The sequence below is a fragment of the Liolophura sinensis genome, chromosome 8 (assembly GCF_032854445.1).
Source record: "Liolophura sinensis isolate JHLJ2023 chromosome 8, CUHK_Ljap_v2, whole genome shotgun sequence".
NCBI lineage: Eukaryota > Metazoa > Mollusca > Polyplacophora > Chitonida > Chitonidae > Liolophura > Liolophura sinensis.
The window spans coordinates 48448587-48592765 of record NC_088302.1 but is presented as its reverse complement, the minus strand read 5'-3'; the positions used below and the strand labels follow the sequence as shown (position 1 = coordinate 48592765).

General features: G+C 39.7%; 4 protein-coding genes across 5 annotated transcripts; 1 reads left to right on the top strand and 3 right to left on the bottom strand.

Moving 5' to 3' along the window:
- Positions 1-47418: 47418 nt before the first annotated feature.
- Positions 47419-56478, top strand: LOC135473623 (sulfotransferase 1C2A-like). The gene is given in 8 exon segments (XM_064753484.1): positions 47419-47551; positions 49772-49930; positions 50309-50318; positions 50895-50993; positions 50996-51050; positions 51974-52077; positions 53388-53568; positions 54832-56478. Coding segments are annotated over 8 exon segments (738 nt in total). The 5' UTR covers positions 47419-47537; the 3' UTR covers positions 54948-56478.
- A 2267-nt stretch (positions 56479-58745) lies between these two features.
- LOC135474002 (carbonic anhydrase-related protein 10-like) lies at positions 58746-110514 on the bottom strand. 2 transcript variants are annotated; one of them, XM_064753979.1, is made up of 12 exons: positions 110381-110514; positions 77796-77840; positions 69841-69977; positions 68804-68989; positions 66050-66145; positions 65734-65800; positions 64049-64203; positions 62375-62503; positions 60778-60820; positions 59853-59879; positions 59655-59721; positions 58746-59178 (listed from the first exon to the last, which is right to left on the bottom strand). In XM_064753979.1, exons 1-10 carry the CDS (start codon positions 110472-110474, stop codon positions 59857-59859), a joined length of 975 nt encoding a protein of 324 aa, XP_064610049.1. In that variant the 5' UTR covers positions 110475-110514; the 3' UTR covers positions 58746-59178; positions 59655-59721; positions 59853-59856. The 2 variants fall into 2 exon arrangements, with proteins under 2 accessions (XP_064610049.1, XP_064610048.1); XM_064753978.1 differs by lacking the exons at positions 58746-59178; positions 59655-59721; positions 59853-59879 and having other exon boundaries at positions 60545-60820.
- An 18107-nt stretch (positions 110515-128621) lies between these two features.
- On the bottom strand, positions 128622-129797 carry LOC135473622 (uncharacterized). The gene has a single exon (XM_064753483.1). It carries the CDS (start codon positions 129795-129797, stop codon positions 128622-128624), a length of 1176 nt encoding a protein of 391 aa, XP_064609553.1.
- A 27-nt stretch (positions 129798-129824) lies between these two features.
- LOC135473621 (proline-rich P65 protein homolog) lies at positions 129825-130229 on the bottom strand. The gene has a single exon (XM_064753482.1). It carries the CDS (start codon positions 130227-130229, stop codon positions 129825-129827), a length of 405 nt encoding a protein of 134 aa, XP_064609552.1.
- Positions 130230-144179: the final 13950 nt, after the last annotated feature.

Below are 144179 nucleotides of genomic sequence, written 5' to 3'. Positions count from 1 at the left end.
AATCTGCCTGTTATCTCCTCGGCCTGCCGTAAGCCTTCATTTAATGGATACAAGTATCTCGCCAAATCATTGGACAGAGAGCGGCCATTTCCTTTGACTGCTTTAAATACCATTTTCCACTCACAGCCTAAAATACAAAAAGATTTCAACTTCATTTTTAAAATGGTCGTAAAACATATATCTCAGGAAATATATGGTTCTAAACAACATTCACACCTAATCACAGATACATACTTTTCAGGCAGTTATGCGCACACTGTGCATGTCTTTATTTATTGATATAAATGTGATTAACGCCATACTCAAGATTTTTTAACTTATACTATGGCGGTGCAAGAAACCAGAGTGCCAGACGTAAACCGCCGCCTTGTGGCAAGATACATACTAACTTTTCCACATGTGACATGTGACACACACACACACACACACACACACACACACACACACACACACACACATATGGTGCCAAATCCCACTGAAAACTAGTCGTGCTTCAATGAATTTCAGTCAGAACGAAATCACGGATCGTGAACACACAATCCGATTATAAAACAACGGTATCTATACGACAGTATAACAAGTGATAACAAGTTTGTCTGATTGGCAAACTTGCTGTGAACGAGTTTTTATGCTTCACCCAGCAATACGACAAACCAGGTCTTGTCATGTTGTGCTTTGATGTTTTTCCTGAATCAGTATTCTTTATGTACTGACCGATACTGCTTGCATCTATATAGGTAAGACGGTCTGCTTATCTAGTCATGGTGACAATAGGCTGTCGAAGGCGCTCGTTTGGTCGTTACGCAGTCAAATGTTCGTTAAAGACCACTTGTCTCCCAGTAAGTACTTCAGACGTGACACAAATGCGCCCGGTTGCCGGGTTTTCTCCATCACCGTCACTGTATGTGCCAAAAGGTATTGGGAGTGGCGTTCAACAAAATAAGCAAAGAAAGCAATACATTAGGTCATTCTTGTAAGCGTATATTCTGTGTAACACGTGAAATAAACGGTAGGTCTTACCCGAGTTTCCTGCTGGCCTCTCGTTACAATCACAGCTGCATGTCTCCGCGGTATAATCGCTTGCGATGTAGGTGCGAGGTGGATACCTATTACTTTCTGATGTACTGTCATCTTCAGCATCCTCCTCCGCGTCTGTCCTCGTGGATCTGGGCTCCACTCCCCAGACGGTACTACACACTAAAGTACTTAGCAATAAGGACACCACAGTTATCACCCTAAACAACATTATCCGCTCAGCCTGGTTGCATTCCAACTGAGGAGAGTCTTCAGGTATCGCTGATATATAGACTGAATCTAAACAAAAGTGATCTATACTCATAACACATCTCGTTCCTTCATTCCATAATTGCTCATCGCCTGTACATAGTATGCAACCGAAACAACCTCTGGAATGATATACATTCTAAGCAAATGTAAACAAAATGGAAGTACATGTATGAAGCCGGAGATTCACAACCAGCTGATGATGCATTCAAAATGCAACGATTGTCGGACTTGCTTCGAGGTAGTGAGAGGAGCGACATTTACTCTAGGACAATGTATGATATGCCAGTATGTTAAAATATACAAGAAGGATTATTTTTTTTACCATGTTTGGTACTGTATAACCAAACATGGTATGCATCATGTTTGCCATCATTCGTACTGGAATACTGGAATTTTCGAAAAATTGAGATGTATTTGAAACATGTTCAAACTCTTTCTTATTACATTCTCAAATTAAAGAGGTTATGTTTTTCTCAGCGTTTATCATGAAAACCGGTTTATTCCACTCACATTTTCTCACTTTCAACTGTCTAAAATAAGGTCGAAGAGTCAAAAACAAGAAAGTGGGGAGGTCGATAGTGTGGAACTGTGAAGGTTGAAAACACAAATGTCAGAGGCAAAAGTAGGAAAATGCGAGGAGAAAACTTCGGATTTCGGATTTTCGCTTCGTACTTCGAACATTTTCCCCAAGTTGAAAATGTTGAAAAGCTCTTTAGACGTCGAGTCTGAGTGTGTTAACTGTACTGTACTTAGGCAAAATGGAGTCGCCCACAGTGGATTTTGGCGCTGACTTCATTTATAATTTATCAACTTGAGGTACATATTAGAATTTTTTATGATATGCACCTGCGATGAAATAGATACTCTTTTCAATGGTATTTGTTTGATATTTATAATTTTTTCTGCTTTAAGCATGAATTTAAAAGTTTTTTGCTGCTGATAATAACAAATACGTACCGTTCACAGCATACAATACATGCTTGTAGGCTATGTTATAATTTATCTCATTTATTTCATTATTTTTCCCAATTTTTGTTCTGTTTGTGTTTCACTTAATATTTGTTCTGTTTTATTATTGAGTGTGTCTGCCAATTATGCATTTCCTGCAATGTTGTAGTTTACCCGCCGTCATTCAATCTGTACGTCCCTCGTCAATAATCATAAGGCATATTCCCAAAACGATGTCTACCCGCCTCCAAAATTATGTTAAAAGTAGGAAATGAGGACAGAATCATACAAAGGGAAGTATTCCGTTTTCAATGATGTTGGAAAAGCGCAACATGTGTTCTAGGCGAATGAATGAAATCAGTATTAAAATCGTGTACCATGCTATAATATATAATTTGTCGATAACAAAATATGTATCTTCTAGCTTTGATTGTTCATATTGAGCTTTGATTGTTCATATGGCCATCGAGTTCTACTCAATATATATACGGATCCTAGTCCGGGATTAAGCGGAACCAGACACAACCATAAGCAGAGTGCAAAGGATTCTGGCCACTTTGTCCATACTCACCCATAAGTTTTACCCACTCGTAAAACCACAATAGAAAAGTTTTTGCAGTTTTGTGACGTTGATTGAAATCGTCACACAGCACACGGAACCTAACAAATGCTACATGTGCACGACGAAAATCCTTCTGTATATTGCTGTTTAAGTAAATTTAAGTAAATTTAAGTAAATTTAAGAAAGTCAATGTGCAATAGTACATCCAATGAATAGTAACCCTTGTACAAGTACATGTACTGGAACTAAAGAAAGCTTTGTTGTGTTTTATATTAACGACCGGGTCCATTAAACACTAATAACCAATTGAGTCTTTGTGAGGAAAAGTAGTTTACAGAGTTGAGAAATCCAGCGTGGAGATGTCCTTGAATAACACGAGTATTAAACGTCTAATTCTTCAGTGAGACTTTTCGATTTTCACGAATCCGCACTCAGTTTAATGTTTGAATATTTTTCAATTACACAACAGTACCCTTCCAAAAGGACTGTTTCTTGCAGTGCCCGCGTAATTTGGTGGTTCGGCATCTTGTCCCACAGTAAAGGGAGTTTAAGGGGATTGAACACAGAGGATGTTTCGAACACAGTAATGTTGTGGTATGTCGGTTTGACGGAAAGGCGCAGACAATCTACTTTGTTTGAAAAGGACTGATGCTTTTAAATTGTTCCTCCGGTGTGAGGGTCGACATAGAATGCGTTAATGTTGCGGCAGTTGCTGTTGCAATAATAACACGTACAACGTAGCTCCATTACAAATATCGTTATATTTATAGTTGTTGCAGAGAAATACGACATCCCAATGAGCTTTTATCTGAAGGTCAGTCATATACATTTTGCACGGCAGGGTCCTTCGGAACTTGTTTGGAACTTAACTAAATCAATCTCACCGGTGCTTTATTCTATGCAGAGTATGTCCAGCCTGTGTTGAGAATACGATATATTCATGAGATCTATGTTATGTCACTGTGAAGTCAGGACAAGTCTTCTCTGTCTTCTCGGTATAAACAAACAAACCCTCTTGACACACCAATCATTAATGGCGGCTTTTCGGAATGCTGACAAACTGCTTCAGTGGCCTAATGTCATACCAAAGACTTTTAAAAACTTGTTGCTGCCTCGGTTAGAGGTTAGATGTTAGAGCAAGGAAACAGGACTGGTTGGCCCGGTGTCAACGTAATGTGACTGGGATGGGTATCATGCTTGGTGTCTTCGACATGTTATTTCAGTGGTGGCAGCACTTTGGTGGCCTGGACTCGCTCTGCCCCAAGAAAACACACTATATGTACACACACCCAATGGCCCTTCGTCCTCATATGACTGAAAAATTGCCAAGTAGGACGTTAAAACCTAAATGTACAAATGTCGATATTTTGAAAAACAACTGCACAAACTAATGATGTAAGCATTTTGTATACGGTATCATCTGTAGGCAGAACAGCAATTCCATCTTCTCTTCACCCGAGTCGCGCTGGATTGTAAAGCCATTGACCAGTCGTGTCTAATCCAGCTAACTCTGAATTCGGTTGCTATTTTAAGTAGGTAGGTTTATCATGTTCCAGGGGAAAGGCGATTGTTTACGCTGGACGCGAGAGCTTCCGTCACCCATAGACCCGATAGATGTTTTACACCCAACTGGAGAGTGTTTCACAAAGTCCTTAAAGGCATTATACGTTTCATTGGCAAAGTTTTGTCTGGGACATCGAGCAGCGGAATGAGTTCGAGTGGTGAAGTTTTTTGCCTTTCCATTGCTTGGGCACACGAGGTATGGGCTTCAGTTCAGTATTTTGTGTCTCGAATTATTACCGCATCATTTGAGACATGGAATTCTGGTTTCAAAAGCAAGCTGATAGAAATTAACATTCTGAATTAGAAATTATTTTCAAACTGTAGATTCTCGGCAACAATATGAATCTTAAGCCCATTACAGCATATATAGTGCTTGTTGTGTTATTTGTAAATGACGAATGGTATTTGTTGTAGTGAGAATGAGGGATTTTGCAGCATGAGACAAATGCTGCACATACAGGTAAATAATACCACCGTGAGTTTACCCAAAATACCATTCGAATCTAAATGTTTTAAACAAACATAGGTCCTCCTCAATACTACATACGAACATATCACCGGAGGGACGAAGTACAGAGGTAGGTCTTAATTGGATAAAGAATATGTTTTTGATTCCTACTCATATCAATTATAATATTGCTTTGAATCTATAAAATAGTAGCTCGTAGATGTCTTATTCTGTATTAACAATACATGTTCATCTATGAAGCTCTTGTCGATAAACCTATTCTGGTGGCTACTCTTTACGATTTCTGCAATCTATATAAGTGCGGTAGTTGTTGCAATTTTCACAAAGTGTCACGCTGAAAATGAAAATGAAAAAGCACTATTGTTCAGTAAAATTAAGTGAAGCATTCATGAGTACCGCGTGAAACAGAAAATTTCCACTGGTAAATAGTGGAGGAACTGATTTATTGTTTTATATGATTTTTGTTTGACCATACTCAATAACTTTTAAATTTTACGATCTGAATGAATGAATGAAAGCTTGGAGTTTACTGTCATACTGTTTTTTCAGTCTTGTGACCACAAGGAGTCATTTTGTACACACACTGTATCTTCTTGCAGCCGGGCGTCCATGCTGTCAAAGTGCTGACGCCACTGAAGCAGCATGGTAAAGACGACAGGCATCCCACCCCACCCACAGACACCGACACCGCGACAACCGGTTCTGTTTCCTTGCTCTAACTTGTCAGTGTTGAATGACAAGCGAGGCGGCAAGTACCATTTTTAACGTCCTTGATATGGCTCGACCGAGTTTGATCCCAGGTTCGAAGCGGCAGTGCTATATGAGCTAGAGGAAACCCAGATGCCCGGAAAAAATGTCAAGCTCGGGAAAGTTACGAGCACATGACGTACAAATATGTGTACTATATTAGGTTGTACAAGCAGCCACTGAGTGGTTTCATCTAACGAAATTAGATGCTACGTCAAAACGTCACCAGCAATAACTATTTTGTGTCTCATGTTAAAAAATGTGTACCAATCTTGCATTCAACAAACCACAGCCTCACTACATGGATACATTGTCTGAGGCACCACGACAAGTATTGTGACACTGACACAGCCCCACTACATTGATACATTGTCTGAGGAACCACAACAAGTATTGTGACACTGGCACAGCCCCAATACATTGTTTCCGACATCACAAGTATTGTGACACTGGCAATGCCTCACTACATGGATACATTGTCTGAGGCACCACAACAAGTATTGTGACACTGGCACAGCCCCAGTACATTGTTTCAGACATCACAAGTATTGTGACACTGGCACAGCCTCACTACATTGATACATTGTCTGAGGCACCACAACAAGTGTTGTGAAACTGGCACAGCCTCACTACATGGATACATTGTCTGAGGCATTACAAGTACTGTGACACTGACACAGCCCCAGTACATGGATACATTGTCTGAGGCATCTCAAGTATTGTGACACTGACACAGCCCCAGTACATGGATACATTGTCTGAGGCACCACTACAAGTATTGTGACACTGTCACACCCCCGGTATATGAATACATTGTCTGAAGCACCACAACAAATATTGTGACACTGACACAGCCCCAGGACATGGATACATTGTCTGGGACACCACAACAAGTATTGCGACACTGACACAGCCCCAGTACATGGATACATTATCTGAGGCACAACAACAAGTATTATGACACTGACACGGCCCCAGTACATGGATACATTGTCTGAGGCACCACAACAGGTATTGTGACACTGACACAGCCCCAGTACATGGATATATTGTCTGAGGCACCACAAAAAGTATTGCGACACTGGCACAACCACAGTAGATGGATACATTGTCTGAGGCATTACAAGTACTGTGACACTGACACAGCCCCAGTACATGGATACTTTGTCTGAGGCATCGCAAGTATTGTGACACTGACACAGCCCCAGTACATGGATACATCGTCTAAGGCACCACAACAAGTATTGTGACACAGGCACAGGCCCAGGACATGGATACATCGTCTGAGACACCACAACAAGTATTGTGACACTGACACAGCCCCAGTACATGGATACATTGTCTGAGGCACCACAACAGGTATTGTGACACTGACACAGCCCCAGTACATGGATATATTGTCTGAGGCACCACAAAAAGTATTGCGACACTGGCACAACCACAGTAGATGGATACATTGTCTGAGGCATTACAAGTACTATGACACTGACACAGCCCCAGTACATGGATACTTTGTCTGAGGCATCGCAAGTATTGTGACACTGACACAGCCCCAGTACATGGATACATCGTCTAAGGCACCACAACAAGTATTGTGACACAGGCACAGGCCCAGGACATGGATACATCGTCTGAGACACCACAACAAGTATTGTGACACTGACACAGCCCCAGTACATGGATACATTGTCTGAAGCACCGCAACAAGTATTGTGACACTGACACGGCCTCACTACATGTAGACATTTTCTGAGACACCACAACAAGTATTGTGACACTGGCACATCCCCATTACATTGATACATTGTTTGAGTCATCACAAGTATTGTGACACTGGCACAGCCTCACTACATGGATACATTGTCTCAAGCACCACAACATGTATTTTGACACTCGCACGGCCTCACTATATGGATACATTGTTTGAGGCACCACAACAAGTACTGTGACACTGGCACGGCCCCAGTACATGGATACATTGTCTGAGGCACCACAACAAGTGTTATGACACTGGCACAGCCTCACTACATGGATACTTTGTTTGAGGCACCACAACAAGTACTGTGACACTGACACAGCCTCACTACGTGGATATGTTATCAGGGTCACCACAAGAAGTATTGTGACACTGGCACAGCCTCTGTACGTGGATACATTGTTTGAGGCACCACAACAAGTACTGTGACACTGGCACAGCCTCACTACGTGGATATGTTGTTTGAGGCATCACAACAAGTATTGTGACACTGGCACAGCCTCACTACGTGGATACATTGTTTGACACTGGCACAGCCTCACTACGTGGGTACATTGTTTGAGGCACCACAACAGGCATTTTGACACTGACACAGCCCCACCACACGGATATATAGTCTGAGGCTCAACCACGGGTATCGTAATAGTAAAACAGTGGTGCTACACGGATATATAGTCTAAGGCGGAACCATGGGTATCGTAACAGTAAAACAGTGGTGCTACACGCATATGAGTGAGAGGCGGAACCACAGGTATCGTAACAGTAAAGCAGTGGTGTTACACGGATAAATAATCCAGACAAGACCAAAAATGTTGAAAGACATATGAATTTGTTGCATGATTCACAAATTTATTCTCTTAAAATATCAAAACATTTGGGAGGCATCATCTTCAAAATAATGTTAAAGAGACAAGATTAGATTGGTTGGTTTAATTGGTTTATCAAATTGTAGCTGGATGGGCAAACACAAGAACAGGTTGACAAATAAGCTTTAATAGAATGGTGCGTTCAATCCTCACTCATCGAGTTCGAAAATAGTTAATCCAGTTTATACATTAACAGCACTGTCTACAAGTAAACGCTTTACAATTCCAAATCGCAGATCTTCAATGAGACCACAAATCGATCTCCTTCATCCACGTTACTCCCTGGAATTGAAAACAAATAATAAATATATAACAAATTATAGTGAGAAAACCAATTTTAGGATTCTGATGATGCGTAGTTTTAATGACCAACCTGCATATCGAAAACCAGTTAGAACTTTATACCAAACTGTAGAACAAGATATTCACTTTCCGTGGTATCTTAATATTTTTGATCTAGGAAAGTTTTCTCGCTGGAAGTTTAAATGACATTATCCTATTTCACAAACAGACATGTAAACCCGTTTATTTAATCTAATCTTTGAAGGTTACTGGACATGATTATTTTAAAGCTGACTGTGCGTCTTATTATGCCAGCATAGTTTTGGTGAGATTGTTACAAACATTATCATGTCGCAAACTTGATAGCAGATAGTACTAAAGCAGAAGCTGAAAGCCATTCAGCCATTCAGAAAGTCGTAGTGACCGATGTAAGCCATCAACATCACGCAAAATAATATTATTCATTTATTTAGTTATGTATTTGTTTGGTGTTTTACGCCGTACTCAGAATATTTCACTTACACGACGGCGACCAACATTATGGTGGGAAGCTCACGACCATCCACTGGTTGCTGGAAGACCTTCCCATGCACGGCTGGAGAGGAAACCAGCATGAGATGCACTTGAACTCACAGCGATCGCATTGGTAAGCAAATGAGCCACGGACGCCCACCAAAATTACATGAGAAAATTATGCACAAGTGATATGTGTTGTATTTGAGTAAGGCAAACGGTCTCCAGTAAACATCATATAAGACTGCATGATAGAACAGTCGAGTGGATAATACTTAGTATTTTGTTTTAGTCAAGGATACAGCAAGACTGAAGATGAAACGCAAGATGAAATCCCGAGTTCTAACGTGGTTACGAGTATTCTTCAGAAATAACGCTGGCCCATGAGTCTATCTGATCACATGCAAACATTGCTCTAAACGAAGTGCTTGTCATTCAGTCAAAAACAGCTTTATGAAAGTTGCATATTGTGATAGGGGCAGTACTTACCAAGATCCCATCGGGCGCACGCGTATGGATTTAAGCTGTATAAAAAGTGAGGTGGCGTGCCCAAGTCTTCAAAATCACACAAAGAGCTATCAGGGTCCAGGACCATAAGGTACCCACACATGTTGGTACAGTCTCCTAGCGATGCAGCAATTTCAAATCGTGATCCACCCCCTTCCCTAAATAGTAACAGATGAACTCTGACAACGTGAAAAAATGCACGAAAAGTCGTACATTAAGCGTGCTTACTTGTAAGCACGTTTACATGTTATACATATTTTATCTGGATAAACTTTCACAAAAATATCCTACGAAAGTGATGTTTCATGGCCATGACTCTTAAACATGCCTTGCAAAGGTCTTTCGGCATCGCCTGTAGATTATAGTCTTTTGCCGTCGCTTTCAAAAGTCTTTTGAGAATTTATCTATTTGTATCATTGGTATTTTTCGAGGTACTCAAGAATATTTTACTTTTGCGACGGCAGCCAGCATCATGGTGGCTGGAAACCGGGCAGGCCCAGGGGAAACCCACGACCTTGTACCTCATCAAACAATAAGAACACTTTTTAAACTTCCATATATGTGCGTTCAGTGGTTTTTTTTTCGTGGTTAGAGTGTCGAGTCTTATTTTTATATTTCCTATATTTCAAAGGGATTAGGGTAAAATTGTATGTTTCTTGACTGGTGTGCGAGAGGAGGGAAACATCTTAATTTGCACGCTTCAAAATCAGACTTTTGTTGAATAAGTTTAGTTTGCTTGTTTGTAGTGAGAGAACATTTTTTGATTGCTGCAGCACAAACTATTACAGATGGGAAATGATCATTTGTCACGGGAGAAAACCCATCGTTCACAGGATGTAAATGTATGTAAAATGATATTGTTACAGTTATTGCCATAAGGTATGTAAGAGAAATTACCCTGTGACGGAACTGTAGTATAGACCGTCGTAGACTATGTGAAAGTATGGCGACGCCGAAAAGCGATAGGGATCCATCCAACTAACGGGTGATGAAGCCGTTGCATCAAAGTAAAACCAGGTTTGTCTCCCACCGCGCTTGAAAACTTCAATCTTGGCCTGAAACATTTAAAATGGGTGTGTAAAATGGCGCAAATGTCTGTATTTGCCTAACCTGAATGACTAGTTTTGCCGTATTCGAGAGTGTTTTACTTTGTTGTGCAAACAAGGATTATGAACAGAGAATACAGGGGTAAGCTAACCTAGCACTTACAAAAAAACTCTTAATATTACCAGATTTGAGTTCAAACCAAATTTCGACTTCGGAATTTGTAAACTCCCGATTCTCGCTGGTTACAGGTTAACCATACTCATTTTGCCGTCAGTGAAGTCTAATTCTTGTTGAACGCTTGTCTCCAGACATTTGCATTTCAGCATGCGCGCCACTACACTGGCCACAATGGATCAACGGCAACCAAATCTGCACCCCGTCGCAGATTGTGGCCTTTGAAGTTTGAGCTTGCAGCTGTAGCAGTCAGTAGAACGGTAATATTCCCAAAGTAACACTTTGATTTTTGCATTTTCACTTTCGTCATTGTTTTACTATAAGCTACTTATAGTAAGGAAACAACTTCCAACGCAAAATTTAATGAAGCACATTTTTAATGTAGTAAGCATGCCGCCGCCAGGTTAAAGCATAGGCTTTTAAGTGAAAATTAGCACTCAGCCCACGTGTAATCCGAGGTCTGGTGACATTTCTGTTAAAAAGCTCGTAACTTGCCAAAGGTCGATGATTTATGCTGGGTATTTTGATTTTTTCCGACCATCAAACCGACCGTCATTGTATAGGTCACAATTCTTGATTTTGGCGTCGAGTAACAACCAAATTAACGAATAAATCAATCAAGGAGTAGAGATTTTGACACTTAAGGCCTAGGCCCAGTTTTATGGCATTATTTCTCCTCAAGTATCAAAAAAATAAACTGTTGGAAATATGGAAAATAACGTAAATATAAAAAGCTTAAAAAAACGAAAGGTTCCCTTAAAATAGTACCACAGAGTAGTAGAATAGATATACATGTACATAAAGGAGATAATATTTCTTCTAATGCATTGATAGTAAGAATTTCTTACTCTTCTAATGTATAATTTGTTCCAGTTGTCAAGGACGCTCCCATCCCTGTAAGGCATTTCACTCAGGATATCCTGAGCGCTTGCTACACCCTCGTTGATCCCTCCCCTGTTTGTCCAGTCGTTGAATACACTTCGCCCGTTTCCTTGCACCGCTTTGAAGACCATTTTCCATTCGCAATAAACCCCTGAAAAAAAACATAGTTATTGAACACTACAAGTCTACAGTCTATATCTGAAATCTGAGTTTTTGGCCTCAGGTTAATTTGATTTGGCAACTGCTCTAAAAAAAACACAACTCAAGATGTATTAAGAGAATTAATATAATGGCTTGAAGTTTACCATCCTGGACAAAATCTTAAGCATGTAAAGTGTCTTGATTCTCAAAATCATCGTTTAAAAAAACAGCCTTGCGATTATTGGCCCGATGTCCATCCTTATATAAATATATGTTTGGTCGCACAGATTCGAAACATGTTTGTTTTTTTCTTAGGTGGAGTAGTACTACAGCCATTTTTAAATAACAGTTCAGGCCATGCATACAATCAGTGTCATAAGACCGTCAAAATACATAAATCAGAAAACCTGTCAGTGAGTGTTATGAAGGTGACAGATTATCGGAAGATTGTATAGAAGTATAATTTGAATGTTTCCAAGAAGTCGAGCAACTGTGTAATACAAGACTAAGCTAAACCGTACAAACAGAGTTATAATTTTAAAAAGGAACAAAGCTATGACTATAGCATATTATCTTATTTAATATACAACAAAATTTTTCCGCAGAACCAGCCCTAAAAAAATTCTGCACATAAAGAATATTCTGCCAAATAAAGTTAAATCGGTACCTTCGTTAATGTCAGGCTCCTTGTAGTTGTTGCAGTTACAGATACACTGGCCCTTTGGGGCAATGGACTGCTGTGGTGAATAAGCCCAGGCCACTGGGTACTGGTGTTTATCCGTGCGACTGGATCGGGGAATGTACGAGATGGGGATGGCATTCTCGTCGTCGGGGTCTTCTTGATTCTTCGATCGAAAATTTTGTTCTTGAGGAGCTGGAATCGACCGATGCTGAGCCGAATAAGACACCTGACCGCGTGGAGTATCCCTTGGTGAAACCGGAGGCTTCACATTGTCAGCGAATCGAGAAGACAACCCAGGCCATAAGAATCCCTCTGCGCAAGACAGAATCGCTAGGCATAGTCCAATCGGCCCAAGATCAGCTGTGTTCCTCATTTCTAAGCACACTATGTCAACGTACAGCTAGTAGGCCGAAATGCGCATTTATTAAATGTCGAGGGTTAAATAACGCCGAAATCTGTCTCAGACAGTTGTCATTTTCATGGCAGTAGTTATTATATATAGCAACAATTAAGGTAAATCATAACAATCTCGTTTGTATATTGCATTTATGTTTACATAAGCTTAAGCTGAATGACTCAGTGAGTGCAGTCACAACATACCTTTGTTTGTTTTATTATGAGTGTTCAAGCACGTCACATTTGGCTGCATTCCATACCAACCGTTTGGTCTCGGTTTGAAAAAGGTACAGACTTTCGTTATCGAGGCCAAATGGCTCTTCTAAAACGGAGGTAGAAAATGTCGTCTTCAGTTGCACCATGTAACTACCGGTGCTGTTTTTCAGGATGGTATGCTTATTTTCTTCAAATATATGGTGTAAGATTTGAAGTGTGCATGTGTCGCACAATGTCACCACGGATATGATGCTTATTGTTGTCTTATATACGGACGAGATCTTTACGTAAAATAGACGCAAGACGACAAAGGGACACAGCTCTTTGATCATCAACGAGACATAAACTGAAGAATTGTTAATAAATAATGATTCGATGTATTGTGTTTGAGAACATTTTTAAAATTGTTTAAATAACGTAACAAAACCCTTTATAACTTTACAGCGTAAGAAAGGGTTTCTTCGGCAAAAATTACACGTTCACAGTGATTTCGTTAGTATCGGTACATTCCCTGCCCAGAGATAATCCAGGAGGGTCCAGGTTTAAGCTGCTGACGATACCGTGTACGGCTAATTTGCTTACATTACATAAGTGTATTACTGGTTCACTTGAGCACCTGTGTTACGAACACACTTTTTAAAGACTGTGTTGTATTTTTTTTTATTTTAGCGGGTAAATGTTTGACTTACATTTTCCCCTTCGTGTACGTTTATAGCCTGCACTGTAATTCAGCCCAACGTTCTCTAGGCTTTGGTGTTTATGAGTTTAGTCTCATTGTACGTAGGGTATACATTCTGGAAATATGGATTTTGCTGAGTTTGGAGATATCGGCTACGGAGATATCGCCATTTGGCATTCATCTTTTGTTCTCCATTTGTTGTACAGAACTTGTGTTTCTCCGCTTGCTATTTTTTGAGATGTTATTTTGGTTATTGTATCGCTCATTGTCTGTGTGCGCGATCATGTACATTTCATTCCAGTTTAACGTGAAAGTGATCTCTGATCTGAGAGTTAAACAAGCCAATTGTTTCTCATCTTTACTCTCCGATACTGGTACTCTTACAATCTGAAGAAATCTTCCGGTATGGGTAATAAAAACTGAACTAAACGTCAGTATCATCTACGCCACACGTTGCACATTGTTACTGCATATCCAGCATATATTCGGTATTGTTCTATGTTTTTCCCAAGCATTTGTTACTCATTTTACCGAAACTCATGGGGTACTTATGGGATACAGTTGATAATGATGGATGGTGTAAAACTGGTTTTTCCATTGTTATTTTCATTTTTGAACTTTTTTAAACTGTGCAGTGTTACTTGTACTCAAGCTCACGCTCAACGTGCTGACAGGAATCCCTACTTCCGGTTTGCTTATTATCATATAGCAGTTTTGTTAAATAAACCGCTTATAAGTGTTTTCTAACATGTTATATTTCTTTTGTTTATTTGGTGTTGTTGTTTTTTTTTTTTTCCTTTCATAATTTATTTTCTTGGCTAGCCAATTTGTGGATAAATTCTAAACAGTTTATCTCTTAATTCTTGAGGTATGACAAGAACGAACTTTGGTGGAAAAGGGGAACACACTTTACACGGTAATGATTTTTTAAGCACATCTTTCTCTGGTTCGGCTGTAGACTGTAGTGTTAAATGTTTGCTTCGTGGTGTCGAGGTTTTTTTCTCAGTCCATTCGTCAATAAATTGTTCATAACTATTTTTACATTAAACTTTATTCATCACATTTTGAGGAGACTAGAGAAGTATGGAAACAATCAACCGATTTTGTGTAGATATTTTTCCGCTGTGAAATCAATACCCTTTTTGTGTAGTTTATGGTGTTATATCCATTTTCGTTGCTAGCCTGCCGTTTTGGTATACAGTTGCGTGGTTGGTATCAAAATGTCGCAGAAAGTGTGCAATCAAAGCTGACTGGCCACGGAATGCTTGAGACAGAGTGACAGCACTAAACAGCACTAAACTAAATTATAGCTTAATGAAAATTAATAGGTATCTCAGGCCGTATAGAAATGATAGAAAACCAGCTTGTTGAGAAAGTGGTATGCTTCACACTGTTATTGTTAAATGTAAATCTCATTTTAACCCTTAATATCTTATCCAGCGTATTGAAATATTGCAACTGTAGAATGAAAACTGTCGCAATCGTAATGAAGAAATGTGTACTAATGTGTACATAGATTGTGATTTACAATTTCATGAGCTGCCAACAAATTTGAGCTGCTATTATAATTATCTACAGATTTCTTAATGTTGCAAACTTTGACTTGTAAGAGAAAAGAGTAAGGTATCTGTTTAGGAAAATATGAGATTTTAACGCCACTCCCAGCAACCTGCAAATCTCGAGATAATGATCGTGGCACTGTGATTAACAGCTGCTGCAATCAGTTGCAATGTTAAAGATGCAAGTCTACAAAATTATTGTTTTTCAACCACTAACTTGATGTCTCTTCTGAAACATCTAAATGAAAGTAATGTGTGTGCGTTTAACTTCAAATAATAACAGTATAATGCATGGACGAATTGCTGTCCAATTTTATGATATATACCCCATCTTTTATAGCCCAGGTTTGACTGTAAACGACATTCAGCACTAGGTGTTGACCGGTTGAAAACACTTCACGTGAGTCAGTCATGCCAGAGTTCGAATGCAACTCACCCGAAATAGTTACTTGAAGAGGAAAAAACAACAAATAATCTTTTTCAGCAGTTTTTCAGGTCACAGCCATTTTTGTTATGGGCTTGATAGCTCAATAAATCAATTATAACTTGGAATTCGCACTAAACCATAGGGAAACGCCATGTCAAAACAACCAGAAACACGACGTCGTCTCACTAGTACATATGGCCAAGGCAAACGGAAAAGGAAATGGTTGCGTTTTCGGGTTATAAAGGATGGGAATTATAATTGGTAATTATTGAAAACATGGCCACGCTTTTGATTTTCTCAACATGAGTGATAACTCTTACTTCGAGCTTCAATAGTTCAGTTATGCATCATCACAATGACAAACAGTTTGTGTTTTTTAAACTTTATGTGCGATACTATATTGATAAATATAGCTATTGTCCATATGTATATAGATTATATCATGTTGCTGCAATGTAGGTCATTTCTGGCCGTAAGTGGGAAGGTCTTGCAGCAACCTGCGGATGGTCGTGGACTTTCCCCGCTCTCTGCCCGATTTCCTCCCACCATAATGATGGCCGCCCTCATATAAGTGAAATTTTCTTTAGTACGGCGTAAAACACCAATCAAATAAATAAATACTGGGAGCTGGCCATGGCCAAGTGGGTCTTTTGCCTTTCGAGATGCGAGTTCAAACCCTGCCTTGAACAGAGTATTTGTATATCCCTTCTCTCTCGCTGATATGCATGTTTAACGTTGTGTTAAACTTAGAATTTAACGTCGTACTTTAAACTTTGGTGTCGATGCCGTCAAAGTGATGCCGCTACCGAAGAATCATGTCGAAGACAGCAGACGTGCCACCCCACCCGGTCACATTATACTGACACCAGGCTCTAACATCTCAGTGCTGAGCACCAAGCGAGGCAGCAGCAAGTACCATTTTAAAGTCTTTGGTATGACCCGACCAGGGTTTGATGCTAGGTCTCACAAATATTTTTTTGAATATGTTGTTACACCCCAATCAAATATATAAATAAATACCAACGAAGAAGGGAATAATGATAATCTTATTAAGCCATCGAAAAGCATTCAGATTCTAAACTCTAGAAAACCAAAGATAAAAGAGAGATAAAATCAACGTGATAAAAAAGACACAGTTAGATGGTGATTTTATTATATTTTAATTAAGACGGATACAACAAGCGTGATTAGGAACATCGGAGAATCCTCTCAGGGCGGAAGTAATACTGACAGCATTTTACCATGATATGCGTGTGTGTCGAACTCGCAAATCTTAACTGAAATAACTAAGCGATCACCAACGTGTGAAAAACCTGAAATTGAAAGAAAATTGGTCAACATTTAAACCTACCTGAAAACGCATTAGCTAATGTTTACAATTAAACGCAGTCACACGTGATGATTACAATTTGCCTTTATGAAAAATATTGATGATGTATATCACCAATAACATCAAACAACCGTGTCAACGCTCTTATGTTCTGGTCTGAATAAAATCCCTGTAAACATTAGTCGTCTCATCCCGTGCACGAAAAAGTGAATTTGACATAAAATACCTGTTTTGGGGATAGAGGCAAGCCTGTGTGACATCACTGGAGTTATATGTTGTCAATATGTTCCATAAAACCAACACTTCTTTACAATACAAACATTTTACTGCTTTTAATTCGGTGAAAATAAACGAGTGGACGTACTTTTTTCCCTTCAGTGCTGCATCCGTGCTCAATTGTGCTGACCATACACTAACCCATTCCAGTTAGTATAATACAAATGACACATCGATGATTGAAGAATATTTTATTTGACTTAATTTTTCGTCTTGTTTATTTTGTTGTCATTAGACTGATAATGTACACATGGCTAGCTGAGACTTTCGTGCAGCCTGAGAACAGCGAGGCATGAGAATCACTTGTATATTGCATGTGTACCAACACAGCTATTCCATTGTATATTGTTTATTGTTCTTGCGTCCGTTTGTTCTTAAATTACATTGACATCTCAGTCCATATGTCACAGACTTTTTTCCTATCAGGAATATTTTTCAGTCAGAGTATACTGAAATCTGACTGATCATCTTTTCAGCTTCATTAACATAAACCGGAACGATAGCAAAAGTATCAAATTGCATCGCTATCATTTCAGTTTTCAAGGTCTTACGTATGTCTTGTTTCAATTCATAACACGCAATGCCCAAATATACATTCCATGAGACAACAAAATAGCTTTTCGGTCATTTCAAATTATACTCACAATCAGCATCCAAAGTCCACAGGAACCATTCATACTGTACAGAAAATAAGGCGTGTCTTCCACTTTTTCGTGACCACATTCCTTGGTTCCTGATGAATCCACTACTAACAAGTATCCACATGCCTCTGTGCACGAGCCGCTGGACTGTTGATATAAAATCGCCGCCCTGCTACCGATTCGCTGAGAAGATACATGTATAACACAAAAGTCTATTAAGTCCTGACGTGGCATGTAAGCTTTATTCAACGAAAATAATAAAAAATATTGATTAATTGAATGATTTGATTTATTCACTAGAATATTTTAACAAAATAAATAATACAATAAATAAAGCTTACATGCGAGATGAATAAATCTAAAAGAAAATAATAAAATATATGAAGTAATATCTACCGAGATAAAAACTTCATGGGGTTTGTTTTATCTCAATAGATAAATTAAGCTGTTGACTTCATAAAAGAAAGATTTCTGGACACCTGAAACATAACATTTGAGAGATCAATGAGTTAGTAACACATAGCTGGTGAATATAGGTTACATCTCATGGTCTGTTATAACTGTAGAGACTGAGCAGCTAAGGCCCTGTACCATTTCAGATCTACTTCTAGCCCTGAATAATGAAATGAATGTTATGGATTTTTGACGGTTTGACAAGTTGTTCCACAGTCAAGGTCGTTTACATTAACAGATTAAAGGAACGTTCAGAGAGCACTGAGGGTTGGATAGAGATGAACAGAGGATTGAACTGACTTATGTCCGAAAATAAGAGTCATGGGATCGTTGATTTCAGAGAGGGTCTGGATGTTTAATTATCTAGAAAACTTGTGAGACAGAATCATTTCTTGGCAGAGGCAGTAGACCTGGTGTGAGCTCTGAATCCCAGAGTAGAAGAAACGGAAGTGAAGAATTGACATCAAGAGACATGTTTATAAAGGTTCAAGACGCATAGATAAATTACGAGCTTCATTTGAGTATTATGGTTTTAGAACCATGGAGTTGCAGTTCACAAGTAGTAAATCTTCAAAAAAAAGTATCATTTGGATGAAAATAGCGACCATCTCTTCTAACGAATCTGTAAACAAAAGTCGGGTGTCAATCGATCATGATAACACTTTTAGATGCAGAGACGCCATATACCATTCTCAGCATACAAACATTTTGTAAATTTGATGGTTACTGTTTTTATCATTTTAACTATTTATCTCCAAAACAGCCTAACATGTATCAGAAACAGAAATGTGTAAAAGCAATCTATATTTATTTTTGAAGAAAATTGATCTTGGCAATATTTATTTGCTTATTTATTTTATTGATGTTTTACGCCGTACTCAGGAATATGTCATTTATACGACGGCGGCCAGCATTATGGTGGGATGTATCACGGTACGAAATGTTATAGGTTTCATCGCATTGCTTTGGGCATACCCTTGAATGGAAAAGATTTCGGGAGCTTTCGACCTGAGGTCTGTGTATGGGGGAGTGTATGAGACGTTCCCTGCTGAACCAACTTTCTCGGTGGATGCCGTGCCATCAAAGTACAGGTACGTCCCTCGCCTGCCATCGCTGAATACTTCAAGTTTTACCTGTGATTTAAAAGCGAACATGGGGTTTAATATATCAGCTTCTACCATTGTTAGTGAAGTTTAGGCAGTTGTTAACAGATCGTGTTCAGCTCACAATCACACAAAACTGACACAAAACTGTGCCATATTCAGCATAATATTCCGTTAGTATAATACAATCTTTATGCCGAATTAATAAAATTAATGTATTTATGCTTGCATTCTTCAGATAATAGTCTTTCTATACAATTTAATAGATTATTTTTGAGAGCAAATGGAGAGATTATTTGTAAACGATAATTTTTGTCCATCATGTATGAAAGTTATTCCGGATACACTGTGACACGTTCGTCCAGGACATAAAGTTGGGTATCGGTAGCAGAAATAACCAAAAATTTAACCCGTAACAGCTTTACCCGCTTGATGTAAAGTGAATTCCAGTGATCCAGTACGCTTTCGTCCCTGAAGGGAAGGTCGGTGAATATTTCCTGAGCATCCACTATCTCAGCGTTAATTCCTCCCGGGCTCACTAGATCATCGTATACAGAGCGCCCATTTCCTTTCACGGCTTTAAAAACTGTTTTCCACTCGCATTTTTGTTCTGAAAAAGAAACCAACAAAACATTGATTTTAAATCCACTTTTGGTTTATTTCTCAGCCATCTCAAAATATAGAACACTGAAAATCATTCATCAAACATGCCAAAATGTTATTTCAAAAGTTAATAGCTCAAATTTAAATATAGACAATTAAACTGTTAAAAGTAAGACAAAATTTTAATCACAAACAGTTTAAGTCAATAAGCCATTGTATAGTCACATATAATTACCAATCTTAATGAATCATTGTTTGCTCCTGGTCCCACGACAGGCACAATATCTGATACTCTATGTACATGTATTCAGATCGAAAAAAGCTTCCTATTTATTACCGATTTTAATCATTTATCCAAATTATGGAACATAAAAGTATTTAAAGAGTTTATATATAAAAAGCGTGCCAACTATGGACTTAATTCTTGTTAAACGGCGTTTTTATAATGAATGCGTACATGAATGATACGTTCGCGATTGGAATTGTTCATCACAAAGTCTGATGTGTCATTGCAGAGGAAAAGATTATTGCTTTAGAAGAATATTTGTATTCTAAAAATACAAAATGTTGAATGCTTTCAATTCTGTGTGCATGTTAGAGTAGCGTATACCTTGAATACAGTGGGGAGGAGTTCTGTTACACAGTCCTAATAGAGTCAAGTGCAATACTATTATTAACTAGATTGTTTCCATAAATAAAATTTTCCAAAAAAAGGTAATTGTACCCGCATAACGGTTTTACCAATAATAACCAGTTATCAATATTCTTTATATTAGATAAAGTTGTGCTGGTATATGACCAAATACGAAACATTTATTGCTAAGGACGTCGAGGTCATGCTTTGATATTTTTTTATGTCCCATTATTACAATGTATGATATTCTATCAGAAAAAATGTATTGGTTCGTGTGGCGCGCTTTCAAGCGGGATTTTGTCTCATAGATTACTTGGTTTTAACTGGAACCCTTAAGTATTTGTAATTAAATTTTACACCCAGATAATCTGACTTTAAAGTAACTTTGAAAGTCTTTAGGAAGTTGCTACATTTATGTTTTGTTTATTGGCTTAGACCACGTCAGATCACAGTTAAAAACTATACCGAGCAAATATTTATGGTATACATTTGCCTTAAAATGGGATCAAAGTTTACTTACCTTTGACAAAATATGGTGGAAACAAGCAGTTATTACAGGCAGTGATGACACTATTTCCCATGAAACCAGCGGGATAAGGATGTTGTCCAATGTAGCCAGCATGTCCAGGGTGGATGTATCTTGAAGGTTGTTCCATTGGTGGGTGACTTAACGTTCGTTTTAATGGCTTAAGACTGTCTGTAAGTCGGTTTGCTAATCGATGACTCGGGGTTTCCAATATGGTTTTAGGAATTGAAGAACGCTTTAAAAAATCACGAGCCTCATGTGCATTCTTGAAGTAATGATCCAGATCATCGGATATTATTACATCAGCGTAATTTTTATCTAACTCTTGAATAAACTCTGAATATTGAGATTGCAAATGTGGATATAAAAATGCCAGGGAGGCAGTGGAAGGGACATTTGGTGTTTGATGGCTTGATGAAAGAATTTCTCCACCTGGAGATGGTTTTTGAGGTTCAAGATGATCCACATAATGAGACGGCGTTATACTCACGATTTTGTCAAATGATCCTTGAATAAATACTGGATCCAAAGTAGCTGAAGAAGTACTGTGAAAAACTTCGGGTGGTTGTTGGTTAGAGACAGGTAGAGGGTGACCTGGAAATGGTGTTTGAGATTCAAGATCAACAATCGATGGAGAAGACGTTATAATGGGGGCAATATCGTCTGACCCTTGAATCATTACGGGATGTGAGGCAAGGTTTGAATCTGTCCAAACTGGATAAGCGGTGGAAGGAATATATGATGATTGTTGGCTTGGGACGGGCATAGAGCGATCAGAAGATGGCTTTTGACGTCCGAGCTGATTTAACAAAGGAGGGACACCGGCGATATTGTAAAGTGACTCTTGAGTAAACACGGGATTGGATTCGAAAGAATCTGGAGAAATATTAGAAAGAATATCTGTTGGTTGTTGAGTTGATGAAACCATTTTACGATGTGAAGATGGTGTCTGAAAACCAATAGGGTCCAAAGAAGGAGAAGGGCGTAACACTGTGGGTAAGATCGGCCGGCTCTTGAATAAGTACAGGGTGCGAAGAATGAACATTGGAATCGAAAGAAACTGGAAAAGTAGTAGAAGGAATATCTGGTGGATGCTGAGTTGATGAAACAATTGGACGACCTGAAAGTGGTGCTTGGGGACGTAAATGATTCACGGACCCAGATAACCTTGCATCAGCCATATTGTCAGCTGACTCTTGAACAAATACTGGGTATGGAGAGTAAAGATTTGGATGAAAGGAAACTGGAGTAGAAGAGGAAGAAAAATGTAGTGGTTGTTGGCTCGGTGATGGCACTGAGTGACCTGAAGATGGTCTTTGATGAAGATCTTGAATACGATTTTCCTCATCAACCCTTGAAGACGTTGTTTCTGGACTTTGAACATTGTCTGTCGACTTTGATTTGGGAAGAATGGAAGAATTTTGCGTTTTTAATATCGCTGAAATCTTCGAAGGCTGATTATATTCTTCATTCACTTTGAGTGAACTGTGTCTTGGATCGATCAACGCATAATGTAGTATCATGAGGTCATTTGGGCTTGGATGCGTTTTTGTGTAACCAGCGCGGTAACGACGTTTTCCCACATAGCCAGCATGATAAGGATGTTGTCCCAGATAACCACTTTGGTAAGGTTGTTGCCTCATGTGGGCAGCTTTGTAGGGATGTTGTTCCCTGTGGTCGTCGTAGAACGGATACTGTTCCATGCGGCCCGCGTGGTACCAATGTTGTCCCATGTCAGCGTGGTACGGATGTTGTTCGTCGTGGTCAGCGTTGTAAGGATTTTGTCTCATATGACCAGCTTGGTACGGATGTGGTTCCTTGCGGTCAGTTTGGTACGGATGCTGTTCCCCGTGGTCAGTGTGGTACGGATGTTGATCCCTGTGATCAGTTTGATAGGGATGTTGTTCCATGTGGTCAGCGTGGTAAGGATTTTGTCCCATGCGGCCAGCTGAGTACGGATGTTGTTCCATGCGGCCAGCGTGGTACTCATATGGTGTCTTGTAGTCAGGTGTGTATGAATGTTGTCCCAAGCTGGCGTGGTGCGGATGTCTCAGTCGGCCAGCGCGGAATCGTTCCTCCGATTGAAGAATTTGTGCAAGCTTTGGCATCCTGTGAACGGTAATAGAGTGTCGTTTTTGATTCACTGGAGCCGGGTTTAACGGCTGCCGATCAATCGAAGCTGCCTTAAGGAAGGAACGTTTACGCGGTTGATCAATGGAACCCGCTTTCTCATGCGGTACAATTGAAACACTCCATTCTATAAAGTCCTTTTCACCAGGGTCATCAGCACTCATCGGTGACTCCCGATGATCATCGGGGTTCGGTAATTCCTTGTTTCCTGTTGGACTATTGAAAACAAAGTCATGTTGCGGTTCAGACACTTTTGGTTGACTTATGGCGGGATGCTCTACTGGTTCTGGTCGAGTCAAAGCAGACCAAAAATACCCATTAGTTAGTCGTGCTAGAATAAGGCATAATCCTACATGCCTAAAGACATGGATTGTCAATATAGTTCTCATCGCAAGATGCGTTTCCAAGTGCATAAACCAGAGTAAACGTCAAAAGCTTAAAACACATCCATACATTTTGTTCACTCAGCCATCTGTGCCAGTCAAATTAATACAGTGGGATATGATTCACCGTGAGTTCATTTGGTCGGCGTGTTTGCATTGTTGAATCAAGTTTACATTGTTACTTGATCTGTCGACCTTGTAAGCACATATTTAACGTTGGCACAACACACATTCAATTGTATGATAACACAAATAAGCTGATTAAGCTATTAACTAGCATGTGTAGGTTTAACCAGTGCGCGTTGTGATACGTATTTACACCTACATAACAATATACATACATAAGTGTACAATAATGTGGCTAATTGCCAACTGTCAAAGAAAATAATAAGAAAGAAATGGTAAAACTCGATTTGGAATACAGCACACTGACAACTTCTAGCCTTCAATGTGACACTGCCATGTCACTAAATGTTACATTACATGATTTACTGTAGTCAGAGTGTTTGTAGACATATTAAAGTGCACATGAAGTAAAACTTAACGTGTGCATCCATCACTTTGGCGTTCTGTGATGCCGGAGTAATGGTGTAACAGGTTCGTAAGAGTTTATTTATTTGATTGATGTTTTACACCGTACTCAAGAATATTTCACTTGTACGATGGCGGCCAGCATTATGGTGGGAGGAAACCCACGACCATTCGCAGGCTGCTGACAAACCTTCCCACGTACGGCCGGAGAGGAAGCCAGAATGAGCTGGACTTGAACTCACAACGACAGCATCGGTGAGAGGCTCTTGGGCCATTAAGCTGGGGTAGCGAGCTAACCAAATGAGCCACGGAGGGCCCTTGCTCGTAGGGTACTTTCGATTTCGGTTTCGACCTTAACCACACCGATAGCTCCGCTTTGGGATGCGATAGATCCAGGGTCAATTCTGACTCGAATCACACCTAACACCTTAAAAGAGGAAGTTGTAGCTTCCTCGTTTGGCCTTCAGCATTAAGATAGCACGACTAGTTGACCCGTGTCAGTATAATGGCTCGGGTGGGTTGGCATACCTGTCGTCTCAGTGAAGCAGCACTAGATAAAAGAGCGGTGGAAATCCGTCCTGCAAAAAGGAGGCATGTTACATGTACTTTCAGGACTCCTTCGTCGTCATATGAATGAAAAATATTTAAGTAGGGCGTTAAACTCCGAGAACGAACTCCTTCGATCTTTAATCACCGGGGATTACGTTGCCCAGTAGTGCAGCACAGATTCTTGCCTCTGCAGTCGATGTGGGTTCAAGTCCAGTTCACGCTGGCTTCCTCTCCGTTCGAACTTAGCACAGTCTACCAACAACCTGCAGATAGCCGTTTTTTCTCATAGGCTCTGCTTGGTTTCCGCCCGCCTGGCTTCCTCTCCTGTCGTACATGGAAAGTCTGCCAACAACCTGTGGATGGTCGTGGGTGTCCCCCTGGCTCTTCCCGTTTTCCATCCACCATAATGTTGGCCACAGTCGTATAAGTGAAATATTCTTGAGAACGGCGTAAAAGACCAATTAGATAAATAAATAAGTAGATAAATAAATTAATCAGTTAAATGAAAAATGAAATGCATTACAAATCTGTGGCCCGAGTCATTTAATTCTGAGGCCATATTTTGAGCACCTGAAAGAATAGTCACAATATTCAATAGACAAAGAAGAGAAATTCTTACGAAGATCGTGATGTTAAGTTACACCGTTTAGATGTTGTCTGAATAGGTCATCGTATTTTTATAACCTATTTATATGATTTTATTGCCCATTAAAACTCCCAAACACATGAATGAAAGTAGTTCTGAAAAAACGAAAAGCAGGTGTTTGAATCTACTCGTGCCCACCTTTTGCCTCAAGGTGTATTATGCGCACAGCGATTTAATATTGGAACAAAAGTTCGAAAAGGCGAGATTTGGTAGAATCTGGCTCTTTCGTGGTCTTTTTATTTCGTATGTTTTTGTATAGAAGAAGGATCGAAAGTACTAAAGAGCGAAACAAAAGTACAAAATAGCGAGGTGCCAAAATTTCCTTTTGTGTCACCCTTTTTACTATCACTTTCGCCTTACTTTTCATTGTTTCTTGTCTAGATAATCACAATACCACACCACACCAATCACAGAGAATGATGGAACGATGACCACCAATTCGTGTCTCGGTGGTATAGTGTGCCTTCGTTTCGTACCACCGTGTCATAGCTTCTTGCAACCGTGCCGCCTCTTCTTACCATCGTGCCAGCGTTTCTTGCAACCATGTCAGAAGCGACGTGGCTGTTTCAATAGTGCACATAGTGTTCGATAGATCTTAAGGCACAATTTCGGCGACTTGAGATGTTTTCTGAGGGTAATAGCACGGCAGTGCGAGGAGAAGGCGCGATGGCGGTATATACGAAGGGCTGGCCATTGCACCATCGTTCCACTGCGACAAGGCTTAGTGTCATGGCGTTTGTCTTTTCGCTTTGCGCTCTCGTCTCATACCATCATCCCATCGCTTCACGTCGTCGTCCATCTCTTCACGTCATCGACGTACCACGGCCTTAACAGACTTCCACTGAGTGGTGGTGCAACGAAACCGCTATACATGTGTGCTATTTAAAAACTTAAATATACACTGAGCTGCACGTGGGCAATTACGGCGCTTTTGTAAGATTTGGTAGAACGATTGCCTTACACGGCTTGCACAGAAGAAAGAGCACAGTATAAAAGACTAAAGCATAGCGAAATCTGAGCAGTGACAACAGTTATAGTTGACAAAAGGTGAATCGGTGCAAACCCAGCCTCAAGGTGTGAAATTAGCTCAGCTAAAGTTTATTTCATAACTGTTCATGTACATGGTTAAATTTCAGTGCTTTTCTCCCCCATATAAATAATACTACCGAGTACATATTTAAAACGCCAGTAAATCAACCAATTACATCAACGGATCAAATACGGTTAGGGGCACTTGCGGCCATCCAGTGTTTGTAATTTCTTAGTTCTGACCCCGGGAGAGCTTTATAAAAGATACAATAATCATGAACCCAGGTTTCTTTGCCCATTGTCACATGAACTTTCATCAACATACATTGTAAGTTAGAAGAATGCAAGTGATCATCAGTCTTCACTAAAAATGCTAACGTGTAACATATGCCCGTGATTTCATAGATCATTTTTTTAATGAAGGCCACCAGCTGGTCACTGGATATTCGGAAATGAGTGTCATTACGAAATATTTGACATATGTTTTTTTTTATTTTGTTTATTGTTTTAGTACTCCCGCCTGCAGCCAGCATGTGACCTTCCTCAATATTGTGTTGATAATCACCTAAAACACGCGCCTGTGCAGTTGAGAAGGTCACAATATACAGGCGCTCCCGAGTCGTTTTGTATTTTAGAACTGTGACAAAGTCAATGCCTTTACCAGTAAGCTGACAAACAATCTATGCGATGACATTTCTGGAATGCTTAGCCATCAAACAAAAGTGCGAGTATGCAAGGAGTGTCTGTACAGGACCTACAGAGCTAAAACTCTTTGTTGTCATAAACTTCGTCCCGATTTATGACCTAATAACTGTGCTATGTCCATTTTTTGCACTGTTTGAACCTGTGAATATTCCCTATGTGTATTAGCACTGTTTGAGTGTATGAGCCTTCTTTGAGCGTATTGGCATTATCTTAGTGTATTATCCTTGTCTGAGCGTATAAGGACTATCTGAGAGTATTAACCTTGTCTTAGCGTATAAGAACTATCTGACTGCATAAGCATTATCTGAAGGTATTTGCACTGCCTGGGCGTATTAGCACTGACCGAGTGCATTGAGTGCATTGTGTTAGCGTATTGACACTAACTAAGTGTTGCACTGTTTTAGTGTATAGCAAAGTCTGCGTGTATTTGACACTTTCTGACGGTATAGCACACTTTGAGTGTATTGCCACAATCTGGGCGTAATAGGACTGTTTGGATGGTTGTGTTGCAGCGTATTGACTGCTTGGTTGAATTAGCAGTTTTTGTGTGTATTGGTGCTGTCTGAGTGTTTTAACACTGACGGAGTGTATTGACAAGGGCTGACTATCAAAACTGTCCAAGCGTAATAAAACTGTCTAAGCGTATTACCACAGGCTGAGTGTATTGGCACTGATTGAATGTATTGTCACTGAGTGTATCAACGCTGTCTAAACGTATTACCACAGACTGAAAGCATTGACTTTAACTGGATATATTGATACTGACTGAGTGTATTACTACTGTGACTTTGTTACCAGTGACTGTGACTCCGGATTATGAGAACGTATCAACACTGGATGAGTGTATTGACTCTGTCTTAGTGTATTTGTATTAACACTTTCTGAGGTTATAGCACAGTCTGACTGTATTTGCACAGTTTGAGCGCGAGAGCAGTCGCTGAAGGTATTGGACCTGATTGAGTGTATTGAAACTGACTGAGTGTATTGACAGTGTCTGAGCGCAATGCCAATGACTAAGTATTATGTTCAGACTTTTCAGATACATGGAAATGTGAAAATGCAAAATGAAATTTTAATTGTATCTGACTGCAGGCAACATGAATCTGACTGCTTAAAATCATGTACCATCGTTTGAGCTCAGAACTATTTACGATAGCAAAATAATAATAATAATAATAATAATATTATTATTATTATTATTATTATTATTATTATTATTAATACATAGAGAAAATACCATTGTTGCTTTGTGAATAAAATTGACTTCTTTCAGGATCTTAACAGTAAATCATCAACATGCGAGCTTCAATTCCGGTAATCGGGTAGAGGAATGCTGGCTGTGAATGTACTATGAACGATATATAAACGAAAAGGCCATATCAGTCAGGCAATCGTTAATCTTGTGTTCACCAATAGTATTGTTTTCAAAAAATTGCTGCAGTTACACATATTCATTTATATTTGACCAAAAGATAATTTTAGTCTGAATAATATTTTCGGAAAGGCTGAGGTAAATCAATGAAATCATTTTTTTCGAATAATAATATAAATTCCAAACCTGTTCCATTTTAGAAATTATGACTCTAATCAAGTTTTAGAATTATTATTTGACGAGCTTATGGCTGTTGGAAAATTTTTTGCTGACATTTTCAGTACATTTCTATACAGTTTTTTGTTGTGTGATATATTAAACCACTATGAAGTTCATAGCACTTGTCGTTTTCCTTGTCACTCATATATTTGTCCACAAAGCTGTTTTAGAAATGTATTTGGGAAAATGGAAATAAATAATATCAAAACCTCACTTCTCGCCAGCTAGACAGTAAACTTTAATGAATCTCTCAGTGATATTTAACAATAGTATTTAATGTCTTACTATAGTAGACAGAGCTTTTAGAAGCAAACGTTAAGCTTCGAAGCATTTTTGGGGAATCATTCACTGACTTATTTGATTATTGCTTAAATGCGTGTTTATGAAATAAAACGTACAAATCCTCAAATAATACCTACACAAAAAGATTTTCTTTAATTCGGCAAAGACTACATAAAATGTACAAACTATTTGTATATGTGTCCTCGTATAAGCAAAGACATTAAGGAAAAACGGTTCAGCCATGCGTAAATAACATTTGTAAAGTTATTGGCTTTGAGAACAGTGTGGGCTTCAAAAAATAATTAAATTTACTTTCTTAGCTAAGCGTGGACACACAGTCAAAGTTTATTTAATTACAGGAGAGTGTTCACCCGGCCACAATGTATTTCCTCACTCAAGCATGAAATGTTGTCACAATATATTTCATTCCTGGAGGGTGACTCATTGTAACAACGTATTTCCTTGCAGTAGGCATCGTCACATGTAATGTCACATGTAATGTATCGTAAAGTGGCCATTTTATTTGATAATGGCGAATGTATTCTCCGAAAGCTTGTAATATAAAATCATGTTGTTCAAAGTGTTTTGTGTCGCATTATTTCTCACTGGCAATGTATTTCATTGCTGTAGGCACAGCCACATGATGACAGTATCTTTCCTTGCTGTGTACACTGTCACATAGTCACAATACAACGTGTTTCCTTGCTGTGGGCACCGCCATATGGTCACAATGTGTTTCCTTGCTGAGGGCACCGTCACTTCGTCACAATGTATTTCCTTGCTGGGGACACATGGTCACAATACATGTACATTTCCTTGTTCTGGAGCACCGTCTCATGGTTACAGTATATTTCCTTCCTGGGGCACGGCCACATGGTTACAATGTATTTCCCTGCTGGGGCACCGTCACATAGTTACAATGTATTTCCTTGCTGCGAGCACCGTCACATGGTCAATGCTTGCTGGTCTTTGGTCCTTCATGGTCCTTGCTGCGTCCTTGTTGGGGGTACCGCCACACTGGCACAATGTATTTCCTTGCCAGAAGTACCGTCTCATAGTTGCAATGTATTTCCTTACTGCGGGCATGGTCACAATGTATTTCATTGCTGGGGGAACTCAGCCATATGGCCAAAATGTATTTCCTTCCTGGAGGCACCGCCACGAAGTTCAAATGTATTTCCTTGCTGTAGACACTCGCACATGGTCACAATGTATTTTCTACCTCAGGTCATAGCCACATGGTCACAAGACATTGTGTTCACTTTCATCGGGTATCGTCACATGATCACAATGTATTTCCTTGCTGGAGGCATCACCACATGGTCACAATGTATTTCCTTGCTGTAGGCATCGTCACATGGTCACAATGTATTTCCTTGCTGGAGACCCCGTCACATTGTCACAATGTGTTTCCTTGCTGCGGGCATACTCACATGGTCACAATGTGTTTCCTTGCTGCGGGCCCCGTCACACTGTCACAATGTGTTTCCTTGCTGCGGGCACCGTCACATGGTCACAATGTATTTCCTTGCTGGAGGCCCCGTCACATTGTCACAATGTGTTTCCTTGCTGGAGACCCCGTCACATTGTCACAGTGTGTTTCCTTGCTGCGGGCACCGTCACATGGTCACAATGTATTTCCTTGCTGCGGGCATACTCACATGGTCACAATGTATTTCCTTGCTGCGGGTATACTCACATGATCACAATGTATTTCCTTGTTGGAGGCACCTTCACACGGTGCTGGGGATCCGTCACATGGTCATAATGTGTTTCCTTGCTGAAGGCACATGGTCACAATACAATGTGTTTTCTTACTGGGAACATCGTCTTTGAGCCACAATGTGTTTCTGAGTTTCCTTGCTGCGGGATCCGCCACATAGTCACGATAAATTGCGTTTCCTTGCTACGGGCAACCCCAAATGGTCAAAATATGTTTCCTTCTAGGGGCACCGCCACATGGTAATTATGTGTTTCCTTGCTAAGGGCACCGCCACATGGTCGTAATGTGTTTCGTTCATAAGGGCATCGCCACATAGTCACAATGCTTTTTTTTGCTGGGAGCACCGCCACATAGTCACAATGTGCTTCCTTGCTAGGAGCACCGCCACATAGTCACAATGTGTTTTCTTGCTGGGAGCACCGCCACATACTCACAATTTGTTTCCTTGCTGGGAGCACCGCCACATAGTCACAATGTGTTTTCTTGCTAGGAGCACCGCCACATAGTCACAATGTGTTTCCTTGCTAGGAGCACCTCCACATAGTCACAATGTGTTTCCTTGCTAGGAGCACTGCCACATAGTCACAATGTGTTTTCTTGCTAGGAGCACCGCCACATAATCACAATGCTTCCTTGCTAGGGGCACCGCCACATAGTCACAATGAGTTTCCTTGCTAGGAGCACTGCCATATAGTCACAATGTGTTTTCTTGCTAGGAGCACCGCCACATAGTCACAATATGTTTCTTTGCTAGGAGCACCGCCACATGGTCACAATGTGTTTTCTTGCTAGGAGCACCGCCACATAGTCACACTGTGTTTCCTTGCTAGGAGCACAGCCACATAGTTACAGTGTGTTTCCTTGCTAGGAGCACCGCCACATAGTCACAATGTGTTTCCTTGTTAGGAGCACCGCCACATGGTCACAATGTGGTCTTATGTGTAGGATAACGGGATCCCAATGTGAAAGCCCCACCCAGTCACATAATGCTTCTCTCATCATATAAATTATTCGTCTCAATAAAGAAAGTACCAATATGCCCAATTTTAAAAGCTCTAGTGTTTCGAGCTGTAAACTTGAATACGACGAATAACACAGAACTATAAGTCAAGCAATCTCAATGTGGTTGAAAATTTCTTGCCTTCAATATAACAGAACCAGATTATTTGTTTGTGTCGAAATATCCACAAGAATCCTAAATAACTGAATACATTGTTGTCACAGAAGAAAAAAGTTGACGATGAAAATCTAGCCTATGTCCAGCACCATGTATCTCACTGGGGCATCGAGCTTGTGAGTTCCAGTATTGCAGGACTGGTTATAGTTCACGATCGCAAATCTTGACAGATATAACAAACCGATCCCCAATGACATCAGTATCTACAACATAACAAATTGTTAATGATTTTATTTTCTGCAATGTCCTATAAAAGCAATGGACAATTCTAAAGTTTATTTGTTTATTGATTTATTTTTCCTTTACTTATTCTAACAGCCGGAGCTTCGTTTATTACGATTGCGGTGAGTTTTATTGGAGGACGAAATGCTAGTGCCCGGCGTACAGAAGAACTTAGTGGAAGACAAATCTCCTCGATGTGTCAATAGTAATAGCCAGCTATAAGTTAATGATGTAACGTCAGTAAATGTTACTGTTACCATATACGCCATGTATCTGTTCAGCACTGATCAGTTAACATGTTACAGAAGGTAAGGGTCGCATTCTAAGGATAAATACACGTATTCAAAGAAAAGCTAACATAAAAGCCAAAAAGCTAACGGCCGCCATCATGATTTTTCATGATGTCATCATGAATTTTGCCAAAATCACCACGGCTTCGAGAACCGTTCTAAGGAATCCAAGGCTGTACAGCTCTCATTTTATATGAATGCTTCTCTGTCATATCTTTCAGCTGTTGCCACACTATTACTAAGATGATATCTCTCTTGATGTTCTCGCTGCTGTTCTCGGACTTTTGGCGTTCACGATGTTTAAAACATTCTATAATCCTTCATCCTTATTTACTTATTTTTTGGGGGCCTTTGTTTCTTCATTCAGCTACAGTTTTAAATTGAGATGTATATTGTATATTGAGAACTGTGTAGCCACGCATAAATCAGTTTGTGTGACAAATGTATTAATGTTTAATTTAAAGTGAAATAAATGTTTAGAAATTAGATAATATCAAAGACCTCTGGATTTTTATCAACTCACCACTTAACTGACAATGACTACTCTGACCATATTCCAACCGATGACTGGCACAGACTACTGTAATTCTCACGTCTATTTGTAGGTATTTTGCTAATGAGCACTATGAATTCCACATCTGTAAACTTTCCCGCCGATCATATTGGTAACAAACACTTGGGTTGGCTTTAGGCAACGTTATATAGGTAAATAAATACATGGATCGACTTTGTGTAACTGTACAAATTCCCACCTCTACATTCAATCAACACCCAACATCCACCTCTATGGTGTACCACAGTACACTTAATTCCCACTTCTGTATGTCAGCGTACACCTAATTCCCACCTCTGTATGCCAGTGTACACCTAATTCCCACCTCTGTATGTCAGTGTACACCTAATTCCCACCTCTGTATATCAACGTACATCTAATTAACACCGCTATATGTCATTTACACTTAATTCCCACGTTTGTATGTTAGTGTACACTTAATTCCCACGCCTAAATGCTATTGAACACCTTATTTCCGTCTAAATGTCAGTGTACATCTTATTCCGACGACTAAATTCCATTGTACACCCTGTTCCCACGTGTAATTATCATTGTAATGCCCACTTCTGGTTGCCAATGTTATATCTAAATTGCTTTTTGTAATTTTAATTACAACTGTAAATTGGCATAATTTCCATGGTAATTTTCGTCGTCTGATTCAGATATTTCTACATCAGTACATGTATGTTATTCATTATTTCCAACGTCTAATTTTTGTTCTGTAATGCCTATGCCTACTTGTTATTCTGTAATGCCTATACCTAATTGTCAATCTGCAATGCCTATACTTAACTGTCCAATTATCATTCTGTAATGCCTATACCTAATTGTCATTCTGCAATGCCTATATTTAACTGTCTAATTATCATTCTGTAATGCCTATACCTAATTGTCAATCTGCAATGCCTATACTTAACTGTCTAATTATCATTCTGTAATGCCTATACCTAATTGTCAATCTGCAATGCCTATACTTAACTGTCTAAATATCATTCTGTAATGCCCATACCTAATTGTCATTCTGCAATGCCTATACCTAATTGTCATTCTGCAATACCTATACTTAACTGCCATTCTGCAATGCCTATACCTAATTGTCATTCTGTTATGCCTATTCTTAACTGTTATTCTGCAATGCCTATAATTAGTTGTTATTCTGTAATGTCTATACTTAATTGTCATTCTGCAATGCCTATAATTAACTGTCATTCTTTAATGCCTATGCTTAATTGTCATTCTGTAATGTCTATGCCTAATTGTTATTCTGTAATGCCTATACCTAACTGTTATTCTGTAATGCCTATACCTAACTGTTATTCTGTAATGCCTATACCTAAGTGTCATTCTGTAATGTCTATACCTAATTGTTATTCTGTAATGCCTATATCTAAGTGTCATTCTGTAATGTCTATACCTAACTGTTATTCTGTAATACCTATATCTAAGTGTCATTCTGTAATGCCTATACTTAATTGTCATTCTATAATGCCAATACCTATTTGTCATTCTGTAATTGCCATTTGCAATTATGAATGTAATTTCCAGGTCTATTTGTTGAACGCTTGTAGTATACAGTGATGTGGCTTTCTAAACGCGAATTAAAACTGGTTTGATAAAGTACTACATATGTCCTAGCATTTCACTGAGATGTAGTTATATGTGCTATAACTGTACTAACCTTTAACACTCCATCGTTTACAAGACTCTCCAGCCGACCACATAAAGTACGGATAGTCATCATAATATTCCCAGTCGCATTCCTTATAATTAGACGGGTCGATCACTATTAGATAACCACAAGCGTCACTGCAATAGGGATTACCCGTATCAATGAGAAATCGTCGCCCGCGAGATGCGTCACTGAAAAAATATAATGGAAATACTATAATAATAATAACAGAAATAAAAACAAGAATGAAATTTATTTATGTATCTATTTATCTGGTTGGTGTTTTAAACCATATTTAATAATATTTTATGACGGCTGTCAGCATTATGGTTGGAAGAAATTTGGCCGGGAACGAGGGAAACCCACGACCATCCGTACGTTCTCATGTACGACCGGAGGCGAAGTCAGCATGAGTTGGAATCAGCGACAACGTTGGTGAGAGGCTCCTGATTCATTGTGTTGCCTTTGTACATCAACCTCTTGAACCACCAAGGCCCCAGTAAGAGCGATAGCACCAAAATAAAAATAATAACATAACTATTGTATCAATACTTTGATCATGATGACTATAGCATGGCAAAATGTTAAATGTACATTGAACTCTAATTGTGGTTATGCCATATGACAGCATGTTGAATGACCGGGTATACATTAACCGTAATGGTCATCATATGACAACATGATGAAAGTACAGGTATCCATTACACCGTAATTGTGATAATGTCATATGACAGCAGGCTGAATGTACAGGTATTTCTGTTTACGATTTTAAGGCTATAAGGCTATTTCTCAGGCTAAAATATTCTGAAATTACAAGATTAAACGAAAACAGCCATATCTTAGTTGATTTCTACCTGTGACTGAACAAATGTTGACTAACGACACATTGGTAACGTGGATACCTGTTCTGTGTCAATACAATAATTGTTTCCAAAATTTTTCATTGAGTATAATTTTAATTCTGCGGTTTGCGTGGCTTGTCATATGCCTTTAATTGATAAGTGGTTACGTGTGACCATTTGCCAGTTATTACTCTGCTCCGGTTTTTTTTCCATATTTAATGGAATTTGTAATTTGTAACACGACTAAAGAGTCGAAACAGAAAATAACTAGAGATGTCTTTTAATTTTAATCGAATGCCGACTCAACCTCACCAGTAATTTACGTCTATATAGTCACTAGAAATGATTATACTAGTCCTCAGTCACATCTAGCAGTGTATCTGATTGCGCCTTGAAGTTGCATAATACTAATCTAAAATGAGTGAGTGAGTGAGTGCTTGGGGTTTAACGTCGTGCTCAGCAATTTTTCAGTCATATGACGACGAAGGAATCCTTAGGATGTATGTAATGTACCGCCTTGTTGCAGGACGTATTTCCACCGCTCTTTTATCTCGTGCTGCTTCACTGAGACGACTTACCGAAGGCAAGTAAGCCACCCCACCCGAGCCATTATATTGATACGGGTCAACCAGTCGTTGCACTATCCCCTTTCATGCTGAACTCCAAGCGAGGAAGTTACAATTTCCTTTTTTAAAGTCTGATGTGTGACTCGACCCAGTAATCTAAAATGAGGTTGAGAACCTTTACCTTCAGGAAGTATGCGTACACTGCATGTAGTGCCAATATACACATACACAATACTTTGCTGTATTTTTTGACCGAGATAACTACTGGAAAAACTTTGCAAAAACAAATGGATGAGACCAACAAAACATTTTGTACACATAAATACACGTAACTACACGTTTACAGTATAGATTTACCATCGAATTATGCTCGCTCTGTCATTTTAGCTGCAACCTTACATCATACTGGTGCATGTTTGAGTGCATTTAGCAGTGCGTCACAGCGCCTTTTCACCTAAATCTGGTTAAGCCGTAGTTTATTTATTTATTTATTTGGCTGGTGTTTTACGCCGTACTCAGGAATATTTCACTTATACGACGGCGGCCAGCATTATCGTGGGAGGAAACCGGACAGCTTAAGTCGTGGTTTCAGGGGCGTGTACCTTGCTACTTTTTAAGTAAACGTCGAGACTTAAACTGCGGTAAAATAGCAAATGGCCCAATTTCACTGGTCAGGGCCTTGTGGCCAAACCTGACATGAATTTGTTTAAGAGCATGCTGTTTGTTTTTAAATGTATGATCTCTCTAAACGTATGATCTCTCTAGTTAAAGGGAACAGCTGATATCACAATATTACCCTTCAATGAAAAAGTGATTCAAGTCTCTTGATTTCAGCTCCTGAACAGGGGCGGAAATTAACCGTTCAGGACTGAACCAACTCTCCAGATCCGAAGCAGTTGCGTCAAAATAAAATCGTGCTCCTAGAACTCCTTGGGAAAAGATTTCAATCTTGACCTAATTTAAACATAAAGAAAAGTGTGTTTAATTTTTTAAAAAATATACGTCAAATTTCTACCGATTTTCATGCGCAACTTAACAATCTCGTCCAGCATCGTTTGTTAGAATATTCTCTTGGCAATTTGAAAAAACACAAAAGAGAAATATTATATGGTTAATTCTGGGCTTGATTGATTTAGAGCAAAGTCCATTTTACTGACGTGTCGTGTCGTGATGACGGGCAGAATTCCGTAATGTCTAAATCATTACAATAGTGTACGTTTTAAAGAATTTCACGTCACTAATCCTTAATCTGACGTGTGCATAGATGTTTTCTTACGTATCTGCTCTAAGTGAATGATCAGCAGGCCGACATAACCATTAGCTGGACATGAGTGTTTTCAGTTTGCCAATTCATAAGGTGGGGGGGTTCCTAACAAGAGAGTTTAGAGTTCGGTTCCTTAGATCGCTCAAGGTAAAAACAGTTTTAATGAAAACCGTGTGATGACCTGTCAGAAATGCTTTTATACCATGACATGAATGTCTGTTACTTTGAGTAGACGAAAGATGGAAATATTTCAGGGCTGATACAGTGGGACCTTTGACGACAAGCGAGTTCGCATATAGATGTCGAATGCATAAACTACTTAATGACTGTGTTAGTATATATTGTAGGGCCTATACTGGCCACGGGTCAAACATTGACCTCAGCTATATGATGTGAGAGAATTCGTGTCGTCAGCGTCATAACAGAGCCCTGCTTTGTGATCCATGTCCCTTCTTTTTTTCCGTGACAGTCAGTAAATAAGGGCAGCTGTCTCATTTCTGTTTTATTTCAGAATTCAAAATTAAAGCATTCTATCCAGTCATTAATTAATAAAATTTGATTGTATTTGCAGCATACGTTCGGATTCGCATATGTTTTTCTTTTTTTTCGTATGTTTTTTTTTTTCGTATGTTTTTTTTTCGTATGTGTATATCTAACTACAATACACATCTTTTCTCTGTATATAAGGATACTATATCCCAACTTCACAAATCAAATTTCTGGTATTTATCTGATTACGTCATTCCTAAATCTTTTCACAGATGGAAAGGATAACAGGAAAACTTTTCAACGTAGAGTGAACTTGAAATATTCTCTGTGTAATATGTATGGAAATAACCAATAAAACAGAACATAAACACTCTATGTTAGCTCACCCTTTTTATGTACAGAAAATTCCAGTCGTCCAAAATATCTCCGTCCCTGTAAGGAAGATCACTGAGCACCTCCTTAGCTACCTCTGTGTCATCATTGATCCCTCCCACATCAAACCAGTCATCGTGAACAGAGCGCTGACTGCCCTGCACCGCTTTAAACACCATTCTCCACTCACAGCTTGGTTCTGAATACGAACAAAAATACAAGAGGAGCAAGCGCAATACTAAAATATTGCCAGAGATATTCATGTAATCAAAACACGACTGTGGAATGTCAAGAAAAACATTCTGTTTTATTTTCAGGCAGTAAAAGTAAGGAACTTTTATTAAAGTCAAAGAAAACGCTAACGTTAAATATATGTCAGCCCATAAAAATAGTTCCATTTATTTTTTTAGAATTTTTTCAACATATGCATTTGTTGGATTTTGGGTTCTACGGGAGCCTTTTTTCTAACGATACTAGGACCAATGACGTCGCATCAAATTTTCTCCACTCAACACACGCAGACTGACAGATTTAATCTTTCAAAGTGCATAAACATAGAGATCTATAAATGCATTCCTCAAATGCAACTTTCAAGCAACAAATATGAATGTGATAGCACTAAAAAAATTTAATCGGTTGGAAAAATTCTAAAACAGTGTTTAATCGTCTTGCATATGAGTTTTTGTACTTTATTTTAGTGAAAAAAGTGCATAAGGTATTCTACTATATGCTTATCTGCAAGATTCTGCTTGCGTCTCCGAACCCATACTCTTTGTTTAGCCGCAATTTTGTTGAATGTGGCGTGAGTACCAATGAAAAATGTAAAAAGGTCTAGACTGTCTGTGGACTCGTCCATGATTCCTCTCCTTTCAGTAATCAGTAATGATGAGAGAGTAAGTTTCTGTCAGCATCGTTACAGTAACTACGCTGGTGGTTCAAACAAATATATGGTACCACCGAATAGCAGGGCTACGGAAAATGCATTTTCCAACAGAGTGGCAGTTATACCAGTAAAATAATAAGCATAAAAAAGCATCCAAATATATCTGCCTTGTAACTATATTTATTTAACCAGTCGTCTATATGAAACAGTGTGTAAAATCAGTCGTTCTCGCTACCAAGACTGCTTTAGTCAGTGACAGGTATCACACGTTCGAATGTGGCACTGAACCAAGGCAATTTTGATAGCGAGTATGACTTATTTTCCAGACAGCTTAATACAGAGACCTACGTGTAATGACTAAAGGCAACTTTGGTAACGAGTAGGACTTGTTATGCAGACGGCTTGATAGTGATATGTACGTGTCGCTGAGTAAAGGCAATTTTGATAACAAGTATGACTTATTTCACAGACAGCTTGATACTGACACCTACGTGTCACCGACTAAAGGCAATTTTTGGCGAATATGACTTGTCTTGCAGACAGCTGGATAGTGACATGTATAATTTTGGTTGATGACATGGTGGCTAAATATGTGCGACTGTTTAAAAGAAGTAGACTATAGTAAAAAGAGCTAACATTCACCCGAAAAACACACACTCTAGTTGTACAAAGGTGAGTGACCTATACTTGAACAACTATGTTTCTTGATACAGTACGTTGCTTAATGACTCAGTGTCGTACTGTATGTGCCTTACCTCTTGCCTCCTGTTGTACGGTTCCGTAGTTATCGCAGTTGCAAGAACACGTTTCTTGGATTACGTGACTCTTTTGGCTGTAGAAGGTTGGGTGTATATAATTAGTGTGTGGATCATGGTCCGCATCGGCTTGGTACGAGTATTCGTCTGGGTGGAACGCGAACTCAAGGAAATCCTCATTCAAACTATTCTGCTGAGAGCGGACGTTAAGGTAAGGATTCTGTTGTGGTTGGTTCCCTGGAGGGTTTCCCAATGGCCTACTATACGACGGGTCTAATGATTGTCTACTGTATGATGGGTCTACTGATTGTTTACTGTATGATGGGTCTCCCGATTGTCTACTGTATGACGGGTCTCCCACTTGTCTACTGTACGACGGGTTTCCTGACTGTCTATTGTACAACTGCTCTTCAGATTGCCTAGTGTGTGGCAGGCCTCCTGATTGCCTAGTTAGTGACGGGTCTCCCGAATGTCTAGTGTGTGACGGGTCTTTTGATTGCCTACTGTGTGGTGGGTTTTCAGATTGCCTAATGTGTGATGGGTCTCCGGATTGCCGACTGGGCGCTGGGTCCCCGGATTGCTCTTTGAGTGAAGAGTTTTCGGAATCTCGGCGTGATGAAGGGTTTCTCGATCGATGAGCCCGAGCAGTATTTGTGGGTTGATAATTTCGGTGCCTCGATGCTGGGTTTTCTATTTGCTGCTCTCCTTGCGCGTCAGCTTGAGAATGATCAGTGCGACTTTGTCTTGGGGCATAATTACTTAAGATTTTCGAGCCATGCATTGTTAACTGTTCACTTGCTGAAGCGTCCCTGTGTTTGTCAGGCGAATGTGAGGCTTGAAAACGGTCAACGCGACTCTCTCTTGGGACATAATCAGTTCTCGACTCCTGTATTTCTGACTGGTCACTTACTGAAGCGTCCCTGTGTTTGTCAGGCGAATGTGAGGCTTGAAAACGGTCAAAGCGACTCTCTCTTGGGACAAGAAAAGTTTCCGACGCCTGTATTGCTGCCCTGTCGCTTGCTGAAGTGTCTCTGTGCGAGTCAGCCGAATGATAAAGACCCTGGGCAAACGTTGCTAGTACAAAGCACAGGGTCGCTAACCTAACAACGGCAAAAGTCATTCTGCTTTTCTTCACGGTACAATTCCAATATGAACACGGGAATTGCAGTAAAAAAATAATAACGACACAGCTATACACAGGCTGTTGAACACTTTTCACGTCGTTTCCTTTACTTGGGTAATTTATACCAACATCCTCGGGCATGCGTCATCGTATTGTTATCATTGTTTGTGGGTGTTTTGTGGTGTGTTTTGTAATCACATAGCCTAAGTATGTATTTGTATATAGCTGGGTAGAGCTGATGACGCCCTGTTGTTATGTGTTGTATTTATTTATCAGTTTGTCAGACCCTTCTTATGACCTCAATATTTACAGCACTGGATATGTTGCCTTCAGGCTTAATTTTGTTATCAGAGAAGAGTCATACCTAAAGCTTGTACTGGACGTCTGACCCAGTATACATTTGCATACTAAATATCAAATGTTTATTCAAATGACTGTTCTTCCTCCGTACTCACGCATATTGCATTTACGTTGTACATTGACCACATTTATTGATGGTGAATTCCCAGGAAGTAATGGTAGATTGGAACCTCATGGTTAAATTTTACGTGGAAAATAAAATCATTGCAAGTTTGCTGTTGAAAAGGAACAGCAAAGCCTTTGGTTATGTAAATGAGAACAATATTTGTGTTAACTACCAACAGGCAATTTACTGGGCAACGTACAATAGAATTAAAAACGTACGGCAGAGACAAAGCAATACAGCGAAGACAGAGAACGGTGAAATACGGCCGTGTGTCAATTTCACTTCAAAGCGGTGTTTACTCTAACAATTTATGTAAATTCATAAATAGTTGAAAATTACACTCCCCCTAGCAACACGGCGTAATCAGAATTAGGTTACAAAAATGCAGTTATGTTAATTGCAATTTATTACACGTCACTGGTCTATAATTACTAAACATGCTATATTGTCATCACATTTAACATATATTAACATTAAAACAATGCAAAGAACACTCGGAAGCCTCCATGATCTAGCGGTTAGCGTGGTAGCGCGGAGCAATAAAATAGGAGCCTTTCGCCAGTGCGGTCGCTATAGGTTGAAGTTCAGTTCATGCTGGCTTCCTTCCCGCCTTTGCACCCGTAAATAACATCCAGTTGGTAGTGTGTTTCCGCCGGTCTCTGCACGATTTCCTCCCATCAAAATGTTGGCCATCGTCTTATAAGTAGAATATTTGGAGTACGGCGTAAAACGCAACTGAAATAAATAAATAAATAGACAGAAGACATTTCTAAGAGTGCAAACCTAGTCCACAGATAAATGTTCAAATCTCCCCACTACAGTCAAAGAGACAATACTCTGCATTTAGAACACATCCATTTACTTAATTTATTGCTAAAATGCGGTGCTACTTAACCATTAGTCTGTGAAATAAAATTAGATTTGTTAGGTACGAAGACTCTGTATTACAGACTCGGTTCAAAACACACAAATACTTTAGACTGAAGGCTACCAATCCCGAACGGGTCAATACAGGCCTGAATAAATAGGCTTTCGTGTCTCAGTAAAAAAGCGTGTATTTTTTCTTTTAATATAACGGTCAATACCTGGCATAAAGTTCTCGGTTAACACAATAACATTGATCTTTACGACACCAACAATATAAACGGTGAAATGCCCAGACTCACTGCATATAGTATACAAGTTCACAAAAATTCTCATCGCAGTACCTCTTCCATGAGGTGCTCTCGACAGGGTTCACGCTAAAGCTTTATAAATGAATCTCTTTCCCCGAGATAGTCAGCATGACTATACCTCACCCCCCCCCCCCACCAATGGTTTGATTTTATTTATTTATTTATTTGGTTGGTGTTTTATGCCGAACTCACGAATATTTCACTGATGAACGTTGAACTATCAAGGGGCACTACTGGAGAAGCTGCATGTACTAATAACTGTTTCCAGTCAGACAAGTACAAATAAAACTGTTTGCAAACAAAACCTCCTTTGGCGGAAGTTTAAACGAGTATGGAGGCTTCCGTGGCTGAGTTGGTTAGCGCGATAGCAAAGCGTAATGATCTAGGAGCCTGTCACCAATGCGGTCGCTGTGAATTCAAGCCCAGCTCATATTGGCTTCCTCTCCGGCCGTAAGTGGGAAGGTCTGACAACAACTTGCGTATGGTCGTGGGTTTCCCTTGCGCTTTGCCCGGTTTCCTCCCACCATAATGCTGGTCGCCGTGAAATATAAGTGAAATATTCTTGAGTACGGCGTAAAACATCAATCAAATACATAAATAAGTAAAATAAACAGATATGGATTTGGGAAACATCCGCACACTGTTGCGTACCTGACAATTTTCCTGACGTAATTTTTTTTGTTGACGGACTATTTGTTTCGAACACAACACTATACATCACTTGGTCATTGAGAGTCAATAGGTTATAGATTTTGTAACAGATGTTTTGTACATTTCATGCCTGGTAGCAACCAATCGTGTCTTGGAACCCAGATCTTTCTGATTCCACTATAGCTCTAACTCAGGAGGTTTGTTAGGTTCATGCTAAAGGGACGTGGTTTAATCTGGTTTCCTCCATCTATATTTATTTATTTATTTATTTTATTTTATGTATTTGATTGGTGTTTCACTTATACGATGGTGGCCAGCATTATGGTGGGAGGAAACCCACAACCATCCGCAGGCTGCTGAGAGACCTTCCCACATACGGCCGGAGAGGAAGCCAGCATGAGCTGGACTTGAACTAGTAGCGACCGCATTGGTGAAAGGCTCCTGGGTCATTACGCTACGCTATAAGCTTGACCACTATCATTTATAGCAGCAAATTTCACCACTGGAATAAATAAAGTAGATCTGTGTATTGGTTTATCTAATTTGTAAGAAAGTTAAAGTAAGCTTCTTAGGTCCAAGGCACGAATCCCCAGAGACCGAACTGGATAATGTCCGATATCAACTTATACTATCACCGTAATTCAGTTCTATTTGAACGTCGGCATTATCTCCCTTTAGCCATCTGATTTTCCATTTATTCTGGCATATGCACACTCAGCGCTATAGTTCATTGCTAAATTCATGGAATTTGAGCACTCGCAATATAGATGTCCAAGGCACCCATTTTCTAACACCGTAAGAATAAATATAGACTAAGCAAATGTATTATTTTGCAATTACCTCGATGCCACAGTGTGCTTTGGTCAGGCAATTGCGTAATTGGTGATGCCAGTTACAGTATTACCGCACTGCAATTCCATTTTTGTGTGATATCCACATTATAAATGATTATGTTTTATTACTGTAAAAGATGTATGAGCTGTAATATTTCTATAATAATGGCTTGAGGGTTTAAAAATTGGACCAGTAGCTACCAATTTCAAATTTGCTATATTGTGAATCATGTTTGTTATTACTTTATAATAAGTATTATACTTTTTATAATTTTTATAATTTGCTATTACGTATATGCGACTTTCATAATCGGTAAAAGACATTAATGATTAAACAAAATAACATTCACTACTGATGATTTATTACAGAAATATTTCAATACATTGCTACTCTGGTCGCATGTATCGAGTAGTTACGCGGATTATTGGAGAGTTTTAACGATTCTCTGAATATTTTATATATCATAATTAATGGCTTTCTATTTAGTAATGGGCACTTAAAGCAAACGTATGCCGAAGTCCGCCCCTTGTAAATGACATACTGAGAGAGTCAGTGAGAGCTGGATTCCAAGACTCCACCTCATTAAAAGACGCGACAGCACCTAGCTACAACATATTTTCATCGGAAGCAAAATAGTCAAGCTTTCTAAAAAGTATCATACTATATTATTTTTCACGGAATAGTAGAACAAAACAACAATACAGCACAAATTCCTGGTGTGAACTGAGGCAGCCATCTAGAGAATTTTATCCAATCAAACACGTTGTTATCAGATTGCTCGGCCTAAGCGGTGACGTGGCGGGCGGAAACCGGGCAGAGCCCGGGGGGAAACCCGCGACCATCCGCAAGTTACTGAAGACCTTCCCACTTACACAGAGATATTAAGTAGAATCCAGAAGGCGATTACAAAAAAAATTAGCATTTTAACAAAAATGTAAAAAAAGGTAATGTTTTACGTTGTGTGTCTATGAGGAGTCATTAGGCGTGTGTACACGTAATGTGTCTTCTTGTGGCAGGGGGAGTTCATGTCGACAAAGTACTACCTCCGGAAGACACCAGGCCTTACACCCCGCCCATCAAAGGTACGTGTATTTCCTATTTATTATGTCATGTGATTACTGTTATTTCGAGAAGATTAGCCAGGTTCGTTGCAAGGTGAGGTGGACAAACCGTACATCCTCAACTCAACAGGTCGAAGAGCTGTAGAAAACGAATTCCTCAGAAACGAAGATAGAAATTGAAAAGTTGAGACAAAAAGTAGATATCTCATCAACTGGAGAACACGACAACTGGACAAGTCGAGTGGCCACAATCGTATTCCATATTCTTATATTTAAATAACGTTAACGTGCTTTTTACACTGTTTGTCCCACTTTACGAACCACAAAGCCTGGATATGAAATGTAGAGCACATGTGTTTTTTTCATCCGACCATACTCAAATAAGTCATCCAGCCGCTTTTGTTATGAGTGATATTAGCACTGTTATAGCTTTTCACCATCGCGGAGTTTTAGATATTTATTTACTTTTCTATTTCTTTATTTTTCCGTACATTTATTTTTCTCATTTATTTATTTACTGTTGTTCGTTTTTTTTACTTAGTTTCATTTATTCATTTTATTTTATCGAATTATATGACAGATTTGAGCAGCCTTCATGATCGTTTCTTTTTATCTATGCATCTGTAATTTAAAAATATTAGTAAGTAATGATATTAGCGTTAGTTATAACCATAGTTTGCATTACTGGCAGAAGGGGAAACTATACTGTATATTTCATTCAGAAAACTTAACATTGTGTCTAAAGACAGAAGGTGTAAGATGAGCGCCAAGCAATCGGGTTCACTGTTTGTGATGTGCCCTCCAATCAGTTGCTAAGTATTACACACATTATTTGGCCCAGCAAATGAATAATTCCCATGTTTCAATCACCTTATTATTTCGATATAATCAACAAAACAGAGATAACATTTATTTATTTGATTGGTATTTTACGCCATACCGAAGAATATTTCACTTATACGATGGCAGCCAGCATCACGGTGGGAGGAAACCAGACTGAGCCCGGGGGAAACCCACGGCCATCTTCAGGTTGTTGAAAGGCCTTCTCCCTTACACAGAGATAATAAGTGGATAGGCAATCCAGAAGAAAGATTACAAAAAATTAGCAGTTCAGCAAAAATGTAAAAAAGGTAATGTATATTTGTATGCTTGGGGTTTTACGTTTTATGTCTATGAGGAGTTTCGCTGTGAGTTCAAGTCCAGCTCATGCTGGCTTCCTCTCCGGCCGTACGTGGGAAGGTCTGGCAGCAACCTGCGGATGGTCGTGGGTTTCCCCCGGGCTCTGCCCGGTTTACACCCACCATAATGCTGGCCGCCGTCGTATAAGTGAAATATTCTTGAGTACGGCGTAAAAAAAAAAAATCTATGAGGAGTTATTAGGTGTGTGTACACGTAATGTGTCTTTTTGTGGCAGGTTGGAATTCATATCGTCAAAGTACCACCGCGACTGAAGTATCATGCCGATGACCCTATTCTGTCACATGATATTGAAACCGTATCAATCAATCCTGTTTCCTTGGTCTAACACGACGCGAATAAGCCTGTGGGTTTATAAGCCTAGTACTTATCTCTTATCTCTTATCTCTCACATGTTGGTGCAGCTAATTCAAATTACTCCCCATCCCTATTGTAAAGTATGCCCTTTGTTCTTGAATAATTATGAGGTCACCCGGTGCACTGAGATTTGGTGTCCAAACCAAGCTTACGGAGTTAGCTAACATTATGAATTTAAGAAAAGTATCCTAACCGCATTTTCTATGCAATAATATAGACGTAAAGCATGTCAATGTGCCGAGCTTGCGGTGTTACGTGTCACTGGCAAACATTTGGTAGCGAGTATGACTGATTTTACAAACAACTGAAGATAGGCGATGTGTCGAAATAAATAGATCGGCGGGGCGTAGTGCGTAGTGTTCTTGGCATGGCGTTCCAGTTAGCTGGCTTTATAAATGTGTGGGAAAGGAGACACCGTTATATGCCACCATAATTAAAATTGGTGTTCAACGAGCGTTAGATTTCGCAACCGGCCACACCAGCCCTGATCTCTTACTGGAATTAAGGCCCCACTAGCAGCAATCTAATAAAAAGTTTGATAAAACATAGGCGTAAATACATGCACAACGCCGATAAACAAGGCGTAAAATCGCATGGTCCTTATGGCCCACCGTACAAACGGTTGTTGTGTACGGCCTGTCGAGTGGCGCACAGTACAAGAAGATCGTATTAAGTAGAGTATGGCTTTGCACAGGGATTAACCTGCTTCCAGAACACACGGCATCATTCCTAAGTCCACATCGATTCCAGAACATGGCGAACCCCTGGTAAATATTCCATGGTAGTACCGCGCTGCACGGCGCCGTTTACCTATATTATCGTGGTTACACTTGTTGATTGCATGGGTCACTGTATGGCGTATGTATTTCCCGACGACGGCATAGCTACAGAGTCTCCTATACATAGGCCTTATGCTTGCAGGCATTTTGTACCTCGTCTGATCTTGATCGTGAGTTTCCTCCCATTCAGTATCTGAATGAACTGTCACCTAAGACAATGTACGATTATACGCGCTGATATTTACACTGAAGTCTATTTATGTGCATGCTTACTGCAGGCCGGCTTTCTTCTGACTCTGACCCTCCAAGTCTACATTTACTGTTAGCTATGGCCACAGTGTGAAGCGAAAAGGCTTCCCTCAGCAATGCGATACCCCAAAAGCACGGCGCTAAGATGTTGAAGCTTCTGATCTTTCAACGTCACTAAGTGTAAGGAACGGGTTACTAAAACCAGCCAGTCCCCATTTGTTTACATCACTAATAGAGTGGGTAGATACCCAGCTCATGCTGCCTTCCTTACAACTTATCACAGCTGTTTCAAGAAAATCCTAGGGAAAATTACTGTATGTAAACCATAGGCAAATGTGGCCTGCGATAAAAGGGCATTAACAGACCACTGTACAATCACAATCAGTGTTTTTAGCCACGAAGGCAGAGGTGAAAACCTGGGTTGGTGGGTGTGTATATGTCAACAGCCAGCTTTATATGGTAACCTACAAAATCGGGTTAAAGCTGGTCACATAATGATATGTTCATAGGACAAGCCAGACCTCTAGCTCAGAAAGGACGCCAAAGTGACAATGACCCACTCTCGGCTAGCAAACTCTAGTCTCTTGCGTGTTCTTCACACACACACACACACACACACACACACATATATATATATATATATATATATATATATATATATATATATATATATATATATACACATGGGGGACATGTGAAACACTAGTCATATATATATATATATATGTGTGTGTATATATACATATAGATATATACATATATATATATATATGTGAAACACTAGTCATATATATATATATATATATATATATATATATATATTATATATATATATATATATTAAATAATGACTACTTTTTCTGCATATTTATATTTGACTGTTTATGCGTATGTATGTCTGACTACTTGTAAGATCCTCCATGCATGTGCCTTACCGTTTGTCAGGTTCTCCACATATGTGCCGTACCGTTTGTCAGGTTCTCCTCGTGTGTGCCTTACCATTTGTCAGGCTCTCCACGTGTGTGCCTTACCGTTTGTCAGGTTCTCCACGTGTGTGCCTTATCGTTTGTCAGGTTTTCCAAATTAATGTCTGTTTGTAACGGTCTTCACGTTCATGTCTGACTGTTTGTAAGGTCTTCCACGTTTATATATGACTCTTTGTAAAGTTCTCTACCTCATTGTGTGACAGTTGGTAAGGTTTTACACGTTCATGTCTGATTGTGTATAAGGGTCTCCGCGTTTATATCTGAGTGTGTGCAAGGTTCTCCACGTTCATGTCGGACTGTTGGTAAGGTTCTCCACGTTTATGTCTGATTGTTTGTAAGGTTCTCCGCGTTTATGTCTGATTGTGTGTAATGTTCTCCGCGTTTATATCTGAGTGTGTTACAAGGTTCTCCACGTTTATGTCTGACTGTTGTAAGGTTCTCCACGTTTATGTCTGATTGTTTGTAAGTTCTCCGCGTTTATGTCTGATTGTGTGTAAGGTTCTCCGCGTTTATATCTGAGTGTGTACAAGGTTCTCCACGTTTATGTCTGACTGTTGGTAAGGTTCTCCACGTTTATGTCTGATTGTTTGTAAGGTTCTCCGCGTTTATATCTGAGTGTGTGCAAGGTTCTCACACGTTATGTCTGACTGTTGGTTAGGTTCTCCACGTTTATGTCTGATTGTGTGTAAGGTTCTCCGCGTTATATCTGATTGTGTGCAAGGTTCTCCACGTTTATGTCTGACTGTTGTTAAGGTTCTCCGCGTTTATGTCCGATTGTGTGTAGGTTCTCCGCGTTTATATCTGAGTGTGTGCAAGGTTCTCCACGTTTATGTCTGATTGTTTGTAAGTTCTCCGCGTTTATGTCTGATTGTGTGTAATGTTCTCGCGTTTTTATTTGAGTGTGTACAAGGTTCTCCACGTTTATGTATGACTGCTTTTAAGGTTCCATACGTAGAATCTGATTCTTTCTCAGGTTCTCTGCATTTAAACCCGAGGAGCTTACTGAGATAGCGGACCGGACAGGTAAAAAACTGATATATTTTGAATATGACGGGATCCTGTTTCCTCCCTTCCCGGGTATCGACAAGAGATTGTCCGCTCTACCAAGCTTCCTGGAAGAGATGACGATATAGTGATAGCAGCATTTCCAAAATCAGGTAAATTAAGTTAATGGTTTAAGACGCACTGTTTTAAAGATATTAAAATTCAGAAAGGAATCAATATAAAGAAGAAGCAGATAATATAATAATGATCAAATGTGACGTGAGTTGCTAACAGACGTGTAAATATGTTAATATATCGCAATTAATTCTTTTTTTTCAAGAATTAAATGAGCATGCCGTGATTATTTACCCATTAAAGCAGGTGTGCCCAGTTTCCTCCACTATAATACTGGCCCCGAAATATGACATATTCCTGTGTGCGGAGTGAGACACCAATCAAATAAATCAATAAATAAAGACTGTGTAACTGTAATGTAGAATTGAAATGCTCTCCGTGTCTGTGGCAGTGCGCACCAAGTTGTGCCCATCTCCTGAAGTCGAGTGCATTGAGTATCAAAAAACGAAGGTTTGAAATTAATGTTAGAAGCGTGATTAGCGTGTGGTGATTTTATGAACTCATAAACTACAACTTTTTCCACAAGGCTAGAATTTTTTCCACAAGGATACAACTTTATCCAAACGTTACCAAATTATTCACAATGCTACAACTTTAACCGCAACTCTACAACTTTATCCACAACGTTACAACTTTATCAACAACGTTGCAGTTTTATCCACAACGTTACAACTTTATCCACAATTCGTGAAAAAATCCTTAATATTCCTTTCTATGTTGATCCAAAGTTTAGCGGACATTTGATTTTAAATATTAAAGTTTTGTTTAAATATTCGCCTTAATGTGTACAATTGTCTGTGGTCAGGAACTCACTGGATGTGGGAAGTGCTCCAGATGATACTTAACAATTTCCCCGGACTATTCTGGTCGTGAGAAGCTCGAACAGTTTCTGGAAATGATTGACGCCGAGGCTCTGGGCAAGCTGAAATCTCCCAGAGTACTTAACACGCATGTTCGTCCCTCACTTTAACCGGAAGGACTTTGTCAAGCGGAAGTGCAAAGATTGTGTATTAATACGAAACCCAAAGGACGCCTACGTCTCGTTTTTCAACCACACCAGGAGTATCAAACCATACCATATTCCTATGACGGCGAGTGGTCGGATTATTTTGAACTTGCAATTCAAGGCAAGAGTAAGTATTCGGCTGTCTGTATTTGGTCGAATATGTGTAATTAACCCGGTTGTTCCCTATCCAATAGGCTGATTTAATTCTGTATTTTTGTAATATAGCCATCATTCTGTAGTGGTATCCGTTCCACTCATCATTGCTTGTTTCCTAAAACAAAAACAGATTCGATTGCGAATCCAAGACAGGATGTTTGCAGGTATTTTGTCAGGTGATATGGTGTCCCCTGTTTCTAATCTATTTCCATCTCCCATAAAAATATTAGGCTATATAGAAAAATGTTAATGCGTAATACATCAATCATGTAAATTAATGGTTTTGGGTGGTTATATTCGAGTGCCATTTTGGCGTTTTGAGAATCAGTGGGCATCGGCTGTCAAGGCTATATGCCGTGCTTTATGTAGAATTTACTAATTGCTACCGTATATGTATATTTAACGTTAATACTGTAGAGACCCCAGGCTTTGTTACACAGTTGTGTTAACCCGAAATACTGCTTGGGTGCGAATGTAACAGTGGTGCTGTTACAAGATTAGATTTGATTTCATCCAGTCTCCGCCTTTTTTCTGTTTGCATTCAAGTGTGATAACATTTATTTATTTGCGACTCTCAAAATAATAATAATCTAAATTTAACAGAAAGTCTGTTGTCTGAGTGATGATAAAATGTCTAATGTTATTGCAGCAAACTACGTGTATTCGGTTGATTGCAGCACAGATATTCTATTAGTTTAACCTGAAGATTGTTTTATATTAACAAGATATTAAGTTGAATATGACGTAACACATACACATTCTAGCATGTCTCAGTCAACAGAATTTTCCGTTAAAATTAACAAATTATTTTTTTCAGTGTAGAACGATGCTATATCTGAGACATTTGAAATTTCTGGCTGCCATGTCGTGTCCTATTTTTGTACCTTCTCACAGCGGAGACGAATTTGTGGTTTGACTATGTTGACGCATGGGACAAGTTTTTCAAGGATCACCCAGAGTTGCCCGTCTTAACTCTTTACTACGAGGAGTCAAAGCAGGTGTGTTACTAATGCCTGCTATCTGAACTGTTCAAGTTTATTTTCTTCATTTTATTTGATTGCTGTTTTACGTCGTACTCAATAATATTCGAGTTAAACTTATACTACGGCGACCAGCATTGCGGTGGTAGGAACCTGGACGGATTCCTGGGAAAACCCACGAACATCCGCGGGCAGTCCTTCTAACACACATTCGGAAAGAAAACCAGTATGAGTACAGCGTAAGACCCTATGTATACACGCATGTACTCCCCCTGTGAATACTGCCTCTGTTTTATGTGGTTTTCACTTCTCTCTACTTCTTTTTTTCTATAAAATTTCCACTCAACTTTAATATGGTGATACCACATTATATGATTATCATATGCGTAAATGTAATTCGATGTGTAGATGCCAGTACTGTATATATTTGTTTATTTATTTATTTGATAGATGTTTTACACCATATTCAAGGATGTTTCACTTATACGAGTCCGACCAGCATCATTGTGGGAGAAAACCGAGCAAAGCCCGGAGAAAACCTACGGGCATCCGTAGTCCGCTCATCTGGCATACCTCCCCACGGATGACCGGACATTAAACCAGCATGAGTTGGACTTGAATTCACAATGACCGCTTTGGTGAGAAGGCTCGTGTGTCATCGTGCTGCACTAGCACACTACCCACCGGTGCAGTATGATTCTTCCTTCTGCAGACTTAATGTAGACTGAACCTAGAGGTGTTGGTAGCACTGTACATGGTTTTAATTGTAGATTTTATTTGCATGTGTAGCCAGCCTGACGCTGTTGGCGCTTTATGTGGTTGTCACTTTTATCAGTTTAATGTGTACCAGTCCTAAAAATACCGCTAGCACCATATATGATTATTACTTTTCCTGATTTTATGTGTATACGTGGTAAGCTATTGCACTAACGAAAAACAACAAGAGGCTGCAAGATGACCTTCAGTCATTTAAAAGGGTTTTTTAAATCCTTATCCGAGAGTTTTCCGGGAGACGTGTGATACGCTGGGGAGGTAAATAGATACACATTTCATGTTTCTGGTGATGATAATTCTGCCCTCACCCCGCCTCCCCAATCCCACGAGTCATGCGATAGCCCTATTCGCCAACATGTTTGGAATTGCCGATCTTGAATTTATTAACCTATTTTTCTTATCAGTAACTTGTGTGATTTGTGCAATTCTGGAATATATTACAGCAATAATGTAATGTGACTTGGCTCATTTGAAACATGCCAGATAACTGCCTCTCTTTGCGTGTTTCAAATTCAGACATTGCTTGTATAAATTTGATCTTCTTTCACACACAGGATCTGCTAACTACCGTAAAAAAGTTGTCATCATTCATTGGCGTGAACCTGACAGAAGATGTGTCTAAAGAGATCGCTCTTGCCTGCAGTTTTAGCCAGATGAAAACAGCTAAAGTAAAGGCTTACCCAAAAGAGCATCTGTTTATTTGGGACAAGGGGGAATATACCATGTACCGAAAAGGTATTTTATTGCGTTTCTTATCATTTTTAGCAATTTCCTGCCTTCTTAGCGTGAGCAATCTTTTGGCGTAGGTCAGAACTAAATGCCTTTGAAAAATTTGTCTCACGTCACCAGTGTGTAGTTTGAGACCAGTTGCTGTTTTGAATCCAGTTTGGCCAACCGTTTTCTTTTGGGTAATATCTTCTTTTACGAATACCTTAGTATTACATTGACCGAAAATGCATAGAGTGCACGTATCTCGAGAAGACATGATTTCAGCCCTCTTTGGAATATTGCAAAATGAGTAAGGAATGTGGATAGGTCATGCTGAATTTGTATAGGTCATGATGAATTTGTATAGGTCATCTTTTGTCCACCAAAAACAGTAAGTTTTAGTTCAAATATGGCTCGGAGTTTTGTTTTCATACTATATGAAGATCATCATTAACCAGGGAAATATGTTTCCTGAAACTTCCACCAAAGTATTTCTGTGTGTTGTCAAAGTTACGTTTTGGTTAGCATTTGTCTTCATATCTAAAAAGCAAGTGTTAAGGTCTGTCAGCAACATGCGGATAATCATCGTTTCACGCTTTCCTCCCGCTTTAATGCTGGCCGCTGCTGTACAAATGAAATGTTCCAGATGACTATGTAAAATCAAATAAATAAATAAATGAATAAATAAATAAATAAATCATATGTGAATTATAAACATTTTTATATGACGAGTTTTGCCATTATTATAAAGTGGGGAGGGGGGGGGGGGGCAATTTTTATTAAATTAAAATCTGTCGAAGTTGGCAAGAAGCCGTTCACAGTACAATGAGTTAAGAAATTCACTGTGGAGAGAAGCTAGCTCTTTATGGGATAGAGAGTTCAGTTTTTTGTGATTCTTATTTTATCAGAATACTTTTGCGAGAGTAAAGATATTTGTATTTAATTGTTACCATTCAAGTGTTTTAGATATGAAGACAAGTGTTACCATGAATTAGAATCGATAATTATTAAGGTATGCTAATTCACAACAAGCGGCAACCGCGGGGTAAAACGGGATTGAAAAAGGAGTATCCTTACGGGTGTGTCAGCAGCTGTCAATCACAGCTATAGTTGGGTTCGCTTGTTGAGTTGAATGGTTCCCTACACAGGGGCAGTCCCTCGCCCTACTACATCAGGTCCTCTACAGATCCCCCAGTTCTTGTATAAGCGGTTCTTTAAAGATTACCTGCTTACTATCACCAAATGAAGGCACTAATGATTTCAATCTGTTTTTGTTTTCACACGGTGTAGGTGTGGCGGGTGATTGGAAAAATTACTTCACTGTGGCCCAAAATGAGCGCTTCAATGCCCTGTACAAAGAACGGATGAAGAACTCCAAACACTATAACAGATATCTGGATCAGTGAAGTTGTGCTACTTGCGTGCAAACAGCCTGTTTTCTATACATCTGTTTATTAATTGTGATTAATCATTTTATCATCTTGTCTTGAATTAATTTACATAAGTAACTTTACAACATCTGAAACGTGACTTGAAATTAAGCCTGAAAACAAGCTGCTGAACCATATATACCATATACCATGACCCTGGTGGTTGTAAATGGCAACTGCCTTATTTGGGTTTGAAGAAATACATATCTAGTCTTTCTACTTTGGCATTTGCATAATTCCTTAATCTGTATTCAGGAATATTGTTTAGTGACTTAAGCCTAGCTCACATGGACGATATTTGTTGTCGAAAATTGGATTTTTTCTGATCCCGTGTCAAATCATTCGGAATATCGGTTACAACAACACAAGCAACTTTTTTCTAAGGGCCTCTACATGACTGGTTCAAAGTTATATTATGACACAAAATGGCACTACATCGGCATTTAGCCTATACCCACACCAAATCTCTAGCGGCGCTGTTTAATCACACGATCCCGATCGCCCGGCGAATCCTGTGCCCGGTTCATTTGTTTCTGGATTTTGTGTTTTCCAGAGTTTTTTAGAGTCGGAATTTCTTGCTTAGGTTAACCGCTATCTGAGTAAATTTAGAAAACAAAGGTCTTTGATGTGCTTTCGAACAAGTATACGTTTGTTCAGTTGTAAGGCCACAAAACATCATGCTACCTATTTAGTTATAGTTAAACAGGTATCGACGCGCGGCCTCTTATTATTATATACTGGGTTTGTATGTATACAACGTAGCCTTGTTAGAGAATGGTTGTAGTCGTGTCAAATTGGAGTGAAACAATAATGATTATCATTCATTTATTCTTCATGGAGCCTTCCCTCTTTGCGTGGCTGACCTTTGGTTCATTATGTACGGGGTAAAGATAGACCCTAAGCAAATGTGTCATTATACATTATGAGTCAGTGTTTACTTAGTGTAGCTGTATTTACTTAGTGTAGCTGTATTTACTTAGTGTAGCTGTATTTAGCCGGTAGCGTTTATCGTAGTTATGTGCTTCATTTTCTGAGCACCTGGACGACTTGTGCTTTATTATTATTTGTCTGCAAAACAGTCGGAGGCAAGCAATTGTAAGCCGGCCTCGACAAACTGATCCCGCAATATGTTGATGGTTGAGTATACAGTTGGTTTTGTTCTTGAGGAGTTCCTGCAGTGTCGTGTGAAAACCTCAACCGTTTATCGGGTGTCTGACGAGCCTGGAACAGGTCACTGCAAAACCAAGCGTGAGCTGGATTCGAACAACAATCCTCAGTCGTCTGAATCGTTTGCTGTCCGAAGGCTGGAGTCTTCTTTTTCGCGCACAGCACGTTGTCAATAATAACATCAAAATAATAGTATTAACTGTTATTCTTGTAATTATTATTATTATTCTTTTATTTCCTTCTACAGTTTCTTTATGTCGTTTCAAACATTTATTAATTGTCGTGACGATACACTGTGTATATTATCAAAACAACGAATAATAAATTCATGATTTTACAATTTTCATTTGTATGGATTACAGGGTAACTCATTGGTAAAAAGATTGATTTCTAATGTGAAGTCCAGAATATGAGGACGTTTATGACTAATTCATATTTGGTCTGCCAGCAACCTGCAGATGGTCGTGGGTTTCCCCCAGGCTCTGCCTGGTTTCCTCCCACCATAATGATGGTCGCCGTCATATAAGTGAAATATTCTTGAGTACGGCCTAAAACACCAATCAAATAATAAAAAAAATAAATTAAAGCAAGACGAAAAAACCATAAGAGTCAATTACAGCGAATGATGAATAGAACGTTGAATATATACAAATACCTGGAGTCAACAAGATACAGAGCAAACATAATGACAGCGTAAATGTCAAGTTATTTTCAAGCTATGTTGCTGAACGGCGTTATAATGCCACACTCATAGCACAGTCATGAACAGTCAGAATATGAACCATGGCAGAGGTCAAATGTCAAACGATCGTGATCGGGCATGGATGAACGGATATCAACCATTACACTGTCACCATTGTCCTGGTGTACTTCACATTATCAGTAGAGTTATCGTCGTGGTTACCTTGTCCAGGGGAAATCAGTTTGAAACGCCATCGGTACGAGGTTTGGCAAAGAGTTCATATGTGATTTTCAAAGGTTGATCGTTCATGTATAATAACAGAAATATAGGATTTTTTTACCATATGTATGTACCTGGTGTTATTATTTTATTATCTCGTCTCAACAACAACATGTGTATCATTTAACACCTTTTGCTAACAGTAACAGTCTATTTGATTTAGGCGAGGAACCTGTGTGGCTCAGTTGGTTAGCGCAGCGTAATAAATAAGTAAACAAATTTAGCCGGTCGAGCGATTAACCTTACCGTCACGGTGTGAAATAGTGGGGCGATTTCAGGTCTACGGTTCGTCGGCAAGTTCAGGACGGGACAGCTGTCACTTGTGGGGCGGTATCCTGATATCTTTCCTACATTCATTTTGTGGAACGGTTTCGTTGAGAAGTAAAATGTGATGGGGTATAACGTAAAGCATCATCCAGTAGACGTTTAGACGTTACGACATCATGGTGACGTCCATGACGCAATGATATGGAGCATATAAGCGCGTTTTTTAACACAAGCACGTACATACAATAATGGAAAGTATCCTTTAACCAGCTGTCTTAACAGATGAATCCTCTAAAATAACTATAAATATCGGCACGTTACGTTGTACTGATTTGCCCACAGTTCTGTAAACACCCACCCCACCCCTTATTATCTTATAGAGGAGTTTCAAGTTGGAAATCTTTTGCAGTCAAAGGTACAAACAGTCCTACTGTGTCATGTGAATGGTGGAAAAGGTTAGGCGACCTTTGTTGAAACTTATTTCTGTCTCACCCTTTTTCAGAGGTACAAATAACACCTGTTTCCTTTAGGAACTTCTCAAGTTTACAAACGTTAAGAATCTCAATTTTCTCTATCATTCGTCCACTCTAAATTACCATTTTATGACACTTTTTTCAGACGCTCGTGTTGTGGTAAATGTGATCAAAAATATTTGCCTAACATTTCTGACAGGCCACATGATATATAGTTGGGCTTTTTCTACCTTGATCGATGAACGAGTTCGAACTCGAAACTCCCCTATTAAGAGATGTCACATCGAATCTCGAAACTCTCATATCAAAAAAGACACTAATTCTATACTAACTGTATATACGTGTCTTTAGCCTCACAAAGGCGAATTGGGTCCAAGCTGAATAAATCATTGTTCACTTTCAATGCAAGAGTAATACGTCACCAGTTTGACCTGAAAACGTCATCGCAAAGACAAGAGTAAACAAACTACTGACTATCGAACACATGTAATATTCTGGAGAAATTCTACGTTCTCTAATGAGGTTCCCAGCCAAAGACTTGGGAATGCGTTTGCGATGGCTCGTTCGATTGCTCGACACATTCGCTAAAGGCTTGACAAGTGTATTCATTTTGAAACATTACCTCTACCCTCCAACCAAACAGTACTTATCTAGTAAAATTAAGACAATATTCTCGTGTTTCATCACACCATAGCTGCTGGCAACACAACTGTTTATCTCGTCATGTGATGCACAGTTTTATCGCTTGATCTGTAGATACAGCTTTTCGTGTGTAAGATTAAATTTATGTCCCTGATTTAGATCTAAAATTTTTTTCGAAAAATCTTCTTTTTCTTACTCATAACCGTCACAACAAAGTAAATCAAAACAAAATACACTTTTTTCTCTTAACATTTATTCCATTCTTCTTGAAACTTTTATTCGCCTTTACTTTCAGTTTAGACTTGTACATTTTTGTCGCCATATCGTTGTTCTGTAGATGTATGCCTACCATGTAATATAAGGACACGACGTCATGAGATACAATATATGCATTCTTATAAAAATAGCGTCTTTTGTTGATAAGTAGCGCAACACTAAAATAACATGGTGAAGCAGATAAGGATAATAGATAATGTCTGATAGGATAAGCGAAAGTCTATAATTCGGTTCTTCCTGTCTTCGTCCCTGACGTTGAAGGCTTGGGCAATCTAGAACGGGCCAATGCTACTGTTGTTTGCTGACAGTACGCAGACAACATTTCACAGGAAGTCAGAATCCAACTGTAATTGTAGTAATCTGTAATCTACACGTCTTGTATTTTACTGACGGTATCCTAATGGAAAGATGTACACGTAAGCTGAAATACAGAAGGAACACAGAAAACAGCTTGACATTAACAGCGGTAATATGTGTCGCATTGCTAGAACCAAATACGCGGATCTCAATGATCTCAGTGACAAAGTTTGCATCATGTTGCAACATTAAACAATGTGGTTTAGACTGGAAAAATAAAGAAATAAACATCTGATGATGGTTTACGATGTGAATTTGTCATAAGACGAAAATTAATAGGAAAATGTACACATATAAATGCTGTAAGAAAATAAAATTGATGACTCTTTAAAAATTTCGCAAAATGTTTCAAGTTTCAAGACTTTATTATGACAGTTCATGGCAAGAATATTTATTAATTTGTTTTCGTGACTGTAGCAACCCTTACTAACAGTCTAGCATTGTTCACAAAATACTGCTGGATAGAAATTCTGATATTAAATTTATATTTTAAATCGGCACAGATATGTAATTAAAACATAAATCTTCATTTTACAATACCTTCATTTCCCTGTGTGGTCTTTCTTTGATTCCCACTTCAACTTCACTTTTTTATTCTTTTAAAATTCTGAAACAAAGCAATCATTGTTAAACTGTTAGTTTTATTTCCGCAAAACGCTTCCTGTACTATTCAATTATTAAAGAACTATATAAACTGTATGGACAATATTTGGCTTGTGAAAAGCTTCCTGGACCTACCGGGTCAATGTGTAAATCGCTCGTTAACTGAAATAAAAAGGAAAACAAATTAATTAATTTACAGATAAACTCAGATATTCAGTCATTTCGTTTATCCATTAAGTATCTTAAAAAAGAATTTCTACTTCACCAGACCACAACGCATTTAATTATTTATTTATTTGATAGGTGTTTTACGCCGTGCTCAAGAATATTTCAATTATACGACGGCGGCCAGCAATATGGTGAGAGAAAACTTTAAAACCCACGACCATCGACTGGTTGCTAAAAGACCTTCCCACTTACGGCTGGAGAGGAAGACAGCATGAATAGCGACCGCATTGGTGAGAGGATCCTGGATCATTTTGCCGCGCTGGCGTGTTAACCACCTCGACAACGAAGGCCCTCTCCAACAACATATTACAAAGCCATCTAAAAGATTTGTAATTCCCAGCAGACACCAATCAATCTTAAGTAAAGAAAAAGCTGTACCTGAAGTTTTTAGTTTTCAGGTTTTAGTTTCGCATAGGAAAAGCCTTCACGCCGTACCAAAATGATTATGATTTGAACTATAGATGGTATTTATTTATTTGATTGGTGCTTTACGCCGTACTCAAGAATATTTCACTTATACGACGGCGGCCAGCATTATGGTGGGAGGAAACCGGTCAGAGCTCGGGGTAAACCCACGACCTTCCGCAGGTTGCTGCAGACCTTCACACGTATGGCTGGAGAGGAAGCCAGCATGAGCTACTATTGATGGTAGGTTTGTAGGTAAAGGGATCATGACGTATTTGAGGTTGTGGTTTTGCATATTATTGAAACCAGTCTTTACGCCTTGTTAAATAATATCACTTGAATACTAACCAGGAAAAGCATGAATGAAACAAACTACCTGACAGTAATGAATAGACATCCCTGATGATGAAGCACATTACACACATACCTGCATAATTTGTCTGTTTCACTTTGGCGCAGCCGTCATCTTTCTGTGAACAGAAAAGAATAATGAAAAAATGACTAGGCTAACATGGAGACAAATCTTCTCAACTTAAACGGCTCTAGATGTGACGCAATTACACTATATGCGTCTAACCATGTCAGTTGTTTAAAAAAAAGTCAAAACTGCATTTCAAATTTGAAGATACATACATTGTTTAATATAACCCGTCAGGTCAAATGGATTTTAAATGGTACAAAAACACCTCTGACAGTCCCTCATTTACTGTGACAAGCTGAGAATATTTGTTCAATTTGACTCATAGGACGTAACAATAATAATTTACAAGAACAGCATTGTACGCCACAATGGTCAGCATAACGAATACACAACAATCGTCAGCATTGTACTTAACAGTCGACAGCATTGTACACATGAAACATCAGCATTGTACTGAACAGTCGTCAGCATTGTACTTAATAGTCGTCATCACTGTACACAACAATCATCAACACTGTACTTAATAGTCGTCATCAATGTACATAACAATTGTCAGCACTTTACACAACAACAGTCAACATTGTACACCACAGTCGTTAGCATTGTACACAACAATTGTCAGCATTGTAGTAAACTGTCGTCAGCATTGTAGACAGCAGTCGTCAGCATTGTACTTCACAGCCGTCAGCATTGTACACAACAACCGTCAGCATTGATCTTAACACTTGTCAGTGTTGTACTTAACAGTCGTCAGTACTGTACTTAACAGTCGTCAGCATTGTACACAACAATCGTCAGCATTGTACACAACAATCGTCAGCAATGTACAGAACAGTCGTCAGCATTGTACATAACATCCGTCAGCATAGTGCACAACAGTCGTCAGCACTGTACACATCAATCTTCAGAACTGTATGCAACAGTGGTCAGCACTGTACACAACAGTCGTCACCACTGTATACAGTCGTCAGCACTGTACATAACGGTCGTCAGCACTGTATACAACAATGGTCTGCATTGTACATAACAGTCGTCAGCACTGTACACAACAGTCGTCAGCACTGTACACAACAGTTGTCAGCACTGTACACAACAGTCGTCAGCATTATACACAGCTCTACTGTTAACTATGAATACAATGATTGAATGGTTCTTAACGCCATGCACAAAATTTTATATTGATATCACCGCGGACGGGACACTGGTATCACTGAGGGCAGGTTACTGATATCACCGCGGGCATGACACTGATATCACCGCCTGCAGGGAAACCGGTGTGCACTGAGTGGACAACCAACCTTCCCCAGGTGCCTGACAAACCCTTTAACTTGAGACCACAGCCAAAAAGAGCCAGAGTTGGATTCGAACACGTACCTCATTGGTCAAGTATCTGGTGACCTCAGCGAACAAGCGCTTTAGTCGCCTGAGTCAATGTAAATGCGTCTGATCAGGAAAGTACTGTTTCATTTAATTTTCTGTACCCCATAACATTTTCTGTACCCCAAAACATTTTCTGTACTCCAAAACATTTCTGTTCTGAAGTTTTATTGACAATCTAACTTGTAGATGTACATATCAGCTTACTCTTAAGCATAATACTTACTTTATTTTTATACTGTATATTGGTTCTAATTGTTCTGTTACTTAAAGGCACTGTTTTTCTAAAGTTGTTCTCCATGCGTACTTGAAGTGCATCTCTATCTCCTTGATTAAGAGCCCGCAGAATAGTAAGCTGCAAATAAGCAAGAGTAGTTTAATAATTTTTTCATCTGAATTTACGTTTTACTGAATAATATTTCATTACAAGACATCGCTTCATGGCTGTTTCTAAAGAAAACGGGAGATGGCATATAGCAGAATTTCAGCATGCAAGTGTCTGCCACTGATATTGCTGATCATTTTTTCATCTGCTGTATGTCCAAAGGCTGCAAACAAAATAAATGTTTACCTATACAGTGTTACATCTTTGTTTTATTCATCATTACACTGGTGTTTGAGTGCGAAAAGTTAGGTGTGAATGTGGTCTTCAATATTTTATTTCAGTTTCTTTGTTAAGAGAAAAAGACACTTGAAAACTTTTTGTACGATGGGTATTTGGGCCCGTCTATTGATAAAAATTGTCTTTGTATAATAATGTTATTTATTTATTTGATTGGTGTTTTACGCCGTACTCAAGAATATTTCACTTATACGACCAGCATTATGATGGGAGAAAAAATGTCATAAATGAGGATGTAACACATGCTTAATAGAAATATTTCCTCTAGAATTAGGTCTTTTCAGCTAACAGAAATGTTCAACCTGGAGTTTGGTCATATTTACATTTCATATATTCATAAATATTACAGGTATCACAATTCAGATTAAATCAAATCAAACAGTGTCACAACAGTATTATGCACAGGCCCCAAATATCCACCATACAAAAGTTTTTACAAATACTATTTTCTCCTGAAACCCCCCAAAAAATTGAAAAGAAATATTAAAGGCCATATTTGCAAATTAGTTTTCACGCTCTTTCATCTGATATTGGCATCTTTTTGTTTGTTTGTTTTTTTCTGGTTGAAGGTCATTACTTGTACGGTATGGATTCCCTACAGCCAGTCAGGTTTTATCACTCTCACTGGATACCGTCAAAAGTCGCAGGGTGTAAGTAAGTACCTAACCTCAATAACTCGCTGGCTCGTTCATTAAAGCAAACAAGCGTGCATTCGTTTTTTATAGACTGACACGTTTCCTACGTTATACGAATGTGTTCCTCTATTGAAACTTCTACTCAAATGTACTAAGATAAAACTTCTATGTCTTACAGTTCTTTCATATCTGATCTAATCTTTCATACTCCTCGCCTCCCACTTTAGACAAAAGGATTTACTGGCCTAATTTAATTGAAAGCACTTTAAGGGACAGTATCTCAAGATATAGCATCAGCCTGAAAATTCAGTCTTTTAACCTCAGGTAACTGAACCAAATTGAAGAAAAACGTGAATAAATGAATACAGATTTTTTTGGACAGAGTGTTCAATCCTCTTTCCACTGATGCTTACTTAGTTTTCATTCCCTTTAACTCTAACTAAATTAAATCGTCTTTTGTATCACCATTACCGACAAAATTTCATGTTATTTACCATCATCTGTAGGTCTTTATTCATCATCACTATCATCACCTTCATCCTATTCATCAGCCAAGGTTATATACGTATTTCCATCACCAATATGATGAACCAGGGCTAACAATATATTCATTTCCATCGTCAACCTTGTTTAGAGTTTTTACCTGTTTTTTGGTTATTGTGATTGGTCGATTCATAATGATCCACGTGACGACCTCGTGACATGGTGGGAATGTGATGGAGCCCTCGTACGTCATGTACAATTTTGTTGAGGGCAGTAACCGATGAAGAGGAAGTGTTTTCAGCAGCTGTTCGTCTCCTACGTGAAGAAAGAGATCAACATAACTACACGGTAAATCTCAACTGTTTTGTTTAACTCGGCGCAAAACGTAAAAGTAGGTCTTCTGACAAAAATCTACAATATCATCGCCTTAATAAACTAATATTGAAATGTTGTTGCACAAGTAAAATCTATACTGATAATAAACTGTTACACCAAAGTTATTAAAGGACGATGGAGATTGCCACATGGAAAAATTGCCAGGTACTTGATAAACCCCCCTGACGTAAAGCCGCAGTCGATTGACCGAAGCTGGAATTGCGAGTCAGTCCTCTGAGAAGTTCTACCACACTTGCATGTAATATGAACACTTATGTTTGTACGAGTTGTTCCCCTTGTATTGTAAATATGAGAAAGATGCTTGCGGTATGTTTGTAACGTGCCCTACTTTATTTATATTTACTGTATGTGACATATGCTTTTGTGTTGAGCGAAAATGTTGATCTTACACAACATTAGGAGTGAAGCAGAAACAAAATTTTGTAGCAATGTGTATGCGGGCATGGAAGACGGATGAGGACGCGTCCCGTGCCTAGCGCGAGAGCGGTACTGTCCTCGTGTCGAGACCCACGACACGACAAAAGTACCATTCCCGTGCGATTTGCTCCGTCCTCGTGATGTTCTCATTCGGCCTCCACATGGGACAGTGTATTCCAAAGAGGTAATATTTCCGTGACGCTATAGTACAGAATATTTTACATGCAAATATAGCATGCCTGACATGTTTGTTGTGTTCTGCACCAAAATTCTGTGGGTGAGTTTTTTTTTTTTTTAATTTCTGACCTTCATGACCTCATAATAGGATTCGTACAAAAGCTTTTATTAAAAAACCATCAGGAGTATTTATATGAAACTGTCTTCTGCCGTAGTAAATAATTCTACTAATTCAGCTGACGCGATGTTAGAAATTTTGACTGTTTAATGTCTTAGGAAGGGTACCAGAGGGAAATAACTATCAAAACAGATTAAACTGTGTATTCCAAAAAAAAAAAACAGTTCATAACTGATTGAAATACGATAATAAAATTTGACCACCTCCCGACGAAATCATCCTTACTTCTTTTTGCAAACATTTCTATCATAAAATTATTTCAGATTTCCGCTGCTCGCCGTAACGTTTGCTCAGCTTAGGTCATTAACCACATAAAGCTGCAATGTAGAGTAAGGCCATCATGAAACCGCAATGTAGAGTAAGGCCATTATCCAGCCGCAAGGTTTTGTTTATGGATTTGCCATCCAAATTCATAAGGTTTTATATAACAGTGGAGACAGGTACCAGGGAAGCGATAAGGAAATGACTCCAGATCTGCTCAGTAAAACTGGATTTACTTTTATCATCAGTGGACAACCACAGTTACCAGTAATGTATTTTATTCATTCATTTGCATAAACTGTGTCTCTGGCTCCTGTAAAGCAGTCGACAATGTGTTGTTGCATATCGTAGTTAAACGCTCACAAAGAGCAAAAGCTCGAGTAAATGGGAAAACTGGGTAGGTTGCTATCAGTTACCTTTAAAACGCACTTTTTTCGCAACTTTGGCAATGGCACTAAATTCTCCTTTGGCAGTGTCGTTGCTCTGAAAAGTAAACAAACTGATGGATGCAGCGAAACAAATTTCCGATAAATCATCAAGGGCTTCTGTAAGAGAGACGGGAATAGATTTGATTATTGATAACACGATATGAAATTATTGAAATAAATGAGGCATTACTTTTATGGATTATTCATCCTGCACAATGAAGTCCTGTTTTTTTCATTGGCGTTAGTTATTACTTCTATTATCCGAGGTTTGTTTGGTTTGGGATTATCAGAGACGGCCCCTTACCTGCGCAAACACTGCCAGGGCAGCTAGGCCATGTGGAGACCTCACCGCTGCTGATATGTTCGAGTATAAATCTTCATTGAAGGCTAGAAATTGAATCTAAAAAAACAGAAAAGCCGGTCTTCTTTTGTAACAAAGGTCATTTGGGGGTGGGTGGGGTGGAGCGGGGTTTAATACAGGGCGTTGCGTAACACACTGGTGGCCTGGGTCATTTCGTAATAAAACCATGCACTTGGGATGTTAATCTTGCAATTTATCAGTGGAGTAACGTCCTGGTTAAACAAAGACGGCGCTTGTAAAACGCCACGCGATTCATAAACACCGTCAGAGGGACTGAAGGATAAAGTTTAATATTCAAGACAGTCGCATCTCTTTCTTGTGGACGCTTTGCTCCGAAATACATAATATCTAAAGCTCCATGACTTATGGTATTTCACTTAACCACCCAACAGAACAAATTATCTGTCTTGAGTTTTCCAGAATTACACGGTTAAATGTACTGAGGGCAACAGACATTTCATAAATAGTTTTTGGATGCTAAAGGTGTCATCAGATTTGTGTAGGTCTAAAAACCCTATGTGTTATGATACAAGAAAAAATGCTTGAAAAAAAATTTGAGCTTTTACACAATTCACCTTCAAAACCAATTGCCAGAAATAAATAGTTAACGACAAATATTAGCTAAAAGTGCGTGAATGTAATGAAAACTTATCAATCCGTCTAAATCATTCTTAAGCGATTTCTGTTGTTAACAGATAACAGAGTGCAACAAAACACTTTAAGTATTTGAAAGTTTAGAACACAACTATAGATGATTTGCGCGTCTAAAAGCATAAGGCCATTACTTAGATTGTCGAAAAGAATTGGAAAGGAAGTAAACAACAGACTCATTTAACCCTGATTTATCAGATGCCATTCGGTGTACAACTGTAACTGTTTGAAAGGATTCAGCAACCTGATTGCAAATCTTTGTATCGGAGTGGATTATTGTTTCCTCGCTTTTTTTTTTTTTTTTTTGCAGCATATATGGTTTCCTTTTGTACGGGCCGTGTGTAACACCAGAAAATACGGTAAATGAGAACAGCCAAGACAAATAAACGTTTAAGTTACGACTACCTTATTAAAACAGGTTTTATATTGAGATGACAGCTTCTTCATCTTCAAAAGCTACCGGGAAGATAAAATGTTTTTAGTATTATTATTATTATTGTTGTTGTTGTTGTTGTTGTTGTTATTATTATTATTATTAATAATAATAATAATAATAATAATTTATTTGTTTTTCTGTTGTAATTATGTTGATTTTGTGATTACAAACGTATATTTTGACATGTGAAAACTTACAGATGTGAAACATGTAGCTTTCTAAAGATCATTTCCCTTTCCCCAGATTTTCTATAATTCATATGCCCTGACGTGGCGTGTTCGAAGTCTTTCCACGCCGGTTCCGCTAGAATGTCACGTCAGACACCATGTCAGTCACGTTTCCTTTCACCCACAGACCTCAGGGCCATCAAATACAAGATATATTCTAAAGCATAACATAAAACGCTAATCAAATCTATATATGAATATCATTTCTTCCCAATTCATTTCCATCTTTCCGGTCTAATCTATGCCATGTGTGGATTCATTAGTGGAATGGTTGCCAATAAACGCTGACAGGAAAACCAAATCACCCCTTAATAGTTCTGTATACCCGCTGTGAGAGATATTTACCTGTCCAAGGGCGACTCCCTTTCAGTCGCATGATGTTCGCGGTTTTCTCTAATGAAGCGACAATTGCGGCGTTTTATCGACCCTCTAGCCCAACAGAACAATACATAACTTTTTTTTTGAAGAATATATGACTGCCTATATCGTTTGAACTGGCACTCCACCGATTATAATTGTTTTAATCATCACACATTTACGCAAGGTGACCTGCAATACCTCAAGCTATATTTTTGTCGGAAGTAGAGTGTGAATACAGACGATTTTTATGCAAGCTTACATAAATAATTTAACATAAAAATAACAAAAAGGAAACAGTTTCTAATTACGTCTTATTTCACTTACAATTTCTGGAACGGTTTGAAATGTAGCTTTGCTTTACCTCTTTTAAAGGGGAAAGTAGCTTTATAGCCGTAAAAAGTTATATGACAGTAGTTTTTTTTACTTGTGGCCTATATTCACCTCTGTAAATTCACTCGTCCTCACTACTTAAGCTGTGGCTGACTCTAAACCTTGTTTCTGACACTGCAATATTTGAAATTGTTTCCATGCCTTATTATAACATAACCTTCGTAAACGAAATTTATTTTATCTTTTCCATCTGTGTGACGTCACAGATGTGTGGCTTAAGATTTCCATGTTAGAAAATTCTTTTGGGAATAAACAATGTAATCTGTTCGCAGAGACAGTAGCAAAGGCTTTGTTATTGCGTGGAGTTTGATGTAACTGCATGGGGTCTAGCTAGACGAAACAAATTACTCTCAAGGAACATTGTGCAGCATGCCACTTGTTTATGAACAATTATGACGTCACCGGATTCATCACCTGAGTTTAAAAACAAGATGAAGGGGTTTAAAAACAATATTCTATCTTCATTTTCTTAGCAATATTATGAATGCCTGACGTATCCATGTTTAGAACTAGTGGTGCCACGTATCACTGTCGAAAGGCAATATTGAATGACATTACAGATGGCTGAATATAGGGGACAAGTTAAAAGAAACAGACTAATGCAAATGGTCACACGTCTCAAATGTTCCTTACCTCGACAGGAAAGGCTTTGCTTCCCACCGTGTGCTCGGAGCCCTTTGAGGCTTCACTTCCGAAGTGAATCTTTACTTCGTATATCCTATATTTATAGGCCAGTGGTCCGCCGTGGAGGAACACTGGGTCGTCCTCCATCAGTCGTACTGAGAGATCATGACCTGTATTGATTACTGTGACACTGACCTGGACGAAGACAATGAAAATAATCCCTGCAGAACTAATGTAATGTTGACCTGGACAAAACTTACAGTCACAACAAAACTGTTTCTGTACGTTAGCTTGGACAACACTTACAGTACCAGCCACGACAAAACTGTTTCTGTACGCTAACCTTGACAAACCTTACAGCGCCAGTCACGACAGAACTGTTTCTGTACGCTAACCTGGATGAAACCTATAGTACCACCCACAACAAAACTGTTTCTGTACTCTAACCTGGACAAAAATTAGAGCACCAGTAGACAAAAAGAGTTAAAGAAACTCTTAAAAGTGAATATTTATAGCATGGCTCCTTTCAATACATGAGGAAACGGTGTCCCAATGTCTTGAGGTGGGAATTCTGTAAAAAAAAAATTTTCATGTTTTGACATGTCTACTCGCCCATTCACTACCATATAGAATTGTCATCTCCCTTGATACCACAGACATGCCAGAAATTTAACTAGAATAAACTACTTAAATGTTACGGCGTACCCTTCAGAAAATGAACACAAACTCTTTCAAGCGTTTGAAAGGGTATCTTTCTAACAAGGCTGAACACTGTTAATTGCCATTTGGCGCATTACAAGGTTAATTTCCCCTTACCTCTGATTCCCATGTTGCTGGGAAATTTGGTAATGAAAGACGCTTCCATGTGAACGCCTATTCAAATCTTGGGAGGAAATTTGCATTTGCATTATTTATGTGAGGAAGTTAATTCGCTGCACTTACACAGAAGTTATTTGCCATATAACGAGAGCTGAAGTCATTCAGGACGTCATGCGTCAATTGACGACCAAACAGCTTGACGTTCTCAGAATGATTCCGTGACTCACCTTTTTTCTATCCACCTGAACAGGGGCTAGAGAAGGATCGAAGACCAACACTTTGGGATTAATGTTGACGGGTGATTGGTACTTCCCTTTGCTGCATAATCTCCATTCTGAATTGAGCAAACCCCAATAATCCGGACCTGTTAAAAGCAAGGAATTAACGATAAAACTAAAACCTGAAAATTATCACCTGGCGGATTTTCCTTTTCAATTTTCATTGCTTGTTTCACACAATACAGAAAATTATTGATCCATCAGGGATTTCTGTGTTGATTGGATTATCGTTTTACTGTTTGACCAACTATCTCGTTTGCCACTCCATTGACCCATTGCTTTTGACTTCGTGTGATTAAATCGCAGCTTGACAAATTCATTTATTGTATTTCTTCCACATTTAATGGATTTTGAACTCTTGTCTTAATTGCCTGACGAATGAATTGATTAATTGATTACAAGGCAGAAGAATAATGACTGATTAAGCTTCGGCATTATGTTCAATATTGTAACCGGAACTCATTAACGAATCTGTGAGCCTTTTCCACCTCGACTGATGATGGCAAACGTTCTCCTTTCGCAATCAATAAACAAAAATTTCTACTACTATTTTATCTATGGCGTGTCCAATCGCCCATACCAGACTACCATTTCTTAGATGAATCCATCACAGTGATTACAAGGTTGCTAAACAGAAACATATCTTAAGTCTTGGATCGTGTAATAATGAAAACAATAATCTATCTACAAAGTCAATTTTGAACGCCTACCGATTACTGACTTCTTTCCCAGGCTAATTAGAAGAGCCTTTCATTGGCGGCGGTCTGGCAAGAGGCTTAGACTCAATCACGTATACCGAGTCTCGGGAAATTGCTTATACACTTCATACAGAGGTGAAGCCTCTGTTTCCAGACTGTCACAACAGTGAACAGCTTCGTCCAGTACTAAACCAGACATATTTTGTGTGTCAGAGTTATATACGGTAACATGTCACACCTTACTTTGAAGAACCACTGTTCTACCATATGTATATTACTTAGAGTAGTTTGGGTTTGATCAAACGTCCCCGTTTGCCCTAGCAGTCCGTTAACGTCGGCGTTCATGTACTTGATCGGATAATCGACTATGTGCATCATAACGTGCCATATAACGACTGATGTGCTTTTTATTAATAAATGCAACTGAACATTTCGGCAATTTATCCACGGAAGAAGAATTATTGAGATGGATTCGTGATTGGATTTCAAACCTCGTTTCCGGGGTATGAGGTTTGATGATGCCGCGAAACTCGTTCAAGATCCTTCTTATGTGCTGTTCTGTACAGATCTCTACCCGACATTTTTAGCTGAGTTCAGTTGTCTCCCCCTATCGCTGACATTTATAGTTAATATGTTTTTATTCCATCTTTAATGTCGTTTAGTGCTGCTGGTGTTTGGGAGTTGAGGATGGATTGGTATATATATATATATATATATATATATATATATATATATATATATATATATTGTTATATATTGTTCCGGTTACAATATTGAACACCAGCAGCACTAAACGACATTAAAGATGGAATAAAAACATATTAACTATAAATGTCAGCGATATATATATATATATATATATATGAAAACCAATGCTCAAAGAAGCAAACAATAGATTAGACTAATCGAAAAACTAATATTACACATTATTTACCCCACAAACAACACACACGGTCAGGTAAGTTAAACATGTTAACTTTATAAACTGCTATAACCGCCATCTGACTTTTTTCTTTAAAGTTCAAACATCAATAATGCACGTTGGGTAAGACGCTCGAGAGTGACCAGGACAAGAAAGTCCGTTTTTCGTTTTTGAAAAACGACTGGTTAATTGATTGATTAGGACAGGATTAACATCCGACATCATCAGTCATTCAGCCAGATCAGACTCACCAGTCAGTCGGCTGAGAGAAACCCCTGAGATGCTTTTCGTCTAACCGCAGTTTTTTCACAAGGGCGCATACACCTCAATGCTTTTCTCCGCACATTTGGTCGTGTTTTTTCCCCCTCCCCTTGTAATCTGCATCGCTTGGCCGTGTTTTTACACAGTCTGCCCTTCCGAGCGGTCTGTATTTGCCTGCTGACCTTACACTGATAGATGATTATATCTTCAAGACTAGCCCAACTCGAGACAAGCAGACGTATAAGATATGATCACGGTCCGAGACGATCGTATACATTAGTGAGGAGTAACACGTGACTATTGATTTGACCGGTCGGCGTTTTTAAGACAGTTTGCGTGCGACAGTCCCTCACAGGGGCCCAGGACCTTCGCCGATCCTGTAGACTTTTAAATGTAGAGAAGAGAGTTAAAGTACAGCCCACTGCCCCTCTCTCCGAAACCTTTAATTCTCCACCACTGATTGAAAGATGGAGCCGGCTTAGTGTGCCTTTTGAAAACCAAGCACACATTAGCAGACATGTCACGCCCTTATTGAAATCGAATCTTCACAGAAAAAGTATCGATCCCACGCTACCCACTTTTGTTAAACAACGATTTCAACACCATTCACACAACTGTGGACATTTACTGCTTTTTCCGTTGCTTAAAACCTTATCATTCCGAGTCAGGTCAGTATCGACCGGGTTTGCCCTCTGGGAAGAATGACAGAAGATCGTTCCCTGGACATAAGCCTACCTCCCCCTGTCATTCAAGGGGAGGGGAAGAGGAGTTAGTGGTAAGTCCCCACGTCGGTTATAATCTCTTTTCCAACATTTTGTTTCAATCCAGAAGACAAAAAGTGGCTAAAAGGCAGCTTAGGAATCAAACCACAAGTATTCAATCAACTAAAAGGTGTGTTGATAGATTGCAGCGTGATCACAAGTTCGTCTCCAGTAGTGGCAATGGCAAATTTGTCTGAGTACCGAATCACCAATAGTTCCAGATTATATCATTAAAAGAATGCATAAGCACACAACCAAGCGCCAAATTATTGAAGTATGTCTTCTCATCCACTGTTACAACTAGAAATTACCGCTGACATTAGCCCCAGGTGGTTGTTTCAAATCCCCTTTTTATACTGGGTTGGTGGAGTATTACAGCCGCTGAGGCAACCTATGATAAACCTTACACGAATTCACGCCATGTCAGACAAGTCCTTTCTAAATGACGGGAAAAATCCACAGATGGCGCCTGTTTTGAACTGCAGACATCGTTTAGAAAGGACTTATCGGACATGGCGTGAATCGGGGTATGGGTTATCAAGGATGCCACTGTGTCTGTATTACTCCGCCAGCCCAGTGTAATAAAAGGAGTTGAAACAGCTAACCGGGGCTACACTGGCATTTGAAAGAAAATACTTTAACGCTGCAGTTGATACTCTCTTATCTTAATATACAGTTTGCACATACCTGTATTAAGATAGTTGTCTTACCACACAGCTCAACGTTTTAGTGATAAAATTATATCAAACTATGTGGAACAAACATGACATGAGCCTAATCCATAACTTACACGCGACAAGTTCTTCTTTCTAATATTAAATATAGAAACAACTTACACGCATTAGCACTTAGTCTTTTTTGTTTTTATTTTTTTACTTTAACCAGCATTCCTTTCTTCTGCTTGGCTAATTCACTGCGCAACATTGCTTCACGTTGTAACTCTAGGAATCACGTCTTTTTATACGGAATTACATTCGGGCAGGAATTCATCCAAAAATGACTTCATGATAAATACGTTACATATAAACGTCGCAACGAGTGATAGACATGATCAGCCAAAGGTCATCATAATGAGATACGGGAACATATATCAGATAAACGCCAAAGGTGTTGTCTGTATTAGGTCTATGTACTTCATAAAACGTTACGGTTCTCCTGTCTACTGGCACACAGGCCAAGTCTTAATTATGTGGTCCGTTCGAATGCGGTCAGCTTTGATGAGGTTGAGTGATGTAGTCTCTGTCCAAACATACTGAACAAGGCTGTATCAGACAGAGCATTACCCATCCATCCGGCTGTCGTAGAGTTTAAGCCAATATTCCCAAGTTAAGGAAAGCCTGAAATCAAACAACTAAGCATATTTCCCTCCCGAGGTAGATACGTCTCCCGTGTTTCTTGGTGAGCCAACGTTGTGGCCAAAGCGAAATGTTTACAGGCAGCTGGCGGGGTTCAAGCCCTCAGTGTCTATGGGGTGCAGAAAATCGTTTATATTTCTGCTAACTGGACCTCTCCTGAGTCCAGCTATACAAACCAGCCTCTTATGTGACTTGCTGTGATGTCTCTGTGGATCAATTATCTCAGACACTCCAGGGAGCTCAACGCCGTGCTTTGGATACAGCGGGTAAACCCTCCATGCCCCTCTGCTAGTCTATGTTGTCAACAAGAAGCAGAGCTGTATAACCCTGACTCATGTATATTCAACGCCACTCCAAGCTGAAGTATTTAAACGTCGTGGTAATATATTCCGAATATTCAAACGCAAATTAAAAAGACTTGGCACGTAGGGCCAACTGAGCTGGCTACTTTAATTATACAGTACCTATACGTAAATGGAAGAAGGAAACCGATTTACATAAGTTCATTTGCTAAAACTACATCTCAAAACCCAATCATGGACCAGACCTGTCTTACAAGATTTACCGCGTCTGATTCTGTTATCCCAGTCTATTTCTTTGCTTCTATATCAAACAGGAAATATGCGGTATGGTAGTGGCCTGGTAGAATAAAAGTTGATCTTGTTGCGACATAACTTGATACTGTAAAACTAGGTGAGCAGTTCAAGCCCTTCAAGGGAGTCGAGGTTTAGAGGATTTTCTTTTTGATACAATGAGATCTCCCGGATGTTTCTGACGTGCTTGGTTCTCAGGAAATCTCAGGATGTTTTGAGTTTGTCACGGTGCCTGTGTACTGCTGGAATACTATGACATTTACAAGATTTTCGCACGACGTCTTCACTTTATATCTGGACATGCCAGTGCCCGTAAGCTGTCTAATTGACGGGGTTATTATTAGGGGATATCACATTAATGTCGGAAAGGAAGTTTTATAATGTCAGCAGACGCGATATCTGGCGTTTTACGTCAGAGCAAACTCAACGCACAATGGACTGTCTCAGCGGATGATAAGTAGTGGTGAAATGTACTCTATTACCGGCGACTGGGTATGTAAGATTCACCCTGTAGTCACGAACTGCTACAATCGTGTCAACGTAATTAATGTTATGACTGATACCGAGAGTTTACTTTATCATCAATTCCTTTAAATATATAGCTATAATCTGTTACAAAGGACCCACTGTAATGTGACATCTAGTCGTGTGGATAATAGTAGGTTAAACAAAGATGAGAAAGATTTGTCAGACAACATGAGATATTTTCCCATGAAACATTTCATTTTTCCACGAGCTTCTTCTGCCTAACTGCTTATGAAGGAAGGTGTTTAAGGTGGACCATTTAGACTTCCATGGCCTCTATCGCCCTCTGACTCAGGAGCCTCTCACCAATGCGGTCGAGTCCAACTAATGCTGGTTTCCTCCCCAGTGGTAAGCGAGAAGGTCTGCCAGCACCAGTGGTGGTGGGTTTCCCAAGGCATCTATTCGATTTCCTCCTAACATAATGCTGGTCAGCTTAGTGTAAGTAAAATATCCTTGGGTATGGCGTAAAACACCTATCAATTAAACAAATCATTTAATCTTCTAGGATCATCGCACGTAACCTAATTAGGAACATTTATTAACTTATTATTTTATTGATTTCAGATTTACGCTGCAGTAGAGAACATATACAACGGCGGTTAGCATTATACTGGGACGAAACTCACGACCATCCACAGGGTGCTGACAAACCTTTCCAAGTGCTGTTCAGGAATACACTCAAGGCTTGGGTATATGCTACCTTATCATTCCCATCTGATGTCAATCTGACATAGTCCCTCTAATCCAGAGTTAAACCTTTTTAACCTGCTTTCTGTCAGCTTTCCCTAACACCTCTCTCGACAGATGTATTCTACAGACTATGTAGCGGGTACCAGAGTGTTAAGACGGCGTTGCTTTATCGTGTGCTTCTTAGTCCATTAAAACAGTTTACTTTGCTCGTCGTGTTATGTTCCGGAATCATCAGACCACTGTCCTTGGACACTCCTCTATATATGGTAATGTTATCGTAAAGGAAGAGTGGGTTCGTGATGAACTTATCTCTGATGAAGCCTGGCTGAACACCCTGTCCCAGACGTTTTACGAGCTTTTAAGTTAAAAGCACCTTTGATTCAGTTTCCATGGGGTTTTTTTAAGGTTGAGTCTTGAAGATATGTCAATGGTTTGATCAAGCTTCCGCTCAATATGTTTGCTCAGGGCATATCTTCTATTCTGGTGACAACTAGGGTGATGCATTATTTACACTTCTCTTGAGGATTTCCCCTCAACCAAAATGATAACCCTCAGTCTGTAACGCCCAACAAAGTTGACGATGGATCGAAGCCCAGTGCAACGGAACCAGCTACTGCCTTTTCAATGCTAGACCTTCTATCAAAGCGGGCGAAAATTTGCGTAGCATCGATCAGTCTTGCAGCAAAGATTTCACCTTGGATGGCATTAGTCCAAGTGCGTCCACAAGAACTGCATTTATTTAGCATTCGAAACTACGGTGTCGGCTGCTGTTTACATCTTACAGTGGACCTCCATAGAATCTTCCATACAGCTTGGTAAAAATCACTGGGTGTCCCTTATGAATTATATTCGACTTCCGTGTTTATGCATACACAAATAAAGGACAAAAGAACTATTTTTCTTCTTATTATTTTTACAACAATATCTCAGCAGTTTTACAACTATTATAAAAAAAATACTTGTAAACGTGAACGTTAAGAATACAATGCCCAAATGGCATATTTTTAGAAGCGAACAAATTTTGGACGTAAAAATGAATCACAGATATAAAGGATAAACACCTAACTACTCACCAGTATGTAGTCCACAACACACATACTCATCGTAGTTTCGCTGAAAGTGGGCCTATCGTAAAGTCCATTATCTCTTAATTACAAATCCGATGTTAGTGAGTGAGTGATTGAGTGCTTGGGGTTTAACGCCGTACTTAACAATTTTCAGTCATATGACGACCAAGGAACCCTTAGAGTGCATGTAACGTGCCTCCTTGTTGCAGGACGGATTTTGACCACCCTTTTACCTAGTCCTGCTTCACTCATTTGACTTACCGAATGCAAGTAATTCTTGTGAGTTCATGGAGGATTGTACCAATACATATTTGTCATGAGCTAGATCAAGACATCTTATAAAATTATGTGGAGTAAGTGTTAAGGGAAAAGCCCCTTATATATCGCATCCAACGATAAGTATATTAATAGATGAAAACATTCGCAAACACATTATCAAGTATCAAGGTAATGTAATAACACAAGCTTGAGACAGCTTGAGTATAATCATAGTCAGGAAATGTATGCTTCTTCCACATGAATATATTCGAAAAAGAGGCAACATTTTCAGAAATATTGTAGATCGATATCGTGGTTTTGCTTTATTAGTATCATCATATTTATATTTATTTAATTACATATGTACATATTCCAATGGGGAACCCGACCCGGGTTCCATTTCAGGTTTCATCCCGGGGTCTCCCCACTTCGAGGCGGACGCTCTAACCATTTGGCCACGGAAGTGGCCTGTTAGAAAATATATATTTCCCAGTAAGAGTTTTAACATCGCTCAAGTAGTATATTAGATCGATGCAATGATGACAACCCAGTGCAGTAATGCCAGTGATGCTGCATCACTAAAATATCACGCGGATGTCATTAAATACGCTACTTACCGAGTCATTCAGTATCGCCAATAGTGGCGGTGTGCTTTCGATACTCATTGCCTTTAGATATATCTAAGTGAAACACAAGTTCCATTTGAGAATGTCCAGTTTACAGATAACTGATCTATTAACAGGTGGATCATTATCATTTTAAAAAGTGACTTACCGGAAATACCATCATATGACCACCAATCAGCCCAGAACGATTCACCTGCGGACAGAAAATAAAAAGTCCAATAGTTATGGGGAGTTTTGTGCATATTGATAGCATGCTGATGACTACATACAAAGCTTAACCCTTGCTTTTTGACTTTTCCGCACGGGGCCAAGATTTACAGCTTTAATTTGTGGTTTTATGTTTCATTTTTTATGCTTGCACAACATGGCTTACTCTCCACCACCGACGTTCAGATTTAACATGCATAACTCCCTTCTTCTCGAGCATGGGAAGGTTCTAAAATAAGCATAAAATCAAATGTGAACCTTTATTCGGTTACCAAATGTAATTAAAGCTGAAAGTTGAAAATTCAAAAGAAATTGCTGCTTTTGAATGCAAACAAAAAAATTCATAATTTCAGTGACATGGTGATTGTATCTTTTTTTGTCATTTTGGCGCCGAAAATGGATTAGGGAAGGTATTCTCTAGGCTCAAAACTACAGGAACGTCAATTTCTCGGTGATATATGTGTAGTATCAAAGGAAAGGTTTGCAGTGGACACAGGATTACCGCGGTTCAGACCGGACACTGATTAATTGTGATTCTTACACTATTTACAGCCCCTGAGTTTACAGTTAGGCCTAGGTAGAGAGACTGGTGTAGAACCCTGGGGCACCCAGGATGACTATTGGGTAAACCAGGGAGACAAAAGTATCCTCATTAGCTTCTAAATGAGAATCTGGGGAAGGAAATGCAAAACTAATCAGATATCGACAGTTCGTATGGATCTACTCCCCAGTCTAATTATGAGCAATGTGACAGGCATCTGAATAGAGAAATCCTCAATTGATCCAATAGGAAATCATAGCTTAATTTAAGTGACTTCAGTAGACTAGTTTCTACCTCAGCAGACCCCCCAGTTGGTACATTCACTGGACGAATTATTGAAATCGTGACAGTATCTTGGCAATTCCGCTCCAAAACTGGTGACCGCTCTCGTCACTGCTTTCACCAGGGTTACGGGAGACGTGTCTCAGATTGGGTGCCTGCCAGTTCGCCGTCAATTACCTTTCTCAGATCAAGAGATTGGAAGAAGATATCAATTACATCTTGCCAGAATGAATCCCCCGGATAGATATATCTTAGATATATACCACACGCCATAGCAGTGCAGTTACTCTATATTGGATTGTTTTAAAAACTAAACGGAAATTTTAATAGCCAGATGAAAGAAAATTAAACTTTAAACCCTTTTACTTAACTGGGCATTCTTTTTTAAATCCTTTTATCTGTGTTCGTGGTCGAGTTCATTACCACGGTACGTTGCAGTCTTGGATGATAGTCAATCGCAGCAACAAATGCAAATTCACAATAGCTGGGACACCCGGCAGCCTATGTCGACTTGCACGAAGGCCCCGTGTTAAGCAAACGGTCCATGCTAAAGATAGGATTACATAAATTTTACCGACCGACCAACAGACAGACAATGACTTAAGAGCTGCTTCTCACAGTTAAAACCGCTCTATTCAATCTGACAGAATTCCTACCTTTGTCTACCACTTTAAACCATGAAGAACCAAATTTATTCATATTAGTGGTATACTGCCAATAACTCGTACTAAGGATTTTTACTCTCGTAAAACATGGAAATTAATCAGCGTATACATCCAAAATCATTTCTGCTTTGTTAAACGTGTTGCTTTGATTGCTTTGATTTGTACTGGAGGATCTACATCCCTGAAGCTTTAGCTATGTGTTCAGTGTGAAGGCAACACTCATAAAGAAAGATGTTTAGGAAGAAAAAGCCAATTACCGTAATTTTTTAATTCGGATGAAGTTTTAACCTCTGTATATTGTGCATTTATGCTGTGAGATACCCCTGTTTTAAAATGATCTTACCATTCTTACTTACATATATCTGCGATTCGAAGGACCTTTTTAAAATTATAATTAATGTACTGCGAGTTTTACTGAAAAGTTTATAATGATACTTCCACAGCAGCGTTAGGTATATGATAAATATAGAAATAACGTCTAAGATATGACATTAAACTTGTGATAACACATGTATTTACCCTACGCTAAATTTTTTTATATCCTTAATGATAAGGTCATTATTATACAATCTTCCTACATTATGCACATGTGTACAGCTATTCTGAAGCTAAAAATTAATTCGACCTTCAATCATAAAATGTTGTCCGTATTTCCCAGATTAAGACTGAGTTTGAACTCGACCGTAAAAGAAAAAAATGTTGCCCGTGGTTACACAGAAAATGCCAACAACTTAGATACCGTATGGTCATTCTTTGGCGATACGTGAATCAGTTATCCTTAAAGTAACTTGCCGGAAGACCTTATGATTTGGAATATTGAAATGCCGACTACTTCGCTGAACATCGTTTTATTTAGTTACATTTTGGTGTAATATTGTATAGTTAGGCACATTGTTACCCCCGAAGGACTTTACAATACAGCGCTCGTGGGTAAGACAGAGAGATTAGACAAACCCCTCAAGCGTTCTCATTGAGCATAACAAAGGACTGGACTACATCATTGTGGACACATATAAATTTTGTGTGATTGAAATCGGTAAGATGGAGAAAAAATGACCCTGTAAGCCACTGACAGGTTAGCGGTGGCAATTTATTCTAAAGATAGGACAAAGCCATTGTCTGCTGAATTTTTTTACGCCCTGCATACAAAACCGTGGCTGATGGTTGCGATGTAATGAAGTGAAGAGTTTTTACAGGTGAAGAAGACATACAAATTGTGGCTATTGATGGTGGAACCCGGTTTACGAACTGACGGAAGTGGCAAATGACAGCACCGGAAGGTATACGCCATTACTCCAGCTCTGTAATACATCTCATCATCAGTCCCAGCGGACCGGTGTATCCAGCTTAACATGCCCTCCTCGCTGTCCACGACAACTGAATAGCAACTCCATAGCCGCCATGTTGGATATTTCTCAATGTCCTTAAGTAGAATAATCTCGTCATTGTCTTGCCAGAGGTCCATGCTCTTTTCTAGGCTCTCAATCTTCCTTTATCCCGCGGAGGTGGTCATCACTCTACGGCTGGATGAACTATTTTAGTTCACGATGGCAAGAAACGAATTTTATCACATTAACACACCGGTATCGACATATACTAGAAAAAAACCTTGTTCAAATTGAAAGATCAGTTCATTTATCACCAACGCGCTTGTGGTTTTCCTCGCTGGTACTGACGGTAAGGCCTGTCCACAGCAGAACATAAATTCTATAAGAAATGCCAAATTCTCTTACATGGGTCTCCATGGGTTTATTCCTGTGGAACGATAGTTTAAATCGCCACCGTAATACATGTATTTTTAATAATTGTCCTGTTTTTGTTTTGTTTTGTTTTTCAAGTTTATCCCCACGGCATTTACAAATTACAGTCTTTTATTTCAATACCTGATCCTCTCATAGAACAATAAACGGTGTGTTATTTTTTTTAACTTATGAATATATTTTTTTTGTCTTAGAGAGCGAGTCGCCATTGAGTTGCTATCATGCTTGTCGTCTGTCCTAAGCCAGATGTGGTGCTGGCTAAATTCCTGCCTTGGTCAGCGAAAGTCCCCTTTATTGTGCATAAGGCATAGGTGAAATTAAGTGGCCAGCAGCGTCACTGAGGCCGTTTGGGCAGTTAAAGTTTATTGAAGGCTACTTGTCGATCGATAATACTTTTTACCTATTCTGGCTTAAGATGTATGCGAGGTGCAAAGAGACGTGGTCAATGCTTCAGTTTATCGCCAATGACGCTTGAAATTCCCTTTGAATTTTCATGAAAAACATTCATGCCTTTAATTACATTTGCTTTAGTTTTTATTCAATGACTGAAGGTATTTTCATTCATATCTCGAGGTTAGATTAAATAGTTGCGACCACGGCCCTGTGGCTTGAAAGACTCGTCTGGCGTTGTTGATGGGTTGGGAAAGCTTTGGCGTCTGACTTTGTTCTAGCAGAATGCACATACGCTGGAGCAACATCGCCGACGCCAGAGATAAATAAAGGCGCAGGGGAAGGTTTATAGGCCTGGTCCAGTAGTGAAGAGGAGATAAACTGATTTTAAAATCACACAAGGGAAAGAATTCTCATTTCTACACCAGCTGATCTGAAAGAGATTGTCAGGAATGTGGCATGTGTAGTACATCATATACACGGTGTGAACAGTAGATTCCATATAATGCTGGCTCTATGACAGTTTTCCGCACTCTTCCCCAGAATTGATTTCAACACACGACCTCTGATAATAAACCTATTTGTAATCCATTAAATAAATCCATTATCTCTGAATGACTGGTTATTCATTCGTGCCAATATATCACACGTGAAGCGGAAGTATAGGATAAGCAAATGAGTTTTGAATAGTAGATTTCTTTTTCTTATTCGCGGCCTTTGTTTCGTATGAATGATTTAAATACGGGACAACGCCGCCTACGATGTATTTCCATGACAAACGTTTACGATTTGTTTAATTATAGCCCTCCAGATCCTATCAGACTCATTGTTACATTGGTAACTTTTTACATTAAAAATGGCGGTAAATTGTCTCCACCTAAAGTTATTAATAAATAACGTTAAAATAGAAAGTCCATTCCGAGCTTTCTTTGAGGTTATTTCGCACTCAAATTGAACCCGGCTAGGATTCAAGAGCAAAACCTTTCAGTGCACAGATCATGTTAACATTATTCCACCCTAGGTACCTATAAAGACACAATAACCCTCCTATTTTGTCTGCGAAGTCAAATAGTCTGTTTGTGCGTAATATGGCTGTTAAGGTTTCCGCCCTCGAGACCCATTACTAAATCGTCTGTGATGTGGCCGGAACGATGAGACAGATTTCCACCTCTAGCTTTGATATCTGGCTAGATACCTACATCGCAGCTGTCTCAATCCCTGCTAACACCTCAAACCGCTAATAAAAGCACACATCATACAGCATTCTTCACTCATTCAACATTAGACACAAGGGAATAAACATGGAACAGCTCCGTCTCCGTTAAAAGTTATTTAAGTTTACTGGTATCCTGGGAGTACGATGTGCATGATCATGTGTATAGTTATACCTACGATGCCCGCTGCTCAGAGAATCATGAGTTGTACAAGTATTCAGGCGCCAACGACCAATTGTAAGCTACAGGGATTTCCTGTTCTTCTCTTATAATTTAAAAATGTTTTAAGGTGTAACTACATGTATGTTACACATGACGAGAAGATAATGTGACAATAAAGAAAATTGTATGCGTGTATGTAAATACGCATTCTTTGGGTTTTACGTCGGACGAAGCAACTTAAGGAAAGGATGTTACACCCTTATACTGCTTCAGACTGATAGTCGTACGTGACTTCAATGACAAGAAGTCGAGACATCAACACGTACGGCTCTTATACATTTGTCTTTTACATTTACATGTCGATGCCTCGATTTGTTCATTCAGATCTTAGAATCACCCAATAAATATTCCCTCTTTGATGAATAATGTCATTTTTCATCGTTATCATGCTTGCAATTCTTTAAAACCGCTCATTTGTTTAACGGATGTAACTTTGAGCATTTGCCAGCAAAGCCTGTTTATACCATATGGCTTATACGTCGTTTACCTTTGCATCTACTAGAACAATTACATCTATACAAGGTCAAGTGGGACTCTCAAACTGGAGTCAATATCCCAATATAACTTTTTTTGACCAAATGAAATGCAGTCAAATCATTGAAATACAAAAGATCTTTGAGACATTGTGCCATTGATCTTAAACTTTTTCTGACCCAAGCTCCAAACAATAATGTGTGATGTCAGAAAAACTCGTTTTGTCCATAAATAGATATTAAACTAGCAATCTTTACACAAAGTTCTCCAAGGGTGAAATCAAAGATAGAAAAACTCGCTTTACATATTTCAGTATCCAAGGCCAACAACTATATGATAAAAGTTAAAATTAGTTTTCTGATATACTTTTCGGCCCTGTCCTGAAGTTCATTTTTTTTTCTTAATTATTTACTTTTAATTCAAAGATTGGGCTCAAACAAGCTGCAGGATACACAAATCACCATGTACCATGAAGGTGTTGAACTATTGGCAAAGGCTTCAGAGAGTAGTCTTTGACTATTTGATTTGTATCGAAAAACAACGCTCTCTTGTCGCGTCAGATTGTTCAATGCTTTGACCAGAGTTTCGATTTTATGCTCGATTCCATAAACTTTCTTGTTAGAGAGCTGCCATGTTATTGTATGGAGCTGCCCTCTATGGACAACTGAATGAAAATCGACATGAGCTCTTTGCTCGATCGGTCGCCGGATCTGACAGGCAGTGAGTCGAAACGTGTAAGAGACTGTACTACAAAAACATAGCTGCCAGCCAGTAATTGCCATGTCCTGTTCACGGTTATTTAAAAACCTGAAGTTATCGACTGCCTTATATGTCGTGTCCCAGTTCGGATAAATTGGCTTATATGTTCAGCATTGCATTTTAATCACATTGTTGCCATGAAGTCCCACAGTTTCCCTCAAAAGTCTGCTTTTGTGGTCTATAACTGTAATATATCGGACATTGAAAAAGCCGATTTTTAGTCGATGTTAACAAAATGGTATCGTTTATTGCGTAGGAATAAGTTAGACCTGCATGTATATATACATGGACTGTGGATATCAGCTGAACATTAGTGGTGAAATTAAAATGATCGAACAGCGTGATGATTTTTGTGCAGACTTAGATCCGGCCACAAAGCGTTTAATCAACAAAATTGTCACTGGTTTGTTATTAGAACAACGAAGGTTATGAAATGGGTTTACTGGAAGTGCCTTGCGGGAATCTTAAAATCTCCACATGGTGACCTAATTATACCAGCCATGTGCGGCCCACAGTTCGGGGCAAATCCCGGATGTATCGGTGTAATTACAAACCGGAACAATATGTCACGTGACCGCCACTACTCTTCATAATCACATAAATAACACAATTGGAAATACAAATGTCAAATATCAGCGAGCCGCAGGGCTTTAGGGCGACAAAACAGACATTGAGAAAAAACAGATTCCGTGCACAGATCGTCCAAAATTTTACTCATTATTTCGCATTGCATACCGGGACTCTTTCTTTGACGAGCGATTACGAAGTGACCAGCCATGATAACCGGAAGCTGTCGATGGATGTTCTTTAGCTGCGCAGTGTGAAGGTGATGGCAGAGAGTGATGGTTTGCCTTCTCCACATAATCAAGTGCCTCTCTTCGAGTTAAAGATTACATATTCTGTCCAGAAGGACATCTGTTTGGCATAGATCACAGTAAATTCGCACAACTTAAATCCCCAACGGGTGATATGTCTTCATTATTTATAGGTATTAGACATGCAGATAGTCCTCTGCTCTTAGAAAAGACTGCCGTATCGACCCCGTAAAGCAGCTTGAGCAGCCTCGTTACTGCGCCACTGCACCTGCTCAGAATAGCTCTCTGTTGATAATGCGCACGCAGAAGCTTTGTACGTACTGATGATGATCTAACCGACGTCTGTCGGATAACAGTCCATGTGCCTACAGCCATATCTAGATGGCGCTAGACTACATGTTATGTCTGGGCAAGGTTCATTGTCTGCTTTAGTTGGAAACCTGGTTGTCTGTTAGCTATAGACGTATATGTCCGCAAATATACATTCATATCTCTAAGTGGGACATGAATACGTTGTTTTCATCAAAAAACCTTTCTACTTGAAGATTTAAGCCTAACTTTTGTCATACTTGTTGAGACTAACTTTTGACATACCGGCCTAACCTATCCTTTGACATATTGATTGAGCCTAGCCTTTGACAGACTTGTTGAGCCTAACTGTTGACATACTGGTTGAGTCTAACCTTTGACATACTGACTGAGTCTAACTTTCGACATACCGGCCTAATATAGCCTTTGACATACTGACTGAGCCTATCCTTTGATATACTGGTTGAGTTTAACATTTGACATACTGGTTGAGTCTAACCTTTGACATATTGACTGAGCCTAGCCTTTGACGCATCGGTCTAACCTGTCCTTTGACATACTGACTGAGCCTAGTCTTTGACATTCTTGTTGAGTCTAACCTTTGACATCCTGGCTGAGCCTAACTGTTGACATACCGGCCTAACCCACCCTTTTGACATAGTGATTGAGTCTAACCTTTGACATACTGTTTGAGCCTAACTGTTGACATACCGGCCTAACCTACCCTTTGACATACTGATTGAGTCTAACCTTTGACATCCTGGCTGAGTCTAACTGTTGACATACCGGCCTAACCTACCCTTTGACATACTGATTGAGTCTAACCTTTGACATACTGTTTGAGCCTAACTGTTGACATACCGGCCTAACCTACCCTTTGACATACTGATTGAGTCTAACCTTTGACATCCTGGTTGAGCCTAACTGTTGACATACCGGTCTAACCTACCCTTTGACATACTGATTGAGCCTAACCTTGACTTACTGATTGAGCCTAACTTTTGATATACTGGTTGAGCAATATACCGGCCTAACCTAACCTTTGACAACTTACTTTGAGTCTAACATGTGACATACCAGTTGTGCCTAGCCTTTACCATACTGGATAAATATATCCTTTGACATACTGGTTGAACCTAACCTTTGGCGTGTTGGTTGAGACCAGATATGCAATCTAACCTTTGACAGACTAGTTGACGTGGTCGGCCCAAAGCTACACTGTAAAATTACTTACACGTACATGCCTATATTTTGGTGGGTATTTTACGAGATGATTGGAGTAACTCACTAACGCTGAATTATTCCTAATTCGACTTTCTTTAACGAACAAGCAACATTAGAAGCTAAGGAAATGTGGCGGAAAGAAGCTGTCAAGCCGCCTATTAGATAATGAGCGGGTGATTGCTATTTAAATGATAACATATACTCATCTGTCAGCATTTAGGATCCGGCATGATGGACAGACTAAGTGCGTGTGGGGAATTAGCCAGGGCTGTACGCGACATTGTTAGCCTGGTTCATCAAGCGATATGCTCGGCCTTTGGTCAATCTGGCTGGCTTTATTAGGGTGGTTGGAAGCAGCAGAACGACTGACCTGGGTCAACATGCTAAGGTTAATTAAGTCAGTTACAATTCCACTGATAGGGTGAATAGGTTTGGGATTTCTTAAGTGAGCCCAAAACAAGGGAATTAAAGCGAGTGTAGCAGAGTCAAACCAGCAGGACTGAAGCTGTAGCATGTATATGAATTAAAGAATGACTAAATGATTGTGGCTTAACGCCACATTGGCTGTATTGCACCATATCGTGGCGAGGACATGTTTAAGGCAGGAAGCATTCAAAAGTTTTCGATGTGATATTAAACATGGCAAACCAAACAAAAAGGCAGACATTTTTAAAAACGGCTAAAATAGCGCAAACGGCAGGTAGAAGTCGAAAATTAATTCATATATTTTAAAATATATAATCCAGAAAAGTGTAAATAGATGTATATTTTTGGAGAGTGAATATAGAAAAATATACAATTATATTTTGTGATACAGAACAATTCTTCCATGTCAACCAGGATTTGCTTAATGCCGTATTGGGCATCTTATGCAACATACCCAGGCACAATACTCCCATCGAGAATGAAATTCTGTCTTAAACGAGAATGCCCAATATGTATTTGATGACCATGTTTTTTGTGTATGTGTCAAATTATGACAGGAACAAGATAAAAATATGGCACTTAATGTGAAACGAGGTTTTCACTTGGCGAAATTATAAAGCCATGCTCATGTAGATTCACTTTTCGGCACAACTCTTTGTGTGACGGCATATGCGCATTATGTTCATGTACTATATTTGATGTGAGGAAACCGCTTCAGCTTTCACCTTTGGTTATCGATCTGCTTGTGACGTTAATAAGCAAGATGCATGTGAAATCAAGGAACTTACGTTTTCCCTTGATGTAACTATTTCAAAATCCACACGAATGGAGCTTTGGCCTAAATGTGATGCCAGAGGAAACCAAGAAGAACACATTTTAGTCCATTTTATTGCATCGTCACTCTGAGTTGAAACTCGGTGCAAGGCACGAAGGCAAATTACAAATCAAGCTTCATGTATTTTCGACAAAATTATGGCCGACCTCGTTCTGTTTTGGACATTAGCTACTATTCTAACGATTAAAACAGAGGTGTAAGGAGGCATTTTTTTGCGAACGCAATACTTCCAGAATACTTTGTGCATCGTGATTTCGTTGTACCAACGATACTGTTAATTCTCTTATCTTCCTGTCTCTCCACATTGAGGACAGAATTGTCGAACAAGGAAGTTATGATGATCAAATCTTTCACACCTTATACCCATGGCTCTCAACAGACTGTTCAGTGTAACAGACACATGTCAATATTCACTATTCATTTCGTACTTGTGGCGACCAGACCTTGTTAATGCCATCTGCCGTACCAATGAGTCCATTATGAAATGTATTTCCTTGACTAGCGGCATCAGCTAACGCTATGTCAACGCCACACTTGGCCAATACCATTGATTATATGCCGTCTGTAACGTGACCGGTTTGCTCACTGAAGCTCTGCAGTCTGACACCCGCCAGTGTGAGAGGAAATCGACGAGTGTACTCATTCGTGTACACGACATCTATGTAGACAGGTGAACAAAAAAACCCAAGGAATGAGAAAAAGAAAAAACAGAGAGCATGTACATGTATAAAGAATGAGATGGGAACGTTTAAATAAAGATAAGCAGCATGTTTTATGTTTTGACAAGTATATTTATAGTATATTAAATAGAAGAGCATTTAGCGAGAGAGTATAAGCCCCACACAATAGTGTGCATAATGAAAGAGCATGGCAGCAATTTTACACTGTTAAAAATTTCCCATAAAAGTTCACTGAAAAAGGTGCAGCTGGGCTGCATCCGATTCAGATAAGTTTCACTTTACACAAGAGTATACGTTTACTTTTGTAATGTAAAGTTCAACATTTATTTTGGTAAACTTTTAGACGCCATGAGTAAACCTATACTAAAATGTTTAATCAAAAATTTGCAGCCTAGATTTGTAGTCCTCGTTCATGCGTGGTACAGTAGGCCTACAGGCCTATGTTCTTTAGGACAGTAGTGATTTAATACATGATAATACAAAGGTAAACGTTGAGCTATGTTGGTGGAGAGTGGAATACACCCATACGTGAACGCACTATCTCAATGTAAAAGATTACTTATTCTAGTAAAAATGCCCCAGTTCATCTTATAAATGTGGAATGTTTACTGTAAAAAGGTAAACATTTACACAGTATGTGTAAAACATATTCAGTAATCACTGGACGTTTACTTGGAATTCTAATAATGCAGCAAGTTCATGGATTTATAGCACTCCTAAAAAAAAACAGATCTGAGTCATATGACCAGATCACCTGAGTCATGATACTCATCTGGTTATATTTTTGATTCACTTGGTTTCTCAAAGGCAACCAATCAAGTGTGAGCGGACTCCTTGCCACGAGAAAAAAAACGTTTTGAAAAATGCCTGTTTGACCAATTCGTGTCACATTAAGTCTTAAACCCAGCGCACATGAACAATATTTGTTATCGAAAGTAGGGCTTAAATATAAGCGTCAAGCCCGACATTCATATACCATTCGTAGTCCGTAAAAGGCGTTCCAAGTCGATAATCGCAAGATCCATTTCCAAAACAACGTTAAACACTAACTCCCAAAGACAAAGGTACGTAAGAAATTATACAAATAAGAAATAAATCCGATAACACACAAGAGAGAAGAGGTCATCAGTTTTCAATGCGGTATTCAGTGGGGTATTATAAAGACCCAAGAGAGAAGCGGTCATCAGTTTTCAATGTTGTTTTTAGTGGGGTATTATAGAGACCCCACTCACGCGATTTCAGCGGTGAAACACGGTCACGTGATATGTCGACAGTCATGTCATCATATGACATTTCCATCGAATCTTGCCAATCTCATTCGTTGTGATTTCTTGATGCCGAGAATTAAATAAGTGAAACGTTGGAATTCACCTTCCCATATAGTCTCGAGCTGCTCTCTTGGTTATCCGCACGCAAGTCATTTTTTTGACAAAAAAATGAAGTCTGCGTGCGCTGGACATAAAGGCTCAGAACTCAACCAATGCTTATAATTTTTTTAAGAAACTAATGTCTGTAAAGAGATGATGCCTTGAGAGAAACTGATACGTCCTTGTTTCCAGGCTGTTTATTTCTCCATTCGTTGTTTTCCGGATGTCCTGAAACAGCAGTCGCTGGCCTCCTTTCACATCAACATCTGTGTTCACGGAATATGTTTTGTTTACTTGTGAAGATCAAGTACGCTTATTTTTTTAGCCCAGTTTTTTAGGTAAACATCGAACTTTATTCGTACTATTTTATACCATTACATTTTGTAATATTACTTGGAAAAACGCGCAAAACTGACACACCGATCAGAGATAATACCGAGTCGACAGCCGTAGGCCGGGGGATGTGGAAGCCAACTTTGGTGTCATTAAACAGCGAACGAATGACAATTTGACGTGATCCACTGTGATGTCAAAAACTGCCTTTGGTTTGCTTTGATCGAAGAGCATTTGCCTGACCATATTTCTTCCGTTTCTAGCACCTCTTACCACGCTTGCTTGTTATCTTTGTCTGAATACATCTTGTTTTGCTGATGATTTCTTCACAAGATGGAACTTCACAAGACAGGCTTCATCCATTGACATCCCAAAGGCCATGCGTTTAGCGACCGCGCTATTTTACAGTAAATTGCTTCTGCCAATGGCGAGGTAACCTGATTTGATGTAAAAATACGTGGTGTTTCACCTGCTTCTATCTAAGTTAACACTGCAAAATACTCCTTGAGGATATAATCGCCCTCAACAAAGTGAGACAAGATTAAATGTAACCAAATTTGATAAAGGTCAATGTAAAACGATCAACTAGGAACTAGAGACATCGGCCCCATTAGACTCACAGTCAGTCCAGTGTCTCCCGCGTGACCCAGCCGACTAAGATCAATGTGGACTCTGGATCGGGAATTCCCAGTGTACTGTCTACAATCCTACATAAAACTACCACATACAGTTGGCCTACATTCTACGTAATCACGGGGCTTATGTTGACGACGATCTGTAGAACAGGAACTACCTTAAAATAGCTAATCATATGTCCGCTTACGCATTGAGAGTGACCTTTTAATAATGTCTGCCCTTGCCTTTTTGCTCGAATCCAAGATCATAGACTGTCTGGGATTGATTTATTTATTTATTTGATTGGTGTTTTACGCCGTGCTCAAGAATATATCACTTATACTACGGCGGCCAGCATTATGGTGGGTGGAAACCGGTAAGAGCCCGGGGGAAACCCACGACCATCCGCAGGTTGCTGCAAGACCTTCCCACGTACGGCCGGAGAGGAAGCCGGCATGAGATGGACTTGAATTCACAGCGACCGCATTGGTGAGAGACTCCTGGGTCATTACGCTGCGCTTGCGCGCTAACCAACTGAGCCACGGAGGCCCCTTAAACCGTCTGGGAGGTTTATAATGTATACCTACCTAGTTAAAAACAATTCGGCATATAGTTACGAATTTAGGAACGAACGGCGACCTAAAATTTCAAAACCTGATGCAGGATTCATTTGTCAGGAATGTTTTTCAAACTAATGTCTGTAAAATTTACAAGTTTGTCGACATAGAACGAGAGTAGTGATTTAAAATACATTGGTTTAATGTGACTTGCATCTCATAAAATTGCGGGCCACTTCCTCATTCGGTCTGTATGACGTTGACCTGATTTCATTATATACATTTACAATTATGAAAATACAGGTAAGAAAATATGAGAGGGGAGGGGGTATTACATGTCTATTCAACATTATACAATTGTGTCTTGGCAAAATCAGGTTGGTTTTGTAAGACCAGCTGTGCGATCGGTAGACGTGTCCGAACAAAACATCGACTTTGGATTGAGTAGACTGTCTATCAGTTAGCACGTATCTGTAACGATCCAGGCGACCCCTATGGTTCCGGCCGATCGGACACCCTCGCTCTAATTGAGATTTAAGGAACGGGCCGCGGTGGATACCGCCGTACCATTACAGGAAACTTTGTGGCACGCGATTTGAAGAAGTACATCGGAGTGAAAAAAAGACATCCAGCGGTGGCAAATAATCTCTTTATTTCACTTGCGTCATGTGCATGCAGAGTGATGGAACATCCATGGTACCAGATCTCCTTGTCTTTTTTTGTTTTTCCTGGGGATCGTATTTATACCCATCGTTTGATGTATAGATGTAAAACAATCATAAGGTGAATCTCCATTTTTCATGTGATTTGCGTCGTGGTTAACTATTTTTCAGGAGTGAGGTGAAAATAGGTGGGGAGATGTGTCAAAAGAAAGGCAGATTATGGCGTAAATGTATATATATTTAAGGCAAAACATCAGTTTTTTATATTATAAAAGATCAGAATAAAATTTACTGGACATATGCTCCTCATAGTTCTATTGTCGTTGGTTGCATGAAAGAATAGTCAAGAATTGGCCAGCATGTATTCTTTGTAAAAATTAACCTCACGACATATATCGTGTGTATCAACCGTCTGCTCTTTGTTTAGTAAAATCGTCAAAGAAAAGAGATTTGTAAACACCTCCGAGGAACCTTTCGAACAGACTAAATCATCGGTGATGTCAACGTTCTAGAAACCAAGACTGATTATAGGAAAAACTGGATGTTTGATATATCCATTTGTGAGGTAAAATTGCAAAATCCATCAGCAACAAGTAGTGTCGTGTTTTAAACATATCATCTCATTCTGAAACAAGTAGAAACCAGTGAGGTAACTATGTGATACGATTGGGTGCTGAAAGAATAATAGCCCCTCGACAAGTACTCACTACCAAACCGTGAAATATCCGCAATTGTTCCACTTTTTCAACAGCAAGCTGCAGTGCAATGCAATCAACAACTTCAGAAAGTATGAGAGGCTTCAATCACCAAGGTCTTAAACAATCAGTGCCTGGTAAGAATCTATTATGATGTTAAAACAAGCAAGACTTGTGCAGCCCTTTTATTAATCCAGTCTTCAATCAAGCCACTAATTGTCCCAGTACGTTACAAACCGCTTATTATGGTGTGGGATTGTCGGGGTGTCAGACAGCTTTACCATATCTTTATAACTTCCACCTCACCTACGGGTGGGAAACGGGCAATTTGGCTACCTAATTAGTCCCATCTGTTGCCATGAATGGATCGAACATTCCTAGATCCACTGTAATGGGGTCAACAGAGACACTGGAGTAGGCTTCCCCAAAGGGCCGTCTACATCAGGTTAACGTTAGCCGAATCAATATGGAACGCTACAATATGGTTTTCATTATGCCACGACAATTCATTAACTACTTGTACTTGCTTTCAGCTCTTATCTTTATGTCTGTTTCTTTTAGTTGCGTTTTTGTTGTTATGAAATATAGGTAATTAGTCGGGGCGATGCCAATAATACCCAGTTGGTTCATATCATACCTAATTTAGCAGGAATCGTTACGCGTTCGGTGTGTAATGATCACTGGACAACTATATACAAATATATTAAAGCAGCCAGACATTCAGTTGTATAATTTAGCCGCAACGGTAATTTTTTATAACAATATCTATATCTAATTTAATGTAGAATATGAAAATATTTGTGTTATACAACAAACTTAGCTGGATTCTTGAGAATTTAATATGCTACTGGCTTTTAAAGAGTGGACATATACACATAGTTAATCCAAGAATATGTGGGTTAGAGTTGAACGTAACATAACACGTTTTAGGCGAGTATTTAAAAAGACTCAAGACTATTTCACTCATACGGCAGCAGCCTGTATCATGGTGGGAAGAAACCGGACAGAACTCGGGGAAAACCCACGACCATCTGCAAATTGCTGCCAGACCTTGACACTTACCACCTGAGAGGAAGCCAGGATGAGCTTGATTTAAATTCACAGCGAGCGCATTGGTGAGAGGCTACTGGTGCGTTAACCAAGGGGGCAACCAACACACTTACAAACATCTAATGGTAATATACTTTGAATTGCTCACTCACTGGCTGTGGAAGATACGGGCTAAACATCTTGCTACAAATCACGTCTCCCATTTGCTACCACCGGATATTTCTGGCAAGGGCACTAGAAAGTATATTTTGTGGCTTGTGGAAAATTCTCCGTACCCTACAACAGAGTTTCTAACTTATGCTAATCCCCTAGCTTCATTTAGTTTTCTTGCTATCGTTTACAATACTGGCGTTTGGCCATAAATTCACTCATTCGTTTATGACAAAACATTTTCGTCATGATGAAGAATTAATCAGGTGCTTTTTACCTATGAGAGTGTGAGTCCACTGATCGATTTATCGGTTGACTAATTCACTGATTGGTTGACAGATTCTTTGACTGATTGAGTTTGAAGGTTGTTTTCAATATTAGTTCGGGGATAATACCGCGGTGTCTCGTTGTAGAAGGCCGGTTTCAATGTTGACGCATTTACTGTCACACGTAATAAGCACAGTTACACCGGAGACATGAGTTCACGCAAAATCACCCCATATGGACACCATCCCTACACGTTCGTGGAATTTTTATTGCCTACACTGGACGCTAAGAAAGTCAAAATAACTCAATTTAGGATTGAACCCAGGTTCCCGATCATTGGTCAAAAGCTCTTACCTATCCACTGCAGTAGTCCAGACTAATTTAAACTTAAGTATCATTGCAAGTCTTTCTTCGAGGAGGCGTCTATTGCATCGCTGGCTTGCGTGAGTGTCAAGACATTCTCTGTCATTCTTCTTTCTTCTTTCATGGATGTGTGCAAAACCTGTCGTTAGTGGAGACTAAAAAGCCGATAGACGAAGCAAAGTACGTAATTCCCTCGGCCATTCGCTTTTAAGGGAAGAAGCGTCTTGGGATTTACGTAATCTGTAAACAATTTGGGGAAAATAACAAGGTACACCACAACAAATTATCGTGCTTTTTTATTATTTTATGGCTAATGCTGGCCTGTAAAGCAAGAGAAAAACTGAATGTGGTGCCAAAATCGTAGACAAAAACCATTATTTGTTGATAGTGCGTCGTAAGTGAAGATGACACCTTCGTGTTTCTGGAGAAAACTGGTTACCCAAGTATCTGCTACTTTTTAGACACCTTACCCAAAACCCATTAAATGTCTTAACACTAAAACAACTGATGATAAATTGGCTTTGAAATTTACTTCTAGGTTCCTTAAACCGTGGGGTGTTGATCATGGACGATTGGTTGACGGGAGGGTTTATGAAGGATTCTTGGTCCTGATTAAACTCAAGAGAAGAGTAACTTGTTTTATTCCATCAATTAAAACAATGTTTTTTCTCCTCTGATTGTCACATCGTAGTCTCGTATTACTAAACAGGCAAACTTTCACAGGTTGTTACCAAACTGAACCTTTCCCTGTAGTCCTAACCGGCTGCGGCTTTGTACTGCTCAGTTACAGCTTAGGACATGTTAGTTGATAACCAATCACTTTTTTGCACTAATAAATTATCAAGATCTAGCAATTGGCCACTAAAGAGTTCTTGGTTTAATGATACCAACATTTTACAGTTGGTAACTGATTTTTTCCCAAATGGTACCAGTAACAGCTTTGTTTCGAGCTTGATGGTAAAACATGGCTGTGACCGCCCAGTTACTAATGTGTGACAGTCTGAGAAACTAACTGGTACTGTGCGGTTACCATTCCTTCCAATACCACGTAGTTCGGGTAACCAACATGTAGCTCATGTAACCAACATGTAGTTCATGTAACCAACATGTAGTTCATGTAACCAACATGTTATTAATAGTATGGGTTTGTCAGAGTTTGCCAGTGTATGACTTAGTTAGGTATACTTTTTTGCGTGAACTTTATGTAGAGCCCCATGACGTCACTCAGAGTGGAAACTTCTTCCGTAAACTTTTAAGAGAGTGTTTTAGACATGGGAAACAGCATGACGGCAAAATCGTCATGGCAGGACAAATCTGTCAGAATGATTCATACTATAGACTGTGATTGTAGTATTCAGACATACCTCATTACGGAAATGTCATTCAACAATATAGCTGCGACAAAAAATTCGAGTCACAATGACGTTAATCACTATCGGAAACCAGCCGGGAGTTCAATATAATAGAGATTAATTTGAAAATAAAATTGTATGGTAAGCCGGGGCTTAAATCTTCGTTGAGCTTTCCGTCCGTTTTTATTCGTGTTCGTGATGCGGTTATGTCAATATCATAAGCCATTAAAAGCGATCACGGACGGTCAGTGACATGTTATTTCTATGTCTTCGCAAAGTTTTTCCCAAACTTATCCATCACGTAGGAGACTGTAATCACGTGGCTTACAACCTGCCAAGGGCAAACATATGCGTTTAATGACAGTTGTTGCGAGGTAGTAGGTAATCCAGTCGTTAGGTATAGTAATCAGTAGAGTCGAGTGTCGCGGTGGTCTGAAATAGCAAACAACCCGTATTAACAATGGATATGATCAATCGGTATCACTCAGTAGGAGAAAACCTATCCAAGGAAAGGAAGCAAGTTCAAGAAATCATCCCATCTCCTGGCCAAGGATATAATTTTTCACCTATATCCAATGTTTCAGCAAAAACATGATGAACTTTTTGCGTGAAACGGAAAATTCTATGAACATATATTGACTTTAACCTCATTTAGTGCAACCCTTCGCTTGCTAGGTGAATATTTAAAAACGACAAGCGTTTGTTGGAGACATGCGCATGGGCGAAAGTCCAGAGATGATTTTATGTAGGAGAGGCTTTTCACTGACACGTCAACGCAAATGCCAGCTCCCTGGCTGATTATTGCTGTGTTTTTTATTAAAACTGGGACAAAAGTCTGTGCGGAAGCAAAACTAGGAAACTCAGTGTTAACACAAAATACAAGTCTGCATGTGCCCCAAAAGGAGCGGTGAGCAACTTTCCACGCGCCCCTGGCGTTGCAAATCACCGATCATTACCCGGATCTGACCACACCACGTGGGCGAACTGTGGCCGTATGTTTCCCACCGAAGAAAAATGAGGGAAGAAAAGCAGAGGAGAAAATCAGGAAGCGGAAATGAAAATATTAATACCCTTATTAACGAGTGTACCAGCCTTGTTGTTTTCTGTCGCTTAAGGCTTAATTTGCAGGGAATGTAGGCGGTAGAACGGAATAATACCGGCTGTATTACTTAGTGTCTACACCCTTTCGCAGATTGCTTACTGGTGCGCAAAGAAAATTGCCGTTAGCACATTCTCTACTCGGAACAAAATTCTTAGTCACTTAGCAACAAAACACATTGCGATAACATGTAGATGGAGAATGCTATTGAATCAAAACCCCTAATTGCATGCCGGGTCTGTTAATGCCACAAACCATATATGTGCTTTTAAAGTTCTTGTCTAATGATTTTTGAGAGCGACTATAGTTACATCCTAATAAAAGCACCCACCAATCAAATGCTCTAGTGACTGTTGTCTGTTGATCATAATTTGAGCGTAGCTATCAAGCGATGAGATGAAACGATATAGATGTAAACCGGACATTTTCTTTCTCTTTCTTTCAAGTCGTAAGCACCATTCAAACCCAGATGGTTCCGGAATCCTTTAACATAATTAAGATCAATGCCTTTCAGTGACCCTGAGTATCTTCTCCCGCTGTCCAGTTTCCGTGTTAAAGTATAAGATGTGGTCACTCGTAAATAAGCAAGTTCATATAAAACATCAACTTTATGACATTTTGACATTAAGTATATATAAATCTGATAATTTTGCCCATTTGACCCAAGCTTTCATGTTATACAGAGCATGCCCGGATATCACGTAGGTGTTAATTATCAGCGAGTACAGAGTATGAGTTGAACATCACTTGTAGAGAAAACAATTTACACGCATGCTCAGTTGATTAAATTGCTGAATGTTTTTGTCGATAATGAAGCAAGGTATAATCCGGCTGTTTACAAACAAAATCCTCAGAGACCACACGGAGGGACATAACTGTAGTAGAATACACATCCGTGATGATTGTATATTACCGTGAGATCTTTCAAACTGGCAATTATGTCATGAATGTTGGGTATTATTTTGTGAATGTGACGTTGATTTGCGTTATCATTGTACATCACGTTTTGTGGAATATGATGTGACCATATAATCACAAGTAAAAACCAAGAATCAGTCAATCTTTAAAAAGTCGAAATTGTTTTAAAACGTATAATGTGGCATATATCTACATCAGTAACACGTAACGTACCTCAGCTTAATGAGTGACTGAGTGCTTGGGGCTTAACGTCGTACTTAACAATTTTAAGTCATATGACGACGAAGGAATCCTTAGAGTGCATGTAACGTGCCTCCTTGTTGCAGGACGGATTTCCACCGCTCTTTTGCCTAGTGCTGCTTCACTCAGACGACTTACCAAAGGCAAGTAAGCTGAACCTCCCGACCCATTTTACTGACACGGGCCAATCAGTCGTTGCATTATCCCCTTCATGATTAACGCCAAGCTAGTAAGTTACAAGTTCCTCTTTTAAGGTCTTAGTTGTGACCCGACCCAGGATAGACCCTGGGCCCTCAGCTTAATGAAGTACCTAAATGACTGTGTTTGATTTATTTATTTATTTGATTGGTGTTTTACGCCGTGCTCAAGAATATTTCACTTATACTACGGCGGCCAGCATTATGGTGGCAGAAAACCGGGCAGAGTCAGAAACCCACGACCATCCGCAGGTTGCTGCAAGACCTTCTCACGTACGGCCGGAGAGGAAGCCAACATGAGCTGGACTTGAATTCCCAGCGACCGCATTGGTGAGAGGCTCCTGGGTCATTACACTGCGCTAGCGCGCTAACCAACTGAGCCACGGAGGCCCCCAAAATGACTGTAACGTCACAAAGACAAAAAAAGACGTTTTCTTCAGTCTTCCAAGGCCTAGTTGTTCAAAAGTGTATTAGCTAATATCGATATTATATATATCATATTTTATATTCAAAATTTTAGCCGAACTCAGCAGCCAATGTAGTTCTCCAAAGTCAAGTTATGACAGCAGCAGATTTAGTTCATATTTACTATACTGTTACATAATTATTTTTGGACAAAATGCAAAATCGAAGGTTTAGTTTAAAGTTAAATTTGATATGAGGTCTAAAACAGTTTTGAACAACCGGGCCCACCTTTTAGTTTTATATAGGCTATTGTTCCAGATGTTGACCGATGGAGACATAGGCTTTCGATTGCGTGATACAGTAGGGAGCGCATTCAGGTTGGCAGCTGTGAATATCTCTTTGGCCGCAGGCTAGTAAAGCTGGCACCTTCTCATTTATCTCAAAAGGTTGTGATCATATACCACCTTTAACAGATAGTTACGACTGCACTAAACACCCGATGAGGTCTCGGTCGATAGACGTAAGTCTCATCACCACGTTTCAGTATAAGCCACAGTCCTGTGGGTCACCGGGCTTTTATCAGGTTCGGGCAATCGACGAGGGTACTATTTCCCCATGCCTTCTCAACACTGGTAACAAATGAAGATGGATACAGTGGGTTGTGCAAATTAAAAACATGTTTTACGGCTGACAGGTAACCAAGAAAACTTATCGATTTAGAGACTCCGCATCACAACTGTGCTATCAAGGTTCTGTCAAACGGTTTATGTTATCTTAATGCATGTTTACTAGCAATGTACACACTTTCACCTCGGTATATAGTGCATTTCTCTCGTTTTTAGCAAACAATATTACGTCATAGCAAACCGGCATCTCGGATTTGCACTGAACAATCTGAGTTGTTAACCCAAGATATTGTGCTATGAATGTCGATCTCCTCTCTGACCCAGCCGTGGTATTATTCGCATAAACGAAGTAATTTAATATGTTTACTGCATGAGAATATTGCCACTGTATAACACTCGAGCAATAATGTGTAAATGCACACAACTCAGAATTTGGATGAATAATAACGACGACTTATTTATCTATATTTTTATAACTTTCACCTCATTCATTTAATTTGGTGAAGCATTAAGCCTAAAAGAGTATTTCACACATATAGGAAGAGCTTCTGGATGGAAAATACCTAGTAGAGTGATATTTGACAGATACCTAACAATTGTCCTCATGTACAACCCTAACCAAAACGTAGCACTTGATTACTATAGGCAAGTATGTATTCCCTATAATTTGCGCCTCTAATAGGCGCTACGCCAAGCCAAAGAATACCTTGTTAAGTGAGGTACAAAACAAGATAAAGCTGTTCCAAGACGAAGGTGTTGAACCTGCAAACCTCCAACTGCACTAAGCCCCCGTCCCCCCTCCCTCCCCCATCTCACCCACAACCTCCCAAAATGATGAAAAAGAGGAAAAAACGGCACAGATGTATTTCGTGCCCCGTTACGAAATCCCGATATTTCACCAGTATATGAATCATGAAAACAAATCTAAGACGCAAATAAGTTAAAATCCTTTCTTTGCACAAATAAACAGGAAGACGGTTTTTCAGGGAGGTCAACGTGCGTAACACAACACATGTTGTTTGAAGGGTCATCTCTGTTTAACACTGGCACGTTTGTCTGTACAAGGCTCCCAACAGACAGCGGGGTTGAATTCGTAAAATCTGCATGAAGTGTTGAAATCGAATCCCTGAAATGGCTATTTATTTTTGCATGTCACTCACACGACACCCACACCTGTGCACATGGACCTCTTGAATGCAGAACACTGCCTTGAAAAAATTACTCCTCTATCAATTTAGAATTTTTACATAGACATTGCTATTTGAAGTGAAAGTGTTTTATTTAATTTCAAATGGCTGATAGTTGGCATATGGCTGAACTATTTACATGCTTATGGCGCGATGTCAATCTTTAGTCATTACCAAACAGACGTTTTTCAACAAATCTTTAGCACCAATCTTTTGCAGCGTTGATCGTTATTCGTGCAGACCTTGAATCCAATTTCTAGTTTCCTTTATACGGCAAGGAAATCGGTTAAGAAATGAAATTGTCTTTCTGTTTGTGCTGGAAATGTTTACCCCAGGGTCAAACCTTGTGATAAAAGTTTGATAGATTTTAAAACTCTCCGTATACCAAAATCATCCGATTTCCCTAAACACATTTGGTAAATTGATACTTTTTGTATCTCTGGGTGGGGAGGGGCTGGTTAGACCATGAAATACTCAAGCTTCAAGGCAAAAGTCAAACGATCTCTCACGAAATCCACGAAGCTTGTCTTGGTTCGGAATAATTCACAGGAAAGTCGTTCTCCCTAAGGCACGGAAAGCGCTGTCTTCACCCCGGAAAAATAGACAGAACATTAGAACACGGTTCACGTAGTGCCATTAGAGGCCCGAAGCCAATGGTTCGATGTCAGTCGATACTGTAAGACGTGAAAACCTGCATCTGACTTGCGATGCGGAAAACGTACCATGTTTCCTGTTTCCTGCCAACAATCCAGAGGCTAAAGAGCCATGGCGTTTTAATTGAAAAAAATAGCATTTTGACTGCAAGCGGAAGTCCTGAGAGAGTTGAATGACTTGGAGTTACGGGCAAAATGATATTCTTTTTCCTGAAGGAGCCTGCCTTTGATATTGATGATTATGTATGGCCACATATCCGTTGTGGCGTACACTTTACTTCAACATCCGAGTATAGACAAACAGATACGGACAGTTCCCAATTCTTAATTGCCACTTATTTTCATTCTTAATGCGTCTTCAAAGCCATAAATTTCCCGGAGGCAAAACTTACTATGCTAGAACTTGTGATCTTCTTCCGCTTTGTTAACCATTTGTATTTAGTGACAGACAACAAGCCCGGTTTTACGCCCTATTTTGTCATTTGGGGGTGAAATGTTACACCGTTTGTCTGGTGAATCATTGGTTTGATGTTGATAGCTTCAAAGGTGGAAGTACCTTAATATGTCTATTACAAACCAAATTACATCTGTTGTCCCATATTACAACCATCAGTGATCTGTTTGGCGTCACTGATTAAGGCATATCAAATCTCTAAGAGTCGTTAGTGTAACCTTAATGGACACGAGGATTACAACGTTATGTATTATGTGTACAGTTTTGTGTGGGAGCAGAGAGGATTCATGTCCAAAAGGCACATATAACTTAATTCAATTATCTAGAAAGTGAATAAAGCTGTATTAAAACAAAAAAGATATAACTATAAATTTGCACACTGTGTGGCACCATGGGTTCTATACAGTAATTATTTGACCTTTCTAATGTGTGGACAAATGAAAAAATCTTCTGTTTTAGAGGCAAAGTACAGGGATTGCAAAGCTTCTGAAATAGTTTAAATCAACAGTTTAGTCCTAAGCTACCTGGCCCCCAAGCTTGGTGATTCAGCAGCTTTTGGGAACATTTTTTTCGTGTTCAGCCTCTTATTTATTTTCTCGTTTCTAAAGCAGACGAATGATCTAGGGTTTTGGCAATGTAATTACTATTGACGTTAGAATTATTCCGGCAAATGAAAACGGGAGTTTACGCCAGCGAATTCTAAACGACATGGCCAAATATCAATAGATGCCATAAGAAATATCCACTCGCTTATTCAAACATTCAATAGCCGTACGTTATTCTCAGACTAATTTTGTTATAAACCCATCTGTATTATCTCCCCTTACGCTTTTTCCCCCGCTGGATGGCAGTTAGAGGGTTTGTAGGATCTGGTTCAAATACAAAACCACACTTCATTTCATCCATCCATCCATCCATCCGTCCGTCCGTCCGTAGCAGATGCAATATGATTTTGTTGTAAACGGGCAATTGATCGGGACATGGAATACGATTAGGGGGCTAATATAATGTAAGGGAAATTATAGAATACGTTAGAAGACGTTAACACGTTTATGTCATAACAATTGCGTGTTTTCATTGAGCAATGTAGCCAATATGGTTTAATATACTATGAGAAATATGCACCGCTATACAATAACGGATAGGGTTCACACCGAGTCACTTGGACATAGCCATTGCTCTTTTACAGCCAGCATAGAGTGAATTCATCCGGTTCTTCCCCCTTCCTTTCTATTTCGTGTATTTTCACGTATACATTAATTCAGAAGCACATGATGATCGGCTTAAGGCTTTCTCGAAAGATCACAGTATCCCGTGGATCGTTGTATGCGAGCTGTACCTCATACAATATCTGTCTCTAAATCGCCTTCACACAATACCGTATTGTTGAGTGTCAGTTATACATGGGATTTACAATCAAGCACCAATTTAATCAATAACAGTTCTAGTTTAGTTGCTACCTTTGCCTGGTTACTGTTTACAGGTGCACAGTTATTAAGCATCAATGTGTTAATGCATAATCTCTCATCCCTTCCCCACCCCCTAACCCCTCCACTCAGCTACCTAACCGTCGCGAGGATTGTGTGCAGTCTGTGTCTAAAATCCACGGTATTGATCTTAGAGTCTCCAGTTGTTGCCCCCTGTAAAACTGACACCCAGTCACCTGCAGTCCAGCCTGGATCGTTTGGGCAGTCTTTATTGCGCCGTTTTTCGTGGAGACGATCAAACGAGCGTGGATCCGTGTCGTTAAATCCCAATTCCAAATATCTGGACAATATCACCAGAATAGAGAATGTCATTCATTGCCTCGTCTGCAAGATGACATCAAAAAGTTTCTATCTGAGGTGGAAATCAGACTGATGTGATGGAGAGCATTGTTAATGGGCTGCACAAATAGTGGATGGAATAATTTGGGGGCTTGTGACCATTTCGGCGTTTTGTCTCTCTGAAATTCTAAGAATGAATTCACCGCCTGCCATCTTGTCTCGTTCAAAATCCATGAAAGCTATCCGGATACTAACAGAGTGCAACTCATCTCTCTTGACCTCATGGCCCTGTGATCTTGTCTGTAGAAATCAATTCGATACAGCGAATGAGAAACTCGTAGAACGTTTGATTGGTGTTCAAGACGCCAGTGTTATTAAGAGATACTATGTATTTTAGGAATGAGACATCCAACAAATGGGAAGGTAACAATGTGGTTTCGTTTTGGCCAAAATGTGAAAGATCATCAAATGACATACATCATTACCAAGGAAGAAAAGGTAAAGAGTTTTAAAAAGGACGGACCAATACAAAAATATTATGATATGCGAACTTATTTATTTAATTCTGCTTCATCCAATGTATATACAGTATTATGTATGTATGTATGTTAGGGGTTTTACGTACATAAGAGCAGTTAAAATAAAACCATCACAGGGGTAAATTGACGAGAGGCCGGATGTGACCATTCGCCACCTATCATGCTGGAGTCGCTGCTTTGAGTTTACTCTCCATGCTGTACTCTTGCTTATATATTGAGCATCTACTGATGAAATGCTTGAAATCTCCACTGTATAGGCCTATGCCCTGAGGTTTTGAGAGTCTAACCTCATTGAATTGATAGGCAGCGTTAACTGTCACTCGCTGAATATCGCATTTACACTTTATGACCAGCTTGTGTCGGAAGCTCTGAAAGCATGGGCGTCTCAGGAAACCCCGCATCTTCCACTTACGTTTAACGTGCGGTCTTTTCCGGGGAAGGCCAAAGAACATTCAAAGATATCCACAACGCCTACAGCTTTCTGTCGAGCAAATGCCTTTCGACGGTGAAAGAACATTGCGAAAAAAGATACTTGCCGAAAAATTATCCAAACTCCTTCCGCATACATGATTTTTTAATAATTTACATTAGCGCTTTCAGCCTTATTTTAACTGCTACCCTTTTTACCAGAAACCTGTTTATTGTTTTCTAACTGTTTAGGCATTCGGCGTTTAATGGATAAATACCTAGGGAATTCTTCGTGTTTTACCGAAGATGGCTAATCAATCATTGACAAGCATATTCTAAACACTGGAGAAATGTCAGGCAAATTGTTCAAACGCAAATAATATAACAGTTCAGTACAAGAATGAAATTCATCATCTGAAAATATTAATCAAATGCAATGTAATGTTGTTCTGCATGACTTTCGTACAACAAAAATACATTGATCAACTGATTGCAAAGATTTTTCTTCCATCAAATCATGTATTGATAGAGATGTTAAATCATGTATTGATAGAGATGTTAACACAAATTTGCACAGTTTAAGTAATAAACAGCAAACTTAAATACCGCTAACACGGTAGCCAATTGGCGCATTTGAACTGAATACATACATCTATGCCGTAGTGAAGCAATATAGTTTAGATTCTATAAATTTATGCTTCTTTGTCTCGTTTTTGTGTTATTTTGTGGGTAAATAGTTGAATGCTGGAGATCTGTACTGAAGAATAAATCTCGGATTTCTTGTTTATGCTACCTATTTCTTGGCTTTAATTTTGACAAGCTAAACTGCTGCCAGACAAGTCCAAAATCCCTATGATTTTTATTTTTAGTCAAATCTAAAATCTCTTACTTGAGAGGATTCAGTGAGCCTATATGATACACTTGTCATTGTAAAGGGGCCTTTGGAACAAATTTTATCACATGAGAAGCTGTCGGAAAAATGACAAAACGAATTCGACTGACAAAATAAAGTTCACAACGATATACGTTACCGGAGTGCCGGAGTTTAATGACGATCGTTTAAATGTTGAACAGGCGATATTTCAGTTATCATTATATAGTTCATATCAAATTTCCCGGCTTCATTTCAGAATCTGGAATCTAGTGTCAGCTTCAGGGTTATACAGAAATATGCAGAGAACCACAGTGTCCATATTTCATCAGTAACCATTAAACAAAATGACAGAAACTGGTAAATGTTAATGGGTGAGGACACCTGGCATATGACTTCACCTTAAGGGAGAAGTCCACGCTACGCCTCCTTTATTTGATTCTGTGCACCTGGAACTAATTTACCCTGCCGGAAAGAACATGCAGATAAAATGTATTTCACTGCGAGTGTCAGGAAAGGGAGAATAACGCCAGCTACAGGTTTAGTGGCCGCCTAAATTAAACGTGTTTAAAGGACAATTAAAGATATATTTTATTTGTATGTATAAACCTGGGTAGAAGATTTGTATCCCAATTTGTATTCCGTAGTTATTTGCATTGTACTTCACAGAATGTTACACACAGAAACTGGAGAAGTCGGTTTATATCGTGTAATAATTACTTCCTTATCTCAGCTGTTCTGAATAACAGTCAGAGTGTGCTGTAAACCGCACGTATCAAACCTCCTGGCTGTTTCCTCTCCGCTGGAGGGTATACCAGCAACCTGCGGATTGCTGCGGGTTTCCCCCGCTCTTTGCCACTACAAAACCTCCTGGCTTTAACTTGCAGTTGAACCGTGGGCTGCCAAAGGCTCTCCTTAACTACTTAAATGTTCCGCAAAGCAACTGATAGGAAGTTGATAGTTTGGATGCGAGTCTCAACTACACAGCAAGTCTAAATCTCGTTAAGTACAGCTAGGTCAGAAAGCAGTTCAACGACGACTAGTTTGGTCGTTTTTCTGGCTTCATCTGAGGCGCTGGGGACGTAAATGGGCTTTAAAAGAAGACCCAGAAAACTCCTTGAAACAGGTATAGACGACGTTGTCTACCAAGATAAATCGTGTAACACACATTTCAGTTAACTTTCACCGGAGGGCGGAGGCCAATGTTATGGTCGTGTTTGGTATTATCTTATACCATTGCCACTGTCTCGATGGACTGTTGCCACCAATAAAGAGCGATTGACGACAGAAATGCGTGCCGGGTCGAACGCACTCATTAACTGTTCTTTCGATGTGGCTTTTGATAGCATGATTCCGCCTTAATGTAAATGACTGTTCAGACAATGTTTTCTCGCTGAGGATCAGGTAGTCCTGATGTAAATGACCTGCCCACTACGAATGGTCAACAGCTTCATCTGTACCGATCACACTTAACGGTCTCGTTTGAATTCGTTTAGCCTGTCAAAGACATAAGTACCTAAAGGCTTAGACATCACGAAACCCCACCGAAGACAGAATGGATTTGCTCTGTTTAGAACAGGAAACAACTCAATTGTGGCAAAGACACAATGTAATCAAAATCACATCCACATTTGAGGATCGCTTTCATAATCAAAATGCTACACATAGAGTCATGTCTAAAAGGTCGTCAAAGGAAGCTCTGAGAGAAGAAAGCATTGGTAGGTGACCATACTCGAGTGGTTGTAAAGAGTACAACATCTTGTTCCTTATTTCCTCCTCAAGTGTTCACCTAGTTGGTTGTTAACATCAAGAATATTCAGCACAATCATGACTTAGAAGGATTAATTTTTTAAGTCGTTGGACTCAATGCATATAACATCCTTGAATTAAGAGATCGTGAGGTCAAGTCCAGCTCCCAGCTGATAAATAACCTTACGTGTTACCACACATTTAACTTTTCATGTGGCCTCCTGTACATAATATGTAAAACATTTTTATAGGTAAAAAGTTACTAAATGAGGCATAACCTGAACACGTGCAAAGTAAGTTAGTAAATGAGGCATAACATAAACGCATGCAAATTAAGTAAATCAGGCACAACTTGAACACATGCGGAAAAAAATTAAAAAGCCATACTTCTCCTGTTCCGTGTGATCAAGAAAATCATCTCTCACTATATGTGCATATATTTCCCTTGAGGGGCCTCTATTTCTATTTTACTTTGAAACACCAGCTGAAATATTCGCAAAGGAACTTACTTGAAGCCAGAAGCAGAATGTTGAGAGGTACCGGTAACTTGAATGTCGATTTACATGTCTTTACATTTTAAAAACGAACATATGTTAAAAAAAGCATTTATTTTTTTTTGCTTTAAAGAGGCATGGTAACCAATGAAGATACCCTGAATTATCTCTGCATGCGACCTTGATATCCCTTACGGACTTGTGCATTTTTGCATACTAGTTGGTCCGTTACCTACAATCTAGCCCCGCCGGAACAAATCCTCCGGAAAATTTGACCACAGACAGGGATAATTGCCACTAATGACGGCCTTCTATTCTGCATAGGCAGGGAGTTCACGGCTCGTTGCATTCATCCCCAGTAGCGAATATGATACCACGCTGATTACATTATCCTCTCAATAGCCTTCAGGTGACTTACCTTGCGATCGAGACAGACCAGTCAAAACACCTCACTCCGCCACATTTTTTATGTGAGCGATATTAGCAGCCGTTTCTAAATGTTATCAGTAGTAATATTTGGCAAAGAATGAATGAATGAACGCTTGGGGTTTAAGGTCGCACTTAACAATTTCTCAGTCATGTGACTATGAAGAGTCATTATAGTGTGTGCACATATACTGTGTCTTCTTGAGGCCATGTCAACAAAGTGCTGCGGCCACTATCTACGTATGCTTGGTAGAATTAAGATGTTAGCTTCAGCAGAAGACTTTAATGGCAGTAGACATTTTGTAAATTGTCTGTGTGATGACATATTGCTGCTCAGACTTCCTTGCCCTTCTGAACAACACATGAGAATTTTTAACTTAATGTCTCATTATATGGATATGGGTTCGAGACCGGTCAATAGCACTTTTTGAATATTCACCAGGATCAATTTAAGGTTTCTGTTGCTCGATGTATTCTCTCAATTTAACATCCTACAGACAAGTGTTGTCCGATGAATTATTAAAGCCACGATGTCTCGATAGCTTGTGTGTCTGCAAAGTGCCCACGTGTCCCACTTTGTGGGTTGGAAAGGTAAAATTCGAGATATTTCATACAAAGGGAAGAGCGATCAGCCCTCGACGTTTAAATCCCGGGCACTGACTTCAAGTAGACTTCCAAAACACTGGTAAATTACTAAAGTCATTTGCTACTGTTTAAGCTTTTACACGAACAGTTAGAATAAAACCATAACTGAGGTAAATTGACAGGAGGCCTTATTTGTTCGGTTATGTGTGATCATTTGTCAGCTATCACACTGTCGTCGTTGCTCTGGTTTTTGCTTAAAAGCTGTATGTCTTAATTATATTCTTAAAAAATGTAATGCTTATTGGCACTCTTGACCTTTGTGTTTGAGCGTTCATGCTAGATCTTTCGCTAAAAGCCTATAGATTATGCATTATTCTCTGCCTTAATACTGGCTGCCGTCGTATAAGTGAAACATTCTTGAGTACGCCGTAAAAAAAACATCAATTAAATAAATAAATTAATTAACCATGCATAAGTCAAACCCTGCGAACTCTAGGGAGAAAATTTAGAGAACTCCACGATGTAACGATAGTCATTCAGAAGTGGAGTCGGCTTGTTTATTCTAAACAGTTACATTCCTAGTAATAAGGACACAGGTGTCAACAGTAAAATAGTATGTTGAAAAACTATTACACCTTACATTCCCTTCATAAAAATAATTACACAGGGCAGATGAAATTAGCAAGTTTCACAGAACGATCAGTGTCAGATGTCATTTTGCTCTTTAGAACTGTTAAGTCATTTTCTTTAAGTCTACCTTTTTGTCTGGTGCGTTTCTGCATTTGAAAACTCGTATTCGAACTCTCTTCTCTAGCCATAGAATTAATACACTTCTGGCAAAGGACAACTGTCGGTGTACATGCGAACGACGAAAAACGTGAAATGTCCCTTGGGAGACGTTCCACGGAGCATTTGACTCTACCTGTGCATGGTTTTTAAACCTGTCCTCTTCTAATTATGCCACCCACCTCCACACCCTCTCGACATCTTCATGCACACCCATAAACCGGAATTTAAAGCCGCAAGCCGTAAAAGCTCTTAACGACCATTACACCATTGCTCCCAGAACTCGATTGTGTCTCATTGTGACTTAAGCAACGTCATAGAGTTATGAAGTGCAATACGAGTGCAACACTCAAGCCTTGTAAGCCGGTGAATTCACTATTTACAATAGGCAGTGATTTTGCACTTGTTTGCCTGGCGAACCGATTTCAACCCGCTCTTATGGAACATCTTTCAGACATGAGACGCCTATCTTGTCAGTATCATTTCACTTCTAACCTTGGGAATTCAAGATGCTGAGTTTTTTTCGTGGAACAACGTTACACTCGTATGTTAGATAATCGTATCATAGGATAAAACGCCAGGGGTGCTAAATTTCGTTCCGCAGTTCTGTAGGTTGTAGGATTTGGGGGAAGGGGTGTAATGGCGTTTTCCACTCCAGTGGGGCGATGCACGTCAACCAGTGCTTATACCTGTTTACCCTCAATTCATGATATACTTGAAAAATATATATGGTAAGGGACCTGTGGGTTTCCATCAACACCTGCTCTCCTCAAATATCTGAAGGATTTTGTAATGGAAAACTTGGTCAGATTACAGATCCTCTAGCCGCACTCACATTGCCCTGATGCTCGGTCTGGCGAGTTTCCCTCGTAGGCTTCAATATACTCGTCTAGCGAATATTTACGTGCGGAAAACACTATTTAGGCTGTAGTTCGTGAAAACGACTTAAATTACACAAGGATAGACCAGATCACATTGGAGAAGGGAAAAGAAAAGCTACTTTAGATCATTTTACCCTGTTTCACTCTTACTACTCCAGTGGATGCAATGTGACATTAAGTCTGAATTCTTCATTCTAGGTTACTTCATAAGCTATTAAAAACGCATGATACTTACTTGGTGCGATAGTCTGTATCACAAAAGTTGACAGGAAGTACAAAGCCGTGACGATACCTCGATATGTTTTCCGCTGCACAGAAGAGTTATCCATTTGAGCAATTTGTCTTATTAAGGTTCACTTGCTGAAGATACGGAAGCTCTACTCTCGCTTGTCCATGCCTCGGTCACCTTTAAAGCACACGTCTTAGTGGATACTGCGATTGTTCCAGCGGTAGTAATGTTGCGCTCATGTCTTCAGGATTAAAACAGCATATCTCGAGATCGTTAAATTCCATGCACTCAATTTATCCAGTTCCCATTCGCCACACGAGGCAAAGAAATAAAAAAAAACAATTATCTGGGAAAAGTGAATGATAAGAACTGCAAACCTCGACAACGTGCAATGTCAGAACGTAGTTCCGACTCTCACACTTTGACGGTTTTCCCACTAGATTCTTTTGAAGCGCCAAAGAAAAGCTCTTGGACTTTCCGATCGATCTTCTGTGGGGGAATTTTGAGCTCTTCTAGATACCTCCAGGTATATCCTAACACAGCTGAATCACAGGGTAGTCGTGAGCTCAGAATTGTGTTAGTTAACTCGTGCCCAGTAACGATTGGTGATGGTTGAAAAACGAACGGAGTTTGGCGTGGTGAAGTTCCGCGTTTAAAATCGCATGGCAGCAATGTTCCCTTAAGTCGCCATCAGGAATAGCCTTATTCCAGTCAGGCAACCTGTAAGTTTTGGGTACAGAGTGCATCTGCTAAGAGAAGAAACGTGAAGCTGATCCTTGCATAAATACACGAATCGATCGGGGAGCATTTCGGTTTTCTCCCCGGAGTTCGCACGCCGAGCATACCGGCTTAATGGACGGCGGTGCGAGGCGTGTGAAGGCCCGCGCTATTCACCAATCGCCGGCCTAGGTGCCCGTCCTGTGGGCGGAAAGGGAAAAATTTTGCGCGGTCAGCGAGAAGAGACGAGGGCCTCGACTTGTCAGCAACCAAAGCCTCTTTGTACTGATTACTCGCGAACGTTCAAACTTGGTTCTTTGTCAAACTAACGTTATCTATGCTTTTTATAATCGCTTTTTTTCGTGGATCGAGTCAATCACTTTTTTGAACAAAATGATCATGTCGTAGGAGACAGCTATGCATTTGCATGAGAAATATGATGAGTGTATCTTTAGTTTATAATAGTAATGGAGGAAACTTTCCTCAGACGCATCACATGATATAGGTTCGGCTGTTAAGATGATAAACACTACATAAAAACCAAGAGGCATTACTACCGTAACGTTTCTGTGCAAAAAAGAAGACTTAACGAAAAACATCGTTAAAAATCAAGTAACTTAATTTGTCAGAATGGTGACAATGGCAATTTGTTTTAAATGCTGAAAATGGTGATAACTTGACCTACACTTGAAGAAAATGGGTACATTAACGCGTTTCATGTTTTCACAAAACTGATGTGAAAACTATGCCTGACACAGAACCAAATTCTTCACTTCCCTACCAAAATATCTTTTACCCACTGTATAAAGTTTTTTTTTAAACAAATGAACAAACTTTGATTATATTTATTGTAACAAACCAAGTAACAAACGTGCAAGTGAGATGGTAAAAATTCGAAACGTAAAATCATTTACAGGTAGATAAGAAAACAACGTTTATCAGCTACACCGCCTCTAAATCCAAAACCTTGAAGAAGTGTCACTACCGGTGACTGACAGATCTGTTCGAAATTTAGGGGAACCACACTACATGTACTGATAGACTGATTGACTAACTGACTGATCGATTAATTGATTTAATGACTGACTGATTAATTGCATAACTGGTCGATAACCTGCATGAGGGAGGTTATTTCGTTTGTGCAAAATCCTCAGTTCTTGTGTTTTACTTTAGAGTATTTCTCAGGTTGATAAATATGTGTTTGTATATAATGCATCAGGTTGCCAAGTCTCCAAAGGTTTACAGGTAATAATTAATGACAACATCAGTGTCTTGCACCTGACACGTGAAATGCCCTATCGTTGTGCGTTAATGAAGTAGATACGTGCGTAATTAACAGTGAGCACTACTCAGTCCATCATTGCCACAGATGTAATTATTGGCGACTTACCCAGAGGGGTTCCAAAAACACTGCAGGGATCGTGTGGTTTAAGACTGACATCTATTAAAAAAAATAAAAGTCGAACGTAAAAAATTCGACAGGCAAGACATTGAGGACAAGAACTTTTGGAGTTTTCAGTTACACAGTAGTGATCTAGATAGGAATCTGGACTAAAGTATATATTTTTCTGAAAAAGCTCTGCAGATATCCTTGGGAGGGTCAGTGGGAAAATATATTGTAAGTTCCCGGTACCTTTGGTGAATCGGCACAAGGTGGGTGAAAACATAGTTCAAATTTCTGGTATCTACTGCAGACCGATAGCGGGAAGTGGGCCATAGCAATGTGCCCAGCTTCGTGTAGCGCCAACTGCAGCAGGAAAGTAAACTGGAGCCGGACTGTAAACTGGAGTGAAAACATTCCTAGCAAGCATCTTCAGCTGACTATCGGTAGACCATTGGTGCAAATATTGTCCAAAGTTTTATAATTTTCTACAAGCCTTCATTAGCGGTTGTGTCAAAACATTATTCAAAGTATACCGTCTATTATCTCGTAATCGCAGTACTGGACTTTGTTTATGGGATGTTAAACTAATTATTGATTTTATAGATTTTTTTAATATCCACAGCATATTTGAAAGTATATCTAAAGTTCCACATTTAAATGACTAGTTCACCAGCTGTTGTTTACTATCCCCTTTAAATGAAACCGTTGAGTTCTTAAAGGTCCTAAAACGGATGAGGGACTGTTAGATAACGGGTGAGTAAAGAAATCTGTGACACGGACTACAACGATCTACTCAAGTCTTTTCAACTCCTCATTTTCTTAGAGAGAGAAAAAAGTTCATGGCAATACTTCTGTACATCGCTCGTAGGTATCTGATTTCACAGAGTCCACTTTCTTCCAAGAAAACCACATGGGCAAGGTGCTTTTCATTTATACCACGTTCTTTTTGTAGGGTATCCGGCAACATATTGTCGGATTTATTTAATGGTAAGGACACGAGAGATGAGGGAGGAGTCATCTGTTACTCGAGACTTGATTGTGTGGTACGGACACAGGGGTAAGTTGTTACAGTAACTGATACAGACACTGGCTTCATCTCTCGCTTATGAGTTTTCTTAACGAGTTTCTGTTACTGACTGTGTAGGAATGAGTCAGGAATGTTTTTGTAACCGTTAGTGGCATCCATTACCATCTGATAGACAGCTTATACGTGAATCTCCCACAAGTGCATTTTTTCAGTCCTTCTCTATCACAGTGTCTTTGTTCCTCTGATACCCTGTCTGAAATCAAAGACCTTCTCCATGACGAATTTCCCATATTGTTTACGTATTACCGCGTTTCTGGTAAACTTTATTAAAAACAGTGACACATTCCCCACTTAGGCCTGTCCCCCTATGCATCTGTTCACAATGTCATGTACACATATCTCTCCATCCATCGCTCCACCAACACTTACCCGTCTGTCCATTCCCCTATTCGTCTGTTCACAATCACATGTACGCGTATCTCTGCATCCATACATCCATCAACACTTACCCGTGTGTCCATCCATCTATCCCTCTGTTCATAATCCCATGTACACATATCTCTCCATCCATCCATCCACCCACAAACACTTCCTCGTCTGTCCATACCTTTATCCGTGTGTTTACTCTCCCATGTACACGTATCTCTCCATCCATCCATCCACCCACAAACACTTCCTCGTCTGTCCATCCATTTATCCATGTGTTTACACTCCCATGTACACATATCTCTCCAACCATCCATCCACCCACAAACACTTTCTCGTCTGTCCATCCATTTATCCGTGTGTTAACAATCCCATGTACACATATCTCTCCATCCATCCATCCACCCACAAAGACTTTCTCGTCTGTCCATACCTTTATCCGTGTGTTTACTATCCCATGTACACGTATCTCTCCATCCATCCATCCACCCACAAACACTTCCTCGTCTGTCCATCCATTTATCCGTGTGTTTACACTCCCATGTACACGTATCTCTCCATCCATCCATCCACCCACAAACACTTCCTCGTCTGTCCATCCATTTATCCATGTGTTTACACTCCCATGTACACATATCTCTCCAACCATCCATCCACCCACAAACACTTTCTCGTCTGTCCATCCATTTATCCGTGTGTTAACAATCCCATGTACACATATCTCTCCATCCATCCATCCACCCACAAAGACTTTCTCGTCTGTCCATCCATTTATCCGTGTGTTTACACTCTCATGTACACATATCTCTCCACCATCCATCCACCCACAAAGACTTCCTCGTCTGTCCATCCATTTATCCGTGTGTTGACAATCCCATGTGCACGTTTTTCTCAATCCATCCACAAGCACTTCCCCGTCTGCCCATCCATCTGTTCATAATCCCATGTACACATATCTCTCCATCCATCCATCTATCCATCCATCCACAAACACTTACTCGTCTGTCCATCCATTTATCCATCTGATCATAGCCTCATCCACAGATATCTCTCCATCCATCCACCCACAAACACTTCTCCGTCTGCACATCCATCTGTCCTTTCGTTCACAATCCAATGTAGACATATCTTTCCATCCATCCACCCATCCATCCACAAACACTTACTCGTCTGTCCATCCATTTATCCATCTGGTCATAGTCTCATCCACAGATATCTCTCATATCTGTCCATCCATCCACACATCCATCCACAAACACTTCTCTGTATGCCCATCCATCTGTTCACAATCCAATGTAGACATATCTCTCCATCCATCCACCCATCCACCCACAAACACTTCTCTGTCTGCACATCCATCTGTCCTTTCGTTCACAATCCAATGTAGACATATCTTTCCATCCATCCACCATCCACAAACACTTCTCTGTCTGCCCATCCATCTATCCATCGGTTCACACTTTCATGTGCACATATCTCTCCATCCATCCATCCACCCATCCACAAAAATTTACCCGTCTGTCCATCCATCTATCCATGTGTTCACAATCCTATGAACACATATCTCTCCATCCATCCACCCACCCAAAAACACTTCCTCGTCTGTCCATCCATCTAGTCATCTGTTCACAATCTCATGCACACATATCTCTCCACCTTCCATCCATCCATCCATCCACCCACAAACATTTCCCCGTATGTCCATCCATCTATCCATCTTTTTACAATCCAATGTACACATATCTCTCCATGCATGCATCCATCCATCCATCCACCCACACACACGTCCTCGTCTGTCCATCCATCTATCCATCTGTTTACAATCCAATGTACACATATCTCTCCATCCATCCACAAACACTTCTTCGTCTGTCCACCTATCTATCCATCTGTTCACAGTGCCATGTAAACGTATCTCTCCATCCATCCATCAACCCAGACACCCACAAACCCTTCCTCGTCTGTCTATCCATCTATCCGTGTGTTTACAATCTCATGTACCAATATCTTTCAACATCCAGAAAACAGAAAACAAAAACATTGCAGTAGATACATGTAAATGTATGATAAGATTACATTTACATCCAATGATAGTTTCTGTTTTGAGTTAGTGATATATTTGTCCTGCCCGATCAGGTTTTTCACTTCGCTCACAGTTCATACCAGTATATTAAAATTTCCCTGGAAAGCACTTCACGCGTTGTCAAACGTGAAGGTGCGTGGCCATTTTCTCTCCCCAGGAACTCCCAGTTAAAACTTTCAAATAACTCAAATGTTCATTGTGACACAAAATGGATTCCAGTGGAAGACGTTTGTTGCCTTAAAGTCGACCATGATAAAAGTGCCTTTGTCACGTTTCTTTTTCGCAAATGACTTCTGTGTAATAGCGTCATAAGGCGATACGAACTCCGAGGAAAATTACGAAAAACTTATGACGTTTTGTGAAAGTATGCCTTGTGTTGTAGCTGTATAATTTGATGCACTTTAAATGTGCTTACATGTGCGAAGATTTCTTAAAGTAGCCGAAGGTGCCTTTCTATTGCTTATGGGTGTAATTAGCCTATGCGCGCAATCCAGGCGGCCGAATTTAACGCACACAGAGCTATTGTTAATAAATTGTAAAATATAAATGTACCAGGCTAACAGTTTGTTTGCGATGGGTTATCAGTAGGTTTTATCTTCTCGGTGATAATTAACATGGCATCCTCTTCTCCTCGTGCACTCGGAGGATGTTCTTGCCTATTCCACCATTAACCCCATGGCTTTGACGTGAACATTTTTACCCTGTTCCGCTGGAGAGCTCTTCAGATGCGCGAGTGGTTTCCCACTACTGGTCGATACCTTAACACGACAGTCTCACATCGCGCTGAACTACTCCCGGTAGCATCTCCTTAAAGCAAACATGCACATAGCGATTAGCATGACGTCCTCGTAATTGCAGCGGAATTGTCGACGCAGGAGAGCCAATTAGAATTCACACACTGACAAGTTCTCTCTGGAAAAGTCTGTGTTGCGTTATGCCATTTAACAAATGGGACGATGTATACACGGTTTACCACGTCTACTTTCTCGACATTTTTCTTTCTGCAAAACTTTATAATTACAGATACAGTTCCTCCTAATGAGGAAACCACCATACCTTATCTTGTACCTGACAAACTTAATACTGAAGAACCCACCACACCTTACAAACGTCCTAAAATGGAAACCGTCGCATCTTACCAGGTACCTGACAAACCTACTGAGAAGGAAACCAACACACCTTACCATATCAGTAAAACGCAAACGGTGGGGGGGGGGGCTAATTTGGTGTTAAATGCTGGTTCTACAAGCAGTAAAAGACAACTACTGTTACTGAACTATAGAGGTAGTCCAAACAAATGGCCTTGAAATCACATGCCCGGTAAAAGACATCTTAACATGCCAATTTCCATTTCATGAACCCCATGTTTAAAAAAAAACATTTTTTATTTAGAATTTGGCGTATCACGTTGCCCGATATGGAGTAGTGAAATCGATGAAAGAATCCACAGTGCATTATGAGAAGCTTGTCTCTTAGACATAAGACCTGTGCGCCCTTAAACTGACGTCCTGAGAACACGCTAGGCTGAAAGGTCAGATGAGGAATTAGCTCCAGGCCGGAACAACCTCCAAAAGGTCCTATTGCGTACATCTGAATCTAGGCTGCGCTTTCTTCGGTCGTTGGCAATGCGTTAACAGCAGATAACGACAAAAACAATATTGGGGGGGATATCTTAATGGTGAGGTCTCTCACACTTTAACAAATCGTCTGTCTAGGCTAACGGTTTTTCCTTCGATCTCGTGTCCAAATCTATCCGACAAGGGTTTTTAATCAAACTACTCGCCCGGAAAATTTGTCTTCTTAATGGGTATTGGTCGGCGATGTTTTATTCGATTAGATGATGGGAACTAAAAGAAAAAAATCCTGAAGGATTTGATCGCATGTTTGTTTGTGATTTTTTTTATTCGCCATGTCTTTATTTCTTTCACAGTTCGTTCGACAAAAGATAGTTTGATTTACCTTTACTACGATTGAGCTATTTCCTATTTATTTTGATTACTGAATTATATGAAGCTTGAAATCGAAGAAAGATTTTTTTGGCAGTATGCGCCATTCCTTAAAATTATTTGAGTTTTGAAAATTGAGCATTTTATGTGAGTTTTCCCAGATTATCCCGCCTTCCCAGATCTTTTTATTATCATTAAGTGCCAAAAGCAATCTCAAGAAAGATGTTTTTAGAGGCTGTAACTTAAGGGATTGCTTTGAAAGTTAGTCTCTGATTAACAGATTGCCTTTTCTTAATAAAATTCTGTAATTCTATGCCGTTAATCGGTTGTCAAGTTCATGTGATTGACTGATTGATTGATTAGTTGATTGATTGTCTCACTTTGTCTCCATAAATTAATAAATAATAAATATTTTCTCCAAATCTTCTTCTAAGTCGTAAATATAGGCGTAGCGAGTAATTACCGCACGTCAAGAAAAAAAGGTTTCAACATTTTTCTTTCAAAAACTAGCGAATTTCAACAACAAAGCACGAGAACGAAGAAATAAGATTTGTAGTGTCCAGTGAACTGTACAATATGAAGAATCTTCTTTTGATGCCCACAAAATGCTTAATGCTAATGGGAAATGTAAGAAATAAAGTGTCAAAACAAATTCTCAAACACACTAACTCCGCTGACTTTGTACGAGCCTTGACCAGGTTTCAGTCTGTTATCTGAAATTAGTTGTCTTTCCCTTTGAGGAAACATCAGGTCTTTAGATGTTCTAACGATATATTGAATGTAAGGAGAATTTGGAATACATTGCATTTGGGATAACAACAGTAGCGTTACTCACATTTTATTGGTTTGAACTTTCCTTGTGAACTGCTTAGTCATTTCTCAAAAAAAAAACACAAATCCTTTTTACCTTTTATTGTACGCTTTAGCAAAAAAAGCTTTGACAACAAAGGTTATTGCAGTTAATGTCATGGGAAAAAAGATGCCAAGGTCTTTACGTTAACCTTTAATGCAAAGGCTGATTCAAATTTCTAACTACACCCAAAGTTATTTAAAGAAAAAGACAAGTAAACACTTTCCCCGATTTACTATTCTCAAACAAGATTTTGGCTAAATTGTTGTCTCATGATGCAAATGTCTCAGATGATTAAAAGTTTTGCCGATGATGTTGTCGGCATATTTCAAGCTTAAATAAACTTATTCCTTTAGTGTATGGGCCGAATAATAGTGTTCGAATTTCCCGAGAGTTCTGATCCACATGTCACAACCTATTCCAACAATTACTGAACCAGTTACATTTCATAATTTAAAATTTCAACTCGTTTGAATGGTTTGGGGTCTGAGTTGCTTGGAATTGTAAACATTAGCTCGATTGTATGCACTAAAAACTTTCGATACAGACACAGCTCTAACTGTGATTTCCTTATCCTTCCGGTCATTAGAATGGCTTCATTGCCATATGAGTACAATGTCTTTTTCTTGGCCCCGCGTGTGGTAGCCCACGCCATCATGGTGCACACCTATTGTCATCTGGATGAACAAGTCTCCAACACTCTCATCTAATTACCGGGCGTTAGGTGAAGGAACCACAAGTAGGTTATGATTGTTTAGAGCCTGTGGCAATCCCGGTCCGCAACCTCGTACATGCAAAGGTAAAATCCCAATCATCGTAAAATAATGCAGCCCAGTACAGTCCAAGATCATCTTTACACTTAAGGCCGATTATTTTATGCTGACTTCCTCGCCAGCAGCCTGCGGATGATGGAGATTTTCGACGCTCAGCCCCGTTCCTTTGGCCACACATGCTGGCCGCCGTTGTATAAGTGACATTTTCATAACTTGAATTACCTATCAAATAAATAAATCAATTAAAGAAGTCCAACGTTGAAGCCTAGTGCAACACGTGGAGTTTCAGATGGATGAAATAGTAATCACCAAGTTGACAGGAGGATTTTGTTTGAAGAAGTATTCATCACACCTTTCTGATACCGTTTGTCATGTCCCATCGTGCATTATTTACGAACTGAATACGTTACCATCATGGATGGATACGTCCATACAATTCGTGGATGTTTCACATCTTGATTTCATACAAGAATTGGTCGTTATGATTTCCAGCGATGTATCTCGCAGACGTACGATGTATCTCCCACGCTTTTATATGGTGGGACTCTATGGTGGCCGCCAAGCTGTGATCACAAGCTACGATTTGATGCGACGTATCTCTCAAGTCACGATTTGATACGACGGATAATGAAACGCCACCATTTGGTGCGACATATTTCACAACCTACGACTTCGAGTGATATATCTCACAACCTCGAATTGGTACAATATATCCGAAGCTGCGATTTGGTGCCATATATATCATGTCAAAAAATAAGTTGTTGCGATACGTGTCACAAACTACGATTTACTGCGATGTATGTCACGACGCACGATTTGCTGCGATAAACCTTACAAATTACCATTTGCTGCGACATGGCAAACAAGCTAAGGTTTGGTGAAATGTGTGTCTAAAGCTGCGCTTACAAGACATTTAGTTTTACAAGATTTTACAAGACATTTAGTGCGTTATGTTTTCCAAGCTATAATTTGATGGAATAATGCAAGACGAGAAACAATATCTATTGTTAACTGATCTTGTGGCTAACCGTGCCGGGTGATGAACACTCACAAAGATCAGTCGTGTGATGAACACATGAGTATGACTTTAAAGACTCAAAGATTGAAACAACAGCTTGCATCATTACATGACAATTAGTTTATCCTACAACACAGCAAGCTTGTTTCTGGTGTCCAGATGTCTCCTGCAGTCTGAGATTGCAAAACTGACCAGCGCAGTATAGCTGGTATTAGATGACGTTTTGTTGGCAATGCTGATTGTCCTTGCTTAATTATACACATGCATTCATTTTTATGAACATGGAAGCAGGATATGACTAAGCCAACCACTCGAACCACAAACCCCAGAAGGTGTGGCTCGAATCAGGGACCAGTTGTTCAAAAGTGTGTTAAAATTAAGCCAGCCTTAACACCAGTCTCATCCTAATACAAAGTAAGTGACACATTAGTCTGGAATGAAACAGGGCTTAAGTCCTAATACACTGTTGAACAACTGGGCCCAGGACGTCAGATCAGGAATTTCTAGATTCAAATGTTTCCCTTGTCCGTGGGTCCTCGCAAACAATGGTACTCATTGGGTTGTTTGCGTTTCTGTTCGGCGAAGACCGCTCGTGGCGTTTATGCCTGCGCATCACACGTAGAAAGTTTCTGGTAATGTGAGTACATGTATCTTGGCAAGGGTGTATGGTTTTACAGGGAACACTCCGATTTACTCTATTCTAGAAATTGACCATCATGACAAAAGCAGCAATAGATTAAACTGATAACTATTTTTGAAGATATGTATAGATTTTAATCATAGATACACAGATTTATATGTTTACTTATTTGATTGGTGTTTTTTACGCCGTACTTAAGAACATTTCACTTATACGACGGCGGTCAGCATTATATTGGGACGAAACCATACATGGACCGGTGGAAACCCACGACCATCTGCAGGTTGCTGACAGACCTTCCCAAATGCGACTGGAGAGGAAGCCAAAATCATGGGATTCAGCATATCACTTTATTAGTGGCAGGTGATGTACAAATGTCGGAGTTGCATGACATGTAGATGTAATAGGTAAAACAGAACCTGTTTTAGCACAAGTCTTCGTTTTAAAATGAAGTAAATTAAGTAAGAGAAAAGAGCATGTCTGATCTTTGTATTAAAAGCGGTGCACTCGAACCTGAGGCTTATTCTGCTTTCAGAACCTGCAGTGTGTATGCCTAAGGCCTGAGCAGAAATCCTTTAAGTTTACAAATAATCACTGTTTCTTATTCTTCCTCAGAAGCCGCAATTTGGGACCAGCACATTGTCCGTAATTTCCGGCATAGCCTTAAGGCGCGTCTTATTGTGGGGGGAAATAATAGGCCTCGGCCATCTGAAGTAAGAGCCAATCAAAACAAATAACAGCCCCAAGCCTAGGGCTGTTCCACAGATGTTACCATCGTTTCAAAGACAACCTTTAGCCATCTTCCATTTGTAAAACCACCACTGCTGCAAACTACTGTTGATGTGTTTTTTTGTAAGAACATTACTTCAAATTTTAAAACTGAATTGTATAATGAAACCCACAAACACAGGCATTGTGAGTGTTACGCTTTAATTGTTGTATGACTGAATTTGATCAGTTAACATGAAGTTGATCTTGAGGTCATGGTAACTCGTGCTTAGTATTTCAGGTGAAAAATATCTTATTTTCTACTGATTTTGCTTTCACGGTGACCAGTTTTATATCTTTCTCAGAAAGCAAATAATTCACTTGTTTTTTTCGTGTTGTGTTGGGTTCTGTTTTTTTGTTGGCTTTTTTTCTCGTTTGTTTTATGACAACGGATTTGTCTAACGCCTTTGTATGTTGCTCACATTTTACGTTTGATTTTTCACATTCATTTTCTGTCTTTGTTACTCCTTTCAAACCTTAAGATACAAACACAATTTAAACTATATCCATGGCTTCGTAAACTCCTCCTCAGAAGGCAATTTAGGCCATATGCATAATATATAGTATTCTCCGTTTAACGGGTCACAGGATATATTGTTATCTACAGTCAGCATGTCAGCAGTTATTCACATGTCTTTGCTTTTCAATCAATGGTGCCTGTGCCAAACACAAGTTTCTGTGTTTCACTTATTTTCCAGTTATTTGACGTCCATTACAGTTGTTTAACACAGATTAATTGAAATTCGTTTGGTAACATATATGGAAGAAGTTGTGTATTTCCAGATATGTTTAAGTGTAACACGAAATGTTTCTCTTTTTTTAGCTTTCCTTTTTTTTAGAAGGTATTGCCAGATGGAAGATATCCGTCACTTAAACCGTCAGTCTATTTTTTTCTGGCAAGAAACCGTCGGTTCATCTTCCTGCAAGGACAAATTACATAAAACTGAGATGAAGTAAATGATGCGGATACTTGTACGTCTATAATTGGGCTCTCTGCTAAGTAACATGATCCTACAGTTTACGAAACATTTTGCTTTCTATATCCTGCCAAGTTTTTAACCTCAGAAATCTGAGCGTAAAGCTTTCATCCGTGTTTATGACGGATAATCTTTAACTTTATCAGTATAGCACTAGCTGCGCTTTTTCTCCTTCTCATGCAATAACCGAAAGTCATGTCTTTATGAGTTGACTTATTCCCGTCTTGTCTTCATCGTGGGTACCTTGCAGTATGATGGAAAATGGGAATTCAAGTTCTATTTTGCTATTAAAATGATTACACTGAGTTTGATTACAGAGAGAATAACAAAGAGTAAAAAATGTGCTTCGTTAACCTCCATGACCTCAGCAGCTAGATGGTTCAAGCTGTATGGATTTGTTTTCAGTCAAAACTGCACGCACAGGGTGCGTGATTTGACGCTGTTACTTTAGGAAATGTATTAGAACAATATTATTAATCACAGATAGGCAAATAACAGTGCCGCTGTATAACTGTTGTAATCTCCTGATTTAAGACTAGCACACGCCCAGGTTACGGGCTGAAATGTCCAGTACTTTTAATCCTCTTGATTGAAAACATATCCGAAAGATTTGAAGTGAAAGTTTCCAGAGACTGTGAATAGCATTACATTCAGCCTGGAATTCTCCGTTTGAAAAGTAGGCCTATTTCAGCAGGTCGGAAAACAATGTTTCAGCATTCTAGATGTTTACCACATTTCACAACTCTAATATTTTACACATATACATTTAATTCCTGGAAGAATACATTCATGTTGGAGTACTCTGTTAGTAATAACCTTGTTAAAAAATAAAAAGGCGAGAAATCCATCAGGCGTAAATTTTAGGGAGTTGTCTTGACAGCTTACAGGAGTATAAAAGGTTTATTTTTAAATAAGCCTTCTAAATCTTTATAGTGAAGGACGGTGTGTCTGTTAAGAAAACACCGAGCTCTATATCGACATCATTAATTAGAATTCGGTACCTAAATCTCTGTCCAGACCCCTAAGACTTCCAAGAATCTTTCAACAGCGGAACACCACAATATGCTGGATTTATTTAAAAGAACAAATAAAGAAATGAGTTTAATAATAATCAACTTGTAGATTTTGAGGATGTTGGGTGGTTCTGACTCCTAGTTTTTATCAGGTATAATTTGTATACCAATTCACATTCAGATTAACCTGTGTTAATCTTCTAGTTCTTCTGAACTGACTACGCCACCTCGAATTGAATCAGACGGAATTAGTCGCCTAACGCTTAGAGCGCCCGCCTCGAAATCGGGAGACCTGGGGTCAAACTCCGATGAGGTCTAGCTTTGAAATCGGTTCATCATATTCCCAGCTTAACTTCCACATTAACAGCTCTGAATCGTTAAATTTACTAACCTAGAACGCGGTTCTGTCGCATGGGCTGTCCTCAATGTCCCAACGTTGGATGACATTAAAGTAATTTTGAACATTGCATCTCATTTTGCGGGAATAATAAAGGCTATAACATCGCAAATAACACAAATGTAACCGACGCACACACTCCGGCAGCATCAAAACTTTGCCAATCGCCATTTTCGAATCACGTGGCTATGCTGGACTGGACTGCTCTTCCCAAAATTAAGATGATCTCCTTTTTCCACAATAATTGATTATAGTTTCTTTTTGCACATTTTAAGCATACAAATTAAAGTTAAGACCCCAAACAGTTTGTCAATCGCACTTTAGATGGTCTACATCTCATTGGTTTCAATCAAATCATTCCACGCGATTATCTTTTTCGGACGATGCCATGTGTGGCCAAGTCTAATAGAAATGACTGAAATTGTTAAGTTCGACGTAAAACCCCAAGGATACATGCATACATTCAAACAAAGTGTGACTGAAATTGGAACAGTTTTGACTTGTGTGGATTTACCACTGAACTGACAGCTGAGCGTGTATGAGTGCTGACAAAGGTGTTTGAGGTAAGCTTAGAACAGGATAGGGTTGTCATAGTATACATTATCAAAGCCTCAGAGAACTAATATAAATCTGACTAACGCTGTTACAAATCTAAGGTGGAGATTAACGACATAATACGGACAAAATTCAACAGGAAAATGGCAATGTCATTGAAATAGTATATCCAGTGTTTATTATATAAATACTCGACAATGAACTCACATGTGCTGGATTCAAAAACGTAATCTGTTAACTTTGACATACAGTCTGTTGTCTGAGTGATGCTAGGATGTATTCTGCTATTGCAGCAGATTATTCTGTTAAATATAGCACACATATTCTATCTACTAGTATATTAGACTAAAAAAATATTATGTTGAATATGACAAAATATTGTTACTATAATGGAATATATTTTAGCATCACTCAGAAAACAGACTTTCTATTAAAATTAACAGATTCGTTTTTTGAGTGTGTGCAAATCTGTAAATATTGTTTTGAGAGTGGGTGAAGTGAGATTAATGCCATTGGGTTTCCATGGTTACAACAGCCTATGTTTAATAAAAACATTATTCCGTCAATATGTATCATACATATTTCCATAAAGCAACTCATTTCAAAAGGTTCGCATGTTTATATCCTGCCTTGTTGTACCAAGTTATCCCTCAAAGATGGAAGCAAACCTGCGACATAAAAAACTAGTTCATCAAACTGCGTATTTTGAGCAATTTGGCGCTATTAAAACGGTTATCATCTAACAAGTACTTCATTACACTGTATTTCTTCTAAACCCACCAAAATGCAACTTGGATGTCGAAGGAATAGAAGAAATGCAAGGTTAACTCTAGTGAGGGGAAGAAAATTTTTTAGAATAATTCACATGGCAATTCTTATGTTTGTTTAACAAACCTGCTAATCAGTTTAAAGTTTGTCCTTCTTTCTCTGTTAGTATGTATGAGAAAACTAACGAAGCTCTCTTCTTACAATCTGATAAAAAAAAATTTAAACGCTAAGTTATCCATCAATATCGCTTAACTCCCTAGACAAATACTTCATTAGCTAACGGCGATAAGGGAAATGAGCTTATTTGCTGTCGTATGTTTAGGAAAACAGAATCAATAATTCGGTGTGATTAAAGTAAAAGAATTGGTTGTTTTTCGTTTTTTTTCTCTGTGCATAACGAGCTATTTAGTTTAGAATTTGAAGAACGTTTTTGTCAATTTCATCTGAAAGGTGAAATTGATATTTTACCAGTGATAAATCACATGGGACGTGCTTAGATGAAGTTTGTTGTCCCGGATAAACAATGTATTAACGCTTTACATTGTCTGCATCCATCAGGACGTAATACCAGCGTTTGAGCAGTGTTTTATCCGATCTCCCTGAACAGAAGATAGACTCAAGTTTTTCTCTGTTAATGGTTGACTGAAAAGTATCAAAAATCATGTCGCACTGGCTGATTGAACCGATTGAGTTATATAGATCAATTTTGTCATATAGATCTGTCTGATAAGTCCACAATACAAACCCAACCAATATTTTTTCTGTATCGATATTCTCCGAAAGCGGGGAACTACTTTCGCACTAGCTGACCTCTGTTGCCTGTGAATGCTTTTTCCATCTTATCTAACATGGATGACAGTGTCAGCAACAAGACTGATCAAACCAAACAAAAGTATTCGATAAAAATATAACAAAACATGTACTTCATACACGAATCAAATATCTCGAAAAAAGTGAAATATAAATCCCCCCTAAAAACAGTGTAAGGCCTAATTATGGCAAATGATAGAGACGCACAAAACAGTATACGGCCTAATTATGGCAAATGATAGAGACGCACAAAACAGTATACGGCCTAATTATGGCAAATGATAGAGACGCACAAAACAGTATACGGCCTAATTATGGCAAATGATAGAGACGCACAAAACAGTATACGGCCTAATTATGGCAAATGATAGAGACGTACAAAACAGTATAAGGCCTAATTATGGCAAATGATAGAGACGTACTAAACAGTATGCGGCCTAATTATGGCAAATGATAGAGACGTACTAAACAGTATGCGGCCTAATTATGACAAATGATAGAGACGTACAAAACAATATAAGGACTAATTATGACAAATGATAAAGACGCACAAAACAGCATAAGGCCTAATTATCGCAATGATAGAGACGCACAAAACAATATAAGGCCTAATTATGACAAATGATAGAGACGTACAAAACAGTACACGGCCTAATTATAACAAATGATGGAGATGTACAAAACAGCCTAAGGCCTAATTATGACAAATGACAGACACGTACAAAACAGTATACAGCCTAATTATGGCAAATGATAGAGACGGGCAAAACAGTATACGGCCTAATTATGGCAAATGATAGAGACGCACTAAACAGTATAAGGCCTAATTATGACAAATGACAGAGACGTACTAAACAGTATGCGGCCTAATTATGACAAATGATAGAGACGTACAAAACAATATAAGGCCTAATTATGACAAATGATAGAGACGCACAAAACATCATAAGGCCTAACTATCGCAATGATAGAGACGTACAAAACAGTATAAGGCCTAATTATGACAAATGATAGAGACGTACAAAACAGTACACGGCCTAATTATAACAAATGATGGAGATGTACAAACAGTATAAGGCCTAATTATGACAAATGACAGAGACGTGCAAAACAGTATGCGGCCTAATTATTGCAAATGACAGAGACGTACAAAACAGCATAAGGTCTAATTATGACAAATGATAGAGACGCACAAAACAGTATACGGCCTAATTATGACAAATGATAGAGACGCACAAAACAGTATAAGGCCTAATTATGACAAATGATAGAGACGCACAAAATAGTTTACGGCCTAATTATGACAAATGATGGAGACGCACAAAACAGTATACGGCCTAATTATGAAAAATGATAGAGGCGCACAAAACTTTTTTCGGTTTCTCAGATCTTGGACCAATTATCCAGTTGAAATCATCGGCGTTTGCCTTAATTTTAGTTTTTTTTACCTATTTCACGTTTATTCTATCCAGCACAGACAGTTATTCGCCATAATTGCTGTGAAATCTATAGGTGCGAACAGAAGTGGGAGAACCGATAGGACGACGCGATCGCAGAGATTTTTTTTTTTTTTTTTTGATTGGTGCTTTACGCCGTACTCAAGAATATTTCACTTATACGACGGCGGCCAGCATTATGGTGGGTGGAAACCGGGCAGAGCCCGGCGGAAACCCACGACCATCCGCAGGTTGCTGGCAGACCTTCCCACGTACGGCCGGAGAGGAAGCCGGCATGAGATGGTCTTGAACTCACAGCGACCGCATTGGTGAGAGGCTTCTGGGTCACTACGCTGCGCTAGCGCGCTAACCGACTGAGCCACGGAGGCCCCCGATCGCAGAGAACTCGAGGAGATACGACTATCCAGATAAGCATAATGTACCGATAATCTCTATTTATTGAATTCAAACGATCATTTCCCAACTAATCATTATGACATCACAATGAAGACAGAACGACGTTAAAGTAGAAACGAATATAATCTAACATTGTAGACGTTGTGCGACAATCAGCTTTGACGTAACAATGGCTCTGCTTTACACTAGCGCCACCTCACGGACTTAAAAAAGATGACGTGATTCTGTAACTGATGCAGTGGCTAATTCAGTGACAATAACATTTGCTTACTGAATGACTGATGCATTGGCTGATTACACATTGACTGATGGAGTGGCTGACACAGTGGCTGTTTGAGTGACTGACGCAGTGGCTGATTGAGTGCCTGATTGAGTGGCTGACGCATTGGCTGATTGAATGGCTGACGCAGTGGCTGATTGAGTGGCTGACGCAGTGGCTCATTGAGTGACTGACGCAGTGGCTGATAGAGTGGCTGATTGAGTGGCTGACGCAGTGGCTGATTGAGTGGCTGATTGAATGCCTGATTGAGTGGCTGATAGAGTGGCTGACGCAGTGGCTGATAGAGTGGCTGACGCAATGGCTGATTGAGTGGCTGACGCAGTGGCTGATTGAGTGGCTGACGCAGTGACTGATTGAGTGGCTGATTGAGTGGCTGACGCAGTGGCTGATTGAGTGGCTGATTGAGTGGCTGATTGAGTGGCTGATTGAGTGGCTGACGCAGTGGCTGATTGAGTGGCTGATGAAGTGGCTGATAGAGTGGCTGATTGAGTGGCTGACTGAGTGGCTGATTGAGTGGCTGATTGAGTGGCTGATTGAGTGGCTGACGCAGTGGCTGATTGAGTAGCTGATTGACTGGCTGATTGACTGACTCATTGAGTGACTGATTGAGTGGCTGACGCAGTACCTGATTGAGTGGCTGACGCAGTGGCTGATAGAGTGGCTGACGTCTTGGCTGATTGAGTGGCTGATTGAGTGGCTGACGCAGTGGCTGATTGAGTGGCTGATTAAGTGGCTGACGCAGTGGCTGATTGAGTGGCTGACGCAGTGGCTGATTGACTGGCTGACGCATTGGCTGATTGAGTGGCTGATTGGGTGGCTGATTGAGTGGCTGATTGAGTGGCTGATTGAGTGGCTGATTGAGTGGCTGATTGAGTGGCTGACGCAGTGGCTGATTGAGTGGCTGATTGAGTGGCTGACGTATTGGCTGATAGAGTGGCTGATTGAGTGGTTGACGCAGTGGCTGATTGAGTGGCTGACTCATTGGCTGATAGAGTGGCTGACGCAGTGGCTGATTGAGTGGCTGACGCATTGGCTGATAGAGTGGCTGACGCATTGGCTGATTGAGTGGCTGACGCATTGGCTGATTGAGTGGCTGACGCAGTGGCTGATAGAGTGGCTGATTGAGTGGCTGACGCATTGGCTGACGCAGTGGCTGATTGACTGACTAACGCATTGGCTGATTGAGTGGCTGATTGAGTGGCTGACGCAGTGGCTGATTAAGTGGCTGACACAGTGGCTGATTGAGTGGCTGACGCAGTGGTTGATTGAATGGACGACGTAGTGACTGATTGAGTGGCTGACACAGTGGCTGATTGAGTGGCTGATTGAGTGGCTGACGCATTGGCTGATTGAGTGGCTGACGCATTGGCTGATTGAGTCGCTGACGCATTGGCTGATTTAGTGACTGACGCAGTGGCTGATTGAGTGACTGACGCAGTGGCTGATTGAGTGGCTGACGCAGTTGCTGATAGAGTGGCTGATTGAGTGGCTGACGCTGTGGCTGATTGAATGGCTGACGCAGTGACTGATTGAATGGTTGACGCAGTGACTGATTGAATGGCTGACGCATTGGCTGATTGAGACATTGCAGAACTTGCTAATTAAAGGATTGAGGCATTGACTTTATTTGAGTGGTTGACAAGATGATTGACACATTAGTTGGTTGAGTCTTTGTAGGATTTGTTTTTTGGGTGATTGCGGCATTGGTTTATTGCATGATTAACACAATGTTTGAATGTGGCTGATGTTCATGTAGAACGTCAGCTATATGTGGAATGATTGAAACACAGTCTTTTTGAATGACTGAAGCATTGAATACGAGTTATTGATATTTTTGTTTCTATGATTGCCGCATTTGTTAGTGAATGATCTACGCATTGGACTATTATTGATTGCGGGGGTGTAGGCATTGCCGGATTGAACCATTGCATCATTTACTTACTAAGGCATTGGTTGATTGGCGCATACATGATAAATATTAATGATTGACGTGATTGCGTGATGGAATGGCAGATGGCATTGGTTGATTAAATTTTTTTGATCCATTGGTTGATTGATTGAATGACAGAAGCATTTGCTGCTTTAGTTATTGGTGAGTTATTAGCGTACTTGAAGCACCTTTAGGTGGTTTATGCCATGGCCGATTGAGTAATTCGGGCATTGAGTGATTACGTGATTGGTGCGTTACCTAACTGAATGACTGATGCATTCGCTGATTGAGTCACTGATGCATTAGTTAGTTGTATGATTAATGCATTGTTTGGCTCAGTAACTAAAGCACAAGCTGACTTTCTATTCTAGCAAAATGATTGACGTATTTCCTTATATGATTCATTGGTTTTAATAACAACCGTACTTTTCAGAGTAAAAATATTAGGATAATTCTGATCGTGGTTGTGATATTTACAAATGAGAAGTTTGTAGAACTTCTTTAGCAGCGAGAGTTAATTCAGCTCTTTCAAATGGTTATATGTATAGTGGGGCGATACGCTTTGTCTACAATATCTGCAGTGTAGCAGTCAGGACATTTGACCATGGTCCACCTTTATGTTAAGTGTGGATATACTGATTGCTGTGTTCCATTGGCCAGCTGTTCCTCCCAGCCACTTACACTCTATCTCACTGTGTAAATCAAATTCCATCCACCGCTTGTGTATTTTATCCGTTCGGCTTCAAGATAAAAAAGGTTATTCCGTCAAATTACGCTTATTTGTTTCACTGTAACAAAGTAAAGACTGTTTCGGTTGTTTTTCTGAGAAAGCTCAAGAACATAACAGGTTTTAGATTAAACCAAGGTTATCCGACGTGTTGTTAAATTACTTGGCTGGCAAAGATCCTGGACTCGGTACTGTGCACATTTCACCGGGTATTCCCTTGTTAAACGGAAGCTCATTTAGACCCGAACCCTCAGTGGAAATAAACTCTATCCTCCAACACTAGACATATTGATTTTCTGATCTGATTTAGAATTCCGTATTTGGGATACGTCTGGTAAACGAGGTAAGTATTACTTTTGTTTAGCGGCATCTGTGGAGATGAAATTGAAACTTCATTGAAATGTCTGTAAAATTGATTTCCTTTTCTTCGTGACAGTCATAAAGCGAGGCCAAGAGATCGCTCAACCTCGAAGCACAGTTGGTCTAAATATTAAGAAAAAACGCTCAACACCTACAGCGAAAGTGTCAACAAAGTTATTGAACTACACACACGTTATTTTTTTCTGCGTTTTCTTCTCAGGGATTTGGAAGACAAAAAAGATAAACTTAAATAGCAGTGCCAATGGGTTACGCCTAAACACTATGTCTTCATTAGCATGGAGCCAAAGGTCAAGGTTTTGTCTCACTCAACACTTCTTATGATGAGTCTCTCCGCGTCAGTCAATAAATCAATAACTGAATTGATACTGTATATGGGAGACAAGACACTTTTCCATAGAACTTATCTGTCATTAAACCGAACTTTTACTACTATTCGTTTTTGAAGATAGCTTATTTAAGAGCTAGTAAATCAGACAACAAATTTGAAGTTGTCAAAAGCTGAAAAAGGCGTATGGTATTGTCTTTTGAAGTTCATATATCTAAATTCTCTATCGATTTTGTAGATTTTAGTCATTTCTTCTTTTAATAACATTTGACGGAACAGTGCTTAAGTATCTGATGCGGTACCGGATAATATATGCCTCCCTGGCCGGATTCTGCGAGAAGTCTAGCTGTTTCCTTCATCATGTTTGCGGACGACTTTTCGACGAAAGCAAAAGGTTTGAGCCACCTAGTGTATAACCAGGCTAGTTACTCATGTGGAGAGATAGTCAGAACTGCCCGGTAAAATCGGCAATGGATTTCACGGTCTTCGGTTTTCGGTTTTGCTCAGCTTTAAATTGGTTACATTGTCTAGCCTAAACCATGTTCGCCGATAATCCAGTTGGCTACAGATTTCTCGCGAGACCAATGGACTGCAAACTGACTGCATTGAATAAAGCCTACAGCTTAACGACATACGGTCCAGACCGAGCGTCTGATTAGACAAGATTGACAGGGAGGTTTTCCAATCGAGTCACAGCACTAAACCACTTTGGGTTCGGCGCTTGATTGTGTCAAATAGTTGAATGTTTCGTTAACCTTCTATCTGTTGATTTTAGTAATGCAGTGCAGGTCCTATGCTCCAGTTCTCACTCAAGTTAACTTGAAAATGCGCACCAGGTGTTGCAAGCTGAACCAGGCCTCCAGTGGTATGTGATTACAGTCCAGACCTACTCTGTTTGGTAGAGATCAGTCTTCCTGCTGCATATACATTAGGTGAAATAATACCAGACTAATTAAACAACTGGAGACAATATAATTTTAACATGTTGACAAAATTTTGTAATATTTTTGAATGTTTGTGTGTGAACATGTTTTTCTTTGTCTGTTTGTTTCTTGATGTTTTCTACAGCTGTAGTTGTTTTTTTTTGTCTATACCAGAATAGATTCCTTGCAGGAGAGGTAACCATGCTTTCCCTTAGTTGAGGAAGTCTGTGGGCGTCTACAGAAGACAAATATCTGGGGAGCATTTATTCATTCTTTTAGTTCACTACTTGCCGCTCAAGGTAGAATCAGAAGTAAACAAATTCAACTACACTGATGGCACAATACAACCATATGGTATCCTCCCACCATAATGCCGGCCGCCGTCGCATAGACGTAAAAGATATATTCTTGGGCAAGGCGTAAAACACTGACCAAACAGAACAAATAAATCAATACGACCATTCCTCCCAGGATCGGCAATCGACGGAAAGAAATGGTAAGTTACGCCGTACTCATAGCGGCAGGCATAAGGGAACGTTGAACTCTTCGAGTCAAAGACTGTCCAATACTCTAGCAGGATGTACTTCCACTGTCTGAAGCACATCACCTGAAATACGTCGACACTGTTGACTTGTCAATAAGTAGCCTTGTTCAAACACGACAGATCCAAGCTTTAGATGAGCTTCTGGTACTGTGTTCTTTACTTTAGATTATGTCATTTCTGTACTCTAAACATCTGTTATGATCTTCATCCCAACACCTATGACTCAACATCCCATTCAGGAAATACTGTGGCCCACATAAAAGTGTGCAAAATTTTTCGTCTTTCTGAATCAGTTATAATCCAATAATGTCTTCATTTTTTGTTTTAATTTTATCTTGCTTCAATCCTTAGAAAGTTTTAATTTGTTCCCTTCATGTGCCAGAGAAATAAAGGTGCCCACACAAACGTCCCTGTCTGTGGGTTTGATTGGTATAGTACGTTAAACTCTTATCTACCGGGAGAATTGGACATACCCACCTAATTGCATGGCTCTCGGGGATTTGATTGACACGAGATGACAATAAGTCTAAATTAAGGAAATGTTGGCTTTAAGAGTGACGAAATTGGTGTGCTCGATGAGCCTTTCGGACGTGGGCAAAATGAAAGAGGAGACCGTGGCTGAGAGCCTAACAACAACTTCCCCATCATATTCCTGACATGCCTCAATTGCTCCCTTGATAAACCACTGCAAGCAGCATATTTTTTTCTCATATTCATTTTCTGTGACTGCTCAAACGTCCCGGCAGCTGGCAGTCTAACAATTAGCAGTAAATCCTGGCCCATCAGATGCCGTCCTGGTCAGAGACGAACCGCTGCGGGAGCTGAAGGATCGATTCAAGTATTTGCTAAGTGAGAAGGAAAAGGCAGCATTCAATCGCCTTCTGTTTCGCTGACCGCGCCCGGAGAATGAGCTGAGATTATTAGGTTTGCAATGACAAGTCGTCAGATAGCTTTATTTGAGCAACTCTATGGCTTATTAACATGCCTCGGCAAAACTCGAATGGACCCCGGAGACTGATCGATTCAATTTTTCGATATCGGAGCATGTCGTTTCTTAACCGCTGTTCCGAAATGCAATAATGGAGAGCTGAAATAGAATAAAGGGTCATTGCGTTTCAGTTTACTTGATCGCGACTTAATGTAGACTTAGTAATATAGCATCTGACCTACTAAATTCGATAGGTGTCAGTTTACCACGTCATAGTCTCGTTGGCCGCGTTTACAGATCGTAAGTTCATGAATAATGAGGGAAGGTGAGCAAATTCAAAACTTTTGCGCGGCAAATAAGAGTGTAACAGGTGACAAAAGAGCTCACCATAATGTCAAGCACTTTGTGGTTTCCGTAAATATTCCAATAACAAATGTGAAGGCATTAGTCAACTCATTAGTCATGCTCTATGATTAGCCAAACAAACTACAGAAGAATGAAAGCTGAAATGCACCACGGGAATGGCATGTACAGTGACATTTTCATTCCAATGGCAAAATACTGATTCACTGATTGATTAATTCATCGACTAATTGATTGATTTATTCTTTTATTGATTCATTCACGCATTGTTTGACTTGTATTTAACAAGGTACTCAAGAATAGGGAGATTGGAGATCTAACTCAAGTGGTTAAAAGTAAGTACAGTTGGACTTTTTAACATTCAGCAATAAAGAAGTTTGAACTTGAACATTCCCCCCCCCCTCACTCCTTTCCTATTGTTCACTTATATGACGTCGGTCAGGCTTATGGGTGGAGGAAACCAAAGTGCCCAGAGTGAGGCAGTACCCTTAGCCAAAGTTTCCAAACGTTACTAGGAAATGAAAACACGTCTAACTCTAACACTTCCAACAACTACTGTTCTGGGCGCTTTTCATCAAGCGTCACTATATTAATGACTTGTTTTTGTTGTTTCTCTTGACAGTTATTCAGCCCACAGTACTCAGTGCAACCACATCATGTATGTATATTGTTTATTATATGAAAATGAATATGTTATGAAAACAAAAGTTCAACTATGTCAATGCAGGCAACGGATTAACTGTCAGTGGCAAAACCTGCCTTGCGCAAGCATTTCATTCAGGATTGTTTTCTATCTCTCATTGTTTACTTGCTGGCTGGTTCCACATTGTCGCTCCCAAAATGCACCCTTCTGTCACTTTCCCCTCTCCCTTTCCAAACCACTTCTCAAAAATCCACAATCAAGGTAGTCACGGGAACCGGTTTTACAAAGGTTAAATTACAGACAGTCATAAACCTTACCCAAGGCGAAATTTGCGCTCATTTTCATGCCACAATTGGCTTAGAGAAATTTTACAGAAAGAGAAACTCAAGATTTTGTTCCGGAGTTTAACAGTGTTTTTCAACGTAAATCCCTTCGACCCAGCAATGTTGCATATGATTTCTTTCATATCATTTTAATATTTGTACTCAGTTTTTCTTTGAAATTGGGTAGCATTTAATGCGTATAGGTAAAACATTCTTCAGTATGGCATTAAACAGGAGTCACATAAATGAACAAAATAACTTGAGTTGATTGCATCCACGTATGGAACCTTCCATGGCGGAAGTGTTCCAGCAGTAAGCAGGACTGCCTATCCTCAACAAACACGTGGACATTTAGAGCTTTAATCTGTCGCTTGATCACTAATGGCACCATACATCGTCCACCTTGGTTCACGCATCGTCCAGGTCTGCCTTCATGTTACACATCAAACTTATCCCCAGTGAAATACTTTAAAGGTATGTCTAATATCTTCACGGGTACCTAAATATACGCGGTGACGTCTGGGAAAGACTTGGGATTACCATTGGGATTACGCGGCACGCAAAACGTCTCAATCGGTAAGGGATTTTCTCCTACCCCAGAGAGGCTTAATTTATTAACATTGCAAGAGAGCAAGGTTTAATCCACCAGATAGCCTAGAACACTGGCGATGAAATGGATAATGGATAGGCGGCTGTGTATGGTGACCCCTTTGGGCTAAATTCAATAAGACCGACGCCATAAAGCACTTAGGAATATTAACGGGCGGATGAGGCCGAAGGGGACAGTTACGTCTTAGACAAACCCACGGCCATCTTCAGTTCTTCCTTTATCCAAACACAACAGCTAATTTTTCTTCCGCCATTCTGTTTGAAGTTTGTTTTTGATTTGCTAACAGATGATTACCATTGCAGAGCGAATTACCTCTAACAGACAAAACGAACAGATTTGTCTTATAATTTATTTAAGTCTGAGATGATCTTGTCTCAAGAGAACCAATTAATCCCAAAGCTTAAATGTATAATTTTCTTATTTACAGTTAACTTTGTCACTTTCTCGGATTAGCCGCCCTGAAAAAATCCACACGTGACAATTGTTAGAATCTTTAAAAAAGTGATTTTACGAATCTGTTTCCCAAGACATCGGAATGCTTTAAACTGACGTCAAGCTAAGCTACTTCCACGGCCCTGTGGCCGATTCCATGAGGCAAGTTTTGACATAAGCATGTATTCAAAACTTCAGTTTAATGCTTATTTTATAGTAACGGTAATTCAAGTTAAGATGACTTTGCCCTAATTTTGTCTATGTGGCGTTAAGCCATAATTATTCACTTAACATATCCATTGTGTCTTAATTTTAACTCCTTGGGTCCAAAATGAATTGCTGAAATCACATCTCAAGTTTATCAAATTTAGCTTTATGGAACTGACCTCTGGCATGCCTGGAGCTGCTATTATTGATGCACGCAGCTTCTGAGGTCCAGTTGTCTCGTTGTCCTTCTTATACCGTTGTAAGATATATCTGACAAAATGTAGGGTTTAAGATTAGGGAATTTAGCAATTGACCGTCCACCAATTTATGCGCGCGACAGTCAGTCATTCAGATCCACCATTCTGCAATCAACCAGTCATTTATAACTTACGTGGCGATTTTCAAATTTCGGCTGTCATACTTTCAGTTTCCTTTAAAACTTGAAAACGACAACATAAATTTAGCAGGAAGGGGTATTCTTCAGATAATTGTATTGAATTTATCCTTGCACCATGTTGTTCATGAATGCACCGGTCAGTCATTCAACACAGGCAGAAATCAATCAATCGATCAGCATTAAAGATCAGTTCGTCGATCACGGCCGACCTTTGAAGCTGTACTTGTCCATCGATATGGTGGTGAGAACCATTCCAGCTGACCTGTTAGATAGGTTAATGCACATGGAGGCGATACGGAATACGGAATAATCTTCCCTTTGATATCCCGATCCATTGTGACATGCACCACAACGCACTTAAAGATATTATATTCGGCTGGTTTTGCCTGAAGCTGCATCCAGGCTCGAAGCCACCAGAGTGCTTCCAACCAATGTGCCTGTCAGAACTCATGATTCTCTTCACCGAAACTCGAGGCCAAGTTTTCGCTTTATCTAAAAATACATAAATTTGTACATGTAATAGTACACCGCTTCTTTGCTACACATCAAAAAACGTTAGCCATTTACTAATTTAAGCATCAGTAACCTGATGCCAAATTGTTCCCATAAACGTTTTAAAAAGATAATGTCAACATAAAGCCATCCGGTACGATTTGTTCTATCGCCATGTCAGATTCAACTGTTCATGTAAATACAGGACAAACATTGTTAAATACAATTAGACGAATTTGCTAATGAACGATTGATTGGGGTTTACAGCCACATTGGCTATACTGCAAATATATCGTGGCAATGTTGCGGGGATACGTTTAAAAAAGGAAAACAAAGTTATCAACATTTTCAACCTTTCCATATATTTACTAATCTATACACCTCAGGGGTGAACTAACCGGTACTTCCTAACCTAAAACCACGGCCATCTCAAGCGTACCTCCAGACATATGGCCATGGTTAGATTAGCGTACCTATTAGCTTAACACCACCTTTGGACCATTTGTGTGGCTCATGCTCGAGTCTCCTATTCAATGGTACTTCCTGACGTAACGCCACCGTCAGCCCACAGGTACTTCCTGACATAAAGCCACGGTCGATTCAGCGGTACTTCTGACGTAGCTAGCCAAGAGGTATTTCCTGACATAAGGTCACAATGAGTTCAGTGGTACAGCTGACGTAACGCCACAGTCAGCTCAGAGGTACTTGTTGACATATGACGCCACAGTCAGTCCAGATATACTTCCTGACATAATGCCACAGTCAAGTCTAGGGTCCTTCTGACGTAACGCCAAAGTCAACTCAAAGTTTCTTCCTGGCATACAAAGTCACAGTCAGCTTAGAGGTACTCCCTGACATAACGTCACAGTTAATTTAGATTGCCTGCTTACAGCTCAGAGGTATTTCCACATAGCCAGCCTAGAGGTATTTCCTGAGACAACGCCACAGTCAGCCTAGAGGTACTTCCTGACATAACTCCACAGTTAGTTCAGAGGTACTTCCTGACGCATAACGCCACAGTCAGCCCAGAGCCCTGACATAATGCCACACAGCCCAGAGGTACTTCCTGAAATAATCCCACAGCCAACCCAGAGGTACTTCCTAACATAACGCCAGACAGCCTAGAGATACTTCCTGACATAATCTACAGCCAGCCCAGAGGTATTTCCTGACATAACGCCACAGTTAGCTTAGAGGTTTTCCCTAACGTATAACGCCACAGTCAGCACAGACCCTTGACATAATGCCACATAGCCCAGATGTACTTCCTGACATAATGCCACAGTCAGCCCAGAGGTACTCCCTGACATAACACCACAGTCAGCTCAGAGTTACTTTCAGACATAACGCCACAGTCAAACCAGATGTACTTGTTGACATAACGCCACAGTCAGCTCAGAGGTATTTCCTGTCATGTAACGTCACAGTTAGCTCAGAGGTACTTCCTGACATATAACGTCATAGTCAGCCTAGAGGTACTTCCTGACATAACGTCACAGTTAATTCAGGATTGCCTCCTGACAGCCCAGAGGTATTGCCACAGTCAGCCCAGAGGTTCTTTCTGATATAACGCCACAGTGAGCCCAGCAGTACCTCCTGATGTAACGCCACAGCCCATCGGTACCTCCTGACGTAACGCCACAGTTAGCCCAGCTGTACTCCCTGACATAGCACCACAGTTAGCTCAGACGTATAACGCCACAGTCAGCCCATCGGTGCCTCCTGGCGTAACGCCACAGTTAGCCCAGCGGAACTTCCTGACATAACGCCACAGTTAATTCAGGATTGCCTCCTGACAGCCCAGAGGTATTGCCACAGTCAGCCCAGAGGTTCTTTCTGATATAACGCCACAGTCAGCCCAGCAGTACCTCCTGACGTAACACCACAGTTAGCCCAGCTGTACTCCCTGACATAGCACCACAGTTAGCTCAGACGTATAACGCCACAGTCAGCCCATCGGTGCCTCCTGACTTAGCGCCACAGTCAGCCCAGCAGTACCTCCTGACGTAACGCCACAGTTAGCCCAGCTGTACTTCCTGAGAAAACACCACAGTCAACCCCAGGTACCTCCTAACATAACGCGTTATGTGGCGTCAATTGAGGATTGCCTCCTGACAGCTCAGAGGAAATTCCACACAGTCAGCCCAGAGGTTCTTTCTGATGAAACGCCACAGAAGTACTGCCTGACATACCGCCACAGTCAGTCCAGCAGTACCTCCTGACGTAAAGGCACAGTCAGCCCAGCAGTACCTCCTGACGTAACACTACAGTCAGCTCAGCGGTACATCCTGACGTATAGCCACAGTCAACCCAGCGGTACTTCCTGACAGAACGCCATAGTTAGGTCAGAGGTACTCCCTGACATAGCACCACAGTTAGCTCAGACGTATAACGCCACAGTCAGTCCATAATGCCACAGTCCTGACATAATGCCACAGTCAGCCCAGAGGTACTCCCTGACATAACACCACAGTCAGCCCAGAGGTACTTCCTGACACCACGCCACGGTCAATCCAGAGGTACTTCCAAACCTAACGTCACAGTCAGCCCAGAGGTACTTCCTGACATAACGCCAAAGTCAATTCAGGATTGTCTCCTCATAGCTCAGAGGTATTTCCACACAGTCAGCCCAGAGGTTCCTCCTGACATAACGACACAGTTAGCCCAGCAGTACCTCCTAACGTAACGCCACAGTCAGCCAAGCGGTGCCTCCTGACGTAACGCTACAGTGAGCCCAGCAGTACCTCCTGACGTAACGCCACAGTCAGCCCAGCGGTGCCTCCTGAAGAAACGCCACAGTCAGCCCAGCGATACCTCCTGATGCAAGGCCACAGTCAGCTCACCGGTACCTCCTGCACAACGCCAGTCAGGCCAGTGCTATGCAGTTGTGCAGCTTGGTTTGAATCGGAACACATTTGACAGATTTCATTCAGAGATATAAATATGTGTCCATAGCAAGGATTCATTTTGGTGTTTTATGGACCATTAACAGAATTATACAGTCTTTGGCGATTCAACTGCTTGTGTTTGCCTGTAGCTAAAGCAAAACTGATCATAAATTTGTACTGTGCAGTACTGTGAGTATAACCAGAACAGGGTCGGCAGTGTGATAGCTGGTAAATGGTGACACTCAGCCGGTTAAACACGACCTCCTGTCATTTTACCTCATTGAGGATTTCATTCAGACTATTTATTTAAATGCCAAGTTAGGATCATGGCTGAAACAGAATCTGGTAAAATGCACTTATGTTAATTATAATTTATTAGACATCACTGGTCTAGAATTACTCAAAATATTGTGTTGTCCACACATTTAACATACAATAACATTAAAACAATGCAAAGGGACGAGTAAGGTAAACCTCTGGTTTACAGATGATGCGCCTTGGCAATTGATCCAAAAACTATGCAATCTGCAGTGGCTGTCAAGTTTCGTTTAGTTACAACCAAAGATATGCACTGAAAGCGTCCAAACCTGTTAGTATTGTTTATTTCAAATCCATGGCTCTGTTTGCAACAGGGTTAGCGTCGCGAGACTGTCTGAGCGAACCGTTATTCAACAGTCGCCAGACTTGACGCTTTAATACAGAGTCCAGACGCCTGGTTAGTTTGTTCACACGCCTTCACGTTCAGACTCACACCCGTCGTGTCTCATTGCTTCAGTTTGAAGGTTTTGATCGTTATATGCATGATTGTCTTAACCCACGAGTGTCAAACCCACAGGGAGACCTCCGTAGCTGAGTTGTTAACCTGGAAACGCGGCGCACTTACTCAGGAACATCTCACCAATGCGGCCGCAGTGAGTTCACGTCTAGTTCCTGCTGGTTTGCTGTTCTGTCGTTCAGGGACAGGTCTTCCAGCAAACCTGCGGATGCTTGTGCGTTTTCGGCCCGGTTTTCTCCCACCATAATGCTGGCCGCCGTCGTATAAATGAACATGAAAAATACCAATTAAATAGAAATAAATAAATAAATATCAAACCGATAGTCATGTTTAGAAAGAGGCTGAACATAATCCTGTGTCGTATTGATGTTAGTTTACTCTCTGTAGAGAGTCGCTCAATATTCACGAAAAATGATGAAATAAAGTTATTGCGCATGCGAAAAAATGATCGTTATGCAATTCTCGCCGTATCATGTTACTCAACAAACGTAACAACCACCACGTGATAAGTAGCATTCTAATAAAATAAATCAGTGTGTAAAATGAATGAATCATTTGTTCTGCTGTGGAATCAATCATACAATCTTGAAGTCAAAAAATAGCAACAAAAGCCGGATGACATTCGGGAGTACTGATTAGACGAACACGCACGCCCAGTCAGTGTAACAAGATTAATATCTTCTAGAAAACTAACCTAATTACGACAGTCCAATATTAGATACTTGGCGTCTGTCAACATTTCTCAACGCGCTTTTTCATTTTTTCTTTTTTTTAATATTTGTGTTCTATCTTTTTGATATTATTTCCAGGGATATTTTCTACTGCAATGCTGGCAATATCGTCTCATCTCAGAAGCCAGCGTTAATTGTTTATTCTCTTCACGTATCATGCGTCCAACGAACTTTCACGCTCATGGACGGCGTTTCTTGTCGGGCTTCAAAATTAATTTCCAATACGACATTGACTGGATTTGGGATGGCATAAAAAGCCAATATCGTTATCTAAACAAAGTGTTATTTTAATGGTAACCGCGGCATGTGCGCTCTTGTAGCTGTCTTCCACGGTAAACACCCATTACCATAAACCCCGGCAAATACTGGCACGTCCACGCCCAATTAATTGCGCCGTGGTTCCGTTCTAAGCATGATGGAAAAATTCCACCTCAAACACAAAAATAAAACAAAGCAAAGATAACTGTTCTGCTGTGTGGAGCTTTACCGGTGCGAACCGCTTCGTGATCATGTGTGGAACATGTATTAGTGATTCGGACAAGCATAGAGGTTATAAGTAAGCTGCTGTACCAATCGCTATAGTCGCAACCAATGAGGTCGCTTGTTCGAATACAGCTCTGTTTGCTTCGACTACGGATTTAAGTCGGCAGGTTTGTCAACCATATACCAGTGGTCGGTGGTTTTACTCCATCTGTTCTGGTTCCCTTGAGTACATCAATCAGATAAACAAATACCGTTGCAATGACAATTACTGTATACGTAAGTTTCAAACTGCAGTTAGTCTATGGCCTATAATATTCTATTTGCCCATGTTCCACCCAGCAATCGAACTCCAGATTATTTATAACTATCGGGTCCACAGGTGTTTCATTGCCTAGAGTTTGTTCCTTTCCACAAAAGAAAATGATGCGTATACCCTAAGACTGACATTTAATTATAAGTGACAGTCTTCATTCTCCATTAAAACGCGAATAAGATTGATTCCAACTTTATTGCAAGGACACCAGTCTAGCAATTGATTTCACAGAAAGCAATACACGTTTCGGTTGAGAAGGTAGGCCTATTCTGGTCGGCTTTATACCATACATTGTAACTATATAGAACCTCGGTATATCTACAAAATATAGTTTCTTTAGTTTGTGGCAAAGTAAATTAAATACTTTGCAATGACAAATAGAGTAGATGTACAAAAATAATGTACAAATGCAAGAATCTGCTGCAGGATTACAGTATTGACCTATCATCTAATTTTAGCTGAAAGTTTAGATTGATGTTGATGTATAATTGATGTTCGTGTTTGTATCTTACCAGTAGTTTGGCTGCGAAAAACAAAAGATAATGATATGCTTTATAAGCACCTTGCTTATGTAACTATGAAATTGGCTGTAAAATTACAGTCACATGATAGGGCCGATTTTTGCCATTGTCGATTCAGTTCAATGTGGGGTAAAAATCTGTACATTCACTGTTCATGGTCGCATGGAAACCGACATCTTTAACCTTCTCGGCCACGTCCAATATCACATAAAAACCAGCAAACCACAGCTGGACTTGACCAGCAGATTCGGAAAATGTGAGACCACAGTATACTAGTATAGTTAATTACGGTTAAAGGACGGGTGAATCGAATCCAGTATAAATCAGATTTAAGCCCATTTCGCCTTTGTCTCGTATTAATATATCGATCATGTGGTTCGTTAGTCCTGTGCCTGATTGCCCTGATTGGTGGCAGTCAACTCCTCAATCCAGCCATTACACCGTGCGCTGGCAGATTATGAACGGTGTGTTAACGGTGTGTGAACGCTGTCAGCTGCTGTGACAGGGATAACCTCAAAGGTAGTTATAACGAGATAATAAGCAAGTGATGAGCTGATCAGATTTCCCTGACAATGACATGACTT

What these genes read in the sequence shown, in the direction of transcription:
- LOC135474002 (XM_064753978.1), bottom strand. Translation starts at nt 110,474, where the DNA reads ATGGATAACTCTTCTGTGCAGCGGAAAACATATCGAGGTATCGTCACG. An exon ending in GAAAAAAGTGCGTTTTAAAG is followed by an intron (nt 64,204 to 65,733) that starts GTAACTGATAGC and finishes TTCTTCACGTAG; the next exon opens with GAGACGAACAGCTGCTGAAA. An exon ending in TCACAATAACCAAAAAACAG is followed by an intron (nt 62,504 to 64,048) that starts GTAAAAACTCTA and finishes GCTTATTTGCAG; the next exon opens with CTTACTATTCTGCGGGCTCT.
- LOC135473622 (XM_064753483.1), bottom strand. Translation starts at nt 129,797, where the DNA reads ATGCGTCAGCCACTCAATCAGCCACTCTATCAGCCACTGCGTCAGCCA.
- LOC135473621 (XM_064753482.1), bottom strand. Translation starts at nt 130,229, where the DNA reads ATGCGTCAGCCATTCAATCAGTCACTGCGTCAACCATTCAATCAGTCA.